Source organism: Cervus elaphus, chromosome 14 (assembly GCF_910594005.1).
Source record: "Cervus elaphus chromosome 14, mCerEla1.1, whole genome shotgun sequence".
NCBI lineage: Eukaryota > Metazoa > Chordata > Mammalia > Artiodactyla > Cervidae > Cervus > Cervus elaphus.
Window position 1 is genome coordinate 46,173,312 of NC_057828.1, and position 120,765 is coordinate 46,294,076.

At 52.0% G+C, this 120,765-nt stretch overlaps 2 protein-coding genes and 1 long non-coding RNA gene across 14 annotated transcripts; 2 read left to right on the forward strand and 1 right to left on the reverse strand.

Annotated features, from left to right (window-relative positions):
- Positions 1-25,485: 25,485 nt before the first annotated feature.
- On the reverse strand, positions 25,486-96,629 carry SPSB1 (splA/ryanodine receptor domain and SOCS box containing 1). Of its 3 annotated transcripts, none has more exons than XM_043924546.1 (3): positions 96,459-96,629; positions 36,242-37,072; positions 25,486-27,516 (listed from the first exon to the last, which is right to left on the reverse strand). In XM_043924546.1, the coding sequence occupies exons 2-3, from the start codon at positions 36,933-36,935 to the stop codon at positions 27,389-27,391; spliced, it is 822 nt and encodes a 273-aa protein (XP_043780481.1). In that variant the 5' UTR covers positions 36,936-37,072; positions 96,459-96,629; the 3' UTR covers positions 25,486-27,388. The 3 variants fall into 3 exon arrangements, with proteins under 3 accessions (XP_043780481.1, XP_043780482.1, XP_043780483.1); XM_043924547.1 differs by lacking the exon at positions 96,459-96,629 and adding an exon at positions 56,004-56,306; XM_043924548.1 differs by lacking the exon at positions 96,459-96,629 and adding an exon at positions 46,359-46,540.
- Positions 55,203-73,093, forward strand: LOC122708282. Of its 2 annotated transcripts, none has more exons than XR_006345093.1 (3): positions 55,203-55,240; positions 61,904-61,997; positions 72,352-73,093. It is a non-coding gene; the product is annotated as an uncharacterized LOC122708282 (long non-coding RNA). The 2 variants fall into 2 exon arrangements; XR_006345092.1 differs by lacking the exon at positions 55,203-55,240 and adding an exon at positions 56,451-56,549.
- Positions 96,630-96,688: 59 nt separating the features above from the next.
- On the forward strand, positions 96,689-120,431 carry LOC122708281. 9 transcript variants are annotated; one of them, XM_043924550.1, is made up of 4 exons: positions 96,706-96,976; positions 109,876-110,231; positions 116,628-116,704; positions 120,362-120,413. In XM_043924550.1, exons 1-4 carry the CDS (start codon positions 96,811-96,813, stop codon positions 120,396-120,398), a joined length of 636 nt encoding a protein of 211 aa, XP_043780485.1. In that variant the 5' UTR covers positions 96,706-96,810; the 3' UTR covers positions 120,399-120,413. The 9 variants fall into 9 exon arrangements, 4 of the variants coding, with proteins under 4 accessions (XP_043780485.1, XP_043780484.1, XP_043780487.1 ...); XR_006345088.1 differs by lacking the exons at positions 116,628-116,704; positions 120,362-120,413 and adding exons at positions 99,207-99,312; positions 111,036-111,453 and having other exon boundaries at positions 96,708-96,976; XM_043924549.1 differs by lacking the exons at positions 116,628-116,704; positions 120,362-120,413 and adding an exon at positions 111,540-112,276 and having other exon boundaries at positions 96,709-96,976.
- The last annotated feature ends 334 nt before the right edge of the window (positions 120,432-120,765 follow it).

The following is a 120,765-nucleotide window of genomic DNA, read 5'->3' on the forward strand; positions in this document are numbered from 1 at the left end:
TTGTTTTTTAAACTTTTTATTTTGTATTGGAGTATAGCCAATTAACAAGCAAAGTTGTGATAGTTTCAGGTGGACAATGAAAGGACTCGGTCATACATATACATGTATCTATTTTCCAAATTCCTCTCCCATCCAGGCTGCCACATAATATTGAGCAGAGTTCCCTTTGCTGTTATCCATTTAAAATATTTGTTGTGGCTGTTGAGTCACTCAGTCCTGTCCGACTCTTTTGACCCCATGGACTGCAGCACTCCAGGCTTCCCTGTCCTTCACCATCTTCTGGAGTTTGCTCAGACTCATGTGCATGGAGTCGATGATGCCATCCAACCATCTCATCCTCTATTGTCCCCTTTTCCTCCTGCCCTCAATCTTTCTCAGCATCAGGGTCTTTTCCAATGAGTCAGCTCTTCACATCAGGAGGCCAAATTATTGGAGTTTCAGCTTCAGCATCAGTCCTTCCAATGAGTATTCAGGGTGGATTTCCTTTAGGATTGACTGGTTTGATCTCCTTGCTCTCCAAGGTCCATCCCAAACTCCCTAACTATCCCTTCCCCACATCCTTCCCCTGGCAACCGTAAGTTCATGCTCTAAGTCTGTGAGTTTCTTTCTGTTTTTTAAGTTCATTTGTATCATTTCCTTTTCTTTTGGGGGGATCTTAAAGCTCTTTTACTGATCTGGAATTCTCTCCTGAGTCCACGTAGGTGAGTCAGAAAGTTTGGGAGCTGTTGAGTCCCTCCCTTCTTCTAGCAGGTCCTTCCCCCTCACTGTACCGTCTGGTGGCTTCCTGGGGCAGTAGGTGACAGTGATGCTGCAGGTCCTCTGGGCTCTCAGCAGTGCTGGGCTTCGGCTCCACCCTGCCCCCTCCCAATCAGGAGAAGGTTTTCTGTCTGCCACTGGACTGAGTGTTAGGTTCTATTTGCATACATCAAAGGTCAGGGACTGGGTTCCAACTGCAGGATCTAAGAGACTGTATGGTTGTCTGAGGCAGGACTGAATAATTTGTCACCAGTAAGGAGTCAGGACTGGCATTAGGATGGACACAGGGCTAATCCTTGCAGGGGAGGTGGTAGAATAAGGGCTGCCCAGAGGTGTCTGCTTCTGAATTCCCTGAACCTGTGATGATGTGAGTTTGCCGGCAAAAGGCACTTTATAGACGTGATGAAAGACCTTGAGATGTAAGATTAGCCTGTATTATCCAGGTGAGCCTCACCTGGTCACAAAGTCCTTATAAAGGAGAGGCAGGAGGGTCAGAAAGAGAGAGACAGTCATGAGCTCAATGTTGTATCCCCCCAGAATCCACATATTTAATCCCTAACAACTCCCCCAACTCCAGTGTGGCTATAGTTGGAGATGGGGCATCTAAGAAACTCACTGAGATTAAACGAGGTCGTAAGGATGGGGCCCTGACTAGATAGGATTAATGTCTTTATAAGAAGAGACACTTGAGAGGTTGCACTCTCTCCTTCTCCCCATTCCCCTTGTCCATTTCCTTTCTCCCCCTCCCCTTCCTCCCTCTGCCCTCCTTCCCCTTCTTCTTCTTCTTTTTTTAAATATTTATTTATTTGGCTGTTGGACTTCCCTGGTGGCTCAGATGGCAAAGCGTCTGCCTATAACGTGGGGGACCTGGGTTCTATCCCTGAGTCGGGAAGATCTCCAGGAGAAGGAAATGGCAACCCACTCCAGTATTCTTGCCTGGAAAATCCCATGGATGGAGGAGCCTGGTAGGCTACAGTGCATGGGGTTGCAAAGAGTTGGACATGACTGAGTGACTTCACTTTATTTGTCTGTGCTGGATCTTAGTTGCAGCACATGGGAGCTAGTTCCCTGACCAGGGATCAATTCTAGGCCCCCTGCATTGGGAGCACAGAGTCATAGCTACTGGACCACCAGGGAAGAGTCCCTCTTTCTTCTTCTTCTCCTCTTCCTCCTTACTCTTCTCTCCACCTCCACCCCCAAGTTGTGTTTACATGCCAAAGAGAGCCCATGTGAGGCCACGATGAGAAGGTGACCGTTTACAAGCCAGGAAGAGAATTCTCACTAGGAATTAAGCCGGCACCTTGACCCAGGACTTCCTGGCCTTCAGAAGTGTAACACATAGGGTTCTATTGTTCAGGTCATCCTGTCAGCGCTAGTTTGTATGGCAACCAGAGCAGAGAGAAAGAGGAGTTGGAGGAAGGAGCCATGAGTCAAGGAATGCAGGCTACCTCTAGGCACTGGAAAAGGCAAGGAAAGAGATTCTTCCCTGGACCCTCCATAAGTCAGCTCTGCTGATACCTTGATTTTAGGGCTCTGGCCTCCAGACTGTAAGATAATACATTTGTGTTGTTTTAGGTGGTGCTAGCAGGAGAAGGGGATGACAGAGGATGAGATGGTTGAATGGCATCACTGACTTGATTGACATGAGCTTGAGCAAGCTCTGGGAGTTGGTAATGGACAGGGAAGCCTGGTGTGCTGCAAAGAGTTGGACACGACTGACTGACTGAACTGAACTGAGTGGTAAAGGATCTACCTGCGATGCAGTGTACATGGGTTCGATCCCTAGGTCAGGAAGATCCCCCTGGAGTAGGAAATGGCAACCCACTCCAGAATTCTGGGGAATTCCATGGACACAGGAGCCTGGGGGGATATAGTCGATGGGGTCGCAAAGAGTTGGCCATGACTGAGCAACTGAACACACACACACACACACACACACACACACACACACACACACACGGATCATTTTGTGACAGTTTGTTAGAGCAGCACAGGAAACTAACACGGAGGCCATCTGAGGTCCGCCCTGTCTGGCCCTCCTTCCCCATCCCCTGGTGGCAGCTCCTGGACCTTCCTCTGGGAACCTCCCCTCCCTCCCCCTGTTGGGTGGAACTAACCCCAGCCCCCAGCCCCTGAGTGGAGCAGGTGACCAGAAAATGAAAACATCACAACGGTGCATCTCCCCAGCCCCGGGACAGGTGGTCTGAGTCGATAAGGCTCCATCCTGGAACTTTTGAAGAAACCTTGGGGAAGACAAAATCACTGAGGATGAACGGGAGCTGGAGGGGCTGGCAGTCATCGGCCACTGGAGGAGGAGGGCCACCTTGAGATGCAGCCCATGCAAATGACCCAGGACCCAGAACTGAGAGGGGGCCCAGGCACCTCCTGACCTCTCAGTCAAGTCCCAAGCAGCCCCATCTTGAACTTGCTGACACATGAACTGAACCCATGTAACTCAGAGCGGGACTTGAACCTGTGGTCTTTTAACTGAGATCACACTGCTGGTCTCAGGACTTAATGAAGCTCAGGTTCTTGATGTTTCATTGCAGAAAGAATTCAGTGAGAGACAAAGTGATAGGTTAGAAGTGGATTTTATCTGGGGAGAAACACACTCCACAGACAGAGTCTGGACTATCTCAGAAGGTGAGAGGAGCACCAGGGCATACCCTGGGGTTGTCAGTCTTTATAGGAGTGGATCATTTCATAGGCTAATGAGAGGGAGGAGTATTCTAGCCATTTTGGAGAAAGAGTGGGGATTTCCAGGAATTGGGCCACTGCCAGCCTTTGGACCTTTATGGTGGGCTTTGGAACTGTCATGCCGCCTGTGGATGTGCCATTTAGCTTGGTGATGTGTTACAATGAGTGTATACTGAGGTTCAAGGTCTAATGAAAGTCAATTTGTCCACCACCTTGGATCTATTTGGTTCTAATCAGTTGATGTTTTGTCCTTGGGCTATGTTATTCTTTTAAAAAATTTGTTTATTAATATCTTATCTTTGGCTGTGCTGGGTCTTCATTGTTGCAGGCTTTTACTACTTGAGGTGAGTCAGGGCTGGTCTCTAGTTGCGGTGAGTGGGTTTCTCATTGCAGAAGAGTCTCTTGTTGCAGAGAATGGGGCTCCAGAATGTGGACTCCGTACTTGTGGTGTATGGGTTTAGTTGTTCCACTGCACGTGGAATCTTTCCAGAGCAAGGATTGAACCCATGTCCCCTGCATTGGCAGGTAGATTCTCAACCACTGGACCACCAGGGAAGTCCTATGCCATTCTTTTAAAGGTTGTGCCCTGCCCCCTTCCCTTCTGTTTCAGAACCACTAGGGCCCCTGTTTGGCTTAACCCAGTTTGAGGTGAGATTCTGTCACTTGCAACTCAGAGTCTTATAATGATGTCATCTCCTGCTCTTTGTTCTGAGGTTGGTTTCCTCAGGAGGGAGAGAAAGGGCTGGAGTCACAACAACAGGGAGAGAATCACCCCCTGCCCACGTGCTGCCTCATCCTTACTGCAGCCACATTAGTACTTGTTCGTGACGGATTGCACTATGTTGCTTGGTCAGTTGTCTCTGGAGCTTCTGTGAAGACGAGAGTGCTCCCCACTCAGATGTCTCCACCCATCACTGCATTGCCTGGAAACAGAGAACACCCCTCCACAGGTGGCCCCATCTCAGTCCTCCTGGACACCCTCCTGCAGAGGAAGAGCCTCTTTGCTGATGCTTTATTCCATGATGATCTGCAACCACAGACTTGGGCCTGGGGCATAGGGAAGAAAGCATGTGGTGGCTCTCTGGAAAATCTCACGGTTGCCCAGGTAATAAGAGACAAGGAGTAATGTGCCCAGATGCCAACATTATCATCACCAGCACAGACATGGGTGGCAGGACTCCCTGCACCCCCAGGCAGGCTGGGGTCCATTGAGGTCCCCGGGCTTCTGTCTCCACGACCCTGAGCCACAGCTCTCCTTTTAGGATCAGGTGGGATGTCCTGTAATATTAATAATAACTCCCTGGTGGCTCACATGATAAAGAATCTGCCTGAAATGTGGGAGACCTGGGTTTGATCCCTGGGATGGTGAAGATCCCCTGGAGAAGGGAATGGCAACCCACTTCAGTATTCTTGCCTGGAGAAGTCCGTGGACAGAAGAGCCTGGCGGGTTACAGTCCATGCGGTTGCAAGAGTTGGACATGACTGAGCGACTAATACTATGACTTTTCATTTTCCACTTGAATGAAGAAACAAGCTCCACGAGGCTGTTACTCATGCAAAGCCTAGAGACTGAGAGGTGGGGCTGTAGGGCTTCTCTGGGCTTCACAGCCATAAGCAACATCCTCCTTCTCTTAGGATCCCAGTTCAGTTCAGTCACTCAATCGTGTCTGACTCTTTGCAACCCCATGGACTGCAGCACGCCAGGCTTCCCTGCCTATCACCAACTCCCAGAGCTTGCTCAAACTCATGTCCATTGAGTTGGTGATGCTATCCAACCATCTCATCCTCTGTTGTCCCCTTCTCCTCCTACCTTCAATCTTTTCCATCATCAGGGTCTTTTCCAATGAGTCAGTTCTTTTCATCAGGTGGCCAAAGTATTGGAGTTTCAGCTTCAGCATCAGTCCTTTCAATGAATATTCAGGACTGATTACGTTTAGGATGGACTGGCTGGATCTTCTTGCAGTCCCAGGAAAGGCCAATTCTGCCTCCAGGAGGGATCCTTCAGGGTGTGAAGATGTGGAGGGTTAGGGTCTGAGCACCTGGACTGCTCTAATGTTTATCGTTGCCATGATAGGAACCCAGCTCTTGCTGGCTTCAGCAAAAAAAGTATTTATGGACTCATGTGCCTGACATGCCCTTGCGGGTGGCCTGGCCTGAGACGTCTCTGATCTGATGGTGCAGAATCTACACGTTTCCTTCTCTTGGCTCTGCATCCCCCGGTACTAGCTCTGTCCTCAGCGACTCTGCCTGAGAAGGGCCAAGCTGGCTTTCATCCTCCCAGCTTCAGGTCCTCAGCTTCTTCCCAACAGAGCCCGCAGGAGCCCCAGGGGAGACATTGGTGGACTGGGTCTCATGCTGGGTAGGCACTTCCTTCCAAAGGGAAGTCAGGGTACCATGGAGACTTCTGGAAAGGGCAGGTGCAGTGTCCTCCAGCTTGGAGAGCTCGGTGGGCCAAGGTCTTACCTGTCATCCACAGCAGTGAGGGCAAGGCGTGCAGGGGAGGGGCTGGGGCTCCTTCATCCTTAGCTCAGGGGTCCTTCCAGTCCAGAGATCTAGGGAGCAGGAGGTGGGCAGTCTGTTAGGGGCAGGGGGTGCAGATGGACAGGACTTCAACACCATAAATTCTCCCGAAGGATGGAGCTGCTTCTTCAAAGTCCATCCCTATGGCTCCAGAGCCCCTAGCTGCGCCCCACAAAGGCTCTGATGTGGGAAGAGAAGGCCGGCACTCCATCTGCCTCATCCTTGCTGTGTGATCTTGGGCTGGCCCTTTGCCCTCTGGGCCTCAATTTCCTTTGCTGTAAAAAGGTGGCCCACTCCCTCTGTTGAGAGAACCAAGTGGGACTTTGAACCAGAGAAGTTTGCCCAGGGCCTCAGCTGACATTCAATGAGCACCCTGTCCCCATTGGAGCCGGAGTCCCGTCTCCAGGCCTGTGATGGGCTGTCATGCTGCTCATGGGGCCTGTGTTTCTTGTCCCCTCTGTGTCCCTTCTGTTCACTCTGCCCAGCCAGCTGGGAGGCCCGCAGAGGCTGGGCTGCTGGTCCTCTGTGGGCTCTGCCACCCCCAGTGCCTTCACTGTGGGGAGGCTGAAGTGTGAGGGGCTGGGCAGATACAGCTCTGCTTTTTCCAAGAGGGGCATGGAATAAACATATCTCTGCCGACCCAGTGCCAGGCAGTGAGTGACACAGGGAAGCAGGGGACAGGGGGAGGCGGAGGGGCCAGGCGGCCTGGAATCAGAGCTGCCATTGTTGTTGTTGTTCAGTTGCCCAGTCCTGTCTGACTCTTTGTGACCCCATGGACTACAGCACTCCAGGCTTCCCTGTCTTTCACCATCTCCTGGAGTTTGCTCAAACTCAGGTCCACTTGCTCCAACTCCAAACTCGGTGATGCCATCCAACCATCTCATCTTCTGTTGCCCCCTCTCCTCCTGTCCTCAGTCTTTCCCAGCATCGGGGTCTTTTCCAATGAGTTGGTTCCTCGCATCAGGTGGCCAAAGTATTGGAGCTTCAGCCTTTATCCAAACCCAAACATCGCCCCCCCCACCTTCCTCCCAGCTGTGCATCTCGCTTTGGGCCAACCTTCCCCCATGCCCCACTCCCTTCTGGGCCTCACTTCCCCTCTCTGTAAAATGACGACAGACAGCTTGGAAGTGCTTCCAATGCTGAAGTAGAATGTTCGAGGGCCTTGCAGGGGTCTGGTGCCTGAGCCGTTCATTGAACGGTCTGGTTCATTGAACAGCCTGCTGTGGTTTGACTTTGCTCTAGTCGCTTGCCTCCCAGCTGTGCACTGTCAAACTGCTCCTTCCTGGCCCTTGACTCAGATTTTCAATCACTTTCAGTTTTACAAAGCGGAAGCCTGTGCACTCAGACTCTGTGATCTCTCCCTTTGCTCTTCCCCTCCTGCTTACTCGGCCTCAACGAGCTGGAAGCGTGAGAATCATCCGATGGGGTGGATGAACAGCCAGTCTCCCCTTCTCTGTCCCTCCCTGTGAGTTCCCCGGACCCTGTCCATCCATGAAGCTGGGGAAGGAAGATGCCTGGTGGCGGAGTGGCCTCCCAGTTAGGTGAGGGGACACCGGCCCCAGTGGTTGGAGTCTGTCTGTGTGACCAGAGGCTAGTGTGATTTGGGGCCACAGGAAGCATCTCACTCTCCCTTATAATGTGTTACTACCAAATGCTCAGGCCAGAAATCCCCTCGTTCTGTGCCCGCTGTTGGTGTGAGGAGAGAGAGAAGGGGAGGAGGGAGAAAGCTCTCAGGAGTGTGCAGTCTTTTTGCCAAAGGTCTTCAGGGCCACCTTGGTCTGAGGGGGTCCAGGCAGAGAGGCGTGTCTGCAGCCAGAGGGACGAGGAATGTGGTCCCTCCTCGTTGTGGAGCTGCTCGGCATGCTCTGGGAAATCACCCACCGAACATTCTGGTCTAAAGATGCCATTTAGATCTGATAGGTCAGGTCCAATAGATGCAGGAAAGACCCCCACACTCCCCTGGCTGTGGCTCTGGAGGGTTGGGGGTGGCTCAGGTGCATGAAGCTCATGGCAGGGGCCCCTCCCACTCTACCTCTGGCCCTCAGTTTCCCTACCTGGTGTGGGTGGAGAGAGGGTGTTGGAGAAGCCAGTGAGCGTGAGTGTGCCAAATCCCGTCTGGGGAAACCCTGGCTTCCGGGACAGGCTGGAGCACAGGATAGGAGTCTGAAGGCCGAGGTCTAGTTCCTAGGTCCCCCGTAATGGAAGCAGAAGCTCTCCTCCATTCACAGGAAGAGTTCTCTGGGTGTGCCAGGCACTTGGACACATGTCCTTGGTGAATCCAACCCATAGCTCTCTGAGGCCGGGGTCCATCCCAAAGCTTCTGCCTTGTGTTTATTTATTTGTTGTTGTTTAGTCACTAAGTTGTGTCCAACTCTCTGCGACCGCACACCAGACTTCCGTGTCCTTCACCATCTCCCAGAGAGAGTTCAAATTCGTGTTCATTGAGTCAGTGATGCTATCTAACCATCTCATTCTATGCCGCCCCCTTCTCCTTTTGCCTTCAATCTTTCCCAGGGTCAGGGTCTTTTCCAATTTCTGATTCTGTGTGACCCCATGGACTGTAGCCCTCCAGGCTCCTCTGTCCATGTGTTTCTCCAGGCAAGAATACTGGAGTGGGTAGCCATTGCCTTCTCTAAGGGATCTTCTACCCAAGGGTCAAACCCGGATGTCTTGTGTTGTAGGCGTATACTTTACCGTCTGAGCCACCAGGGAAGCCACTTTTATTTATTTATTATTTTTGGCTGCACTGGATCTTGGTTGCAGTGTTCAGGCTTTCTCTAACTGTGGTAAGCAGGGGCTCCTCTCTAGCTGTGATGCACAAGCTTTCATTGCCATGGCTTCTCTCGCTGCAGAGCATGGGCCCTAGAGCACATGGGCTTCAGTAGTTGCAGCTCATGGGGTCAGCTATTCTGCAGCATGTGGGATCTTCCTGGACCAGAGATCGAACCCATGTTCCCCTGCATTGGCAGGCAAACTCCCAACCACTGGACCACCAGACAAGTTCCTTCCTCTTGGTTCTGTGTAACTCTTTCTTCTGCTTACCCACTGACCCCCAGGGCTCCTCCAGTGCACACCAGAGGCCCAAATGAAGATCCACTGACCATGGAGGAGCTAGATTTTCTGTTACAGAGACTAAGTCTGGCTGGGAAGAGAGGGGAGGTGGCACAGGCCTGCCTTGTCTAGATGATTAGGTTCCGTACTGCACAAGGGTGCCTGGCCTGTGAGGGCAGTTGGCAGTACAGACATAAACTGACCTGTATGAGATCATGTGGGCAAGTGTGAGAATCTAGGTCTGTGCCTGTGGGGGGCCAGATGAGCCCTCCTTTATGAGTCCCTTACACTGGCCACCAGGGAACATTTTGCCCAAAGATGGGCACAATAAAGGACATAAACAGTAGAGACCTATAGACGCTGAAGAGATCAAGGAGAGATGGGAAGAATACACCGAAAAACTATATGAAAAAAGATCCAAAAGAACTGGATGGCTACAATGGTGTAGCCAGTCACCCAGAGCCAGACATTCTGGACAGTGAAGTCAAGTGCGCCTTAGGAAGCCCTGCTGTTAATAAAGCTAGTGGATGTGATGGAATTCCAGAACTATTCAAAACCTTAAAGGATGATGCCATCAAGGTGTTGCATTCAATATGTCAGCAAATCTGGAAGACCCAGCAGTGGCCACAGGACTGGAAAAGGTCAATCCCCATCCCAATTCCCAAGCAGGGTAGTACCAAAGAATGTGCTAACCATCAGAATTTGCACTCATCTCCCATGCTAGTAAGGTCATGCTTAAAATCTTGCATGCTAGGCTTCAGCATTATGTGAACCAAGAACTTCCAGATGTCCAAGATGGATTTAGAAAAGGAAGAGAAACCAGGGATCAAATTGCCAACATTCCCTGGATCATAGAGAAAGCTAGAGAATTCCAGAAAAACATCTACCTCTGTTTCATTGACTACACTAATGCCTTTGACTGTGTGGATCATAACAAACTGTGGAAAGCTCTTAAAGAGATGGGAATACCAGATAAGATGGTATTGTTTACCTGTCTCCTCAGAAACCTGTATGAGGGTCAAGAAGCTCCTAGAACCCTGTATGGAACAACTGATTGGTTCAAAGTTGAGAAAGGAGTACGACAGGTTTGTCTGCATGTCACCTGTTTGTTTAATCAATACGCTGAGCATATCATGAGAAATGCCAGGCTGGATGAGTTACAAGCTGGAATCAAGATAGGCGGGAGAAACATCAACAACCTTGGATATACGGATGATACCACTCTAATGGGAGAAAGAGAAGAGGAACTAAAAAGCCTCTTGATGAGGGTAAAGGAGGAGAGTGAAAGAGCCGGCTTAAAACTAAATACTAAAAAAACTAAGACTATGGCATTCGGCCCATTACTTGATGGCAAATAAAAAGGGAAAATGTGGAAGGAGTGACAGATTTCTTCTTCTTGAGCTCTAAAGTCACTGAAGATGGTAACTGCAACCATGAAATGAGAAGGCATTTGCTTCTTGGCAGGAAAGTTATGACAAACCTAGACAGTGTGTTGAAAAGCAGAGACATTACTCAACTGACAAAGGTCCATATAGTCAAGGCTATGACTTTCCCACTGGTTACATACAAGTTGTGAGAGCTGGACCATAAAGAAGGCAGAGCGCCAAAGAATTGATGCCTTCAGACTATGGTGCTGGAGAAGACTCCTGAGAGTCCCTTGGACAGCAAGGAGATTAAACCAGTCAATCTTAAGGAAAATCAACCTTGAATACTCATTGGAAGGACTGATGCTGAAGCTGAAACTCCAGTATTTTGGCCACCCGATGCGAACAGCTGACTCATTAGAAAAGTCCCTGATGCTGGGAAAGATTGAGAGCAGAAGGAGAAGGGGGCGTTAGAGGATGAGATGGCTGGATAGCATCACTGATGCAATGGACATGAACTTGGGCAAACTTTGGGAAATGGTATGGGACAGGGAGGCCTGGCGTGCCACAGTCCATGAGGTCACAAAGAATTGGACACAACTGGGTAACTGAACAACAACAACAACAACACTGGACTGGACATCCACCCTGCACACTCTTGGCACACACAACACACACACATGCAGCTGGGCCATCCCCACTGAGCTTGGGGGTGTTCCCAAGGCCCCTTCACCTACCAGCTACTCTCAAGGGTCCCTTAGGGCAGACCTCAGAGTTTGAGGAACAAGCAGAGACCAAATACGTGAACGAATGCCGGAAGGGACAAGTGACATACGGGACAAGTGATGACAAAGGACTGGGTGAGCAGCTGAAAATTCTGCCCTTGTGCCCTGACTTTCATGCTGAGCAGAGCTCAGGACCCTAGCTGATTTCGGGGTCCGTGCTGGGTGGAGGATGTGCCCTTTCTCTCAGTTTAACGCCAAACGGTTCTGGGTTTGGGCCTATAGCCTCTACCAGCCCAGACCCAGGTCCACTGATCTTGGAGTCCAAGCTTAAAACCCCCAGTGACCACCTGGGTGTCTGCTACTCCGGTAGCCACCACAGCCCACAGAGAGGGGAGAGTACCCGTGTCCCAGTGGGCCCCTCCAGGGGTGCCTGGCTGCCTTCCTCCTTCCCACAGGCAGTGGGGGCTTCTCAGCCTGCCAGGTGTGGGCCTGGGGTCTGGAGGCAGGGGCAGAGGCTGGCAGCGTGACGGGAACTGCGTCCCAGCCAACCCACAGGGAGTCTGCTCAGCCCTCCCCAGGCTCCGGAGAGAGGCTGGAAGACAAAGCTATTTTTATTTATGACAGTGTCAGCGGGCTGGCCTCCGTCTAGACAGCTGGTGTTATCATTCGAGGCCATCCTGGAATGCGCAGCCCCATTTATTGAGAACAGAAGACTGCGCAGATTAAACAGCTCATAAAAATAAGCTGAGAACAGCTCTGGGCCGGGAAGACCAAGGTAACCCAGCGAGGTCAATGGTCCTTGTTTGTGTTGGACCTGGTGGTGCTTTCAGAGAAAACAAGGGGAAGCCCGAAGTTCTGTTGGTGCCCCTCGGCAGAGATTACCAGGGGTGGAGGTGGGGGGCTACAGAGTCTCTCCCTCAGGGGCAAGAGGGGACAGAGGACCACCACCTGGCTCAGGACCGGCCTCTGAAGCCACTGTGGAAATCTTGGCCTCCCCAGGGCTGCCAAACACCCAGCTGCCATCTCCTGGGGCTCCCGCCACCAGCACAGCTCCCGCTGCTGGTCACCCCAGCTATCTGGACTTGAAGAGTGATTGATCAAGGAGACACGTGTCCGGAGCTCACCTCACATGTCCATTTGTTCATTCTCTCATCTGTTCATTTGTTCATTCACTGAATCAATTCACAAATACATTCTGAGCATTTCCAACAGGCCAGGTAGCAATCCTAGGCTTTCCCGGTGGCTCCAGGGTGAAGAACTCACCTGCCAGTGCAGGAGACATGGGTTTGATCCCTGGGTCGGGATGATCCCCTGGAAAAGGAACTGGCAACACACTCCAGTATTCTTGCCTGGGAAATCCCATGGACAGAGGGGCCTGGTGGGCTACAGTCTGTGGGGTCGCAAAGGAGCTGGAGATGACTGATCGACTAAACTACAACAAGGCAGTAACTCTGGTCTTGTCTTCAAGATGCTTCCGAGGGACATGATCCAAAACAGATGCGAAAACACAGGTGAGTGTCCTGGAGCAAACCGGTGGAGGCCCCCCGGATGAAGGACTGATACTGAAGCTGAAGCTCCACTTCTTTGGCCACTTGATGTGAAGAGCTGACTCATTGGAAAAGACCCTGATGCTGGGAAAGATTGAGGGCAAGAGGAGAAGGGGGCGACAGATGATGAGATGGTTGGATGGCATCACTGACTCAATGGACATGAATTTGAGCAAACTCTGGGAGATGAAGGACAGGAAAGCTTGGCATGCTGCAGTCCATGGAGTTGCAGAGTTAGACACGACTTAGGGACTGAACAACAACAAACCCAGTGATCTGACCTTACCACTTCCTTAGTTGCAAAGCTACCTGGCACCCATGAGGGACAGGTGGGCACCCTGCCCAATATTCCTCACCGCCACCCTCATCTCTCCCCAGTTCCCTGCCCTCTGCCTGTCCACACCCTTCAGCCCTAGCTGGCATCCCACCCTCCCCAGGTTCCCCTTCTCCCTTTTTTGGAGCCACTCACAGGCTGCTCACTATGTTCTGGATGGTATTTCCCCAGGTCCCACCTGGGACACCCATCTCAGCCATGCCCACCTCAGACCCCAGCAGCCCCCACCCCAGGCACGGGTGCTCACTGTCCCCTTTACTCCCTGAGGTCCTGGGAGTAGAGGGTGGGAGCTGAGCACATGTGCATGGGAGCCCGACTGAACCTGCCAGCCCTGTGTGGGCAGTGTGGCCAGCTGTTCTGTGCCTCAGTGTCCTCATCTGTAAAATGGGGGTGACATCAGACCCTGCACCTCAGGGAGAGGACTGCATGGTAAGAGGGCGCTGGCATGATGCAAAGGAGTCCCAGTGTTCGCGCTCTGTGCTGTCCCTTAATGCCTTTTCTATGTCCCCAGCCTACCCCGAGCCTGTTACAATGAGCCTGCTCATCGGACACAGGAGGGAGCTCCCGTGGAGTGAAGCAAGGCAGGCCCCTGCTCTGCCCCCAGCAGACCATCCCAGCTCCCCTCTGAGCCTTGCCTTCCGAGGGATGTGGATGCGAGTGACTCCCTTGCAAGCCTGCCGGGGACAGAGAGCCTGGGGCTTATGGAGCACAGGATGCTGCGTGAACCGCCTGGGTCCTGGCCTCTCCTATGAACAGAAGGCCAGGGTGTGATAATGCACAACAGATAAACCCTTGAGCAGATGGGGCCCAGGGGTCTGCTTGGCTGGGAGAAAGGAATTCGACCTCTCCTGGTGTTTCCTGTTGTCCCAAGCATGTCCGGCCCTCCCACCCAGACCCCCACCCAGTGTCAGCTGAAGGGACAAGTTCCCTCTTCCTCTTCTTCTTTTTAAAATTTATTTGGTTGCTTTAGGTCTTTGTTGCAGCATTCACAGTCTTCCATCTTCCTTGTGGCATGCGGGATCTTCAGTTGCAGCATGTGAAATCTCAGTTGCAGCCTGTAGGACTTAATTCCCTGATAAGGGATAGAACCTGGGGCCCCTTGCATTGGGAGCATGGCTTCTTAGCCACTGGACCACCAGGGAAGTCCCAAGTTTCCTTCATTGCCTTAAATGCTGCCTTGACCTCTCGATGTCAAGTCCTCATCTTAACATTGCTCCCTGCCTGGTCCCCATACTAGGGGCCTGTGTGGTCAGAAAAGACTTGGCTGCCTCTCTTTCACCTTCAGAAAGCCTGAGGGTTTCTCCTGCTGCCCCTCCAAATCATGAGCTGAGCCCGCCATCCTAACCTCTTCTCTTGTTCACCCCATGTGCATTTGCTGAAATGTACCATGTGCCAAGATCAAGTAGCAAGCCCGATAGACACGATGCCCAATCTCTCATCCCTATGGCAGGAAGAGTCCACTCTGTGCCCAGGAACCACACTTAGGGCCCAACACAACATCCAGCACAGTGTCTTTGCTGGACACATGCTGAATGAATGGAGTGTAGATGCAGGGTGGCAGAAAGCTCTCGGCTGCCCGAGGAAGGTGGTGGAGCCTGAGGTCCAGAGCCCAGGGTTTGGTGCCAGGGAGGTCTGGTTTTGAATTCTGCCCTCATCACTTCATCTGTGTGGCCTTGGGTAACTGAATGAGCTTCTCTGAGCATCCGAGATCGTGGGAACAACAGAGGGCTGTTGGTAGGACTGCATGCTTTAATGTGTGCAAAGAGCACCTACTGGTGCACAGCGAGTTCTTGGGATTGTGTTTTTGGTCACTTGCAGACGTTGTGATCACGCTTCCCAGTAGTACCAATGCAGGAGACTCAGGAGATGTGGGTTTGATTCCTGGTCGGGAAGATCCCCTAGAGAAGGAAATGGTAATCCACTCCAGTATTCTTGCGTGAGGATCCCATGGACAGAGGTGCCCAGTAGGCCATGGTCCATAGGGTTGCAGAGTCGTACATGGTTGAAGCGACTTAGCACACACTCAACCCTTAAATGGCACTGTTTGTGCCCAGACACTATAGTTTAAAAAAAGAAGCCTGTCCCCTGTACCTTAAAAATAACCACTCAACAAGGCAGCTCCTATCACCATCCCTATTTTACAGAGGAACCTAAACAAATAGACTCACTTTTCTTCCTTCTGGAAAACTCCTATTCATCCTTCAAAACCCTGCTAGGGCATCCATGGCCCAATCCCCTGGTAAAGTCCATTGTTCCTCAATCTGTATCACTTGGATGCAGAGCCCCATCTCCCACTTGTGCTAGTCTGTGTCTTCCCACTGAACTTCCTGTTCAGAAGTCTGGTTTTCTGAGTCTGAGTCCCTGGAGTCCCCACCTGTCTGACACAGACAAAGGATCAAGATGTACTTGCCTAATGGGACAACAGGAGCTGTGTGCCTCTTCTCCAAATTCTCACGGGATCTCCTGCAGGGAGAGGTTGCTGTCTCCCTTCTAGGTGACCAGGACGACTTCTAGGGCCTGTCCTCCAGAGGTGAGTCTAGGTGGGCTGCTACTTCAGCTCATCTCCCACTCACCTTTCTAGGAAACTGGGGGTTGGGGATACTCAGAGGGGATCCCCAACTTCCAGGGATGGCTCCTGGCTGCATAAAGAGGAGCCATAGTACCTGAAGGACAGGTGCTTTCTGGGAGCAGCAGGCTCTGTCAGATGCTTATCTTTCTCACTTTCTCACAAACAGATAGGATAAAAAGATCTTGGGCAAGCTCAGACTTTGCAACTTCTCAAGGCTTTGCCCACGCTGAGGCCTTATTTGATCTTTGCAACACCATGAACTTGGCCAGTTGTAATTGTTGTTCAGTTGTTAAGTCATATCTGACTCTTTGCAACCCTGTGGACTGCAGCACGCCAGGCTTCCCTGTCCTTCACCGTCTCCTGGAATTTGCTCAAACTCATGTCCATTGAGTCGGTAATGCCATCTAACCATCTCATCCTCTGTCGCCCCCTTCTCCTCCTGCCTTCGACCTTTGTGGCCAAAGTATTGGAGCTTCAGCTTCAGCATCAGTCCTTCCAATGAATATTCAAGATTGATTTCCTTTAGGATTGACTGGTTTAATCTCCTTGCAGTCCAAGACACTCTCAAGAGTCTTCTCCAACACCACAGTTCAAAAGCATCAGTTCTTCAGTGCTTAGCCTTCTTTTTGGTTCAACTCTCACATCCATACATGACTATTGGAAAAACAATAGCTTTGACTACACAGACTTTTGTTGACAAAGTAATGTCTCTGCTTTTTAATATGCTGTCTAGATTGGTCATAGTTTTTCTTCCAAAGAGCAAGCATCTTTTAATTTCATGGCTGCAGTCACTGTCCACAGTGATTCTGGAGCCCAAGAAAATCTGGAATCAATCAATATTGTTGGGAGAAATATCAATAACCTCAGATATGCAAATGACACCACCCTTATGGCAGAAAATGAAGAGGAACTGAGAGCCTCTTGAGGAAAGTGAAAGAAGAGAGTGAAAAGCTGGCTTAAAACTCAACATTCAAAAAACTAAGATCATGGTATCCCGTCCCATCACTTCATGGCAAATAGATGGTGAAACAATGGAAGCAGTGATAGACTTTATTTTCTTGGTAATTGATATTCTAACTCTAAGCCCCAAATTCCAGCCTTTGTGCCACCTTGCCTGGATCTCTTTGAGCTTCTTTCAACTGTTGGCGGGCCTCATCCTGCAGGGAGTGGGCCTGGGGACTTCCTAAATTCTGCCATAGGGAACCTGGGCTCTTGGGGAGAAGGTGCCCTGGTTGCCATCTCTCTTTCAAGTTCTCTGGAAGATTCAGAAGTTAAAAGCAAGCAGGGTTGGGAAAGGGTGGTGAGGAGGTGGGTCCCTGAGGACTGCCAGAACAGGCAGTCTGGGGAGCCTCCCCTTGTACCTGGGGGGAGGCAGGTCCCCCCAGGGCCCGGCGAGCTGCCCCCACCCCCACCCCACACAGCTCCTCCCAGCGTGGCCCCCAGAGGCATTTCATTTAAGGGAGCCAGATGCAGGCACTAGCCGTGGATGTTCTCTTGCTCAGTGGACAAAACACTGCTGGCACTTTCAGGAGTGGACTGAACACTGTGTCCACTTTGGCGGCCTTCGGGATTCCTGGACGGACACAAGTGTGCTTTCACATGCAACAAGATTAATTGCACAACCTCCCTCCCTCCTGGCTCCTCAGCACCCCACCCCTCGTCCCCACCCTTTCCCCTGGTTGCCTGCTCTGCCCCAGAGCAAGCTTCTGAGCAGTTATTCCAAGTGGCCTCGGGAAGTGAACACTTGAGTCATGTGACTCTCCCCACAGGCCTCCTTGGAGTGGAGAGGGGCTGAGAAGCAACCCCTCAAGCCCAAGTTCTGTAGACCCCAATAGTCTCGCACTGGGACACCCCCCATCCCCAAATGAACTGTGGTCTCAGCTCTGGGCCCCTGTGGTTTTCCATGCTCCATTTGAACAGGCTGGTATCAGGTGGCCAAAGTGGGACCAGGATGGAAGAGCTGGGAAGAAAGGGTGAGTTCTGGGGTTCTGGGTCCATACCTCCTGGGGACAGCCCTGGCAGGTAAGGCCTGCCCCAAGGGGCGTTCCTTGCAGAGCTGTCCATAGGGTCTCAAGGTTGGTTTTAGACCCTGCCCATCACTGAAAGGATTGATGCTGGAGCTGAAGCCCCAATACTTTGGCCACCTGATGAGAAGAGCCAACTTGTTGAAAAAGATGCTGATGCTGAGAAAGACTGAAGGCAAGAGGAGAAAGGGGTGACAGAGGATGAGATGATTAGACAGAATCACTGACTAATGGACATGAATTTGAGCAAACTCAGGGAGACAGTTCAGTTCAGTTCAGTCGCTCAGTCGTGTCCGACTCTTTGCGACCCCATGAACCGCAGCACGCCAGGCCTCCCTATCTATTACCAACCGCTGGAGTCCACCCAGACCCATGTCCATAGAGTTGGTGATCCCATCCAACCAGACAGGGAAGGATGTAAATGCCCGGCGTGCTGTAGTCCATGGGGTCTTGCAGAGTCGGACACAACTTAGCGACTGAACAGCATGCCAGGGGAACATTCCACAAGCTTCCGGTGCCTTCAAGACACCCTGAAGTCAGGGCCATGCTGCCACCCCAGCCAGGTTGGATGCTCTGGGAATCAGTCTCCCAGCCTGGCTCCACTCAAGGCAGAGCAGGCCTGGGTTGCGCGGGAGGGAGCAGCAAGGAGGCTGAACAAAGGCCCGTCGTGGGCCGGTGCCAGGGCCCCGAACCCGCTGGGGCAAGATGAACTCCGGCGGGAGGCAGGCTGCTAACCAGTAAGCAACTTGTAAAAACCCAACTCAGACACAACATCTGGCAGCTGCTTCAAATAGTTCTCTGTCTGAAGTTGGAGCTGCTCGCGGCCCTCCCGTAAATCAAGCCATGTGCAAAGAGGAGCCCCGGGCCGACCTGAGGCTCCCTGCCTGGCCGGGTCCCAGCCGCGCCCCCGGCTTTCATGCTCTTTAAATAGCCCAGGGTTCGCATTCCATTTCCTTGTGTGGCTGCAGAGGCTGCAGGGTGGGAGTGTCTCCCTCTGTCCCAGAGAAAGATGGGGAGGTGGGCAGTGAGGGTCCACAGGGCATGGGGCACAGGGCTTCCTGCCCCTGGCCCGGCCTCAGTTTCTGATGACACCTGAGTAAAGCCAATACCTTTCCAGACCATGCCTCCGACTTACTGGAGCTGATCAGAGGGAAACCCAGAAAGAGGGGCCACGTCCTCTGTCCATGGTCAAATTCCGAGTTCTCTCCACATCCTGGCCTGAGCCTGGCCTCCAGGCTCCCACGCCCAGCCTGGGTGCCCACCATTCATCAATTCCACAGCCAACATGCTCTTCTGGGACAGGCCATCAGAGCTGGGGCAGGAGGGCCGTGGGGCTGTAGATGATAACTCTGGGAATTCTCACCTTGTGGCAGCACCCACCACACCCAGCCCAGTCTGGCACTGGGCTATGTTTTCTAAACTTTATTGTTTGTTTCATAAATCCTTATGGGCATGAGTGGGTACCTTATGAACTCCATTCTAGGAATGTGTGTAGAGGGTTGAATGGCGGCCCTTAGAAAGACAGGTCTTTGTTCCAACCCTGGACCTGTCAGTGTGACCTTACTTGGAAAAAGGGTCTTAGGTGCCATCACGTTAAGGATCCTGGATAATTCAGGTAGGCTCTAAACCCAGTGACAATTGTCCTTATAATACAGACATGGAGACACAGTGGGAGAAGGCCACTTGATGACAGGGGCAGAGGTTGAAGGGATGTGGTCATCAGCCAGGAAAGTCTGGAGCCAGCAGAAGCTGGAAGAGGCAGGAAGGATTTCCCTCCACGAGAGCCTCCAGAGGGAGCAGGGCTCTGTCCACACCTGGAGTTTGGACTTCTGACTTCCAGAACTGTAAGACAATAAATGTGTGCTGTTTGAAACCACCCAGGGTCTGGTAGCTCACTGCGGCAGAAACCAGAAACAATAACAGTGTGGAGACTGGGGGTCAGAAAAACTGAGCCTGGCCATGCTGCTCTTAACTGCTGGATACTCTGCTGCCCTAACAATGAGACTGATTTTTAGAAAAGTGACCTCATTTCCATCCAGAAGGAAAGAAGCTCCCAGGCCCAGGCAACTGCCTTGCACGATCCCCTCCCAGGAAAGTCTTGTTGGTCTTGTCTGTGCCACTGGAGCCCAGACAAGGGTCTCTGGGCACCCCCGGCAGTATGCGAATAATCACACTGGCTACTTTTATTGATCACTTACTGTGCGTGGGGCAGTGTTTTAAGTTTTTACAAACTCACTTTTAAAAAATCATTTATTTTGGCAGTGATGGGTCTTTGTTGCTACATGGGTTTTTTCTCTAGTTGCAGCAAGTGTGGGCTACTCTGTAGTTGTGGTGCACAACTTTCTCACTGCAGTGGCTTCTCTTATTGCAGAACATAGGTTCTGGCCGTATGGGCTTCAGTAGTTCTGGCTCCCGGGCTCTAGAGCACAGGTTCAATAGATGTGGGGCACGGGCTTGAATTTTCATTGGAAGGACTGACGCTGAAGCTGAATCTCCAATACTTTGGCTACCTCATGCAAAGAGCCGACTCATTAGAAAAGACCCTGATACTGGGAAAGATTAAAGGCAGGAGGAGAAGGGGATGACAGAGGATGAAATGGCATCACCACTCAATGGTGATGAGTTTGAGCAAGCTCTAGGAGATGGTCAAGGACAGGGAAGCCTGGCATGCTGCAGTCCACGGGGTCAACAAGAGACAGACACGGCTGAGCAATTGAACAACAACAACGGGCTTAGTTGCTCTGAGGCATGTGGGTCTTCCCAGACCAGGCATTGAACCTGTGTCCCCTGCATGGAGAGGTGGATTCCTAACCACTGGACTGCCAGGGAAGTCCTCAGCTCAATTTTTAAAAAGAGCCAGGTGGAAAGTGGTGAGGCAGGAATGCTTGGTACCAGCTACCCTCATGTATCCTGCCCTAAGCACATAGTGTCTCAGTGGGCCTCCTCAGCAGGAAAGAATGGCTCTTACTTCATAGATGGAGATAGCAAGGCTCTTGGGGCTCTTGTTCCCCTACAGGCAGTGAGGAGGGGAGCTGGGCATCAGTCCTGGGCTGTCCTGGCTCTGGAGTCCGGGCTCTTCCCCTGTCAATTACATGGCTCAGCGGGAAGGTGAGGTTCTCTACTTGGAGCCTGAAGTTTGCTCTCCCTGAAGCTATCAGCAGCCTAATGGCTGCTTTACTTAACAGAAATCATCGGGAAGGTACTTTATAAATGGGCTTGGTTGAAAATCTTTCAACAGGTGGGGCCTCGGGGTGCAGGTGTGAGGGGGAGTGGAACGCCTGCTCCTTATACCATGAGGAAATGGGGACACATGGTCCTGAGTGAGTACTGAGGTCGTGGGAAGTAGCCGAGAGCATCTGTGGAGTGACTGGCCCTGATGGGAGGTGCTTGGGTTGTGGCGCCTGTCAGCTCCTGGTTCAGCTTTCATGGGGCTGGTTTCCCAGGCAAAGCCAAAGTTCAGGCCTGAGGTTTCCCCTTGGACCCATCCTGTTCACTCCTCCAAGAGAAGCACTTCTGTGCCCCCACAGGATGCTGGCTTCACATCCCCAGCTCTCGGGGCTTGCACTTGCTTGCTTGCACTTCAGAGTGGGTGGAGCTGATTCCCATGGAACCTTCCACTCCAGTGCTCACCAAGCTCCTCTGGATCACAATTCCTTGCAGGTCTCTGAAGGAAAAGAGGACCAGAGAGAGATCTGCATGGGTCTCAGAGGATAATGTCTCCCAATTAGCTACAGGTGTTTCAAGAGGCAGATTTCCCAGATCCCACCTGTGGCATCAACATTTCTGAGATTTTGCTTTTTCCTTGAGGTTACCAGATGATTCAGATGCAGGAGGTATTTGAACTTCAAGTTAAGGGCCCCAGACTAGGTTCTGTTATTCCTGTGCTTCTATAAGACACATTCTTAGGGATGGCTGTGAGGTCCACCCTCAGAAGAGTCAGGGAAGGGATTCATGGGGCCTTTGCCTTTTGTACCTACAAAGTAGTTACACAGGAGGCTGCTGCAGAGCTGGGTGGGAAGACAGACCCCAGAGCAAGGCCGATGCCACCTTCCATGCAGCCAGCTGCCCTTGGCCTAGGCTTTCCTAGTGGGAACATCCCTTCTGCCCAGGAATAGCATTATCAGACCAGCAGCTGTTCTCCAGCCTAGGAAGAAAGGTTCCAGGGAGATGTCAGCTTTCTCTTTTCTTGAAAGAAAGAAAGAAAAAGTCAGAGCAGAACCCCATGGATGGCAAAGAGGGCTGAAGCTGGGACAGGAATCCACCACGTCCACCAGGAGTACACTCGAGCAGTCCTGCCCGTCGGCAGCTGAACCCCGAGAAGCCCTCGGAGAGCCCTGAGTGGCTTCCTCCGGTCTTGTTCAGCCAGGACATCATTTGTTGATTCTAGAGTCCAATCCCTAGCTCATGATTTCCTCCCTGGTTGCCATGGCCCCGCACAGAAAACACAGCAAACTCCTGGCCCCAGGCAGCTCATTTATTTCAAATATTCCTTGCAGCTGGCCTCCAACCATGTTTGGGTGTCTGGACTGGAGCATGAACTAATTGCTCTGTCTTCGGCCCCCTCCCCAGCTCCCCCAGCATACTTTATGGTTCAGTAAATCCACATTCCTCATCTCGCCGCCGAGGAGGAGCAGGACTGAGGGCGGGTGGGGAGTCATGTGCAGGAGATGGACGGTGGAGGGAGGAGGGGGCTCTTCCCATCTATGGCCAAGCCTGAGAGCCTGCTACCTGCTTGAAGGCAGGGTATTAATTACAACCACATGGGCCAGTCTGCACCGTGGTTTTATTAAGACCGCTCCCTTCAACACGAAACCCTGCTCCCCAGAAGTCTCCCGGCAACACAAAGGCCCTTATTTTACCTCTGTTTCTGCCACCCACCCCCATCCCCTCTCCACCCCCTGACCCTTCTCCTCCTCCTGCCATCTCCTTCTAAGCAAGTTGGAGTGGCAACCCAGACATGAACTCCAACCTAAAAATAAGTTCAGCCCACCCCTTTCCTCCAACCGCATCTGGGGAAGGCATCTAGGGGTCCCTTCTCCCAACACCCACCTTGATCTTTGGAGACGTTACCTGAGAAGAATGTATATCTCTCAGGAAGTTGGATGAGGAATGTTTGGTCCGTTCTCGGAGACCAGTTCCAACCTGGGAACTGTCATTTTCCGGAAGTGCAAGAGCTATGAAAGCATGTGTTTGCACACTTGCTGATAAGCCTGGCTCTGTTCTAGAGCCTTATGTCACAGGACTCCCCTGGTGGTACAGTGGTTAGGAATCTGCCTGCCAGTGCAAGGGACACAGGTTCAATTCCTGGTCCGGGAAGATGCCACATGCCGTAGGGCAGCAAAGCCCATGCTCCACAACCATTGAGCCCACGTGAAACAACTACTGAAGCCCCTGTGCCTACAGCCCATGCTCCACAACAAGAGAAGCCAGTGCGATGAGAAGCCCGTGCACCACAACTAGAGAGTAGCCCCCGATCATCACTGCTAGAGAAAGCCCATGCACAGCAACGAAGACCCAGTGCAAACAAAAATAAATAATTTTTTTTCTTTTTTTTTTTTTTATTTTTTTTTTTCCCAGTGGGTTTTGTCATACATTGATATGAATCAGCCATGGATTTACATGTATTCCCAATCCCGATCCCCCCTCCCACCTCCCTCTCCACTCGATTCCTCTGGGTCTTCCCAGTGCACCAGGCCGGAGCACTTGTCTCATGCATCCCACCTGGGCTGGTGATCTGTTTCACCATAGATAGTATACATGCTGTTCTTTTGAAATATCCCACCCTCACATTCTCCCACAGAGTTCAAAAGTCTGTTCTGTATTTCTGTGTCTCTTTTTCTGTTTTGCATATAGGGTTATCGTTATCACCTTTCTAAATTCCATATATATGTGTTAGTATGCTGTAATGTTCTTTATCTTTCTGGCTTACTTCACTCTGTATAAGGGGCTCCAGTTTCATCCATCTCATTAGGACTGGTTCAAATGAATTCTTTTTAACGGCTGAGTAATATTCCATGGTGTATATGCACCACAGCTTCCTTATCCATTCATCTGCTGATGGGCATCTAGGTTGCTTCCATGTCCTGGCTATTATAAACAGTGCTGCGATGAACATTGGGGTGCACGTGTCTCTTTCAGATCTGGTTTTCTCAGTGTGTATGCCCAGAAGTGGGATTGCTGGGTCATATGGCAGTTCTATTTCCAGTTTTTTAAGAAATCTCCACACTGTTTTCCATAGCGGCTGTACTAGTTTGCATTCCCACCAACAGTGTAAGAGGGTTCCCTTTTCTCCACACCCTCTCCAGCATTTATTGCTTGTAGACTTTTGGATAGCAGCCATCCTGACTGGCGTGTAATGGTACCTCATTGTGGTTTTGATTTGCATTTCTCTAATAATGAGTGATGTTGAAAATATATTTTAAAAAAATTAAAGACTTCTGTCACTCTTGCTACCCTCCTCAGAGATGGGGACCATCTCACCAGGATCACACAGCTCATGAGGGTCAGAGAAACACTGGAACCCATGTATGACTCAGGAGGCTATGTGCTTCTTGCTGGGCCAGCCCAGCCACACACCGAAAGGATTTCCCTTTACCCTGCAACTTTTCCAGGAATAGAGTTGACCTAGTCACCACCAGTGGTCTCCAAACTCTCACAGAAGGTCACCTGGGGAGCTGGAGAGGTCACGCATCCCTGGACCTGGTCCCAGAAATGTCCATTCTGTCCATCTCAGGCAGGGTCCAGAGATGAACATCTTAACTAACTCCCCTCAGCTGGTTCTGATGCAAGTGGTCTCAGGAAAGCTGGCCAGGAGGTTCTCAGAGAAAGTGACAGGGGACCTTGGTCCCGGGGGTCTTGGGCCCTCAGATCAGGGCAGTTTGCCCAGCACCAGCAGATCCCACCATGCCTTTAGAACGAAAAGTGCCCACAGGGAGCTGAGGGCTTCCCAGGTGGCTCAGTGGTAAAGAATCCGCCTGCCAATGCAGGAGACGCAGGAGACACGAGTTCGATCCCTGGGTTGGGAAGATCCCCTGGAGGAGAAATGGCAACCCACTCCAGTATTCTCGCCTGGGAATCCCCATGGACAGAGGAGCCTGGCAGGCTACAATCCATGGGGTCGCCAAGAGTCAGACACGATTGAGTGAGCGAGCACACATGCATACACACAGGGAGTGGAATGCACTCTTGTTAATTCTTTGGAAACTAGTCATGATGTGTGGTCATCTAGTAAACTTCTTGATTCTTCACTTTATCAGTCACCAGTCCTCTAAGCCAGAACATCCTGTCTTCTCCGCTGGGGTTTAGAGTGGGGAGCAGCTAGCAGAATGGGCTCATTCAGCCTTCCTGTGCGCTTGGCACTGGGGATGCAAAGATGGGTGAAGGACCAGCTCCTTTAGCTGAGTGCCCAGTGCTTGGACTCTGAAAAGCCAACAGTCAACTGAACAATAAGCCAAGGGTCCTTGCTGATGTGCAGAATCCTTTCTACTAGCTCAGTGAGTCCCCAACTGAGCTGCAGGCTCATGAACTTCTGAAAAGGATGAGGATGTTCTAGAATCATCCCTCTGGGATTCTCCTCCTCCACCTGGGACCCCTAATGGCACTCCACCCCCCACCAAGGGCTCTGGGGAGTCACCCCATTATCTGTTGTTGAAAACCATGGGCCCAGGAGGGGTCCGTCATGCCCTTCCCCTTCCCCTAAAACTCAAAGTCACCTTTGAGTCTCCAGGGAAGATCCCCTGGAGGAGGGCACGGCAACCCACTCCAAGTATTCTCACCTGGAGAACCCCACGGACAGAGGAACCTGGTGGGCTACAGTCCATGGGGTCACAAAGGGTCAGACAGGACTGAAGCGACTAAGCACAGCATAGCACAGGGCTCAAAGAGGGACTCCAAAGAGCTTTTGTATTTTAATAAACTTTCCTTTATTAGGTTACTGACTATTATCAACCATCATAAAATAGAACAGGAGTTTCAAAACTGTACAGGCCACAAGGCTCTGGGTTGAGAGGAAAGACAGGTGGGGCTGAGGTTCGGGGAGCTGGGGTGTTGGGGTGCAGAGAGATGACAAGGAGTCTGGGGGTTTGTCCAGCGTCTGTGGGAGACGACTGGGTCAGGGTGATAAGGCTGGGATCTGTCTAATGAGACCCTCTCGTGTGTAACATTCATCAGAACATGGCCCATCCTGAAACAGGAGTGAGGACAGTCTTTAAACGTCTCAGGTTCGGTTCCTCCCACCCACTGGGGGAAAAACAAACCTCCGAAGATCAAGGGGAAATTTACATTCCTCACCCAGTCTTGGCACCAATTTTGTGCTTTAAAAAATATACTCCACTGGAAGACTTTTTTTTTTTTTAAAAAAAGGTACCCTACAGCAGCTGTTTAAAACATAATTTTTACGGACAAATATATATGCATATATATTAAACATTTTAAACAAATAAAGTCATCTATTGTACCTGTACAGAAATGAACAGAAGGCAGATTCTAAGAGGGTGGACTTCAAGACATAAGAAAAGGTGACTTGGTGGCAGGTGCTGGGGTCTGCTACGTGGGGGAGTTGTGCAAGGGAGGGTGCGTCCCCCCCACTGCAGGCTGCCCGCCCCACCCCACCCTGCCCCACCCCATGGCTCTGGGGCACTGTGATGAACTGAGGCTGCTCCACCTCAGCCCAGAGCCCAGACAGGGGCACCAAGCGGAGACAGGCACCAACTCTGCTCTGGTCTCCCCCACCCTGCCCTGCCCCTGGCCTCTCAGACCCACTCATCCCCCTGTCTTGTTTTGGCAGGTACTCGACAGGGGAAGCCAGAGCTTCTGAGTATTCACGTGGCAAATCTCAGGTAGGAAAGCGAAAATGAAACCAAACCCACACCAAAAAACCCCACAGAAGACTAAAAAAATAAAACCACGTGCAAAAATGGATGAGCCCAAGTGACAAGTGGCTGTCTGGGGGCACGCAGGGAGCTGCCACCGCCCTTGCAGACAGGTCCCCAAGACACTCATTATTGCACGTGCAGTGCCCTTTCAGGGGCCCGCTCGGGCACTCAGGAGCAGAGCCCCCTGGAAACTGTAGATCAAGGGACCCACACAGAGGTCCCCCTGTGCCCGCGTGGGGACACATCACAAACATGACCCAGCGAAAGGGCCAGGTGAGGCACACACATCCCAGGAAGGGGCAGGTGGAAGAAAAGCAACAGAACACTCCAGAGAGAAGTGACCCGAACAAAGTGTCCTTTCTAAATGGAATAAATAACTGGCTTTTGTTACTGTTAAAAGAATAAATACAGGGTATGGAGGCACCGGCAGCCAGGACTGATGCTGGGTGCTCATGCGCCTAGGGAAGGTCCCATTTTGGTTTCTGTCTCGGTGGCCATGCTGAGCTTCTGACATCCTGAGCTTCGTCCGCTGTGGCTGCCCTGCTGGGCGGGCGCTGGCCCCCATCTAAGCACCTCTTAGCACCCCTGGGATCTGTTCTCGGCACCGGGGGGTCCCGGCAGGTGTGGGGAGCACCCAGGCCACCCTAAGAGCAGATCAGAGCTCAGGGCAGCAGTTTATTCTCTGTGTTTTTTCCAAGGAGGGGCTGTGATACGGCATGCGGGGGATTTCTGCCAAGGTCCAGAAGGGGAGCAGAAGGGCCCGTATCCAAAGCCGTCTGTGTCCGGCTGGGCAGCCAGGGAGGATGAAAAGGAAGTCGGGACTTCCTCCCACGCCTCGGACGCCGGTCCAAGGCTCGTGGTGCTGTGGTGGCTCAGTGAGTTGGCACCGGGGCGGGGGGTGGTCGTGCTGGCGGTCCCAGGCGGAGCATCACTGGTAGAGGAGGTAGGCCTTGAGGGAGGCGGGCAGTGGCAGCGCGTGGATCTCACCCAGGCGCCCCTTCCCCAGGGCCAGGCGCACCGAGCGACGGCAGAGATCCATGAGCGGTAAGGGCTCCGCTGCAGATAGGAGGAGAGAGAGGACGCCTGTTAGTACGGCTCCGGGTGGTTTGAGAGCAAACACTAACAGCAGCAGCCATAGCATCACTGACTGATACTAGATGTTTTTTTAAAAAATGTTTATTGATTTATTTATTTGGCTGCACAGGGTCTTGGTTGGTCGAACTCAGGCCCTGTACATTGGAAACTCAGACTCTTAGCCACTGGACCACCATGGAAGTCTTGATACTAGTTTTAATACCCAGATGACTACAAATTAACTCTTTTTAGCTCTTTTTTTGGCAATGCAGCATGGCCTATGGGATCTTAGTTCTCCAGCGGGGGATGGAACCTGGACCCTCAGTAGTGAAAGCCTGGGGTCCTAACCTCTGGACCACTGAAGGTTCCCCTCATTTTACCTTTTTTTAAAAAAAAATTATTTGTTTTTAATTGATTGATTATTGCTTTACAATATTGGTTTGATTTCTGTCTCATTTTACCTTTTAAATCAGTTATTAATTGCTAACACAGAAAACTCACTGGGCCAGGCCCCCTTGTAAGCCCTCATTTAATCCCCATGATGGTCTGTTGCTGCTGCTGCTGCTAAGTCACTTCAGTCGTGTCTGACTCTGTGCGACCCCATAGACGGCAGCCCACCAGGCTCCCCCGTCCCTGGGATTCTCCAGGCAAGAACACTGGAGTGGGTTGTTACGAATGATTTAATAATCACAGGGAGATACATACCATGATCATCATCCCCATTTTACTGATGAAGAAACTGAGGGATAAAGTACAAATAACTTGCCCAGGGCCACACCACTGGCAGGAAAAGGAGCAAGGGTTAGGATCAGGGTTAGCTCTAAGCCACTGAACTAGAGGCCCTCTTCATGGACTCTCCCCCGCATATATCCAGTCCCAGACCCCACTTGGTCTTTCAGGAGGAGAATCATTCTGTGTTAACCCAACTGCTCACAGGGACGGTTCTCCTCTCCATTTTACAGCTGAGGGCACTCAGGTGCAGAGGGGACAGAAGTGCCAGGATTACAGGCTAGGATCCAAACCCCTGTAGTCGGGGCCCAGTTCATGGTAGAGCTGCGTCAGGACCCTGGATCCCAGGGGGCTTCTGGCAGCAGCCTGCAAGGGCACCTCTGCCCCTGTGTCCCTGGGAGGGCCTAAGACCTAGCTTCCTGCAAGAGAGGCTCCACACAGCCTGCATCTCAGATAAACCCTCTGCTCCAGAAGGAACCAGAAAGTCATGCCCTCCAAGGCCCCAGAGGCTGCTGAGTTGTCATGGGCTCTGCTCATCTCCACCCCCCCATGCCTGGCTGACTCCTCCTTGCTCTCATCCATGAAGCCAGGTACAGGTGAGCACACATGAACGGCTGGGGGGCCGTCCCTGCTCGGGGTCCTGGACACACAAGGAGCTGAAGTGAGCGGATCTGTGACCTCGTCCATGGTCTCCCCAAACTTCCTTGTGAACAAAATAAAAGGTCAAACCAAAAAACTGAGAAGACCCCCAGCATTTCCCTTGAGATCCCATTCCATCAATTAAAAAGTGGATGAAAGTTCTTTAATATTCACCAGTATGTCTCAGAACATTAATATTAAAAAATTCAGTCATTGGGAATTCCCTGGTGGTCCAGTTCAATTCCTGGGTCAGGAAGATCCGCTGGAGAAGGGATAGGCTACCCACTCCAGTATTCTTGGGCTTCCTTTGTGGCTCAGCTGGTAAAGAATCTGCCTGCAATGCAGGAGACCTGGGTTTGATCCCCAGGTTGGGAAGATCCCCTGGAGAAGGGAAAGGCTACCCACTCCAGTATGCTGGCCTGAAGAATTCCATGGACCATATAATCCATGAGGTCGCAAAGAGTCGGACACGACTGAGTGACTTTCATATACATCACATACTAGTGGTTAAGACTTGGTGCTTATGCTGCCGATGGTTTGGGATCAATCCCTGGTCAGGGAACTAAGATCCAGCAAACCGTGCACTGTGTGGCCAAAAATATAAATAAATAAATAAAAATTCAGCAATTGAAGACCAAATCCTAAGGCTGGCGGTTTTTGGGGAAACAGGGAATGACTGAGTAGGGGTTCCCTTTGGTGATGATGAAAGTGTTCTCAGATGAACCACACCAGTGGCTACACAGCTGTTAGTAAGCTAGAGGTCACCGCACGCTGCAATTTAATGGGTGAATTGCATGGCATGTGAATTATATCACAGTAAAGCTGGTATTTAAAAAAAGAATACATCTTAGGCTTGACAGGGCATTTATGAAGTTCCAGGCTCTAAAAGAAGACAAACAATGGCTCTTTATCTCCCCTGGGCAGTCCCAGGAGACAGGACAGTCATAGTAGTGTCAGTTGATCAGTCATGTCTGACTCTTTGAGACCCCATGCAGCCACCCTGCCAGGCTCCTCCATCATGGAATTCTCCAGGCAAGAATATTGGAGTGGGTAGCCATGCCCTCCTCCAGGGGATCTCCCCAACCCAGGAAGTGAACCCAGGTCTCCCACATTGTAGGCAGATTCTTTACTGTCTGAGCTACCAGGGAAAGCCCAGGAGACAGGATGGAAGTGGTAGATGTTTTTCATGGAAAGCTTTGAAATGGGGCCTTTCCTGGAGGAAGGAGGATTAACTAAATGATGTTCCATCTGTTCGGGTCAAGGATCCCACAGACTCCTGGTGGGTCGGGATGGAATCGTCCCACCTGCCGGCCTGCAGAGACCTGGTCTCCTTCACTGGACCTGCCTCGGAGACCCCAGACCCGGCTCCTCACCTTCACCTGCATAGCAGTCTCACCTCGAGCAAATGGCTCCCTTCCACTGGGCCTCAGCTTCCCCAGATGGAAGAAGAGGGGTCTGGGCCAGATGCTCCTCAGAGTCCCATTGGCTGAGCTCCTGAAGGCCAGCAATGTCAGGATGAGGAGCAAGTGGTCCTACGAGCCTTTGAGTGGGGAATTGGGCTCCTCTTCTCCACTCAGAGGGCTTCCCAGGAGGCGCAATGGTAAAGAATCCTCCTGCCAGTGCAGGAGATGTTGGAGACACAGCTTCAATCCCAGGGTTGGGAAGGTCGCCTGGAGAAGGAAATGGCAACCCTCTCCAGTATTCTTGCCTGGAGAATCCCAAGGACAGAGGAGCCTGGTGGGCTACAGTTCATGGGGTTGCAAAGAATCAGACATGACTAAGCAACTGAGCACGCATGCCTCCACTCAGAAACTCTCCTCCATCCTCCTCCAGCACTGCCTCCTTCAAGGATGTGGCTCAGCCCCAGAGGGGCTTCCTCTCATGTCTGAAGGCACCTGAGAAAGCTTCAAAAGCCACTGACTATGATGGAGAGCCTGCTGGGCCGTGGGAAGGGCTGAGAGGGAGTTCCCATCCCCACCTCTTGGCTAAATGGGTATCAAGTCTGCTCATCAACACCCTTAGGAAGAAATGTTTCTAAACAGCAGGTCATCCTCACTCCCACCCTACCCACTGCCAATTATGCAGGAGGCAAGACCATGATGCCCAGGGTCCTGGTCCGGTTGCAGAGACTGAGCACAAGGCTCCAGAGACGGATGTGGACATTATGCCAGGAAAAACATATGTCCCACAGATTCTGGTTGGTCACTACCAGGACCCAGAAGGCCTTTCCAACCTCAGTCCTTTTGCCCAGGGTGGGGAGTGGGGGCTGTAGGGTCTGTATCCGGCTCCATCTGCACAGAGTGTGGCTCAGGAATCAGGAAGCGGAGCCGGCGCTATTTATGGGAGCAGAAGGACAAGGAACTGGACAAGGCCGTGTGCCCACATCCACATCTCCAGGACGAGCAACCACCTGGTGGCCAATTTGAATATGCATGGCCAGGGTCACCTCCTAGCTCTCCAAGAGGTGCCCACCCGGAGCCCCAGAGCCTGGTTCTGTGTCCAGTCCATGGGCAGTGAATGAACTTTGGGTCTGTGAGGTCAAGGATGGATGTCTCAAGTCAGGAAGTGCCCAGTTCAGAGACGTTTCCACCCGCCATCTTCACGGCTCCTGGGTCTTGGGAATCAAAAAAGGGAGAGTTTGAAAATGCTGAACTGCAAGGAAATGCTTTCTTTAATGGGAGGTGCCGTTATAAGTGGCGGGGAGAGGTGCAGAAGGACTCTCCTTTGAGTGACAGCTGGTCTGCTGCTTAAAAATAGGCCTTTCCTAGGACTTCTCTGTGGTCCACTGGCTAAAACTCCATGCTCTTAATGCAGGGGGCCCAGGTTCAATTCCTAGTCAGGGAGCTAGATCCCACAGGCCACAACTAAGACCTGGAGCAGCCAAACAAATAGATACTAAAAAAAAAAAAAAATAGGCCTGGGCTTTGTGGTAAAGAATCTACCTGCCACTGCAGGAGACATGGGTTTGATCCCTAATCCAGGAAGATCCCACATCCTGCAGGGAAACTAAGCCTGTGCAACACAACTACTGAGCCTGTGCTCTAGAGTCGCAACTACCGGAAGCCCGCAGTGCCCTAGAACCTGTGTTCTGCAACAAGAGAAACCATTGCAATGAAAAGCCCCAGCACTGAAACTACAGCGTAGCCCCTGCTCACTGCAACTAGAGAAAGCCCTCACAGCAATGAAGACCCAGCACTGTAAAAAAAAAAAAAATAGGCCTTTCCTTCTGCATCTCCAGGAGTGGGGTGGGCAGGCCTAGGAGCCAAACTGGGCCCTGCCTCCCCCCTTCAATGGCCATTGCTGCCCCCTCTTCTCAGAAAAGAGCAAGACGACACAGCAGCCCCTCTGGTTGCAGCCTCAGCCCCAGAGACCTTGAGCCCCAAGGAAGAGTCAGAACAAGTGGTCTGTGATCAGAGGTGGTTGGACAGCGGTGGAGGTCATGCAAGGACACACAGCCTTTGTTCTGGCCCTGTCCAGGCCAGCTCAGCCCAGGGTCCCAGCACTGGGGCAGGGACTCTTCCGGCGAGGGTCCACCTGGCGTTTGGGGGAAGAAAGACTGGGAGGACAAAATGCCCACTGCAGCACCCAGGGTGGGGTGAGGCGGGGGAGGGGGTGCACAGGACTCTGATGACTCTGGCTGACCCGCTCTGCAAACAGCTGCTCCCTGCTGAGGTCAGCACCCGGCAGCCGGGTGAAGTGGGACTGGGTGGAGGAGGGAGTGGACTTTCCAGACGACCCAGGGAGCAGCAAGAAGACTGTTTGAAGACTGCAGAGCCCAGAGTCACTTTGAAGACTGCAGTGCCCCGTCCAGGCCTGACACCAAGAAGATGTATCTGGTCAGACTTGGCCAGGGCTTCTGCCCGTCACGCCCTGTTCTCTGGATGGACTCTGACATCCCTCCTGCCTCAGCTGCCCTGGGGAGTAAAGCAAACCCTCCTGGGCAGAGGACTTGGGTGCCCTTTGATCTCACCTGACAGATATCCACCATCTGAACTCTGGGCTCTGTCTCTTACTGCCTCATCTCCCCCAAAGGCAGCAGCCCAGGGAGGGGAAGGAACTGTGAGTGGGACAGCACCCCTCCCACCAAATTCAGGTCCATCTGAAAACCTCAGAATGTGACCCTATTGGAAACAGGGTCTTTGGAGATGTAACTGGTTAACATGCGGTCACATTGGAGTAAGGCTTCCCTGGTGGCTCAGCGGTAAAGAATCCGCCTGCAATGCAGGAGCCACAGGAGACTCGGGTTCTATCCCTAGGTGGGAAAGATCCCCTGGAGGAGGGTATGGCAACCCACCCCAGTATTCTTGCCTGGAAAATCCCATGGACAGAGGAGCCTGGTGGGCTACTATGGTCTATAGAGTCACAAATAGTCGGACACGACTGAGTGACTGAGCACTCATACATACTGGAGTCGGATGAGCCTTGTCCTTATAAGAAGTCGTCACACCCAGAGGAGGTCACATGAGGCAGAGACTGAGTGATGAGTCCACAAGCCAAGGTGTGCTGGGACGGGACAGACTCTCAGAGCCCTAGGAAGGAACTGACCCTACCCACAACTTGGTTTCAGATACCTGGCCTCCTGAACTGAGATGAAACACCATTTCTGTTGCTTTAAGCCTCCCAGTTGGCAGTCATTTGTTCCAGTGGCCCCAGGAAATAACCACACTACCCTCCTCTCTACACCAGCCCCTTCCTCAGGCTTTTGAACCCACCCTATCCAGAAGACCCTCGTCAGGGTCATCAGCGATCACCTGGTGATGTGTCCACAAGCCAAGGCGTGCTGGGACGGGACAGACTCCAGAACACTACTCCTCCCCCAGCCCTTCAGCTACTCCACTTCTCCTTCCTCATCATCATCAACCCTAAACAATGACTTGCCCCAGGGCTGGGCCTCAGCCCTCTTCTCCTTCCTTTCCTTGGTGACCTCATCCAGGGTCAGAGCTTTCAGCTCCGTCTCCACAGACCACTGTCCTGTCTCCAGACCTGCAGAGTCACTGTGACATGTTGAGTGAGCATCGCAAATGTCACTTCCCCACCATGGTGCCTGCCCTGGTGGTGCCCACCCTGGCCCTCGCCAGGATCTGGCCCTTTCCCCTGGACAACCATCAGGGCTCCTCCCTGGCCTCCCGGTGGTCCCTCCTGCCCCCACTGTCCATTTCTACGCAGCAGCCAAAGTGACCCTTTCAGGACATAAGATCAAACATCCTGCAGAGGCTGGGGTTGCTGCCTTACCCTCACAGGTTTCCCATCCGGATCCTCCTAAGCCAGCCAGCAGTGCAGAGTGGGGCCCATTCATGTCTGATTAGGAGAGTGGAAGGCGAGAAGCCAACGGGGCCCTGGCACTGCCTGGCATTATGGTGGGGACAGAGGAGCATCCTCATCAGACACCAAGAGTGTGGAGGGGGCTCAAGCCTATGGGCACTTCCAGTCTCCCCCCTCCACCCCAGAGTCCAGCTCAGGGGTGGGCTTCTCATAACACATGCCCATGCTATTCCCCTCCCCCTCCACCCCTTTAAGTTTCCCAAACAAGAAAAATTGCAAAGGCATCTGACCTCCCATCTAATGCAGAGCTGATAGGGTATTGACCGATAATGCCCATCTGGGCCTCTGGGACTGCTTTGGCAGAACCACCGCCAAGCCTTGTCCTGACTCGGCAGGGGAACAGTTCTGTTCGTGCATGCCCTGATTCGCCATGGGGGAATAGGCCCCTCCCAGCCGCTCTGAGGTCTGTGTTCTGTCCTGGAGCTGGGCACATGAGCAGTGAAGCCATGCACTCCTGGCATTGGCACCGACGGACCTGTTTCCAGAGGGGCCAGGGCTGCCCTGTTCTTGGAGAGACCAAGTCTCAGAAGCCTGGACCCAACAGTTGACTCAACTATCTGCACAGAGCAGGCATTAAAGGACTTCCCTGTGGTCCAGTGGCTAAGACCCCCAGCTCCTAATGCATGGAGGCCGGGTTCAATCCCTGGTCAGGGAACTGGATCCCACATGCTGCAACTAAGAGTTTGCATGCTGCAACTAGAGATTTCACATGCTTCAACAAAGATCGAAGACTCCACGTGCCACAACCAAGACCCAGTGCAGTCAAATAAATAAATATTACAAAAAAGGGGGGGAGCATTGAACTCCCTGGGGCTGTGGTCACTGTCTACTAGGAAGAGATAAGCAGGACTACAGGCCAGGGTCCCCTGAGAACTTGCCCTGCTGGTTCCCTAAACCAGGTCTGAATGACTTCCTCAGGGAGGTTACCTGCTGGATGCACACCTGCCAGGAGTACCAGGAGGACCTACGGTGCTGGGCAACACAGGTGAGGTGGACACCCCACCTAGCTGTGGGCTCACTGCCCTCACCCTGTCAGAGCCTGCCAGGAGCAGCAAGGGAAAGATGGGCAGAGGAGGGCTCCAAAGAGAAACATGTGTACCCCATGGAGTACAGGAGGCATCTGCTGTCGAATGGATGAGAGGTTGCTGGCTTTCACTATGTGGGCAGGCCTAGTACCCCCAGGACACAAAGCCCAGCTCAATAATATGAGGGTTACTGTGCTAGAAGATCTGCTAAAACTGCAGATCAAACCTGGAGGCAGCTCAACCAGAAACAAACCACATCTGTCAAAGACCATCCATCCACTGATCCATTCATTCATTCAACCATCCATCTGCCCATCTACTCAACCACCCACCCATCCATCCATCCATCCACTCCTTTACTTATTCATCCATCCATCCACCCATCTGTCCACCCCCCCATCCATCCATTTACTCCTTTAATCACTCACCCACTCAACTATCTATCTATCTATCCATCCACCCATCTATCCATTTACTCCTTTAGTCACTCATCCATTCACTCATCTATCTATCCATCCATCAACCCATCCATCCACCCATCTAACCATTCACTCCTTTAGTCTTTCACCCACTCACTCACTCCTCTATCCATCCATTCCTTTAGTCATATACCCACCCACCCATCCATCCATTCATGCATGTATGTATCCATCTACCCATCTATCCATCCATTCACCCATCCATCCACTCCTTTAGTCATCCATTCATCCGTCCACCCATCCATCTACCCATTCATCCACCCACACATCTATCCATCCATCCATCCATCCACCATCCAGCTATGAGGTGCTGCCACGTAATCTGCAGACTCTAGCTAGAAATCCCATCTAATCAGAGGTAAGGCAAGAGTCTAAGGATCTGAATGTTGGGGTGTCTACTTAAAGACATTTAAATTGCAACAACTGTAAACTTTTAGCTGGGCCCAGCCAGGACCAGCAGGGCACGGGGAGGCCAGGGATACCACCACCAAAAACAGAGCCGAGGACACTTACGGTCGAGTCCATTCAAGTAGCGCATGCGGATCTCACAGTGGCCCCAGACGGCGCTCACTACAGGATACAGTTTTTTGCCCTTGAGTCCCCGAAAAGCTACTCCCATGTACTGTCCATCCACAATGAAGCTCAGGGTCCCGTCGTCCATATCCAGGGCCACCAGGAAGGAGTCGGGGACAATGAACGTCTCATCCGGCTCCAGAAAGGCTGGGTATGTCTTGCTCGGCTGGTTTTTGCCGTCGTGGTAGAGCCGGTTGCGACCCAAGTCCCAGCCCCAGGACTCATGGTTATTCCCCACGAGCGTCGTGTACCCCACGGAGTGCAGGGGGGCATCTGCCGTTGCCACCCCTACCACGGCATGGGTGCCCCGCTGCCTCATGGCCCACGTGATCTGCCACACGTGCAGCCCGCGTGTGTACCCAACTTTGCCCCTGATGGCGTCCGTGCTCTGGGCCACCGGATGCCGGTGGAAGATGAGCTTATCGTCCTCCTTCACGAAGACATTGAGCGAGCGGTCATTGTTGTTCCAGGAGTGGAGCAGCTGGACGTCATAGGACACGGGGGGCATGTCCAGCAGCAGGTCCAGGCGGGTGGGCTTGCAATAGTCCAGACCCTGGAGCTCCTGCTTCAAGGGCCGGTACGTGGGGTCCCTCATGTCCACCGTCTTGATCCCTCCGGTGACCTTCTGCCCCATGTCGGCCTCCCGTTTCACCTGGTCACTGATGCCCAAGACAAACTCATCAATGGCGGGGCCACTTCTCCAGTTTTCAATCAGGCCGGGACGGCACTCCTAAGGGAGGCTGCTAGGTGATGTGGAGCATCCGGTACTGCCTAGTGGATGGAAGGAGAAACAGGAGGTGAGCTGGGGGTGCAGAGAGAAGGGGAGAAATCCACTAGGTTCATATATCACACAGGCATGTCCCTCCCATCACATCTGATTCTGGGCAGACCAGAGCCTCTGCACCGAGTGACATCCCCTCTGTCCCTGCAGCTAGGTTAGCATGAAGGAGGGGGCCGTGCACCTGGAAGTCTGCGTGGAGAGGTGGGCTTGGGGGCAGGTGTTACACCCAACTGTGTCAGGCGTTCAGCCTGAGGCTTGCCAACTCATCACTGTTTCTCAGGGTAGAAGGCCAAGCTGGCCTGATCCCAAGGTCAGCTCAGGGCAGTGGGCGTCTCCTCTGGTCAAAGCAATGGAAGGCTTACTCCCAGCACCTGCTGTTTAGAGGGCAGGTGAATCCCCACGTGGTAGCAGAAACTGTTTGAGATGCTGATTCTCAGTCCCTCCTTTCTCTTCCAGCACAGCCACCTCCAAGGATGTACCACCAGTTCACACTAGGGAAGGGAACCCCAGGGTGGGCATAAAACTCCTGGCTCAGTGGCTCCAGGGGGCACAGCAACACCCCCACCCAGCTGGCCCAGAATCAGGTGGGCACAGGGCTCTCACTGCCACCCCTGGGTGGTTCTGGACCCACCTTTAGACAGCCACCCCCTCCCACCCACACTCTTCAACTGCTGTCTAGTGTTTGGCTCCTCCAGTCCCCACAGCCCATCTGGGAAAGAAGTCTGACTCCAAGACGACTCATTTCCGCCCAGGCTACACCATCCCTGTGTCCTTTAAGGAAGATCAGAGCCACGGGCTGGAGAGGAGAGCCCGCTATCTGTCCTCTCCATCAGCAGCACTGGGAGGAGGGGCTAAAATGTGGGATAGATAGGACTCTGGTCACCCCCGCCACTCCTGTCCCCATGTCCGCCTTGAAGAAGGGGAAATCACAAGCTATTTTGGTTTCTTGAGCCTCACTCAAGAGGGAAGGTGCTTCCTGCCATCACAACCCCTACCTCCCACTCCCCTGGCCCATGGGAGGGACTCTTGGCTGCCTAGTTTGGGGGACAGGCTCCGAGGACTGGCTCCCCAGGTGACTCAGTGGTAAAGAATCCACCTGCCAGTGCAGGAGATGCAAGAGACGTGGGCTCGATCCATGGGTCGGGAAGGTCCCCTGGAGGAAGACATGGAAACCCACTCCAGTATTCTTGCCTGGAGAATCCCATGGACAGAGGAACCTAGTGGGCTACAGTCGATGGGGTTACAAAGAGTCGACATGACTGAGCGTGCACGCTCTCACGCTCTCCCAGGACTGACCAGACAAGGGGGCAGGAAGACTCCTGGCTACATAAACAGGACTAAATGAGGATACAGAGATGCTGGGCAAGAAGCCATGGGTGTCTGGCTGCTGGAGAAGCATCACAAGGACTCTTGTTCCCAGGAGCACGATGGTGCCTGAGACAAGGACAACACAAGGGAGCCCAGCGTGGGGCTGCAGTTGGCATGTCATTTTCCCTCTGAGGCGCAAGATGGAGCGTCTGCCAGGGGACGAGGGCAGGGACTGGCTGCAGAAGATCTGGCAACCTGGGACCACTGGCCTCCCCACCGGGCACCCAGGGACCTGCAGGACCAGGAGGACGGGAGGGATCTGCAGTGAGACCGGCTTCTGGTCTGGTCTCTGGCTGCCCTGGAGCTGCCTTCCTCTCATCAGCTGGGACAAGATCCCCAGAGATGCCCCATCCTCAAGGCAGCCAGGGGTCCTGGGAGGGAGGCTCTTAGCAAATGCCTGTGTGGGAGTGCTTGGATCCCCTTATCTCAGTGAGCAGGTCACTCTTCTCACCCTCCAGCCTATCACCGTCTTGTCAGCTGGCTCAAGCCTCACAGCAGGAAGAACCTCTCTCCCTGAATCTCATGGGGTCAAAGATCCCACCCCACCCCACCCATGAGAACGGGTGGAGAGAGTGAGGGGGAGGCTAGGGATGGGGTGGGGGGAGAGGAGACCTGGGCAGGTGGGCCATGTGGGAAGAAAGGGTGGTAGGGGGAAAGTCCTTCCAACCCATTAATTTAAAATACTTGGGGAGAAATGAGTGGGAATGGAGAAGGACTACAGCAAGGAGGTTGAGGTCAAGTCAGAGGTGGAAGTAGGGAAGGGTTGATGGGGTGGTGGGGGGAGAGGGGGAGAGAGGGACAGAGGGAGCTCGTGGGCTAGTACATCTGGGCCTGTGCACACATGTAACCCCTACTGGAGCTGGATCAAACCAGTCAGTCCTAAAGGAAATCAACCCTGAATATTCATTGGAAGGACTGATGTCGAAGCTGAAGCTCCAATACTCTGGCCACCTGATGAGAAGAGCTGAATGACTGGAAAAGACCTTGATGCTTGGAAAGATTGAAGGCAGGAGGAGAAGGGGACTACAGAGGATGAGATGGTTGGATGGCATCACCGACTTGATGGACATGAGTTTGAGCAAGCTCCGGGAGATGGTGAAGGCCAGGGAAGCCTGGAGTGCTGCAGTCCATGGGGCTGCAAAGAGTTGGACACGACTGAGTGATTGAACAACATAGCTGGACCAGGATCAGCAAACTCTCTGTCAAGGGAGAGCTGGTAAATGCTTTAGGCTTTATGGGCCCAAGAGTCTCTGTGCAACTCCTCAGCCCTGCCTTGTCGCCTGGGAGCAGCCACAGACAACACATAAATAAAGAAGCCTGGCTGAGTTCCAATAAAACTTTATTTACAAGAGCAGACCAGGAGGTAGTTGGCCAGTCCCACACACGGATCACAGCAGCAGGAAAGCACGAGATGTTTGCTGGGAGGAATCGTGTGGCAGCAAGGTCAGTCCAGCCCCAGAACGAGGGGTCAGAAAAGACAGCGTAACCTCTCAGCGGCTGGTCAGCTGTCTGTCTGAGTCAGCCACCTGCCTCCTCTCCATCTCCTGTCTACTTTCAAATATGGCCACAGGGACCCACTAGCCCTCTTTTTTGGGACTATGGCCTGCCAGGGTGCTCCCCCCAGGCTCCTCCCCATCCTCGCCTCCAGACTCTGCATCATTCCTCTGCCAGCCCTGCTCCTGAGGCTTCTAATCCTCAGCCCTCTGCCTGAGACTCATCCTACGCTTTTCTGAGCCTCAGTTTGCTCTTCTGTAAGATGGGTGTCAAAGAGGAGAGCTCGTCCCCAGGATCAGAGCAGAACATGTGGTTGTGAGGGTCCCGTCTCTTCTCATATCCTGGGGAGTGTGGGGGTGGGAGTGGGGGAGTGGGAGGAGAAGGGAAGCAGGAGTGGTGGGCAATCACAGTGACAGGGCGGGGACACTGCGATTCACACACTGGTGCTGCAGATGGACTCGCTTTACCCTGGGGAGCGACACAGAGGGATACAGGTCTCACACACACATGGGCATACACACACACACACACACACACACACACACACACACGTCACACTAGGAGCCTGGTAGGGCCTCATGGAGTCTGCATTTACTTTCAAGACAGTGAATGAGATCAAAAGTTCTGAGATAGGGACTGCCCCGGTGGTCCAGTGGCTAAGACGCCACACTCCCTATGCAGGGAGCTGGGTTCGATCCCTGGTCAGGGAACTAAGATCCCACACGCCACAACTAAAGATCCCAAGTGCTGCAACAAAGACCCGACACAGCCAAATAAATAAATATTTAAAAAATTAAAAATAAACATTAACAAAAAAAGCTCTGGAACAGAAGGGAGGGACGTCTTCAAAGCCCTGTGGTTGACTTGGTTGGACATTTTCCACCTAGAGTGAACACGCCCCTCCCACCTGATGCCACACCCATCATCCTTGCTGGGATAAAAATAAGCTCATGGTTCTCTGTGAAAGGGGATGTGTCTTGGACTCTCTAATGGGCAAAAGCCTTCCACACAGTGTCCCCCTTGGGACAGGGTGGCCCGGGACTCTAAGAACCCACCAGAGTTGCCCATCCACAATGGAATTCCAGGTGGACCCCCAGCACTAAGTGGATGAACCTCCTCCCACTGTCACCACCAGCAACCAATCATGTGCTCTTGGCTCAGGGTCTGGGGAACAGCACTCCTATCCCAAAGCCTGGCTTCGAAGAGGATTTGCTGGGAGCCACAGCTATCCACTGAGAGAAAGACCAAAGCCTCACACAGCACCTTCCCTCCAGCTTCTTGGGCTCCTCTAGGTGGGCTCTCTGCTCTCAGAGGACAGGGCAACCAGATCCAGAATTGGAGGAGATGCCGGGAAGGAAGCCCAGAGCTGAACAGTGACCTCCAGTGAGTGGGGAGGAGTCAGAAGCATCTCTGAAGCCCACTGTCTGGGAGTCCAAGACCTGGGCCAGGGGAAGGGTACCCAGCCTTTACTGATCTAAAGCAGCAATCCTCTCTGAAGTGGGAGGGAAGGGCACACTGATCTCTGTCTCCTGGGCACACATGGTTGAGAACACCTGTTGGATACACCCACGGTTTTCACTATGCAAGAGGAAAGTAATGCTGACAGGCTTCTATCGGTGACAGAGGGACCAGCAAGCCTCGTGGGATGCACAAGGAACAGGAGAAGATGTGGGGAAAAGGCCGTTTGTGTATGGGTGTGGGCATGTATCCCAGAGAGACAGACTCCACCTGGGACATGCTTCTCGGCAAATAGGTGCCACGTGACAGTCTCCATTCAGGTGTAAAACATGCCGCAATCACCCACTGACCACTTTTCCAGGGGTCTCGTCTATAAAACCCCACAGCCCTGCAGAGGGACATGTGGGCAAAGATGCCCACTGCACCATGAACTCCAGCAGCCGTGGAGAGAAGGAGGTGGCCCCTCAGATGTGCTGACTTAACGTAACATGTAACATGACGCTGTTATATTTTAAAAAACAAATTGGAGAACAACATGCAGAGCATGAACTGGTGTTTGTAAGAACAGAATTTTTAATGCTATCTGTGCACGTTTGTCTGTAGGCATAGAGAAAGGTCTAGAAGAATAAACACCAAAACTGTCACAATAGTTAATCCTGGAGAGTGGGGGGTGGGATGCATTAACTTTAAGGACTCTTTGAATTGAAAAAAAATTTAATGCATGTATTCTGTTTTGCGATGAAAAGGAAGTTTAAGCACACAAAAAAGAATAAAAAGGTGGACAAATACTGATTTAACACACTACATTCACAAGAGCAAGTTGTTCCCAAAGCAACTGTTAGTCTTTCCACGTGTGTCACTTCTTATAAAGCAAGCACAGGATAAATGCTTAATTTACCCAGGAAGATATACATGAAGGAGACAGAAGGGCATTTAAAATACAGGACAAGAATTCCCAGTTACAGCTCTGGAACCATCCCCCAAAAAGAGGACAGTATTTCTACAATAAGTTTTCCCAAGACTTCTAATTGCACTGCTTTTACATCTCGAATTTTATTTTTTCCCAGCAAAAATGGGGTAGCTATTTGTTAATCCTAAAGGAAATCAACTCTGAATATTCATTGGAAGGATGGATGCTGAAGCTGAAGCTTCAATACTTTGACCACCTGATGCGAAGAGCTGACTCATTGGAAAAGACCTTGAAGCTGGGAAAGATTGAAGGCAGGAGGAGAAGGGGCAACAGAGAATGAGACAGTTGGAAGGCATCACTGACTCAACCGACATGAGTTTGAATAAACTCCGGGAGATACTGAAGGACAGGGAAGCCTGGCATGCTGCAGTCCATGGGGTTGCAAAGAGTCAGACACAACTGAGCGACTGAAAAACAACAATAATCTGTCTCTGTGGGCTCCAAACAAGAAAAACCTGTGCCATCCTCAGACAAGAAACCCAGCCATGGTGGCTATACGTGGTTCTGTGCTCTGCCAAGGCCAGGTGGGGGGATGAGGAAGGAGGACCTCCAGAGGGCAGAGGCTGGAGAGGGACAAGGCCACCAACCTTGACTCAGCTGGGACAGCACCCTCAGCACCTGCTGGGAATGCGACACTGTCCCTTCAATTAAATCAGCAGCTCCGCAGTTCCGGCTTCCAAAAACCACTTTCGGATCAATTGGAACTGCTAAAAATTACCCTTTTGTTTTATTGTTAAAGACAAAAAACGTTTGTTGGGCGAGCAATACCCTCTGTTGGAGACACCTCCAAGGTGACAGGTGACAAATGGATGGGACGGGGTGGTGTGGCAGGGGACACAGAGGCGGTCACTGTGGCATGGCAGGCGAACACCCAACCCTGCTTCAGCTCAGTTCCCCCTCAGTGCGTCCGACTGACCCCAGAACAGTAAAACCATTGTTTCAACACGTGATGGGGAAAGAATAAAATTCAGGATGTGGAACAAGGTGACCTATTTATAAAGCCTCCTTTCACCTGCAGATCAAATAAGCTCCCTCCCTCCGCCTCCCCGCCTCACACAGCGCTGGTTGCAGCCGAGGATTTTGCAAGAGAAGCAGGCCTGAGCAATGGGCTATTAGAGCAGGACACAGCTTCTGCAGCCGGGCTGAGTGGCTGCCACGCTCTGTCTGCTAACTGGGGTTTTGTGCTTCGTGAGCAGGGGCTCAAGAGCACGTTTCAGCGGTGGGAGCACCCAGGGAGGGTGTGCTCCGTGCAAGCCTGACCACAGAGCCTGGGCCAAGGTGCCACCAACCGCAGGACAAAAGCCATGTTATGTGGTCATTACCACCTCTACTACATGCACCTATAGCCTTGAGGAGAGACACCCAAGAAGATCCAGGAAAGCTGTCTTCTTGCTCAAGCAGGGCTAGAAAAGTCAGCGTCTGCCCCCAGAATCAACAAAAAGGATCGGACCTTTCTGGAAAGTTCTGATGAGTGGTTCTGGAGAGAAAAATCCCACACGGGCTGGAGCTCTAGTCTCTGACCTCAAAAGACCAAAAGATGCACCTGCCGTAAACACCTACGGAAGGACCCAGATTACTCACGGCACTTTCAGAAAGGGCTCGAATCAGTTGAGCCTGGCCTCTGGGAAACAGCATTCACATTCATTCAGAGACTAAAAATCATGAAAAAAAAGAAGTCACGGTTGCAGCCGAGTCAAGGTTATGATGACAACGGCTCTGTTCACATGAGCAGCTCTGCTCCTGGGAGGGAGCTGAATGACAATGACACACGGTGACCTCCAGAAAGCTTTCCGAGACAGCAGCAGATGCCCAGTGGGGAGGAAGTCTAGATGGTGGACTCCCCACATCACTCAGGCTGGGCGGTCCGTCACACTGGGTCTGCCCGGTCCATGCAGGAACTGGACGGGGGAGGGGTGTCCGTGGGAAGGGGGCAGGAAGGGAGCGCAGAGGACAGTGTCACAGCCACTTCCCAGGGGAGAGCCCATGGGTGCCCAAGGGGGAAGGCTCAGGGATGCAGGTCCCTCCTCACCCCACCCTGGCTGATGGCAGAAGCCCACAAACCCTGATGGACTTCTGGTCCCAGTGAGTGCGCTCCAGCCTCGAGAGAAGTGGGGTTCGCCTTCCCCCAGGTGAGCGCCGGGACAAGGCTCCCTGGGGAAACAAGAGTCCTCTCTTGCACTGGCTGCCTGCAGGACACACACTCACCTGTTCACTCCAGCTCCGTGTGGCCTGTGAGGAGGCCTGGGACAACACTCGCCTGCATCGGGACCCTCAGAGCGAAGCCTGACCATGTCCAGGCTTTAGGGCCTGGAGACCTGAGTGCGAGCAGGTGACACTCTGGCCTCTTCCCATGGGATGTGCCAACTGGGAAAGATCACCTCTGAGAGTTGTCCCATGGGTCACCCCATGTCCCTCCAGGAGGAACGAGCAGGAGGGAGGCCAGGGAGAGATGCGAGGCTGTGAGAGGAATCAGTTCACAGAGAGATTCGGGGGGTTGGCTGCTGAGAGCGCTAGTGGGGCCTGTGTTCACTTATCCCCCCTGTAGGCTCAGGTGATGCTCTCAAACCACCTAAGGAGTAAAAGGAGGGGGAAGAGTGGCATTCTGTGTAGCTAAAGCACTTCACATAGCATTGGGGGAACACAGTAGGTGTTTAGTACATGCCACTCCCTGCCTTCTCCCACCTCCCTTTAACAAGACTTCTTTAGTCGCTAAGTTGTGTCCGACTCTTTTGTGACTCCATGGACTGTACCCCACCAGGCTCTTCTGTCCATGGAATTCTCCAGGCAAGAATACTGGATTGGGTTGCCATTCCCTTCTCTGGGGATCCTCCTGACCCAGGGAATGAACTCACATTTCCTTCATTGCAGGCAGACTCCGAGCCACCAGGGAAGCCACATGTTCACAGGAGTGGTTCTCAAAGCAGAGTCCCTGGATCAGTAGATCAGTGTCATCCTTAGAGACAGCAAATGCTTGGGCCCCACCCTAACCTCCGGAATCAGGCATGCTGGGGGTGGGGTTGGCATTCTAATGAGCCCTCCAGGGATTAGGACACTTGCTAGTTTAAAGGAATTGCAGCTCAAGATTCTGGAATCTCAAATCCACATTGAGAACTGACACGCTTGGACTGATGACTACAATTTTTAAAAATTTCTTGTTCTGTCCTGATTTGAAATCTTTCAAATGTTATACATGCTCTTTTTTTTTTTTTTTTGAAAGTTGCTCAGTCATATCGGACTCTTTGTAATTCCATGGACTGTAGCCTGCCAGGCTCCTCTGTCCATGGAATTCTCCAGGCCAGAATACTGGAGTGGGTAGTTGTTCCTTCTCCAGGGGATATTCCAAACCCAGGGATCGAACCCAGGTCTCCCACATTGGAGGCAGATTCTTTACCATCTGAGCCACCCGGGAAGCCCAAGAATTCTGGAGTGGGTAGCCTATCCCTTCTCCAAGGGCATCTTCCTGGCCCAAGAGTTGAACCAGGGTGTCCTACATCACAGGCAGATTCTTTACCAGTTGAGTTACCAGAGAAGTCCATGCTCAAAAGAAATCACAGAGAAATAAAATATCACACTCCTACTCTAGCACAGATACAGGGACTGTCCACTCACAGCAAAGGATCACACCACACACACTACCCCCAAGTTGCTTTTTCCAAGTCATAATATATTAGCTCCAGCCTGCATCAACTTTATGCTTTAGTAGCTATGTAATATTCCATCATCACAATTTTGGTAACTTTTCTTTTTTTTAGCTGTGTCACATGACTGTGGGATCTTAGCTCCCTAACCAAGGATCAAACTCCTGCCCCCTGCAAAGGAAGCATGGAAGGAGTCCTAATTACTGGACTGCCAGGGAATTCCTGTGTGTCTTCCCATTTAGTTCACGGCCACCTCTCCTCTCATTGCCCTCAAAATCTTGGACTGCAAAACCTCCCACCCCACTGTCTATTTTTAGAAGAAGAAAATCCAATGTGAAAGTAACCTACCATCAGGCTTCCTGCTGTTGGAACTGTGGGGTCTGAAGGCGCTCGCAAGTTTCTGCACTCACTGGGCTGAAGGTTTGTCCACTGGACCTTGAATGGACCACAGCCAATGAACTTGGGCAAAATTCTAAAAGGAATGGGGCAGTGCGTCTCTTAGTGCAACCTAATCACGGTTCCCTGGGTGAGATTTCACGGAACTCAACAGGATACCAAGGACGCGGCAAATCCCTGGGCCTCACAGGCCAGTTGGTGAAAAAAAAGGGACTTAAATATCCTTTAAAGATACAATGGCCTGTAGGTTACTGGCTTTCCTCCTCCAATCTTGTCAACCTGGAAAGTCCTGAACATCTGGGCTGATAACTCAACAAGGGAGACCACTGCAGGCCCACAGGTGGCAAATACATTCATCCTGAACTTCCAGGCAAACACAAGGGTCTGGGCACCAGATTCCCGTGGTGCCAGCTGGTCACATGAGGGATGAGGTGAGGAGGCAGGAAGGGGTCTCCCCAGCTGGTGCATCTATGGAGATGGACACAGCTATCCAAGATGTTAGCTGAAAGGATCACTGTATGAGGGGCAAGGGAAAAGTTCTGCTATCTTAAGTGACTGCAGCCACGAAACTAAATGATGCTTGCTCCTTGGGACAAAAACCATGACCAACCTAGACAGCATGTTAAAAAGCAGAGGCGTCACTTTGCCAACAAAGGTCCATGTAGTCAAAGCTATGGTTTTTCCAGTAGTCATGTATGGATGTGAGAACTGGACCATAAAGAAGGCTGAGCGTTGAAGAATTGATGCTTTTGAACTGTGGTGTTGAAGAAGACTCTTGAGAGTCCCTTGGACAGCAAGAAGATCAAGCCAGTCAATCCTAAAGGAAATCAACCCTGAATATTCACTGGAAGGACTGATGCTGAAGTTGAAGCTCCAATAATTTGGCCACCTGATGCAAAGACCCGACTCATTGGAAAAGACCCTGATGCTGGGAAGATTGGGGGCAAGAGGAGAAAGAGGAGACAGAGGATGAGATGGTTGGATGGCATCACCCACTGACTCAATGGACAAGAGTTTGAGCAAACTCAGAGAGAAGGACAGGGAAGCCTGGCGTGCTGCGGTCCATGGGTCACAGAAAGTTGGACACGACTTAGTGAATGAACAACAATCTTAAGTGGAAGGAAGGACACAACTGTATCTGCCCTACTAGTAGAGTCTAGAAAAAAGTATACAGGCACATGTGTGAAAAGAGAAGAAAATAAGCAGCAAAAATGATGTTGCTATGTTTACAGTGATGAGTTTATGAGCTTCCCTTTCTTTCAGAGTTCCTTACTGTTGTCCTATTGTTGCAAAACCATAAGTGGATGAATCCAAATGTCCATCAATGCATGACGGCATAAACAATTGGAAAACATATATAATGGACTGTCACTCAGCCATAAATAGGAAAAAAGGACTGACACCTGTCATAGCATGGGTGGACCTCAAATCCTTCATGCTGGGAAAGAAGGCAGATCCAAAAGGTCACACAGTGGTGTTCTCACGTCTATGAAATAGCCAGAATAGGTAAATCCATAGAGACAGAAAGCAGACTGGTGGTTGCCAGGGGCCAGGGGAGGGGGAATGGGGAGTGAAGGCTAAGGGGTCAGGGTCTCTTTTATGGGGGGGGGGGTGAGTGGTGAAACATTTTACAACTAGACAGAGGTGGTGGCTACACAGCATCGGTGAAGGTACTAGATGCCACAGAACCGTCCTCTTGAAAATGGTTACTGTTACATGAAATGTCACAACAAATGAAAACACACAAATAGATGAAAACTATGCACTTTTCCAAAATCCACATGGCAGAAGGTAGGTGTGGAAAGGGCCACAGAGCCGGGAGGAACCCAGAGCTTGTGGAGACCCAGCGGGCAGAACCAGGCCCCTCAGCCAAGTTTACACAGGGAGACAGCACTAAAGAGCCTCATAGTAAGGAGCAAAGAGCCTTCTAGAGCTGAGTTCTCCGCTCCCCACCCTACCCCCTTCCTTTCCTAGGAAAGAAAGAGCTCAGAGCTGTGGTTTGGCAGCCCTGCTGCTTTGAGACAGCACCTGTGGATGGAGTTTTTCTGGGGGAATCCGGAATGCATGCCTGCATCCTTGTGCCTGCATCCATGATGTGGTGCAGGGAGGAGACGAATCGACACACACACACAGGTGCCAGTGGTTGGAGGAGGAGGATGTGTGAGAACCAATGTCACGCGGACCCCGCATCCACATATCCTCCACTCTGGGAAGCAGGCAGGTTGAGGAGAGACAACACCCGGAGTTCCAGGTTCTGGCTTGTTTACGGAGCAGCTCAACACCCTGAGGCCACTCCAAACTGGCAAAGGCTACCGTGTGTTACAAGGCCACTCAGTGCTCGCTCACTCCCCGTTGATGACATCGGCGCCCACCTGCCAGCCACGATGATGCCACAGCGCAGGGCGCTGGTCCAGGCCAGGCAGGCCCCAGGCTAATGCACCGTGTAACTGGACCTGCTGCTGCATGCAAACCCGCTCTCATGGGTGGAGTTTCTGCATTCCCGTGTGTCTGTGTTCCCGATCATAGCTCACAGACTTGGAGAGACCTCAGTTTCTCATGCCAGGTGCTACCTTCTCCCACAAACCCCTTTTGGCCAGACTCACTCCTGGTAAACACGGAAAAATGGGCCCCAAAGGGCCATGCTATAGGCATATATATGTATATACTTGATTGATTCAGTCACTAAGTCCGGCGCTTTGCAACCGCATGGACTGTAGCCAGCCATGCTCCTCTGTCCATGGGGTTCTCCAGGCAAGAATACTAGAGTGGGTTGCCATTTTCTTCTCCAGGGGATCTTCCCAGACCAGGGATCAAACCCATGTCTCTGGCATTGGCAGGCAGATTCTTTATCACTGAGCCACCAGAGAAGCCATATATGTATACAGTAGGTGCTCATAAAGGCCTGAGTTGCTTTCTCACCCATCCCACAAGCACCTGCTAATCCCCCATAGGGAAGCGTGGGCTTCCTGAGACCCTTTCTTTGTTCCTTAGTCTCCGAGAACCTTAATTAAGTGGATGATTCAAAACCGGGAACTGGTGCCTGGGAAAGCTAGAGAATGTTCCACCTACTCTGCCAGAAAGCATCTTCCCTAGGTGGAAGCTGGCAAAACTTGACGAAACCTACAAGACAGACAACTGCAGAAGTGATCCAACCTGAGGGATGGCCTGCAAATGTTCAGCTAATGAGCATTTGGGAAAGCCAAGTTCAAATTAGGTGCTTTAGGGTTCGAATTCATTCCCAAAATATTTGTTAGACACCTACTATATACATTATACATATTCATACTCTAGGGCTTCCCTGATGGCTCAGTGGTAAAGAATCCCCCTCCCAATGCAGGAGACGCAAGTTCAATCCCTGGATTGGGAACAGCCCCTGGAGAAGGAAATGGCAACCCACTCCAATATTCTTGCCTAGAAATCCCATGGACAGAGGAGCCTGGCGGGCTATAGTCTAGAGGGTTGTGAAAGAGTTAGACATGACTTAGCAACTGAACAACATACATACTAAAGAAGTAGAAATCATTGCCCTCAAGGAGCTTGTCTGATGAGGGAGACATATAGCCATTGTAACAATCTTCTGAACAATCAATGTGAGCTTCAGGACACAGATTTTTATCTGTTGTCTTCAAGATGGGAGGCCCCATGCCTAGAACGTTGTCTGAAACAAAGCAGGTGCCAAACAAACAAGCCTTGACTGAATGAATATCTAACACTGTTGTAGTTGTTCAATCACCAAGTCGTGTCCAACTCTCTGCAACCCCATGGGCAGCAGCTCACCACGCCTCCCTGTCCCTCACCGTCTTCTGGAGTTTGCCCAAGTTCATATCTAACATGGGGCCAGGTAATAAGTATCAAAGAAAAATGAAGCAGAGTAGCAAGGACAGCGAAAGGGATGGGAGAAGGTGGTGAGGAAAGACTTCTCTGATACAGTGATACATGGACAGAGACCTGGAGGAAGCAAAGGAGAAAAGCATGTGAGTATTCAAAGGGAAGGGTGTCCTGGGCAGAAGGAACAGGATGTGCAAAGGCCCTGAGGTCTGAGCATGTGTGGCAGATCAGGGGAACAACAGAGATGTGGTGTGGCTAGAACAGGAGGAGGAAGAGGCTGTGGAGGGAGGTGGTGCAAGGTGTACGGAGGGCAGGCACACCAGGCCTTGATGGTAACAAGGAAGAACTTTAGATTTTGTCTTCAGTGTCATGAGAAACAAGCAGAGGGCTTTGTGCATGCAGAGAATACAATCTGACTTCCCTTCTAACAGAGTCCCTCTTGGCTGCTGTGTTGAGAAGAGGCTGTTGGTAGCCAGAGACCAGCTAGGAACTCAATGCAAGGATGCAGCTTGGATGGGGGAGTGGTGGAAGTGGTAGGATCCAGAGTGTAACCTGAACTAGATATAACCCCATGTGAGTGCATGCACACTAAGTCACTTCAGTCGTGTCCGACTCTTTGTGACCCTATGGACCGTAGCCTGCCAGGCTCCTCTGTCCACGGGATTCTCCAGGCAAGAATACTGGAGCGGCTCTGACATAAATCACAGCAAGATCCTCTATGACCCAACTCCCAGAGTAATGGAAATAAAAGCAAAAATAAACAAATGGGACCTAATTAAACTTAAAAGCTTTTGCACAATGAAGGAAACTATGAGCAAGGTGAAAAGACAGCCTTCAGAATGGGAGAAAATAATAGCGAATAAAGCAACTGACAAAGAATTAATCTCAAAAGTATACAAGCAGCTCATGTAGCTTAATACCAGAAAAATAAACGACCCAATCAAAAAATGGGCCAAAGAACTAAACAGACATTTCTCCAAAGAAGACATACAGATGGCTAACAAACACATGAAAAGATGCTCAACATCACTCATTATCAGAGAAATGTAAATCAAAACCACAATGAGGTACCATCTCACGCAGGTCAGAATGGCTGCTATCAAAAAGTCTACAAACAATAAATGCTGGAGAGGGTGCAGAGTAAAGAGAACCCTCTTACCAACCCTCTGTTGGTGGGAATGCAAACTAGTACAGCCACTATGGAGAACAGTGTGGAGATTCCTTAAAATACTGGGAATAGAATTGCCATACAACCCAGCAATCCCATTGCTGGGCATACACACTGAGGAAAACAGAATTGAAAGAGACGTGTGTACCCCAGTGTTCATCGTAGCACTGTTTACAATAGCCAGGACATGGAAGCAACCTAGATGTCCATCGGCAGATGAATGAATAAGAAAGCTGTGGTACATGTACACAATGGAATATTACTCAGCTATTAAAAAGAACGTATTTGAATCAGTTCTAATGAGGTGGATGAAACCTATTATACAGAGTGAAGTAAGTCAGAAAGAAAAACACCAATACAGTATATTAACGCATATATATGGAATTTAGAAAGATAGTAATGATGACTCAATATTCGAGACAGCAAAAGAGACACAGCTATAAAGAACAGACTTTTGGACTCTATGGGAGAAGGTGAGGGTGGGATGATTTGAGAGAATAGCATTGAAATGTATATTACCATATGTGAAATAGATCACCAGTCCAAGTTCAATGCATGAAACAGGGCACTCAAAGCCGGTGCACTGGGGCAACCCTGAGGGATGGGATGGGGAGGGAGGTGGGAGGGGGGGTTCGGGATGGGGGACACATGTACAGCCGTGGCTGATTCATGTCAATGTATGGCAAAAACCACCACTATATTGTAAAGTAATTAGTCTCTAATTAAAATTAATTAATTAATTAAAAAAAAAAGAATACTGGAGTGGGTTGTCATGCCCTCCTCCAGGTGATCTGCCTGACCCAGGGATCGACACCGCATCTCTTACATCTCCTACGTTAGCAGGCGGATTCTTTACCACGAGGGCTTCCCTGGTGGCCCAGCTGGTGAAGAATCTGCCTGCAATGCGGGAGACCTGGGTTCAATCTCTGGGTTGGGACGATCCCCTGGAGAAGAGAATGGCTACCTACTTCAGTATTCTGGCCTGGAGAAGTCCATGGACCCCATAGTCCATGGGGTCGCAAAGAGTTGGACACAACTGAGCACCTTTCACTTCACTTTTTATCACTAGCGCCACCTGGGAAGCCCATAAACCCGTGGGATATCATATCATACCTGGTGTAAGCAAAGGGCTGCTTAAGCTTTAAAGGTGGTGGTGAGTGAAGACACAGATGCAGAGCCCAGTGGTCTAATGGTGGTCTATTCCGGCCCCATGACTACAGCTCTTGTTCGGTCTACTCCTGGCCTAACAGGGATATCAGGCCACAAAACTTGAGGCACAAATCATGAGGGCCACTTGCCCGTTTCTCTGAGCTCTGGTTCGGTGCCTCCCATTTGCTCCTTTCAGAGGCAAACACTAATGCTACCTGAGTGGCCTGCCTCAGGTTTATACATCAGTCTCTTGTGAGTTTGGTAGGTATATCGAAACTGTATCAGGGATTTCCCCAGTGGTCCAGTGGCTGACTCCATGCTTCCAATGCAGGGGGTCAGGGTTTGATCCCTGGTCAGGGAACTAGATCCCACATGCAGCAACTGAGAATTTGCAACCTCATCTAAAGATCCTGCATGCTGCAACTAAGACCTAGTGCAGCCAAATAAAGATATTTTAAAATAAATTTAAAAATGATATCAATATTAGATATATTGTTGAAATTCAGTCACTAAGTTGTGTCTGACTCTTTGTAGCACGGACTGCAGCATGCCAGGCTCCCCTGTCCTCCACTATCTCCTGGAGCTTGCCCAAATTCAGGTCCATTGAGTTGGTGATACTGGATATATTGGGGGGAAAATCCCGTTCTTGAACATGCAAAAGGTAGGTGGGCCATAATGACCCCAATGTAGGTGGGCCATGACGACCCCAGTGTAGGCGGGCCGTGACAACCCCAATGAAGGCGGGCCGTAACGATCCCAAAGGCCTGGCCCAGCACAGCCCCTTGGCATCCTCATCTGGGTAGCTCTGAGGCTTCTACTGAAGACTTCTTGGCACCAAAACAGGGTGGATCAAGGAAAAAGGGAGAAGACTACAGACAAAGATGGAGAAGGCTGCAATCTGAAGTTGGGCTGCCTGGGTTTCACTTTCAGCTCCACAAGCTGGGCAACCTTGGGCAAGTGCTCCAACCTCTCTGAGCCTCAAGTTCCTCATCTGTTGACATGGGGATGATGACTGTTCAACCCTACTGATTTGCTTTAGGGATTAAATGGGGATGCCAACACTTAAAAAAGCTGAGCACTTAATAAAGAGCCACAGTAGCCATGTATGTGTAGTTTAATGTTCTGAGGAAAAGGAGGGAGGGAGAGAGAGAGGGAGGGAGGCAGGGGGCGCTTCTTGAGGAGATGTCTCCTCCCCAGGGGTGGAATGCAGCCATGCAAATTCTGACACCCATCCCCCACTGCAAACTCAGCACTCTCCCAGAGAACAGCTGCCTTGGGGTGTCCATGACCCAGCTCTGTGGCTGCCTCTTGCCATGGGAAGCTCACTAATGGCGACAGAGAGGTCTCCACTGGAAGCTCCCAGGTGATGCTGAAGCTGAGGCCACTCAAAGCCAGCCATGGTTTTGTCTGCCTCTGCCGAAATCCCCCAATGCCCCTACCTCATCCCCCATGCCGCCCCGCCAACAATGTGCCAGCTCCGGCAGTGGCAGTGGGTCTGCCATGCCTCTGTGCGCTCTGGGGCCAGGGGGCCAGGACAGACACATCTGGAGAAGTTTCTTGGGAAAGCAACTTGGATCTGGGGTGAATCTGGTCCACTTGTCACATATGAAGATACAAAAGGAGGAAAGGGGAAGTGGAAAAAAGGGAAACTGGTCCAATAACCATTTAATGGGCTGATCCAGGATGGCAATTGGGGCAGAGGGAGGAGGAAGCCAGATGGAGGCACTGGCTTTGCCCAGCAAGTTTGTCAGCCATACTTCAGAATCAAGAGAGCCCAGGATGGGCCAGTGGAGCTGGACCAGGGCCTCGGTACCTAGCAGGAGTGAGGGCTACACACGCGTGTTTCATGCGCTCGCCTCTGCAGGGCTGCTCTGCGACTCCAGACAGAACACGTTCAGAAAGGTATTTCCTCTGCAAGCTGGGCCTTCCATAAAATCACAGCAGCAGCATGTCACCTTCACAGGCGACATTGGGAGTGGGGGATGTGTCGCCCACACTTCAGTGTCAAGGAAGGCAGCCTCGTTGCAGCTATGGGGGCACAAGACCAACGACCCAGGTGTGGGGACCCCTCCCCGGCGCCCAGCTAGGGCAGCCAGCCACAGGGCAGCGCCGTCCTGTAACCAGAGGAGGACCACGGTCCCCTCCCACCCAACAGACTGTGTGTTTCTAAGGCTGTCCCAAGTTTCCGTTCCCATATCAAAAGCACCTCTTTTCTGCTGAGGCGGCAAGACCTGCCAACAAAACAAGCCTCTGGGACCCATGTTTCTGTAAAATGCCTTCCCTTGAAAGGCACTTCAATGAATCACTGAGGTTAAATAGTATCGGCAGCTGGGTTGGTGGAAGAAATCCTTGTGAAAGTCGGACAGAGGTGCTTGGGCAGGGGTCCCCCTCTGCCCTGCCCACTCCCAGAGACCCCAATCTTGACTGCCAGCACCTCCTCTCCAGGCCCCCAAACGGAAAACCAGACATGCCTGAGATCCTGCACACGGAGCCGGATGATTCCTTCCTTGGGAAGTGATCCTTTTAGCAGCGAGGTAGCCAGTCACCCAGAGTGCCCTGCATCTGGTCACGCCCCCCACCCCGCCCGGGGAGCCCATGGGTCTGCCGCTGAGGCATCGCCTGGGAGCTGGTTGGAAATGCAGTCGTGGGCCTGGCCCCAGCTGACTGCCTCTGAGCAGCCCTATCACAGGTGATCCGTGTGCTCAGGTGGGTGGGGGCTGTGGCCTGGGTCCTCCCCAAGGTAGAGGCTGGCAGGAGACACATCAGAAAGAAAGAAAACAGAGGCCTGTCCAGCCTGTTCCAGGAAGCCAGTCCTGAAACATAATGGACTCCCAAGAAACCAAATCTAGAAGCCGACAAGTTTAACAGCAGTCACGGGCAGAGCCTGGCAGGGCCCCGTCCTCGCTAGACCCACAAGGGCGGGGGGCGCACGGAACAGGCTATGGATTCCTTGGCCCCCAGGCGTTCTAGAAGCCCTCGGTCGATCGGGGTCTTGGGAAGCCCAAGGCAGTGGCAACACCTCTCCCAGGCCCTCCTCTGCTCCCCAGCTCTCTCTGCTCCTCCAGATAGCCCCGATTCCCCGACTAGCCAAGCCAGCCCGCAGCCTCCAAGAGCCTCATGCTTTCTTGCAGCCACACCTGCAGCCCTTGCTTTCACTTCAAACAACCCCACCCGACCAGAATCCAGGCCCTCCGAGATCAATCCTGGCCCTCTCGACCACGGAGCTGTCCCTGGCTGGCCTCCACGACCCGGGCTGTTTCACAGCAGGTCTCCGTTTCCCTGCAAAAATCTCCCTCAGAACTAGCTCAGGACCCTGGATCCTGCCGGAATCTAGAATGAAGGTCATCCCTGGCCCCTAGCAGCACCCTGGCCCAGGTCCACAATCCTGGCCATGACCCACTCCCACACGGCCTGCCTGCAAGTATTGGCCTCACGGTCTCCCGGACACCTACCGGAGGATTGGCGGAGTTCTGGAATGTTTCGGGCCAGTGCCCGGGGATGGGGGAGCTCCAGGAGGGAAGCCCTCAATCCCCGGGCCAGGGGAGATGGAAGCGGAGTGCAGGCAGCTCGCTGGTGCCCTAGGAGCAGGGTGCCTCCCTGCCAGTGGCCGGGCCCTGCGGGTCCCCAGGCCTCCCTCGCCCGGCTGGATCAGCCCTGGCCGGAGTGAGCTCCACCGTCACCAAGGGGAAGCGGCCCTTGGTTACCGCTGGCCGGGAGAACACAGAAGGCAAAACAAACACTGGACTGGCTCCTCACTGCTGGGAACAATTACAAGGTAATCGGCCAGTTTTTAAAAGCCCTCCAGAAGGGAGGCTGCTGGCCCAAGGGGAAGCTGGTTTGTAACCCATTCTCTCCCTCCTGCTGCTGCTGCATCCTCCTCAAGACCCAGGGACCCTCTTTCCACCCCGTGCAGGGACCCCTGGCAGAGCAAGGCTGGAGTCTCAGAGGAAGTGGGGCACACAGTCCCAGGTGGGCCGCGTGCCACTTCAGTGCCCAAGGTACGTTCCAAGACGACAAGTGGGCCCCACCTGGCAGGTGTGGACCCTGGCCAGCCTGCAGGGGCAGACTCGCCTGGTCCCCCTTCCGAGGTCCCTTTCCAGCAACAATCAGCTCTCTTGTCCCCAAGCAACTTGCCATGAAACTAACAGAAACTCACCAGCGAAGAGTAAAGAGCTCGTTTGCCAGGCTCCAGCTGGGGCTGGTGGACCATCAGCCAGGACGGTGCCCGAGCCATGGCCAACACGCAAGGACTATCCCCAGGGAGGGGGGTGCTTCAGGTACAGCCCAGCACTGATCCCAAACTGTTGCCTGTCAGCAGACCTGGGACCCACAGCCAGTCACGTACCTCCTCTTAGAAGACATCCCGGAGCCTGGGGTCTTGGTTGTGACCCCAGGCCCATAAGGAGAAACCGTGGGGAGCCCCCAGTGGAGAGGGGGTGGGCTGAGTGACACCCAACCCCATCTCCAGGTCCCCCCAGGTGGGGGCACGTACAGGAGGAGGTTTCCTCCGCCCCCACTGTGGATCCTCCGTGTCCTCCAGGCAATGGGTTCAAGCCTCCCTCTCCCCCTGCTCCCTCATGGGGAAGGTGTGGCACCTTTCTGGGGCCAGATGGCTGACCTCAGATGGGGAACATGGCGGCAGGTCCAAACCCCAGACAAACAGGGCCTGTCTCACCCTCTTGAATTCCCCTACCCCACCCTGCAGAGGACACTGGTCAGTTCTCCTACCCTGTAGAAGCCACGCTGGTCTCAGGAGAGGAGAGCCCACATTGGCTTCACGGACCTCCTAGGGGACAGAGATTTGGAGAGACAGAGATACACAGAGACAGAGAGAGAAACAGAGAGACAAGGACAGAGAGAGAAATGAGAGGTAGAGACAGACAAAGAGACTCAGACAGAGAGAGAGCAGAGAAAGAGAGAGATACAGACAGAGACAGAGACAGATAGAGACAGAGAGACTCAGAGAGACAGAGAGAAAGCAGAGAAAGAAGCTGGAAAGGAAGCATAGGAATGGGGAGCAGGAGGGTGGAGGCCCCACAGCCTCAGCAGACTTGCGTTGGCCCAGGGTCCCATCAGGAGGGCGGGGCTGAGGCTCTGGGTGGGAGCTGCACCCCCTCCCCCGTGGTACTCAGAGGGGGACCCTTCCCCAGTAAGGCACCCAGAGAAGCAGGGTAGTGAGGAGCTGGGGGCAGGGTGGGAAGTTGGGGTGCATCTCTGCCCACCTCCAGCCTCACCCTGCCCCCTCCCAAAGAGAGTTTCCTGTCCCCAAACCAGGGAGGTCTTGAAGCTAAAGCAAGTCAGCAACCTCACTGGCCAGCACAGCCAGTGGCCCCGGGGTGGGGGAGCCTGGGCTTCTGCAGGTGCAAGGACCGGCCTGGGCTGTGCTTTGGAAGCAGAGGGGGAACCGACAGTGGTCACAGCGGCAGTGGCAGCTTCCCTAGACAGGCTGAACACCTTGAGGAGTCCCCGCTTTTTAAAAAATCAAATCGGCACATTTGGAGGTAAAGACCTGGCTCACGTGAGTACCTGGTCACCCTGCTGTCCGGCCTAGTCTCTCTCTGCTTGTCTCAGAGGGACCCAGGGTCCAGTCCCTGCCCTCACCTGCCCCAGAGGCATAGAGCTGTTCTCTAGGGGGTGCTGAGTGGTGGGAGTTAACACTGGGGTTAGAGCCTCAGATGTTGCTCTGAGATGCTGAGAACAGAAATGGAGCATTTCTGGGACAACTGGATAAAACTATCAGAAAGACCCCTCCACCTCTCACTTGAGTTGATAGAGAAGTTTCTTTCAGACATCCAGGTTTGACTTTGATCCCAGATAGGGAAGAGAAGGGGCCAAGCATCCCTGGGCTATGATACCAGAACCCCACTTGGCATCTCCCCCTCAACACATTCCTGCCTCCCTTGAGGACCTGGGCATGGCAAATGTGGCTGCCGTACCCAGCGGAAGCCTGGTTGGCTGGAGAAGAGGTCACTTTGTGCCACTTTCTGTTTAAATATCCACAAACTGGCATTTTCGGTAGTCTTTCTCCTCACATGGTGAAGGAAAATTTAAGCCGTCAGGAAAAAGTAAAGAGCTTCTTACCCTGCTCTTCTCTTACCACTAACAATCCATTTGGTAAATTTGATGCACTGTCCCCCAAGGCAGAGCCTGGTGGGAGTGGTGGGGAGGAGACAGGACAGCAAACTGCCTAGTAACCACTGCCTCCCAGCAGAGATGATGTCTTCAGAGAGCTACAGTAGAAGCAGGATGCTCGACCTCGGGGGTTGCTGAGATGGGTGGGGGTGGAGGTGGGGTGGGACTCTCGGGGACATCCCCTTTGAGGGGTTCTGACCAAGGCTGGGATTTTAATAGCAAGGGTGAGCTGAGGGAGGAAGCAGACAGACACCACCCTGACCCTTGCCGTGAAAGAACCCTTCCCCCGCCACAAACAGAAGTGAGGAGGTATATTTGGGACCCAAAGGGTGGTCAGGAGATTAGAATGGCATTTGGGAATTTTGAGCAGTAACTGGAGAGAGGGAGAGAGACGGGGGAACATAGTTTGGATGGCAAAGACCTTTAATGTCATGACAGGGAGTCCGGGCTCAGGCACACGTGCCAGGTGGGGAGGCAACAGATCAGAAAGCCTGCTCCTGGGACCTCCCTGGTGATCCAGTGGTTGGGAAGATCCCCTGGAGAAGGGATAGGCTACCCACTCCAGTATTCTTGGGCTTCCCTCATGGCTCAGACAGTAAAGAATCCACCTGCAATGCGGGAGACCTGGGTTCCATCCGTGGGTTGGGAAGATCCCCTTGAGGAGGGCATGGCAACCCACTCCAGTATTCTTGCCTAGAGAATCCCATGGACAGAGAAGCCTGGTGGGCTACAGTCCATGGGGTCGCAACGAGTTGGACATGACTGAGTGACTAAGCACACACCGTGGTTAAGAATCCGCCTGCCAATGCAGGGGGCGTGGGTTTGATCCCTGGTCCAGGAAGATCCCACATGGCCTTGGAGCAATTGAGTCCTTGTGGCACAACTATTGAGCCTGTGCTTTAGAGCCCGGGAGCTCATGTGCCACAACAACTGAAGTCCTTGCACCAGGGGAGTCCATGCTTTGCAGCAAAAGAAGTCACCACAGGAAGACTGAGCACTGCAACTAGAGAAGCCCCCGCTCACTGCAACTAGAGAAAAGCCCACAAAGCACAAAGACCCAGCTCAGCCAAAAATAAATAAGTAAATCCATTAATTAATTTTTTTAAAAAGAAAGCCTGCTCCTAAGTTCAGCCAGCAGCCCCCTGGGTTTCCAGATAGAACCAGAAAATACTGGGAACAGAGAAGTGACGTCCCCTCTTTCCACAGAGCAGCTACCCTTGCACAGCTTAACAAAAAGAGCTGTGGGTGCAGATGTTTCATAAGTACTTCGGGGGAGGTAGGTGAAGAACCAGGAGGAAAGAATTAGAACATTTCTTTTACATAAACAGAAAGCTTGAAGTGTGTTTACATCCTGAGAGATACCGCTTTAAACCAACATCATGAGAAAGCATCTATAATTTTTCACCTGAAAAATTGAGATGATAAATACCTAATCTGCAAAGAGAATAATAAATATACCTGAAGAGGCCAAAATTTTCCCAGAATATAGTAGGTGCTCAGACAATACCTGACGTTTACATGGCCTTCACTGTGTGGGCTGCTTTTTTGGGTACCTCGCCTTTCACGTGTATTCAGGGTTTCGGTGGTGGCTATAAATATTATTGTTGTTGTTCAGTCACTCAGTTGTGTCCGACTCTTTGCGACCCCATGGACTGCAGCATGCCAGGCTTCCCTGTCCTTCACCATCTCCCAGAGTTTGCTCAAACTCATGTCCATTGAGTCAGTGATGCCATCCAACTATCTCATCCTCTGTCATCCCCTTCTCCTCCTGCCTTCAATCTTTCCCAGCATCAGGGTCTTATTGCTACCTGACATTTGGGTAAGCAGATCTTAACTCTGAAGATCATCTTCCAGCCACTGACCACAGAACCAGAGAACCATAACCTTCTTTTAAAGCACAAAAGGGGCATTTTCCTGGTAGTCCAATGGTTAAGAATCCTACTTTGCAATGCAGAGAATGCAAGTTTGATCCCTGGACAGAGAACTAAGATCTCACAAACCTCGAGGGGTGGCCAAGGAAAGGAAGGAAGGAAACTTTGATACACACTGCAAAATGGATGTACCTTGAGGACATGATACAAAGTGAGAAAAGCCAATTACAAAAAAGACAAATACTGTGTGATTCTACTCATATGAGGTATCAAGAGTAGTCAAATTCACAGACAGAAGGAGGAAAAGTGGGAGCCGTGGGAAAAGGGAATGGGGTGTTAATATTTAATGGGGACATAGTTGCCCATTACATGAAGATGGAAAAGTCACAAAAGTGGATGATGGTGATGGTTGTACAACAATGCACTGAATGCCACCACCAAGTGGTGTACTTTTAAAAATGGTTAAAATGGAGTAGCGTGGGAGCATGGTGATGGTTTAGTCGTTAAGTTGTGTCCAACTCTTGCAACCCCCAGAGCCTGCCAGGCTCCTCTGTCCAAGGGATTCTCTAGGAAGAATACTGGAGTGGGTTGCTATTTCCTTCTCCAGGGGATCTTCCCAACCCAGGGATTGAAGCCGGGTCTCCTGCATTGGAGGCAGGTTCTTTACCCACTGAGCTACGAGGGAAGCATAGAAGCATATACACTACCATATGTAAAATAGATAGCCAATGGGAACTTGCCATATGACTCAGGGAACTCAAACGGGGGCTCTGTAACAACCTAGAGGGGTGGGAAAGGGTGAGAGGTGAGAAGGAGGTTTGAGAGGGAGGGACACATATATACCTATGGCTGATTCATGTTGATGTATGGCAGAAATCAAACCAAGATTATAAAGCAATCATCCTTCAATTTTAAAAAATCTACAAACAAACAAACAAAAATCTAAAAATGGTTAAAATGATAAATTTTATGTACACTCTACCACAATTTAAAAAGTGCTTCATTTTATATGAAAATAAGGAAAAAAGTGCGAGACACAAAAAGTGATGAAAAGGGGAGTGGGTCCTTCTATTCTGATGCTATGGGAACAAATGCTGGACAAAGCTAAGGTGTTTGACCACCACCCCTGGACCCACCTCATCAGCATCTCTAAGCCAACCGATGGCCAAAGCTGTCCACATATAGAGCTGTTGGCCCAGGAGTCATGCTGGAAAGTCGGCAGAGACAGAATGTCACCATTTACTTGGCTAATGGGTTCCTTAGAAGCCCCTGGCCAATCTCTCTTATTTTTCATTTGGAATGAGGACTTGAAACCCATGGGGGTGCTCATATGCTGTTTCCCATTGCAGGTGCTTCACAAACCTCATCAGGAGGCAGCACTGGCGGGAAACAGAGTCGGACTTAAAAAGGAAGATCCATTTATGAAAGGCCAGGCCTCAAACGGTAAGAAGCCGGGACAGGTTGCTATCCAGGAAATGACTCATGTCTCCCTCGGTCCCTTGAGGCTGCTCGGGAACAGACACTGACTAGCACACACGGAGATACTTGAGATTCTCAAGAGGAAGGCAGCCTCTGGTGACACCAGAAGCTGGGACACCTGGGGTGGCAGGTGCCCAGCCGGCCCCCAAGGGCGGCTCAGTCCACACTCACGGGTGAAGCACCATTGAAACCAAACCAGAATGCCACAGAGCTGGGTGCCAGGGCTCTTCTGCAGCCACCCACACTTCCTGTGACCTCGGTCACCCTCTGTGCACTCAGGCTGCAGAAACCTGCAAGCTGACTTCAGGCCCCAGACACTTCAGGGAACATGCACTTCCACATTAGGGCCTCCTGATCAATACATTGAATGGCCTGAAAAAGCATCTACCTTCCAACTGCATTTGAAAACCCTGACTGTGACCTTGACCTTGAAATATTGGTTTCTGTGACAGTGTGCTCCCTGTTCTGCAAGGCTCCCACCCAGCTCCTTCACCAGTTTTTCCTTCTTTCCTTAATCACAGATGTGGGCTCTGTGGGCTCCTCAGCTCTCACGGTTCCAGGGAGCATCTCCCCTTGAAACTGACACATCACCCTTATGGTGACCGCATCATTGAACAGCATGACTCTTACAGCAACCCTGCCCTGCATCCCACACAGCTCCCTGCCAGACTCAAACGTGGCCCCCTCCCAGCCTCTGTGTCTCTGCCAAATTCTGTCCTCCTTCTCCTGGTCAGTCACCCAGATTCAAACCCCTCATCTTCCTGGATTCCTCCTCTTCTTGGCTTTCCACATTATCATCAAATGGTAGAAATCTCACCCCCCAGAGTTGCCCAAATCTGTCCCCGACTCTCACGGTTCAAGTCATCATCACCTGCAAAGTTAGTGTAGGAGTCTCCAAAATTGGTCTCCTTGCCCACAACACCTCTCTGACCCTGTCGGATCTTCCTAAAACACTCTCATTTAGATATGTCTTTTTGTTGTTGTTGAAAATATGTAACTCAAACATGTACAAAAGAGACACATATTTTCACCACCTAAAATGAACCACTGTCAACAGCTTGTCACATTTGCTTCTGGTCCTTTTACTGCATAATGGTCAAATGGCCAGAGGACCTGATGAAGCAACTCAGGAACAAAAATTAAATGCAAGTGATAAGCTTATACGAAAAAAACACCTGACCTGTCTGGTAAACAGGGAAACAAAAAATTAAGTACTAATATGTGATCCATCACCTTGCACCCCCTGCCCCAGATTTCTACACAGTCAGCAGAGGGATGGCGTCTACTACCGACAGATAGGGGAGGAAGTTGTGCACCAATGTGCACCAATGGACTCTGAACCTCGAAGCTTTGGGGAAATCAACTGAGGACTGAGCCAGCAATGCTGCTCCTGGAGCGTTGGCCACAAGAATAAAAGCACCTGGACAGAGGGTATCTACACAGGTGCTTGTTACAGAGGCACTGCCATTTTCTGCCAGTCCAAATTAAGTGTTGCCATCATGTTCAACTGATCAGGTGGCAGGTGGACAACTCTGTCACATCTATACCATGAACCGTGCATCACACAGAAATTAAAAGAACAAGGTAGAACCACACTGAAGCCTAGGGGCATCTCCACATGCATTCAGTGAGAACAGGGTAGACTATGAAAGGAAAGCCCATTTTAATCAGTGGTGTCCCCTGATTTTCTGATGGTCCAGTGGCTAAGACTCCATGCTCCCAATGCAGGGAGCCTGGGTTCGATACCTGGTCAGGGAACTAGATCCCACATGCTGCAACTAAGAATTTGCAAGCTACAGCTAAAGATCCCGCATGCTCTAACTAAGACCTGGTGTAGCCAAATATTTTTTAAAAACACAAATAATGGTGTCCCCAAAGACACATACATATATGCCTGGGCAGGAAGGAAGGTATGGAGCTACTCAGGGTGTCTTGCCCTTCCATAAAAGGTTTAGGTTAAAAGAATTAAAAAAGAACAGATGTTGGCAAGGATGTGGAGAAATTGGAACCCTTGTGTACTATCGGTGGGGACGTAAAGCAGTGCAGCCACTATGGAAAACAGTATGGAGGTTCTAAAAACAGAATGACCACATTTCATTTCTGGGTATAGACCCAAAAGAATTGAAAGCAAGGTCTCAAACAGATATCGTACACCTAGATATTCACAGCAGCATTATTCACAATAGGCAAAAGGTGGATCTTCTTCTCTGCCACATGAGCACAAGTGTCCATCAACCGATGACTGGATAAACATGTAGATCCATTTGACCTTAAAAAGGGAGGAATTCCTATCACAGGCTACAACATGGATGAACCTTGAGAACATTATGATAAGTGAAGTAAGCCAGTCACAAAAAGGCATATACTGTGTGATTCCACTTGCATGAGGTAACAAGAATACCTCAAATGCATAGAGACAGGAAGCAGGATGGCAGATGACAAAGGCTGGGTGAGCGGGACATAGGGAGTTATTTGTTTCTTTAATGGAGACAGTTTCAATTTTGCAAGATGAAAACAGTTAGGGAGCTGGATGCTGGTGATAATTGCCCAACACTGTGAATATACTTAACACTACTGACCTATACACATAAAAATGGTTAAGATGTTGTCATGCTAGAGCATGACTTGAAAAGATACATGCAACCCAATGTTCACAGCAGTATTATTCACAATAGCTATGACAAGGAAACAACTTAAATGTCCATTGACAGAGGAATAGCTGAAGCAAATGTGGTACATAAACACAATGGAACATTGCTAAGTTAAGTTGCTTCAGCCATGTTCGACTCTGTGCGACCCCATAGACGGCAGCCCACCAGGCTCCTCTGTCCCTGGGATTCTCCAGGCAAGAATACTGGAGTGGGTTGCCATTTCCTTCTCCAATGGAACATTGTTCTCCAATGGAACATTACTCAGCCATAAAAAGAAAGAAATAATGCCATTTTTAGCAACACAGGTGAACCTAGAGATTATACTAAGTGAAGAAAGTCGGAGACAAATATCATATGATATCACTTATATGTGGGATCTTAAAAAATGATACAAGTGAACTTATTTACAAAACAGAAACAGATTCACAGACATAGAACACAAATTTATGGTTACCAAGAGTTGGGGGAAAATTAGGAGTTTGGATCAACAGATTCACAATACTATACAAAATAAATAAACAAAGACCTATTTATAGCACAGGGAACTATACTCAACATCTTGTAATGACCTATAATGGAAAAGAATTCAAGAAAGAATGAACGTGTGTGTGTGTGTGTGTGTGTGTGCTCAGTCGTGTCCAACTCTTTGGGATCCCATGGACTGTATGTAGTCCGCCAGGTTCCTCTGTCCATGGAATTTTCCAGGCAAGAATACTGTAGTGGGTTGCCATTTTCTACTCCAGGGGATCTTCCCGACCCAGGGATCAAACCTGCATTTCCTGTATTGGCAGGCAGATTCTTTACCACTAGCAACACCTAAGAAGCCCTAAGAAAGAACAGATGTGTTCTTTCAGATACATGGCTATATCTGAGTCACTTTGTTCTACACCTCAAAACTAACACCACATTGTAAATCAATTATACTTCAATTTAAATTAAAAGGAATAAAGAAGGAAAAAAAAGATGTTATGGACTAAATGTGTCCCCCCAAAACTCTTATGTAGAAACCCTAACCCCTAAAGTGATGGTTTTAGGAGTTGGTTCTCTGAGAGGTGATTAGATCATGAGGGTGGAGCCCTTGTGAATATAATTAGTGCCTTTATGAAAGAAACAGGAGAGGGATGATCTTCTTCTCTGCCACATGAGCACACAACAAGACAGCTGTCTGCAAACCAGGAAGACGGCTCTCACCAGACACCAGCGCTACCAGCTCCCTGACCTTGGACTTCTCAGCCTCCAGAACTGTCTGCTGTTTGAGTCACCTTGTCTCTAGCACTCTGCTTAGACCACCCATCATCACAAGGACAAACATCTGAGACGGGCACCAAAGTCTGCTCCCACACTGACCTCAGCCCACTTTGCCACAGAACTGCTTTCTCTAGGAACATTCCCTCATTCCTCCAGCTGCTCCCTTCCCCCAGTTTGGCTCACACACGTGTCCATGCTACTCCACACCGCCCACTCACCTGGAAGGCTGTCACTACAGAACCAGGCAGACCCTCCAGAGCCCTCTGCATGTTCTCCATCACCTTAAACACCTGTGTCCATGGGCATAGTCCCTTCCCTTTCCATAAGCTCATTAGACCTTTTTTTTTTTTTAAATCTGGCTGCACCAGGTCTTAGTTGTGGCATGTGGGCTCTAGTTCTGTGACCAGGGATCGAATGCAGGCCCCCTGCCTTGGGAGGGCAGAGTCTTAGCTACTGGACCACCAGGGAAGTCCATCCTGTTAGGCTTTGAAACAAGCCCTCCCTGTGTGACTGGCGCCCTAATGCAGATACCCAGGAGCTGATTAAAACCTTTACTGAGATAGGATGCCTTGTGCACCCCAAATGGTGGCTCAAGACCCACTCAGCCTGTCAGGTTTCTCCTCTCTGCACACCTGTCCCCAGACTATTCTGAACCAGCTGTCTGTCATCTGGGTCAATTTTCCTCCCTGGACTCTTAAGGCATCAGGCCCAGGAAAAGAAAAAACTCTAAAAGCTTCAGAACATCAAAGTTTCGAGAATAAAGGCTGTAGGTGATACTACCCACAGAATGTTCTCCACACCTCCCATCACACACATTTGCACCCAAGCCCATTGTCCTCCAAGGCCGAGGTCCAAGAGGTCTCCTGGACTCCAGCTGACTTCTGACTGTTTGTTAGGCTCACCTCCTGAAACAATCTCCAGCCCACTGTCTTTTGCACCCCCTCATCTGTCCCCTCCACCATCCTCATCACCTTTCCAGAATACTCGCTGCGTGCAGGGTCATTTCCCTCCAGCGCTGCAGTGAAGTCCTCTGACCATAGGGCACACACCCTCCATCCATTTGGGATCTCACCTTTGTCTTCACCTGACCCTAACGCAGAACGGAACCACCTCTTGTTCCCTCATCTTGCTTTACACACTCAGGACTCTTCCAGCAATTTGCCTGGGATGCTTCCCCCACTGCCTCATCCACCCCCCCACCCCCACCCCAGCCCTGAAAACTCTCCTGCACTCCCACAAATCTTTCTACCATTTATCAACAACTCCAGCAAGTGTAGGCTTCACACATGTTGGTTCAGTGCATCTTAACTAGAGTGGTTTTACCCCCAGGGGACATTTGGCCAGGTCTGGGGACATTTTTCGTGGTCACAGCTGGGGTGACATCTCATGGGTGGAGGCCTGCTACAAAACGAACCTGCCCATAAAGTCAACAGTGCAAGGTTAAGAAACCCAGAGACAGAGCGGGCTTCAGATGGAAGAATACAGTGCATCCTTGGGACAAAGTCATCTTCTTGTGGCCAGAAGCACAACCTGGGACACCCATACCTGTGACTTCAGGTCAGAGCAAGGCCACGCCAGGAAGAAGGTGGCTGAGTAGGAAGCCACCACCCATCCCAACACTGTCACCAGCCTCCTATGTCACCTTGAGGAAGACATTCAGCCTCTCTGGGCAGTAGGTTTCCATTAGGTCTATAAAACAGAGGGTTGAAGGAGAGCAGCTCTTCCCTAAAGTGATCTGGACAGATCCTGAAAAATTGTTTCTAAGTTTGGGGAAATATTATATTCCCTCCAAGAGAGTCAGAGAACCCATCAGCATCTTCAAGGCTCTGAGAAGTCCTGCAGGCGAAGTCCAGCTTGGCAGGTTTCAAGTCTAGTGATTCTCACCCTGGAAGAGAAGGGGATGTTCTTTCCACACTTTTCCCTCCACATCCCTCAGGACTCCAAATTTGGAGGGCCTCCAAATCTCTCTTGGCTCTGCTGCTTCTTGATTCTAGGATGAGCACGGCTCTGCCTCCTCCCAAGGCCACACTTCTCTGGCTCTAAAGAAGGTGTGAAAGCGTGCTGCCAGTTGAGTGCTCTCCAGTGGGATGTTAGGGGCTGCTTACTGCTCCACTGACTCTCTGCTGGGTCACACCCTGCCCCCAAGTCCCCTGAGGGTGGGTCCAGTGGAGCAAGGTCAGAGGCGTGCTTTTTGGTGGGTAATCTCGGCTGGTTCTGAGCCTCCATTGGGTCTCTCCTCTTAATCTAGACCAGGGTTTGACAAACAATGACTCCATGGGCCAATCTGGCCCACTGCCTGGTTTTGTAAATAAAGTTTTATTGGCACGAAGCCACTCCCTTTGGTTTACACATTGCCTCTGGCATTCCCGCTCACCTGCTGTAACAGCAGAGTCAAGTAGTTCCAACAGGCCTAAATATTTACACTCTGGCCCTTAAGAGTTTGGGAACCCTTGATCTAGATCTTAAGAAGTGGTGTCCACCGGGACTTCCCTGGTGGTCCAGTGGCTAAGATGCTGCTCCCCCAAAGCAAAGGGTCTGGGTTGAATCCCTGGTCGAGAACTAGATCCTGCACACTACAACTTAAGATCCCATATACCGCAATGAAAATTGAAGATCCCACATGCTGCAAATAATACCTGGTACAGCCAAGTTAATTAGTAACTTTAACAAATAATTAAAAAATAAAAGAAACGGCGTCTACCATGGTGTCTACAGGAGCCAAACTTCTCCCACAAACTCCTCCAGCAGCCTGTTGCAGCAGGCCCAGGCCTCCATGTGTACCTGAATGACACACAGTAACCAAAAAACAGGAAGGAGCCAAGATCCTGCAGTCTGCCCACCTCACAGCCACACCCTCGGTCCCCTGCACCCACACATGCCCCACCACAGCCCTCCCTGGACCCCAGTGATGCCCCCTCCCTTCACAAACCAGAGCTCATTTACAGCAGAATGTATCAGCCTTTTTTTGGTGATGCACCCCGTTTGCTAGCTTTTAAGCAGGTATCTCCCCAAAGACATATATTGGGCACATATTACACTCACATACTTCTGTATCAACAGATGACATACATTATGAAACACACACCAAAAAAACCCAGATATTCAACAAGAGGAGATAAAAGTAAAAACAAAGCTACTAATTTCTACCTATAACCCTGCAGACCATCTTAGAAACAGCCACTCTGGAGGCAGCTAGCTCATGGAGTCCCCTGGCACCCTCTACATGTTTAGCATGTGGACAAAGGGGAGCTGTTTTCTCTGTTTTGGTTGTTTCTCTTTTTGGTTTTTGGCCATGCAGGGATCTTAGTTCCCCGACCGGGGCTTGAACCCAGACCCTCGGCAGTGAGAGCGCAGAGTCCAAACCACTGGTTTGCCAGGGAGTTCCCAACAAAGGGGGCTGGGCTGGTCCACAGCCAGCGACATCAGATACGGATGGGGAGTCGTCCTGACACCCAGCCCTGAGTGTCTGCCCCAGAAGATGCATGGAGGTGGGAGGAGGGGAGGTGGAGGCCTGGGATCTAAGGACCCAGGAGCCTTGCCCACCTGGCTGCGGCAGGAAGGGAAGGATTAGGGACCTCCCCAGAGATGGCGCCAGCGGCTCCCAAGGCAGTGAACACCACAGCGCATCCAAGGGGATTTTTATGTTTTGACTCAGAGGCAACAAGTCTTTCAAATTAAACCAACGCAGACTAAACTGCAGTAAAGAGGAAAGCCCCTTCCGAACAGCCGGCCGGGGGTTACCACCGCCAGGCGAGTGGGAGGGAAGACGGCTGGTTGCGGGGCTGGGGAGGTGGGGGCAGGCGGAGCAAAGGGTGACCTTGCCCTGTGGTCCCTTTCTGGAAGGTGGGCACTGCAGTTGCAGGACAGCCCGTGGGCACAGCAGCTTTGGGGTCCTCAGACTCAACCCCCAGTTCCAGGGCTGGGTCTCCCAGCCCTCAGTCCCATCCTCCCAGGCCAGCCCGCCCAGCAGGAAACACCAGGCCAGAAGCAGGCAGCGACCGTAGGGGAGAGACGCGGCATCTCACCTTCTCAGCCACTGCTTAGGGGGCCATTTGGACCCCACCCACTGACTTTCTTACAGGCACTTTGGGTGACTGAGCGGTGATGCTTCGTTAGCCAAGAAAACTCATGAGCATCAAAGACCCAACCAACCAAAGTCAGAGCAGAGCAAATTCAGCCCCATGGAGAGCATTCCACCAGATGGCTCCAAAGCTGCTGCTGACCCAGCCACACTCGTGGGAACAGGCAGGGTGCAGGGTGGAGTGGGTGGGTTACTCTGACCTCACGGACCCCAGGCCCCCTGAAGCATCATCTCTGCTCTCGGGATGAGTCAGGGCGGATGAGGGGACCTGAATGTATCTTCCCTTGATTTTTTATGGAGCAAAAAAAATTCAACCGCAGGGAGTTTTATGCCAGCCCAGGAAGCCGGGCCACCCAAGTGAAAAGGCGGCCTCACCGGGCAGCCGGCTGCTTTTAGAAACACACCCTGCTCATCCGCCACAAACATTAGCCGGCAGCTAAAAGAGGGAAGTGAACAAAACAGCTCTCCGGATAAGAAGAGGGCTGAGAGGATGCTGGGGGCAAAGCTAATGATAGGATCCAGCTCCGCCACCCAAACTTGTCCAGACGGACGTGTACGGAGAGGCACATGGGGGCCAGCGTGACAGGCTGCCCCAGAAGGAAGCGGGAGTGGGAGGGGGCTCCCCACCCCAGTCCTGGGGGTGGGGGGGTGGGGGGGCCAGGCTCTGTCCTGAGTCTGCCCAAGGCCCTGGCCGCATGCCCCCTCCCAACCAGCCTCCAGCCCGGCCCAGGCTCTGCCTTCTCAAACGCTCATTTGATTGTGCGGCTTCCCAGATTAAAACCATCTGGGGGGCATCCACTAGACATACAGGTCACCTCGGCAAGGTTACCAAGTGCCCGCTATGTACTGGGCACAGAGGCCCCTCAAGGAAAGGCTCGAATTCTCACGTGCGTTGTTCAGCTGTCCAGTCATGTCTGACTCTTTGCGACCCCATGGACTGCAGCACACCAGGCTTCCCTGTCCTTCACCACTTTCTTAAAGAGGGTCAGGCATCCATATGTCTGCCCTCGACCTTCTCTGGAACCACCCCACAACTGATGTGCAGACCCCTCATTTCTTGAGAACTCAGTTCCCAAATGCCCCAATAGCCCACACTCCTACATAGCCCAAACCATCCTCAGTGTGCCTGGCCGACTGGTACCAGAGACACGGTGGCCTGGACCACTTCTCTCCTGCACTGGCTGCTCTTTCCTGGAAATCCCAGGAGCAGCAGCAGCAGTTTGGCCACATACTCCACCCAGAGCCCTGGGGCCCCAGCGTCAAGTGTCTACACAAGCCCTCTATTCAGGGGGCAGCAGCCGGCGGGGGGCAGGGGCGGAGCTGGCTTCCAGACAGGGCTCCTGCGGCCCCCTGCCGCCCACTGGCACAGACTGGCTCACGAGGTGCCTCCTATCATAGTCCTGTCCCGGCAGCCCCCCACCCACTCGGTTTTCCAAGAAAGAATGTGTCTGGTCTGGTCCCAACAAGCCTGGCCTGCAGACACGGAGAACAGACTCGTTGTCCCCAACACGACTGTCTGGACATCGTCTGGCCCAGTGTCAGCTCTAAGAGGTCAAGGGTCACAGAAGTTATCATCTCGGTGACTTGTGGCTCCGAGGTGGTCACGCCCATTCCCAGGGAGCGTCTGGGCGCCGGACGATGCTGGCTGCCTCCATCACCGGGAGCCACACACAAAGTTCCCTTTATGGGAATGAGGTGGGCCGGGCACTGGCAGTTTCGGCCGCAGGGAAACCCAGGTTTGGGTTTTCTCCGAGGGCACAACTGGGCCTTTGTCTTGACTTTGCCCATCCCCAGCCGGGCTGGCCTCCTCGCTGGGTACACAGTGTCCAGGGTCCAAGCTCTTCCAAGGCCGGGCACCTAGACACACCACAGAAGACAGCAAGGGCCGTTCCCCACTGAAACCTCCCAGAGGACCTCCTGAGCCACAGAATCGCAGTGGAACCTGCCACAGAGGAGGCTGGCAAATGCGATGAAGCTAATCAGGCCACAGTTCACCAATGCCAGGAACTGGAAAGAGCCCTACAATGTGCTAGTGCTGTGGGTGCAGTGGGTCCACGGCACAGCACGGTCCATCTGGAGCCCGGTCCAGCTGCATCAGATCCGCCAACTAGCTCGGAAAAGCATGAACATGTGATTACCCAGCAGGGATCCAGTCCCCTGCTTTGGCATACAAAAATCACACGGCCTAAAAAACCTAGGAGAAAAACCTAGGGACTGTGATAGAATGGAGCAACCAGGCTACCCCGAGGAGGGATTCAGGCGGCCAAGGGGAGATGGTACATCAAGCCTGCACATCATCCCCTCTTTGGGTCTGTATCCTGATTCTTCCTTCCTGCAGGAAAGAATTTCCTGAATTTCCCACTGGCCTCAGGGAGGAAGGATCCGAGAGGAGGAAGGATCCGAGAGGAGGAAGGATCCGAGAGGAGGGAGGGAAGAGGCCCCACACCAGGCCCCTGCTTTTGAGATCCTGTGATTCCGAGACCCGACAGCCGACCCCTGAGGTGTGCGAGCATCACAGCAGACAGGTATAGCTTGTTACCAGGGGGCCCCAGCATCGGGGTGTCAATGGTGTGGGCAGCGTCCACTGTCTCGCTGATGCCCAGGAGGCCTTAAGGATCAGCAGAGGCCACTTTCCAGGAATCTGGTGCCAGCGATCCAGGGCAGCCAGGTGTGAGAAAGACACCGTCTCCTTGGAGGGTGATGAACCTGGTGTTCTCCTGTCTCTGCAACGGGCACATCTGGGTTCCATGAAGCCAAAAAATTAAGCCCAAATTAAGGCCTCTGTGGCAGACAGGGTTCCAGGCCCAGGTGAGGGGAAGTGCTGTCCAGTACTGACTCCGGACACTGGTCATTGTCGAAGTGCTGACCTTCGGGGCAACTCTGTGCCCGGGGCCACACAGCAAGCTCATCTGAGACCCACCACGATCTCTGAGGGACGGTTCCCCAGGCCAGCCATGGGGAGAGACGGAAAAACCCCAGCCACTCTGCAGAACGCACATGCGTGCGCGAGCCAGGCAGCGGGGTTGGGGGCCGAGGAGGGGCCCAGTGGAGCCGCCAGCCCCCTCGGCTCCGGTTCAGCAGGCATCCAGTCAAAGCCGCCGGTCCAGCCAGGGCTCTTCATGGAGCGGAAAAGGTCGATGCTCAGACAGAGGGTCGGGAGTGTTGGATTTCCCCTTTCCGATATGGCCAAGGGAAGGAGGGCCGCTGGCCGGCTCATCCGGCAGGCGCATCCGGCGGGCGCTGGTGCTGGGCGGCAAAGTCCTCCACCACCGGAGAGGGGAGGGGCGGCCGCCCTGCCCCCACTTGTTCACTGCCCCTCCACAGACAGCATCAAAGAGTGATGGCCAGACACAGTCACCACGGGGAAGGTCACATGTGGGTCAACGCCGGCGGCACGGGAAGGGAGTGACCTATTTCCAAGGCCCATTCAGGAACCTCCCTGCAAACCCAGACGTCTGACGCGGCCAGACAACAAAGGACAGGGGGCTGGGGGAGGGCTGGAGGTGTCTGAAGGTCCAACGCGGCGCTCCCTTCCCTTCCACACGGGGGCCTCCCACCGCCACACCTCGGCCTCCCACTGACCACCGGCATGGCTGGACCAGATGACCAGACCTAGCCACACTGGCTCTCTTGACCCTCTGAATGACTCTGCTCAAGTTCACACTCAGGGGAACCAGAGGCGGTCCTGGCCTCTCTAGAATTCGGCCCAGGAGCCCATAAGTACCTCTCTCCCCAGGAATTATTCCACTTCTCATGAAGTTCTGAGAAACACTTGCCACCCCGGCTCTTATTCACAGATGCCCCGTCTCAGTCATCAAGTCAGGGCTTTGACATCCCACTTGCCAAAAAGTCAAGGCATGGTACAAACTGGGGGAAAATAACAAATGAGTATAGGTTGACAACTTCTGAAAGTGAGAGACAGGCAAGGACTTGGGAGCTGCCAACCCAGATTTCAAATCCCATCTCTGACCTGAGACCTTCTGGGCCTCAGTTTCCCCAGCTGTGAAATGAGGACAATAACCCTCTGTCTCACCCGGATGGCTTGAGGGGTAGATGATGCACACGCACCCCAGCGCCTGGGACGTACGGAGCGGTCGCTCAAGAGAAGCTACAGGGATGGGTCCAAGACAAAGAAGCAGGAGCCTAGGCACCAGGGTCTAAGCCTGAGGTTAGACCCAGAGGTTCGGGTCTTTAATAAAGAGCCACTCAGGGGGTTGTTTGTTGCTGTTCAGTCACTCAGTTGTGTCTGACTCTTTGCAACCCCAAGGACTGCAGCACACCAGGCTTCTCTGTCCTTAACTACCTCCCGGAGACCATAAAGAAGGCTGAGCGCCAGAGAATTGATGTTTTCGAATTGTGATGCTGGAGAAGACTCTCGAGAGTCCCTTGGACTGCAAGGAGACCAAACCAGTCAATCCTAAAGGAAACCAACCCTGAATATTCACTGGAAGGAATGATGCTGAAGCTCCAATACTCTGGCTACCTGATGTGAAGAGCTGACTCTTTGGAAAAGACCCTGATGCTAGGAAAGACTGAAGGCAAAAGAAGGGGGTGGCAGAAGATGAGATGGTTAGACGGTATTACTGACTCAATGTACATAAATCTGAGCAGACTTGGGGAGATAGTGAAGGACGGGGGCCTGGGGGCTGTCCTCAAGGGGTGAAGAGGAATAAATAGGGAGATAGAGATTGACATATACACATTACTATATATAAAATAGATAACTAAGGAGAACCTACTGTATAGCACAGGGAGCTCTATTCAATACTTTGTAATGATCTGTATGAAAAGAAATCTAAAAAAGAGTGGATATATGTATATATATAACTGATTCACATTTCTCTAAAGCAGAAACTAATACAACATTGTAAATCAACTATACTCGAATAGAAATTAATTTTAAAAATGATCAGTGATATTTAATCTGGAAAAAGTCCAAAGGCTATTTAAAAAAAAAAGAAAGGATCTGATCCCTGATCCAGGGGAGCCCGAGTTCGATCCTTGGTCAGGGAACTAGACCTCACATGCCACAGCTAAAAGTTAGTAGGCTGCAGCTAAGACCCAGCACAGCCAAATAAACAAATAAACATTTTTTAAGAATGAAAAAAGACCCTCACGGGATGGGAGCTCGGGAGAGTGGGTACTGAAATCCCCTGCCCGATGCTATTCCCAGGTGTGAATTACCTGGGTCTACCTTTGCCACTTGGACATCAGACTTATTGCAGCTGCTCCCCCTGAAGGTAAGAGGCTGCAGTGACTCAATGAACAGTGAGGGCCCAGAATAGGGCCACACGTTGGTCAGTGGTGCCCACTGGTATTAATCTCACTGCTGCTGCCGTATTCCTAGCCCTACTCTGCCCAGAAACTGCCCCCACCCTGACCCTGAGGCACCTGCTGAAGCTGAATGAACCTCTCCATGAACTCGGTGATGCCCCTGGCTAGGCCAGTGCCCCCATCCTGTCACAGTTTCGCCATCACGATTCAGCGTGATTCACATGTTAACATCACTGAAATCGGGCTGGTTCTGGAGTTGACAGTTCGTTACAGTGACAATGGGCAGCTCATGATAGAATGGTGAACTTTCCTCTGCATGAAGCATACATGTGATGAAACACAGCATCCACTAGCTGCCCACATCTGTCTCCTGCCCCGGTTCATGAGCTTCTGCGACAGCCCTCTTATCCATTTTTGGCTAAACAGTAAGTGTTCACTAAAAGTCTGAGAACCAAACTGTTAAAACACCTCTCTCGAGGGTACCAAGGGATGACTGACAGGTCAGGGCCTGCTCTCCCCTGAGAAAGGGCCCTGGTACTTGAAGCCCACTCTGTGCCATCCAGAATACTTGGAATTCCACCACACACACACACACACACACACACACATGCTTTCTTTGTCAAGACTTCTGGCTTTACCCTCCACGTACCACTAACCCAGAAACTCGACACTCCAGAGAATCGGCTAAGCCCAAGGAATGCAAATGTTTAAGGCCTACCATCTGCAAGGCCTCAGCAGACTAAACTGAGGAGGTTTAAGAGCTTTTTATCAGCTGTGTGTGTGTGTGTGTGTGTGTGTGTGTGTGTGTGTAGAGGGAGAAGGTTCAAAGGGAAATAGGACTATATCTAGTACCTGTAACTACACTGCTGCCAATCCCACTGCCTTGACCTGCGGAGGGGGCAGAGACTCAGGAATTGAGACGTGATGGAGCAGAGGAGAAGCAAGAGGCCTATTTTTAAAGGAGGGGAGGGTTTTCCACCAAAGCCTGAGGGGTGAATTCTCCTGGTCACACCAGTCTTTTACGACCATGAAAAGTGAAAGTGAAGTCGCTCAGTCGTGTCCAACTCTTTGCGACCCCATGGACTATAGCCTATCAGGCTCCTCCATCCATGGGATTTTCCAGGCAAGAGTGCTGGAGTGGATTGCCATTTCCTTCTCCAGGGGATCTTCCCGATCCAGGGGTCGAACCTGGGTCTCCTGCATCGCAGGCAGATGCTTTACCGTCTGAGCCACCAGGGAAGCCCATAGCTTCCTATAATTCCGTTCTCTGAAAACCAGCCACGATGGGAGATGGGGCTTCAAAAACACAAGCAACGTAATGAAAAGTCCTCACAGGGGAACAAGAGACACGAAGCCCACCCTCCAGGCTACGTCGAAAGGAAGGACATGATCAGTGGGTGTGGGGGGCAGCCACTCAGGGGTGCCTACAGCACCCTCTACAGCCCAGATAAAGTGATGGCTAAAAAAGAATTGGCTGAACAAGCCCCACTGTATTCCAGGCACTGTCTTAGGTACCTTGGCTGCCGAACTAGTTAGATGGAGCCCCCATGTTCGTGGAGACAAGAGTCCACAAACAACCATGGAATATGAGTGATTGGATCAAAGATGCTAACTTTCCCATGGTCAGTGAAGAGGTTGGCTAGCTCATTCATTCACTCATTCCTCCAACAAGTTTTTCCCACTAGCCTGTGCCTGGTCCCAGCCAGTGTGCTAGGCAGACACCAGGACCCGACCAGAGAGAACCAAGATCTCACCCTGGAGGAGGTTTCAGCGACTCCCACCACATCCCCAGGGCTTCCACAGCACCTCCTGGATTCCTTACAACCCCCTCAGGCCAGGCACTGAGCACTGGGACCAGCCCCAGATCTGTATCACCAGTTCCCAGGGTGACATGAAATGAATCCACCTAGATGGGGGTGGGGGGTAGGGAGGACATGTTACCAGCAGACCCTGAAGATAGAAATGCACCCAAAACACAGAGGGTGGTCCTGGCCTGAGAGACAGTAATGGTTAATTATCACCCTCCAATCTATCCTGTTCCTGCTATAAGCTCCCTGCCTAGAACAATGGCCATGACAAAGTGGGTACTCAGTAAATATTTATAGAAGGAGGTTACTGCTATGTAAATTTAAGAGGGAGGCAAAGACAAACCAAAGGAGGGAGGAGGGTACCCAGAAACAGTGAGACAAAGACACCAAACTGGACATCTGAAGGGCTTGGCAGAGAACTCTGACCCTATCCACGCAGGTGGTCCCACTGCCATGATAGAAGTCACTTGACTCAATGGGTTTGAAGCGTGAATCCCCCTCTGCCCTTCTGAGAAGGAGAGTCCTACCTGACTCCAGGACTGGGCAGGCAGGTGGCCAACTCAAGGCCAGGACCAGCCAGGGCCCTCCCACGAGATCCAAGATACAGAAGTGGGGAGGCAGAAGCTGGGGCAGCCAGAGGACCAGTGGGTGTGGACTCAGGAGCTCATGTCAAGGGGTCTATCCTGTCTCCAGCACAAGACACCAGGCTGGATGGTGCTTTGAAACCCTGCCCTTAGAGAGGTGGCCCTACCAATATCACCCCCCTCCCAAAACCACACTGGACACGCCTGTGTGGGAGGAGCCTGAACATCAAAGCCGCAGAAAATCCATAACCTGTTTCCACTGCAATTCAGTTTCACTCTGCCCCTTCCCAGCCTGTGACACCACCCCCCTCCCTGATCTGAGGGGACACCTGGGTCTCCTCCATGGTAGGTCTTCTCCCCACTCACCATCAGCCTCACAGGCCAGGATTTCCCCAAGTGCCTAACCTCAGGCATCCCCCATCTCTTCCTAAACTCCAAAGGGGACCAGCCTCCACCCAGGGTCCCGAGCAGGGCGTGGAGCAACAGGGCCCCAGCACTGTCTCCGTCCCTACAGACAGCCTCCCCTCCTGCTCCTGCATTTCAAGGCCCCAGAAGAGGAACAGCCACTGGGGGGTGTCCTGAGGTGGGCGGGGCTTGTCCCACAGTCAAGGTCAACAGCATGTGGCTGGGGTGGCTCCGTCTGCCTCTCTCGCCAGCCTGCCGTGTCCACACTCAGCCTGTAGCCCACAAGGTGCTTCTGCTCGCTGCCCTTTCCACACCAGCCCCTCGGCTCCCACCTCCCAGCCCCCACCCGCTCTCTAGGACTCACTACAGCACCCTCCAGCAAGGTGGGCTTCCTGGGCTAGGGGGCCCTCCTCGGAGCTGTGCACCACACCAGTCACACCATTCTGTTTATAGCTCACACCACTGTCCCCACCACGGATGGAGAATCCTTGCGGGTTCCCCCTGTGTCCAGAGCCCCGCCAAGGCACTGACCTGCGTGAGCCGCCTGAACTGCCAGACGACAGAAGAGCAGTTCTCCAAGGCACCACGTGGTTCAGTCCTTTGTCTAGTCCTTGCGGTGATCCTCACACCCACTTTATAGACATGGAAACTGAGACTCAAAGAGGCTAAGTCATCTACCCAGGATCCAGTTCGAAAGTCAGAATCAAAACTCACGGTCCTGAGACTTCCCTGCTGGTCCAGTGCCTAAGACTCCATACTCCCAGTGCAGGGGGCCTGGGGTTCGATCCCTGGTTGAGGAACTAAGATTCCCACATGCTGCAACTAAAGATCCCACATGCTACAACTAAGACCCAGTGCAGCTAGATAAATAAATAATCAATCAATAAACATTAAAAACAAAACCTCCCAGTCTTCCCAGACTGCTGGAAGCCTAAGACTAGGGGCAGGAGTGGCCTCAGGGACAAAGAGGGACATCGTGTTCTGCCTCCTGTACCACCGAAGCCTAGAGATGCTGCACCCCAGGCAGGGCCCACACTGCAGGGGAGGAAGTGTAAAAAGGAGGCAGGGGCCAGGGAGGATGGACAGCCTAGGTGGCACAGACCAGGGGAGGCATGAGTGGCCATCTCCCAGGCCAAGGACCCAGGGGCATCATGGGACTGTTGGTGCTCACATTTATCTTCACCCCTCACTGCATCGGCCCAGACCCCTCACCCCACACCCCCAGCAGGCCACAGGAAGTGCCTGCGATCCTCACGCAGCATCAGCCCAGAACAATCTGCCCGGAAAGGGAGAGGAAGGTGGTGGCTTCCTCTGGTCCCCACCTGGCTGTCAGAGGCACGGTTGCTCACAGCATCCCCTGGCTCCCAGGGGAAGCTTCGTCAGACCCTCGCGCCTGTCCGGGAGCTCCAGGGAAGGCCCAGGGCTCAGGGAAGTTCCAGAAGAACCCAGGCACAAAAACCCAACCAAGGTCGGGACTCCCCTCAGGTCTTCACCTGGGTCCCCGTTTCCTGTCTGTGCAGCCAGGGCAGGCCAGAGCCAGCACACGGATCAAGGCCGGAAGGTCAACGGAGAATAAAAAGCATCCACCCAAGAAGCCTGCGTAACTGCGGGGGCTCAAAAAGATCGGCCCCCTCGCCACAGGAAATCAGCTGCACACGGCTTCAAAACTGTCTTCTCCCACCTGGTGGCCTGACACTCTCCACCCCATGCAGGCGCACACGTGCACGCACGTGCACACACGCACACGCGCGCGCGCACACACACACACACACACACACACACACACACACACTTCACCCCTTGGCCCAGGAAGGCAAGGCAATGAGTTTGAATTCTGCCTTCCAACCTGGATCCCAGACAATGACTTGGCTTCTTTGAGTGTCAATTCCCACATCTATAAAAACATCTTTGAAAACCCTGGAGTCCTGCTGATTTTGATGATGGTATTTATTAAGCATGTACTACACACTGGGGACCATCTGAGCTCCTAAGCACACGCACATCTCCTCTGACCAGTGAAAGATCGCTTCCCTTCTTCTCTTCCTCCTCGCTCTCCAGTTCCTACACATCCTAAGGTCACCTCCTCCAGGAAGCCTTCCTGGATTCACCTGCTAAACCTCATCAAAATCCTCCAGAACTCTACTTGCCTCTCACTGCCTTTATTACCCTCTGTCTAACATGATATTATTTCAGAGTTATCAGTATATTTGCCCTTCTTCCTTTCCAAGCAAGCTCTCAAAGGCCAGGATTAAGGATTGTAAATTCCAAGGCATGTTCCCTCCTCAGAGAAGGAAGGTGCATGAGCAGTAAGGTCCCGCCCCAGCCCAGGCCTTAGAGTTCAGTTACAACAAGGACAGTACCTGGCAGCTCATCCATGTCAACTTATTCCACCCACAGGGTCCTCTGACACCCTCATTTCATGGATGGAAACTGAGGCCCACGTCACAGAGGCAAGAAGTACTAGAGCAGGACTCTGGCCACCTCCATCTGACTCCGAAGCCAGGTTCATAACTGCTCCAGCCCCCAAAGCCAGGCTAGATGCTCAGCATACTCCAGGGACGAAACCCTGGACCAGAGCTGCCATCCAGCAGAGCACCTGCACTTGTGCCAAGGCAACAAGTGGGCGGGCTCTGAGATCTCCACACATCCCTAGACCTGTTGATAAATACTGACTTCCCTGAGCCCCTGGAGGCCCTCTCCATCAATCAGCCCCTTGGCCGCAAAGCCACACCCCGTCATCATCCAGCAACTAAAGTCACGCCCAGCATGGCAGGAGCCTCAGGGCCCAACATCAACGTTAAGTCTGCTCAGCTTGGCCAGTGCCACACCAAACCAGCATGCAGACATCATCTGGTGGAGCCTGTGGGAGCAGACAGACGCACACACACACTCCCTTGACCATGGGAGCTGTCTCTCACTCCTTCCCCAACAAAATCTACTGTTCCCTGGGCACAACACCATCTCCAACTCACCTGAAGCAGGTGGCCCGGCCAGCTGGGCAGTGTTTCTTTCCCAGGCCCAGTCCCTTGGGAGGTGCAGCCAGCCCCACGGCAAGCAAAACCAGCTGTCTCACTCACCTGGCACCTTCCCTGGGTCCCCTGCCCCTGCCCTGCGGGACAGGGCTGACCAGGGAGGAGCACAGGGCCCCTCTGCAGGACCCGGTGGCCGCTGCACTTCCCCAACCTCCCGCACCTGGCCCCCGCTGGTAATGACTAAGCGATTCCCACCTCGGAGCTCGCCTGGCAAGGGGCCCCGCTGGCTGCCGACCGGCACCATGATGCCCGGAGCCGCACGCAGTAAACCCATAATTGGCGAGTCCTCTTCTTGGGAAAGAAAACCCCCTCCGTGTTTTGTTTTGTTTTGTTTTGCCCTTAAATGAAACAAATCCACCCACGTAGTTACTGGAAACTCAAGCATGTGAAACCGAACCGTTTGCAAAGAGAATTAGTCAGCAACCTTGTGAGCCGAAGACCGGTCCCTCCGTGGGAGGAGCCAGCTGTGCTCTCGAGGTTCCCAACCAGGAGGGCAGCAGGGGGGCACCGACCTCCACACCAGGTTCCCCAAAGTCCAGGGGATGCCCTGGGGGGTGGGTCAGCTTGAGAACATATGGCCATCTGTGGGACAGTCCCCTGGCTCCAGGTGAAGGGTGAAATGTCCTTCTCACTGCTATACACGGGGGACGGTTACAAGCCGAGGCTCAGGGTCAGGCTCAAGTTCAAATTCCCCCTCCGTGAAGTCAGTTGAACTTGCAGGTCTGTTTCCTCATCTGTAAAATGAGGACAACAGATCTCGGCCAGCGCCAGAGATCCCCAGGGTCAATCTAGAGGAAGTTCTCTGTGCCTGGTGCCAGAAAGGCACCATAAATGCACCTTTTGCAGGGGAGCAAAGGACAGCAGGGATACGATTGTCTGAAGGCTCTGTACTTCCTGGTGCAGGGGAACTGACTGAGCTGGTTCCCAGCCCTGCTGCTTTATCCAGGATGTGGCACGCCAGGTGGAAACTGGGCCAGGCCAGGTACCAGCAGCTACAGGTCTCGTCCCAGCGCCTTAAGCCCCAGGTTGTGTGACTCCACCAGGCTCCCTGGCCCTGCCCTTCTCATCTGTACAGAAAGGGCACAGACATTCTATTCTGGGTTGTTTCTTTAAGAACAAACAAAAAACCCAGTAAGTTTTTTAAGTTATTTGTCTACTTAAAAAAAAAAAAAAATCCAGATTCCTGGCCTCCCTTAGGAGAGAAAGAAGTGGACTCTGTAGTTCCCTGGACTCCACATGTCAAGGTGAGAGAGCCACCCCCTCGTATAGGACACCCGCATGCCGCTTTGCCACAGTCCTCACCCTGCCCTATAGTTGTCCACGGGCTGCTTCATTTGTGCCTCCTTCCTGGCCCCTGGGGGCATCTGAGTTTGTGACCTAGTTTCAAAGTCTAATTTTACTTAGAAGCATGACCTTAGCCACTTGTCACTCGAAATATCCACAGGAAGTGTCCTTCGAGAAGGTGATTAAAATCTGAGGCTTAAGGTTGATTTTTCTGGAAGGAAAACACAACAATGTAAGAAGACACTTGTGCCACTCTTGCCGAGGGAAACCCAGGCAGGGTCCTTTGGGGGGTGCCAGGACGGCTGCTCACAGGATGGGGAGCCCCAGCTATCCAAGCTGACCAGCTATTTTATTTAAGGGACAGGGGAGGTAGGAGTCAGCAGACACAGCTGGGCCTACTAACAGCTCAGCAGAGATGCTGAAACTGTCCAGTGGAGTCTGAGGACATTTTCAAGTTGTCTGGGTCCCTCCTGAAGGGAAAAAATCAAGACTCGGGATCTCTGTTTCCCGGCCTCACCAGTGACACTTGGCACATTCGGCCTCCACTGCTAAGGGCTGAACACGGTGACACAGCAAGGCCAGGTTGGACCCACCTCGATCCCACACTGCAGCATCACATGAACCCCTTCTCCCCTCCCCAGCTTGGCTCCCTCCTTTCCCTGGCTACGGTCTCCTCCAGTGATTGTTGCTTCCAGACCCACTCCCCACCTCCGCCAGATCATGTGCCTCCTCAGGCTCAGAGGCTGCACGCAACTGTGATTCAGACCACAGGCTGGGTCTGTATCCAGTATGGCTGTGTGTGATCCAGGCATTCCTGCGCTTCAGCTTTCCCATCTGTGAAATGGGCACAATAACACTCCCCCGCTGACCACACACACACACACTCAACAAGATTCCGGGGAGCCGGATAAGTTAATGCACTTTTGGAAAGGGCTGAGCATGGTGCCCGGCATATAGCAGGTGCTCAATAAACATTAAGCAAAGTGGTCTAAACCCAAAAGGACAAGGTGATCCATGTATGCAGGTCCGCCAGGAATACACTCAGTCTCCAGGCCAGTTTATACAATTGGCACTTGCTGTTGCTGATCCCCTCACGTTTGCATCCTCCACAGCCCCAAACTCCACCTAGGTAGACTTCAGTAAGTGCTTCCCCAAACCGCCCTGCTTCTATGAGAGGACAAGCGCTGAGATCACTCAGTCCTCAAAATTCAGCCCATGAGCTGCTCACCTAAGAAACCTCTATGACTGTACCTACCTGCATCTCTACCAGCACGTAGGAGACTCGGCAAACTTATGGAACTTGGCAAAACTGCAGTTCCCCTGCCCCAGTTTCCACCCTCAGAGAAGTGAATCCATTAGCCCCTACTGTTTACACTCTAAGCCTCCCACTGCTACAGTATCAGAAAGGTGGGTACTACCTGCTTTGTCTTACAAAAACTCAGGGAAAACAGTTAACCCGAGACAAAACTTGGTCCTCAAGGGGTCCCCATGGCTGAAGGAGGGGAAGCCAGCTCCACTTTCTACCTTGTCTAAACACGGCGACTTCATCTGACTAGGACTGAAGCGTGGTTCAACCCGAGGAGAAAAGTCCCCATGGGTGTTTCAAATGTGCCTTCCTGGTGCATTTTGGAAAAAAAAAAAAAATTATTGTGGTAAAAGTTGTCCTGGTGGTTCAGTGGTAGACAATCTGCCTGCAGTATAGGAGATATGGGTTCAATCTCTGGGTCGGGAAGATTCCCTACAGAAGAAAACGGCAACCCACTCCAGTATTCTTGCCTGGGAAATCCCATGGACAAAGGAGCCTGGTGGGCTATAGTCCATGGGGTTGCAAAGAGTTGGACTAAACAACCAACCAACCAAAAGTCACATGATATAAAAATACTATTTTAATCATATTTAACTGTACAGTTCAGTGACACCAAGTATACTCACATTGTTATGTGATTCTCACCACCATCATCTCCCGAATTTTTTCACCTTCCTAAACTGAAACTGTCCCCATCAAACACTAACTCCCCAGCCCCCACCCCCTTGCCTCTGGCATCGGCCAACATACTGTCTGACTCTATCAATTTGACTATTCTAGGTACCTTGTGTAAGTGGAGTCAAACTGTATTTGTCTGCATCTACTGTATCTGAAATGCATTTTTAAGGTTAACTTAATATATGTCCTACAAACAGTGTACCTTCTGTTTCTTTAATCCCTCTTCCTGTGGCTAAAACCACACCTCGCACCAAACACCAGAGAACTCAGTATCTTAGGCAGAACCATCTTGGGTGCTGCAACTCACCCTAGGGTGAGTCTCCACCTTTATATACTCCTATAAGTTTACTGAAGAATGTTTGGGGGGGGGGGTGGCAGGGGCAGGAGAGGGTGGAGAAGACCACCGCTAATCTGCCTCTAAGAGAGGAGCCCCCCAAATTATTTCCAGCAGCTTCAATAATTTTCCCCCTAAGTTAAGCCTCATACAAAATCCCACCCTGCTCAAGAAAAAGGCTTAAGTGCTCTGTTCAAATGGCCTGTCTTCCCGCTGCGCTGTGTGGCATCCCTGAGGCTCGGCAGGAAATTGGGCTGAGGAGATGGGGTCCACACAGCCCCGCCCAGCCTTCCTTAGCAGGTGGTCATGGGACGCCCATGAGATGCCCAGTGTCCCCTTCTCAGGGCTGCCTAGGAAACAAGAACACAGTTTCAACCCGCCAAAGCACAAGAGCCCCACCTGACCCTCCTGGAACTTCACTGGCATCCCTTCGTCTGATCTGCCTAGGAAGGAGGCTGCAGTCGAGCCCAGCAATTGGCTGGTGACTGCTCCCCCAACACCAGCCTCTGCTCTGGCTTGTGTTCACATTTTTCCATTTAAAAAATACATGTAAACACTGACTGCAAAGCAAAACCTCAGTGGGGTGAGACACCCTGGGGGTGGAGGGGAGCAGAGAGAAACCCCAGTCGTGGCTCAGGACTCGGCCGAGATGCGCCTCTTGGGTCAGAGCTGTGTGGGCAGCTCTCAGTGCAGGCACCGTGGCCGCTGAGACAGAGCGGGCATTCAGGGGACACTGGCTGGATGATGAAGGATTAAACAAAAAAACCCTTTATCCCAAGCTGTCTAGACACCCCTAAGAGTGACACAATGGTGTGGAAGATACGCTCTCTGGGAACCTGGAGGGCCCGAGGCAGGGGGTAGGGGGCAAAGAGACAAAACTTACAAATCAACTCAAAATTGGCCCCACAGGCTGGAACTGGAAGGAAGGGGGGGGGGGGGGGGGGGGAAAGCCCTATCTTTTGAACATCAAAGTTCTCCAAAGATGAGGACAATTTTTTAAAGGGACCCTGACATTTATATATAATTTATACATAATGAGAACAGTTCACATCAGTGTTGCCCTTACGATGATCCTACCCAGCTTCACAAAGGCAGGGTAATGGTCTCATTAGAGCTTCTTAAAAGCTCCAAACTGAGAGACCCTCAGACAAGCAAGAACCTTCCCTCCCCCAGAAATCCACTCAAGTGCCCCCACCCCCAGCACTCGGCAGGGCCCCTCACCCTCCACACAAACTGCCTCCCTCTGAGTCCTACATTTAATCTCAGGGTTGTGTGAGGCTTCCTCGGATCAACCCAACAGGCAGGTCCAACAACACGACCCATTGCCTGTGTGGCCCTCCCGTGGCAAGTGCAGGAGCTCCAGGGGTCTCCCCAGGAGCCCCTACTCCCGAGGGAAGGTGCAGGGCCACAGAGCAGCGGCTTCACCCCAGCCAGAAACCCCAGTGTCCATCAGCCCTGCGGCCAGATCGCCAAGCAGTTAATGATCTGCTCACCGAGTGTCCAGCGCATCCAGGCAAAAGGACTGAGGCGCTGAAACGATATTTCCAAGAGGTCAGAGAGCTGACCACAGAGCAAACGGGGCCAAGATGTCTAGTTTATGCGGGCATCACAGAAGCAATGTTTGGGGTAAATGGGGGGAGGGTTCAGGGTCACCCCATACACACTGACAACCCCTGGGTCCAGCATTCAGGGCTCCCTGCCACAGGGCAACCTGCCAGTGATCCTTCTCATGACAGCCCGTCCCTCCTCAGGGTCACTCTACTGCGGCCCACCATGAAAACCCCCCAGTCTAGAGCAAGCCCCCCTAGACAGTCACAAGAGCCCCCCACCAGGCCCACTAGCACACCTGTCAGCTAGCTAGTGTCTCCAGCACGCGTCGCTCGTCTCCACCTGCTCGACCCCAGACTCTCGAGGGCCCCAAGCCACTTCCCACCCCTCCAGCGTGATGTCTGGGAAACAGTAAGTGCCCAGTAAACGATGCGGTGTGCTCAGCAGTCACAGCAGAAAGAACGCAGCTGTTGGTCAGGCCAACCCTCTATCACCCACAGAGCCATGTCACCTCTGCGGTTCAGAAGACATCTCTGATGCTCACTTTTCTCCTCTGTGAACAGGCAGGTCATGCCTGACTCACAGGCTGTGGAATCCATCTATGGCAGCAGCCATGGTGCCTGGCACACGGAGGTGTTTGATGCAAGCTAAGACCATTTCCGGCAGAGTTGGACACAGAGCAGACGGGCGACAAGACACCCTCAAGGAGGTGTTGGCCCAAGAATGGGAGGAAAAGTCAGGGAAATGTCAGAGGGCTCCTGTGACTACCAGGCCAGTGTGCCCTTGGGTGACATCTCAAGGTCCCCCCACAGGCCACCGTCCCTGCTTCTGTGCCTGTCGATGCATCATCTCCCTACCCACAGTCATGGCACCATGGCCGCTGACTGAGTCAAGGGTGGACACAGAGAAGATGATCCCACTGCCCATGGACGCTGGTCAGGGCATCACTGCCCCAGAGCAGGGCAGGAAGCTCTCGGTTACGCCGCAGATGAGACAAAGACAGTCAGGTCTCAGAAAACTAGGAGGAAAGGGGAAGAGAAAGTGCCTGGCTGAAACTGAAGCTCTGCTCCCAGACGGGTCAACAGGATTTGAAAGTGGCACCAAACTGCAATGCTATCAGAGATCAATCCTGGAAAAAGTTCCCACCCCAGAGAACCACCACCCTCAGCCTCAGAGCTGGTCCACAAAAGATACAGGCGACACTGCTGCTTGAGATGGAAGGAGGGGGGCGGGAGGGGCTCACAAAGTGAACTCGAGACCAGGTCATGCCCTGAGCGTCACGACTCTGGAAATTCACCCTAGGAATGACGGTGGCTGTTGAAGGGCTTTAAAAAGGGAGCTGAGATTTCAGGTGCTCACTTTTAAAAGATCACTGGAAAAAAATTAAGAACAATGAAGAAGTCCGCTGACTGCAAGGGAACTGTGTCTGGGTCTTCGGTGGTGATGGAAAAGGAGCCAAAGGCAGGTGTCTGCAGTTTCCTGCCTTTTCCAGGTGGATGTTTTAGACAAGCTCTTGTTTCCACCTTTGAGTGACCCCCAAGCGAGTCAGGAGAGGAAATCCAACTTCCTTCTAGGAAACACTTCAATCTGCTGTGCCCCACATAATTAGCCAGAAGTCGGACACAAAAGGCCCCAGAGTGGATGGTTCCAAGTATAGGAAATATCCGGAATGGGCAAATCCATAGAGACAGGACTCAGACTGCTTGTCAGGGGCTGGGGGAGGGACATGGGAAGGGACTGCTCAATGGGTACAAGCTTTCTCTTTGGAGGGAAAACGTTTTGGAACTAGAGGAAGCTGGTTGCACAATACTGTGAATGTACTGATTGCTACTGAACTGCCCATTTTAGAACGGGTAATCTGGAGGGCTTCCCTGGTGGTCCAATGGTTAGGACTCCACATTTCCATTGCAGCGGGTGCAGTTTTGATCCCTGGCCGAGGAACTAAGATTCAACATCCTGTATGGTACGGGCAAAAAAAAAGAAATTTAAATGGCTAGTTTTGTGTTTTATGGACCTCAGCTCGATTAACAAAAGAAAAGTATAATCAGCTAGTATCACAGAGCATATGGAGACATCCTGGAGTGAGAACTACCAACCCCATTTTCATGCGTGTGTGCGTGCATGCGTGCATGTGTGTGTGTGTGTGTGTGTGTGGTGGGCATCATTCCTCCTCAAACCTAGGGCCACTTCTGATTCCTGTCAGCCCCCACTGGTCAATACTAGGCCACAGGTGACATGTGGCCCTCTAGCCTGTCTCTCAGCTCACTCGTTTCTGCTGCTCCCCTTCTCTGTGGCAGAGCGTGGTGTTTAAGTGTGTAGACCCAGGAGCCAGGCTGCACAGTTCAGCTCCTAGCTCCCAGCAGCCCTGAACTGGTCTCAGTTTCCTCATCTGTAAAATGGGGCAGCACCTACTTATTCTACAGGCCTCACTGACAATATGAAGATGGAGCCACTGTGTGTGTGGCCACACACAGCCCCTGGGAGAGCATCCGGACAAGCCAACCTCCAATAAGGGGCTGTGGGTGACCGTGCTCTGAGCCCAGCACTGTACCTGCATTTACGCTGCCCCTTCTCCTCCTGATCTCCTGTGTGTGGTTCTTCTTCCTACAATAGTGACTCCATCACATCCAAACTGTTCAGCTTGGCATTCAAGCATCCCCAAGCCCAACCTGCCTGCCCACCTATGCCCACATCCCCCACACTCCCTCCTGCATCTGGGCAGGAGAGTAAGAGGCATACACCAGGAAGACGGGTTCTCCCCTGCCTCACACACCAGTTCTGCGGTGCCCAGAGGGCTCTCCACAGTCAAAGCTGCCTAGTGAAGATGTAATGAGCAAACTGGAGTAAGAAGCAGCATGTAACCCACCATGATGGAGGCCCAAGACTCAGCCACCCTGCTGTGGGGACTCATGGCCAAGAAGGTGGAGACAGCCGACGGAACCAGTCATTGCCCCGAAACAGTCACTGCCTTGAAGAGTCCACACGAGAGCACACCCTCCAAGTGCATCCACTGGGCTCCGGCCCTCCCCGTGGGAGCAGCCCCCAAAGTCCCCCCTCCCCATGGAAGCACCCTCCAGTGTCATCCCCTCCCCATGGGAGCATCCCCCAGTGTTCCCTCCTCCCTGTGGGAGTGTTTCCTAATATCCCTGCCCCTCTCCCCGCAGACTCATCCCCTGGTGTTCTCCATCCTCTCTGCCCTCATTCAGCCCCACTCCAGCCACACACTGGCCTACACGCACCTTCCACACCTGCCATCCTTCCACCTGAAAGGCCCACTTGCCTCGCGATGACCTTCTCTCTCTCAGTATCCCTCTACGCCCCAGGGTAAGGTCATCAGGAAGACAAGCCTGCATCTCCCACTCAACAGACAGGACCCGGAGAGCCAGGAACCCCCCTCAACTCCATCCTTTGTATTCTCAGCCCCAGCAGACTGGCCACACACAGCAGGGGCTCAATAAAAATTTGGATGAAAGAATGAACACGAGTGGGTCAATAACAGCGCACAAGAAGAGGCTTGTTTTGGAGTCCTTGATGGTCCACGGAGCCGTGGGGGAAGATGCCGATCTGTGAACTGAAAACTTGGTGGTCAGAAAAAAAAAAAAAGAAAACTTGGTGGTCAGGTCCTATGACAAGAGTCCAAGGGGTGGGAGCAGTCAGCAGGATTCAGATGCTGGTGACTGAAGCTGGGAGGGGGCGAGGGGGGCTGGCATGAGGAAGTGGGTGGCCCAAGAGAGATGTGAGGAGGGGGTGTGGGTGGGGGTGCGAGGGGTCTGCTGGGGAGACAAGGTAGAAAGGGCCAAGAGGCGGCAGCAGTGGTCCGGGTGGAAGGGGGTGGGGGAGAGTGCTCTCTAAGCGGAGAGGGGGCCATAGCGCTAAAGCAGCAGGATGGTGAGTGGACGTGAACTAGAAGGTCCTGGAGAGCCTGGGCAGTTAGCATGGGGACCTCCGGGAGCTGCTGGAAAGACCTGCCAGTGCCCGGGGAGTGAGGGAGTGGAAGCCAGGTGTGTGTTGCCCTGGGAACGAGAGGCTGGATGGGGCTGGAGGGGCCGCTTCTCCCGCCCGAACAGCAGGTCTGGGAGCTCTCGGCCAAGTGAAGCCTGAGTCCTGGGGCCCCTCCCCGCTGGCTGTGACCCTGGCTCCCAGGTCCCCGCATGACCCCAGGAGCAGCCTCATCCACCTCTGACCAGCTGGAGGGCACAGCAAGCTGTGAGGCTGGGCCAGTCACATCGGGGAGCCCACCATCAGAGCCCCCCTCCTCGGCATCCCCACAGGGACCCCGAAGGCCCACGATGAGGGCCCCTTCCTGGGAGCCTGTAACTCTTTGGGAGAGCAATGAAAAAGCAGAGACCAAGTGTCCACCCCCGGATGAATGGATAAGCAAGATGTGGTCTGTGCATACTATGGAATGTTATTCAGCCCTAAAAGGAAGGAGATTCTGACATGGGCTACAGCACAAATGAACCCTGAAGACATCATGCTGGGAAAAGTAAGCCGGTCACAGCAGGACAATCCCATGTGATTCCGGTTATCTGATGGGCCTAGAGTGGTCTAATTCACAGAGACAGAAGGTAGAATGGTGGTTGCCAGGGGCTGGAGAGGGGAGGTGGGGAGCTAGAGCTTAATGGGGATAGAGTTTTAATTTTACAAGATGAAAAGAGTTCTGGAGATGGAGGGGGTGATGGTGGTAGAACAAAGTGAAGTACTTAATACCACCGAACTGTACACTTATAAATGGTTAAGATGTGGACTTCCCTGGTGATACAGTGGATGGGAGTTCACCTGCCAACGCGGGAGATATGAGTTCGATCCCTGGTCCGGGAGGATTCCACATGCCACGGGGCAACTATGCCCGTGTGCCACAACTACTGAGCCCACGGGCTACAACTATTGAAGCCTGTGTACCTGGAGCCTCCGCTCTACAACAAGAGAAGCCAGGGCAATGAAATGCCCCATGCACCGCAACCAGAGAGCAGCCCCCGTTTGCTGCAACAAGAGAAGGCCCTCGGGCAGCAACAAAGACCCGGTGCAGCCAAAAATAAAATAATTTTGTAAAGATGGTTAAGACATAATTTTGATGTTATGTTTATTTTACCATGAATAAGAAAAGAGAGAGAGAAGAATCAAACCCTTAAGCCAAGAGGAGTCTTTCCAGATGGACTCTGGGCACTCAGGTGCCAACCATGGAGACCCCAGCACACACCCTCTTTGTCGGGGTGGACTCTCCCAGGACACACAGGCCAGGCGGGAACACTAGGCTGAGGATGCTAGTGCCCGGGTCTCTTCCCCAGTTCTAGCTGAAATGCTGGGAATAAGGGTTCCATGCCCCAGGCACGCCTCATCTCATGCCAAACACTCTCTTGTGGGATGGCACTAACCTGCTTTAAAAGAAGGTTCCAAAGTTTCTGTCTCCAGCCCAGACCTCTCTCTTGAGCCCTAGGCCTACCTGCCATCTGGACATATCTGCAGAGACCATCTCCACCTGGAACAGGCTTAAGGTATGCCCGTGACTCCTTAGCCCCCAGCCCTCCCTAAAGGGTCACCATCCACTCTGACCTCTCAACAGACACCTGCAACTCTCCCCACTTCTTCATGCCCTACGCCCAACAAGTCACCAAACCTGCCAATTTCACCCTGAAAATGTGGTCACTGCCATCCGCCCGGCAGGAAACAGATGTGACGGAACCCAAGGCAACATTTTGAACAACCAGACGTCCCGAGGGCAGAGCCGGCAGCTGTGTGTGACCACAAGCAGCTTGTCCAGTGAGGGCTGTTCACAGCTGGGGCACCTGTCAAGACCATGTCACCAGGTTGATCCTAGATTCCTACTCAGTGTGGTATTGACATCCCACACGCCCACAGCCTTGGGACCGCATGACCCACCGCCCCCTTCACTCCTCCAGAGGTACCCTGAGGGCGGCCGAGGCTCCCATGCCCACCATCACCCACAGGGGGAATTCAAGACGGTTAAGATCAGGCTTAGGTCTGGCGCAGCACTTGTGGATCAACCACTTCCACATTCCTGCTGTCCAGCCCTGCCTAAGAGCCCAGGCCTGCCTTGCCCAGGCCCAGCCTCGGTGGGGGGGGGGGGGGGGGGGGGGGCGCAGCCAGGGTTGTGCCTTGGCAGATCCTCCAAGGGAGGCCCAGGGAGCCTGTGTGCTATGTCTCCCAACCAGCAGACACATTTTTTCATTATGTTGGGCAAGGAACAGAACTTTTAAAACACAAAACAGCAGGAAGCTTCCCAAACATTTTTGGGGTTGCGGGGGTGGGGCTGGCAACAGGACAGATGCCCCTCTAGGAGCCACCCTCCCCTTGGCCCAGCCAGGAAAGACCCTCAGCTCCAAGTCTGGAAAAGTACCTTTACCCCAGCTCACCCTCCAAAGCCCACATCTTAGACATTTACGTGCATGAAGTCACTTCAGTCGTGTCTGACTCTGTGACTCTGTGGACCGTTGCCTGCCATGCTCCTCTGTCCATGGGACTGTCCAGGCAAGAATACTGGAGTGGGTTGCCATGCCCTCCTCCAGGGGATCTTCCCGACCCAGAGATCGAACTCACGTCTTTTATGTCTTCTGCATTGGCAGGTGGATTCTTTACCACTAGCGCCACCTGGGAAGCCCCTTGGACACTTAATGCTTCCTCTAACAGCTTCTTAGGAACAACTTACAGGTGACCTGAAATTACGTCTAAGATTTGCTTCCCAACAAGCCAGGAAGGGCTTCCCAGGTAGCACAGTGGTAAAGAATTTGCTGCCAATGCAGAAGATGCAAGAGATACCGGTTCAAACCCTTGGTCAGGAAGATCCCCAGGAGGAGGAAATGGCAACCCACTCCAGTATTCTTGCCTGAAGAATCCCATGGACAGAGGAGCCTGGTGGGTTACAGTCCACGTGGTCCCAAAGAGTCAGACACAACTAAGCATCCAAGCCACACACAAGCCAGGAACAGTGTGTGTGTGTGACGGGTGTTTGTGTGTGGGTGGGGGCGGGCGTGCATGCATGCATATACATTCATGTGTGTGCATGCTGACACTTGAAGCTGGTGAGGGAACCTTATATTTCTCTCAATTTTGGTATATGTTTTAAATTTTCCATAATCATAACAATTTTTTATTTAAAAATTAACACATGCTTCCTTAAGAAAAGGCTAAGGCGATGGAGGTGGGAGGCTGTACTGATTAAGGGCTTAGGTGCCAAAATCCTTAACCTTGGCCAAGCCACGTGGACGGCGAAAGAACTCACTTGCTGCCCTGAGTTCTTAGGAAAAAGACAAGGGTTAATGTGTCAAGGACTCAGATCAGAGCCTAGTAGCAGTGCTATAACATTATTTCTCTTTATTATTATTATTCTTACCACCATCAGCATCAGACAAGATCTCACCCATAAAGCACTTAGCATCCTGGCACAGCGCCTGGCACCTACTGGAGCAGAATTTTTACTCTTAGATTGGGGTGGGGGGTCTATCAGATAACCGAGATATAGGAGAGCACTCGGCTGAAAGTCCAAAATAAAGGTCCTTTTAAGTCTGAATTTCATCGGCCAGGCCTGTGGAGGAAAGATGAGATTATGCATCCCTAGGTGGACCGAGGCATGCCCTGTGCTTCTGTCCTGATTAAGAAGCTCATTCTCAAACTTTTCAGGAACAAAGATAAATCGATCATGAACAACAGCCAGAACCTAGCTCTTGGGAGGAATTGTTGCAAAATTCCCAGACTAAGCTCGTGAGCACAGCTCGCGAACTGTATGAATCAGAGGTTTTACTGAATGTGAAAATACAAGGCAGGCAAGTCTCTGCTCACCCGGGAGGAGAGGCAAGGTGGGAGAAGGTACAGCCCTGAGGGAACACGCATCCATCCTTCTCAGCAAAGCAGCAGGCAGTGTGGGCCTCCACCAGCTGGACACCTAACACCCTCCCCTGCTTCAAAGGAAGATGATTCCCCAGGGGCATGTCAGAGTTTTACCAGGCAACCCAAGGGAGCCCAATGAAGGGTCGTTTCAGACTTGCTGGAGCAGCCCAATGAAAGTAGTCTCTCCCAGCTCCAAAGTGACATCATCGGGGACCCCAGGCAGAACCACTCCCTCCTAATAAGCCCCAGAACCCACTGATTCTCCCTAAAGCCCTGACCTCTCTGACGCCAGGCCTGCCCTGCTCGTGACTGTCAGAGCCACTGCGGTCAATGTGCCTCTGTTTTTATTCTCTCTGCTTCCCTAGTTGGAGCCAGACTGGGAAAGGAAAGGAAGTTTGTAGAGTTATTATTGCATTAGGCCATGCCACCCCATCTCTCTCTCTCTCTCCATCTACTGGGTAAAGCACATTCTGCAGAAGACAAAGCAGTAAGAGAACAAGAAAACTGAAATGATCCAATCCAGCCCATCACTTGACATCTGGGGAGACACGAAGTGCCTGGCCCATGATCTCAGCACTAGCGACAGTAACCAATGACAGTAACCAACCAGCAACAGTTAGGGCTCCGGAGATTTGGTCCACAAGCTCTGGCTGTGCAGTTTGGGTAAGCCAGCCACCCTCTCTGGGCCTCTGCCAGGAAAGGAAGGGTGGGCCCAGATGGATACCCCAAAAGTATTAATAAGACACGGCTTCCCCAGCTCTGTGATTCCTCAGTGGGGGAGCCACTGGGGAGGGGGTGGTGTCAGGAACGGGTTCATCAGAAAAGGGAGGGACAGCCCCGCCCCCTCGCTTGCTTTCTGTCCTCACACCCAAACCAGGATTCCAGGTCTGCCCCCCCTAAATGTTCTACCCAGGAGAGAATTCTTTCAAGGACACCAGGCTTTAGTCACCAGAGATGCTTTTTTACAATCAACACCTGTTAAAACTCAACTCATGACCAGTTTCTGATGCTACTGGCTGGAGCATTTAATTAAATATTACTCACTCAGGAAGCGGCCCCTGCCAACTCACCCCCGAACTGTTCAGTTCATTTTCAGAGAAAAAGAAAGCGGGAGGGAGGAGCCTGCACCCTCCTCAGCTGGTACCAGGCACCCTGCCCTCCTCCCCTGTACCCTGGTTCATGGCAGCCCTGTTTTGAGAACCAAGCAGGAAAAGGCAAGTTAAGCGGATCCAGGAGCCAGCGATCCCCGCTGCCAGGTTACCATGGATGGCACACACACACACACTCATGCCACACGGACACACACGCACTCAGAGGTGCAGTCAGACACACAGACACATGCACACACACACATTCACAGAGACACACTCACCACACACACACTCAGAGGTGCACACTAACTCGCACAAAGACACACACGCACACACAAACACATCATACATGCACATTCATACATTTATTCACGCACACACACAGGCTCACAAAGACACACTCGCACACAGACACATACTCAGCACACACTATACTCACACACACAATTCGCCATCCCTCCCCGGCATACCAAGCCATCGCCCCGCGGGGCCGTTAGCATTGCCGGGAGCCTCTGCCTTGAACTTGAACAGGACAGCTACCACCGACTGACCCGGGCTGCTCTGTATTTTCTGTTTTAATCGATTTCCCGACAGAACTCTCAGCTCTCCCCTGGTTGCTCAAGCAGCCGCGGCGGCTCCGGGGCGGCGGGGAGGGCGGCGCCGCCAGGGGTGTCGCCCGGCGGGCTCCCCGGGGGAGGCGCCGCCGGAGAGCTGGGGACCCCCAAGGGTGCTAGTTGGGCCGCGCTGCGGATCTCGGTCCCCGCCGGAGGGAAAAGCGAAAGTAACTCCGTGGAGCGGGGTCGCGCTACCCCTGAGCGGAAGGGGCAGGTCGGCGCCCCCGCCTCCGCCGCAGGGATGGTCCCGAGGCCACCCCCGGAGTCCGGGCACCTAGAAGTCGCCGGGGGCCGCCGCGCGTCCCGGGCTCCTTCTTAGGTCTGCAGCCGCCAAGGCTCAATCCCGGGTCCGACGGTCTCCGGGGCCGCCTGGATTCCCGCCCCGTCTCGTCCCCGCAGGTGGGGCCCGGGGCCGTGCGACCTGCCCGCGCCTGCACGGGCAGCAGCTGCAGCAGCGCTGGGCGGCGCCCCGGGCCCCTCTCCCGGGACCCGCGCCGAGAGAAGGGCTCCCTACGTACCCGTACCGGGTCTCCAGGCGGGACCCCACCCCAGCCCCGCGCCCGGGTCCCCAGGTGCTGCGATCCCAGCGCGCGCCCGACCAGGACCCCCACCCACCCAGTCCCCGCGCCCGGCCCTGCCTACCGCTCTGGGGAGGCTGCCGCCGCCGCCCGCTCTCCGGAGCCGAGGAGGCTTCCCGCCGCAGAGAGCGAAGTCGCCTCCTCCCCGCGGCCCCGGCGCCAGCGCTGGAGCCTGGTGCCTGCTGCGAGCGCGCAGGATGCCCGAGCGCGACTTCTGTGCAAAGAAGAAAATGCAACCGAAGGCTTTAAAGTGAAAAAGGAACGCGCTAGGGGCGGGGCCGGCCCGCCCCCGCCCCGCCCCGCCCCGCCCCGCCCCGCCCCTCTTCTTCTTGCCTCGCCCCGCCCCCGGCTGGGGTTCAGGCGGCCGCGCGGGGGGCGCAGTGCGCTGCTGGGCCCGAGGCTGGGGCGCGGGGCGGATGGTGTGTCACGTGCCCGGCGGTCGTTCCACAGCCTCTGCAGCCGCCGCCCCCCTCCTCTGCCTGCGCCATCGCCCCACCCGGAGGCCATCGGGGCGCTCCGGGCGGCTCCGAAGCTGTGTCCCTCCGGAGGCGTCTTTGGGAAACTCTGGGCAGCCTCCGCTGGGTAAGAGGCCTTGGTTGCAACACCCGGAGGGCTGCAGCGGTGCTGGGCCAGCGTGGGCGCGGGCGGAGAGGGGGCTGGCGGGGGCTTACTAATAATAATTTTTTTGGTCTCTTGGGAGGGTCAGGGTTATTTCAATAACCCTGGCAGCAAGGCTTTGCTTGTTGTTTAGTCGCTCAGTCCTGTCCGGCTCTTTGCAACCCCCTGGGCTGTAACCCACCAGGCTCCTGTGTCCATGGGATTTTCCAGGCAAGAATACTGGAGTGGGTCGTCATTTCCTTCTCCTGGAGATCTTCCCACCCAGGGATCGAACCCGCTTCTATTGCACTGCATGTGGATTCTTTTCCACTGAGCCACCTAGGAAACCCTCATCTCAAATTACCAGAAACTAAAAATTCTGTAATTCTGGGGCACAGGAGAGCAGTTCATTGGCCAGCAGATAATCCAAGGACTGCTGGTCCTGCTGGAGCCCACCCCCCACTAAGGCATTTTCCCTCTAGGTGGGCCCAGGGAAGGTGTCTTGGTATTCCCAGACCCAGTGGGGCCAGTACCAGGGCCTCACCAGCTTCTTGATGGCCTTGAGCATACAGCTGGTGGTTTCCCATGAATGTTTGTTGAGTGAATGAAAGAGTGCCAGGTGGGTACCCACCACCCCCACCCCACCAAGACTTGTCCGTGTAAAAGTGTCAGCTGGCTCCAAGCCACCAAAGGAGTTTTCCTCCACTCCCCTCAACAGAGAAGTCACTTGCACTCTAGAACTGGGAAGATTTTAAAGAGAACTTTTTAAAGACCAAATCTCTTTACATTCTTCACCCACAATAGTGTGTAGTGTTCACTGAAGGGCACGAAGATTCACATTTGAGAAGCTGTTAAGAAGAATGTGGTTCCATAGTAATTTCATCTTTACCATAACTATAAGGGTGGAAATGTTACATTGACTGTAGAGATCAGGCAGTGAACCCTGTAGGGGTTCCTGGGCACAGGGAGCCTTTCCGTTCAGCCTCCAGCACCTACCCCTGAGTTCTAAAGGGCTGTTTCAAGCAGTTGCATATCCAGGAAGAGGGGCTATGTAGAGTCAAGGGAGGAACAACCAAGAAACAGCCTTGGGGTAGGGTCCTCATTCTGCCTCAAGGGACACACTTAACAGAAGCCCTTGATGGGACATGAGTGGTAAAGAATCTGCCTGCCACAACAGGAGACTTAGGTTCCATCCCTGGCTGGGGAAGATCCTCTGGAGTAGGAAGTGGCAACTCACTCCAGTATTTTGCCTTGAAAATTCCATGGACAGAGGAGCCTGGTGGGCTGCAGTCCATGGGGCCGCAAAGAGTCGGACACGACTAAGTACATAGAATTGAAACCCAACAAAGGGAAGATGTCAGCATTCTCCATGCCTCGGGAAACCAATTGAGGCCAGACTGAAGAAACCAAAGTTCATCAGAAAGATTACCTGATGGACTTCCCTGGCAGTCCAGTGGTTAAGACTCCTGTTTAAAAAAAAAATTAAAAAAAAAAAAAAAAAGACTCCTCTGTTTCACTATAGGGGACTTGGGTTCAATCCTTGGTCGGGAAACTAAGATCCCACATGCCTGACTGTGTGGCCAAAAAATTTAAAAATAAAGATCACCTGAGACCAGATTAAAGGACTGCAGGCCCTGCACGCAGCCTAGTCTTACCAGCAACCCCACCCTTGTACTATTATAAAACTCCTCATCAAATCCTCCAGTGTTGAAACACATAGTTTTCCAAGACAGGAGCCCACAGAGGCCTCCTTTGCCTGGCAAAGCAATAAGGGTATTCTTTTCTGTCACCCAAAACTCTGTTTCAGAGATTCAATTCGGCACCACTGCCCAGAGGCCAAGATTGCGGCATCAGCAGGAGTATCTGGTGAAAGGCCTCGTGGTGGCAGAGCTTGGAGTTCAACTTTGTTGTTGTTATTCAGTCATTAAGTCGTGTCGGACTCTGCGGCCCCATGGACTGCAGCACACCAGGCTTCTCTGTCCTTCACCATCTCCCGGAGTTTGCTTAAACTCATGTCCATTGAGTCAGTGATGCCATCCAACCATCTCATCCTCTGTTGCCCTCACCCCCCCCCCCCCGCCCCCGCGCCTTCAATCTTCCCCAGCATCAGAGTCTTTTCCAATGAGTGGGCTCTTTGCATCAGGTGGGCAAAGTATTGGAGCTTCAGCTTCAGCATCAGCCCTTCCAATGAATATCCAGGGTTGATTTCCTTTAGGAAATTTAGACTGAGGCAGATCAAGGTATAATTCAAGTGGCAGTCCATCCATCTGGGACCTGAGACCCCACCTTTGATGTGAGGACCCTGAAACAGACTGTTCCAGGTAAGACAGCCTCAGCACTCCCACCCCCCTTCCTTCAGCATGAATCTTCACATATCAGCTCTGATCCAGTTGGGTAATAAGATCGCGCTGACCTAAATTTCCCAGAGGAATCCCTGGGGAGTGAGCCTTCCTCTTCTCCAGGACGTGGGCAGGTAGGCCGATCGATGCTGGGAAGCTGGTCATCCCCCAGTGACCCGGAACAGTGTTGAGCAATAGTGGAGTCCAGATTGTATGAAAGGGGTGTATACTCATCCTATCAGCACTTGAACAGTATTGTTTTGTTAAAAAGATACATGTTGTTCAGTCCCTAAGTTGTATCCAACTCTTTGTGAGCCCCCTGGACTGCAGCACGCCAGGCTTCCCTGTCCTCCACTATCTCCCAGAACTTGCTCAAATTCATGTCCATTGAGTCGGTGATGCCATCTAACCATCTCATCTTCTCCCACCCCCTTCTCTCTTGGCCTTCAGTCTTTCCCAGTATCAGGGTTGTTATATATTGTGACATCAGCAGATAAATACCATCCAGGAATTTGAAGACTGACTCAAGTCTTAAACCACTTATCTGTCATTCCATGGGGTTGAGTAGGGAGGGGGCCTGGTTCTGGGCTTCTGGTGGTGTCATCTCCCCCCACAACTGCACCTCCACCTCCACTTAGATTTTATCACTTGCAGAAGCACAGTTTGCTCCCTTCTCTAATCTGTTTCAGGAAAATTATAGGGAGAAATTGTTAGATAACAAATTAGCTGTCAGCTGCTTTTTCTTTTTGTCTTTTGTGGCCACACCACACAGCATGCCGGATCTTAGTTCCCTGACCAGGGATCTAACCCATGCCCCTTGCAGGGGAAGCTTGGAGTCTTAACCACTGGACCACCAAAGAAATCCCTCAGCTGCTGTCTGTGATGATAAAGGGTCTGTCCAGAGCTGTCTCAGACATATTGCAAGCCTTTAGAACAGACTTCTGCTGCCTTCTCATGCTCCCACCGCCTCAGGGCTCCCATTGACTCTGAGTCCCTTTTGCTGGTTGAAGAAAATGGACAAGAGATTGGTATTAGACAAGTAATGCAAACCCCAGCTGCCATTCACCAGCTGTGTAATCTTGGTTGCTGTTGTTCATTAGCTAAGTCATGTCCGACTCTTTGCAACCCCATGGATTGCAACTCACCAGGCTTCTCTGTCCTTCACTATATCCTGGAGTTTGCTCAAACTTATGCCATTGAGTTGGTGATGCTATCTAACCACCTCATCCTCTGATACCCCCTCCTCCTCCTGCCCTCAATCTTTCCCAGCCAGGGTCTTTTCCAGGGAGTCGACTCTTCCCATCAGGTGACCAAAGTATTGGAGCTTCAACTTCAGCATCAGTCCTTCCAATGAATCCTCAGGGTTGATTTCCTTTAGGACTGACTGGTTTGATCTTGTAGTCTCAAGAATCTTCCAGCACGGCACTGTCATTCACCAGCTGTGTAACCTTGGGCAAGTTATCTAATCTTTCTAGGACCCAGTTTCCTCATCTATTGAATCGCTCTGCATGTTTCCCAGAATTTGGTGGTGGAGAAAGGGTAGCAGTCATGCCACAACTATTAATTGAGCACAACATGTGCAAGGTATTGTGTTAAACTGAAATGCAGAAAGTTTTGAGGAATGTCAAGATAATAGGCCCATTTTAGATATTATTACTTTATTTTATTATTGGAGTATAACTGTTTTTCAGTGTTGTGTTATTTGATGCTGTACAACAAAGTGAGTCAGAGATACTATTATTGACAATAAGAAAAATAAGTTTTCTAGAAAAGCATGAAATCAACAACACAAATGTGTGATGAGATCCACCAGAACAGAAAGAACTGAAACATATTTTTCAAATTTATACCCATTCTGCATTCTTAATATGAGATATACTTATGTCATGAAGTGAAACTGGAGTAGACCTTACCTTTCAGAACTTTGATCTTAGAGCATTCATGAGTTAGTGTGTGGGTGCTCAGTCAGTAATGTCCAACTCTCTGACCCCGTGAAATGTAGCCTGCCCTGCTCTGCTCATAGTATTTCCTGGGAGAATACAGGAGTGGGTTGCCATTTCCTACTCTAGGGGATCTTTCTGATCAGAAATCAAACCCAAGTCTCCCATGTCTCCTGCATTGGCAAGTGGATTCTTTACCACTGTGCCACCTTGGACTTAGTAGACATATTCTCTTAACTCTTTTGCAGGGCGTGGGGTGAGCGGTTCACTCCGGATCACATAATTAGCAGACAGTGACACCTGCTGGCAGAGTGTGATATTGCGGTGTAGCTCTATCAGACACTGCTGGTCATCAGAACAAGGGGGTGATGTTGAGCAAAGTTTCAGCATATTAGTTTGTTTTTGTTTTTTTTAATTTTTTAGCTGCATCATGTGGCATGTGGGATACTAGTTCTCTGACCAGGAATTGAACCTGTGCCCCCTGCATTGGAATCATGGAGTCTTAACCACTGGACCACCAGGGAAGTCCTCAGCTACTTTAAATCAGATATTGGGTAGCAACCAGGCTTGAGGAGAGTTCCTATGACCTTGAGAAGAAATGAATAGATGACCTTGGATTTGTCACAATAATTATTGTAAAGTTCTTTGAAAACACTTTTAGTGCCTAGAAGTGAGTGGCTGAGACCTTGATGCCTATCTTGACTCTCCACTGGACATTTTCAATAGTCTTTCAGTGTATTTTTCCCCCATGGGAACATCTTCAATATTATAGTCAAATGCCAATACAAGTGAAGCACCTCTCCAAGTATTTATTCTTTTACTAAATATTGAAGAACTGAATGAATAAGTATTGAGCAGCACTATTCTGCAGGCTGGAGAGAGAGTAGTAAACAAAATAGACCGGGCTGCTGATCTCAGAGAATTTCCATGGGAGGGGGAGAGACAGAAAGGAAACAGTAAATGAGATCATTTCAGAGAGTAAAAAGTGATAATGAAGAGTCATTTTATATAAATTTGCTCTGTGGACTATTTTTCTTTAGGAACAAACGTGTATTCAAGTGGACTCAGTTCAACCATTAAGACTCTATATATGGAACTTCCCTGGTGGTCCTGTGGCTAAGACTCCATGCTCCCAATTCAGAGGGCCCAGGTTTGATCCCTGGTCAGGGAACTAAATCCCAGATGATACAACTAAGAGATCGCATGCCGCAGTTAAGAGCTCACATACTCCAACTAAGACTTGGTACAACCAAACAAATATATACATTTTTAAAACTCTATGAGAAGGTTCTAAAAAGGTCACCCATCATCCCAAATGACAAAGCAGAGACCTCTGATAGTCAGGGACTCATATTTCCTTCCTGTTCCCCCACAGCAGTTTGCTATGTTTGGTCGACCCCTTGAAAATGAGTCCAGACTCAGGTTTGACCTCTCTATTCCATGCTCATCTCAGGATGCCCATTCTTCCAGCTGGAGGCTCTCCCACCACACTCATTAAGCAAGCATTTTAGTGGGAGTGAGCTCCCCTTCTGTGCTGTGAGCTTCTAAGGTTTAGCATTGATTCCACAAGAGACCAGCTTGGAGAATGAGATGAATCAGCTCGCATTCTGCCTCACTGCTGGCAAAATGCCTCCAAGAGCTTACAGCACCAGTCCTTTCACTTTTCTGCACAAAGCCTGGCACTTTCTGGCTGGGAATTGGTGATGCTAGTTCTGTTTCCTCACTGGCGATGTCCTGGATATGTCTCTCCAGGAGAGATCAGGTTGGAAGAAGAAAGAATTAAGGTATTCAGGGGCTTCCCTGGTGGCTCAGTGGTGAAGAATCTCCCTCCCATTGCAGGAGGCACAGGTTCAATCCCTGGTCTGGGAGGATGCCCATGTGCCATGGAGCACCTAAAACTAGGCATCACACACGCCACAACCATTGAGCCTGTGCTCTAGAGCCCACGAGCTGAAACTACTGAAGCCTGCGTGCCCAAGAGCCCGTGCTCCACAAGAGTAGACCCTGATCACCGCAACTAGCAAAAAAGCCTGTGCAGCAACAGAGGCCCAGCACAGCCGAAACTAAACAAATAAACTTTAAAACAGAGAAAGAATTGTATCCAAACCTATAGTATGATCGTGGAGGAGGATTCTGCCAGTGGAGAAGGCTGCCCAGCCGAGGTTCCAGGCTGAGCAGGGAAGCTTCAGTCAGCCTCCTGCCTGACCCTGGGAATGGGGTCTGAGAGCTAACTTCCAGACATGGGAACACGCCGTCTGTCACTGAGAGGAGCGGGCACTGCTGGGTGTGGTCGATGGGGCAGCACGCTCTCTCAGGCAGTGGGCCCAGGGCTGACCGCTGGTCGGCTGTGGGCTGTGGGGCATCTACAGGGTCGGTGTAATGAAAGGAGAAATCACTAGAGTGATTAGCAAAGTGAGGAGAGAGTCCACCCCCAGGATTTCCCTCTGCGGCCATGATGAAATTGGATGGGCATCTCTGTGTTCTTCCATGGGATCTTAATGTTGACCTTTGCATTAAATCTCCCACTTTCCTGAAGGCCAGCACCGGGCCTGTCAAACTTGCAAAGCATGCAGGACCCTCCTGGAATTCTGCATCTGTTTATTCCCATATGTTTGATCTTGCTCAAGCAAATGCTGATTGAAAACTGCTGGAGAGAAATATTTATTGTCCTCTACCCAGCCACTGGAGATGGTCCTTCCCCACCCCCGTGACCTGGAGCTCAGACTTGCTTAGGCCAATGGGATGTGAGCAGTGTGTGATTCAAACAGAGACTGAAATGAGCTTGCACCACTGGGCTCTACTTCTTAGCACCTCTGTGACCATCAGAAGAGCTTCTCAAGGGTCTCTGCTACCCCTTTGTCCTTGGGATGAACGCATAGAGCTCTGAGCCACATCAGGGAGCCCTAGGTTCCAAAGCAAAGTCACCCAGTCAAGCCTGGGGGTACCAACTGGCCCCCAGCCATCCTGTAGAAATGTGAGTGAGAATAAATGATTTGTGGCTGGAAGCCACTGTGTTTTAGGGTGGTTTGTTACGCAGCAACAGCCTACTGATACAAGAGCCTACAGTGTGCTGAGCTCCGAGTAAAGGAAGAATGAAAATAACTCCTGCGACAAGTCTACAGAGGAAGGGGTACATGGGAAAGCATGCTATGGGAAGACAGAATCGGGTCGGATAGGATGAGAGCTGGGAGATGGAGGAGAGGCAGGGGATGACTAGCAGGCAAGGAAGGAAAATCCAGGCAGAGAGGCCCTGGGATGATGCTTCATGCAGGTGGGAGCTTGACACTTGGAGGAGCTGCAGCAGGGAGTTGGAGGAGCCAGGAGAGATGGGGGAGGGGGCATTCATGCGGACTGAAGGGACAGGTAGAAGGCAGACTGCCTAGAGCCTTGTGAGCACGTTAATTATTCTGATACACATTTTGCATATATCACTTCCACTGCTGAGTGGGAATCAGATTGGAGGAAAACAATCAAGCAAGGCAAAATAATCATAGTTTAGCCATTAAACAAAGCCAGGGACCTTTAGTTGCTCCTCAAGGACTACAGATAATATGCTTAGCCATGTTCTTTAATGTCAAAAAAGCAAGAGAGTTCCAGAAAAACATCTACTTCTGCTTTATTGACTATGCCAAAGCCTTTGTGTGGATCACAACAAACTGTGGAAAATACTTAAAGAGATGGGAATACCAGACCACCTGACCTGCCTCCTGAGAAATCATATGGAGGCCAAGAAGCAACCATTAGAAGTGGACATGGAACAACAGACTGGTTCCAGATCAGGAAAGGAGTAGGTCAAGGCTGCATATTGTTACCCTGCGTATTTAACTTATATACAGAGTACATCATGAGAAATGCTGGACTGGATGAAGCACAAGCTGGAATCAAGATTGCCGAGAGAAATATCAATAACCTCAGATATGCAAATGACACCACCCTTATGGCAGAAAGTGAAGAAGAACCAAGGAGCCTTGATGAAAGTGGAAGAGGAGAGTGAAAAAGTTGGCTTAAAACTCAACATTCAGAAAACTAAGATCACGGCATCTGGTCCCATCATTTCATGGCAAATAGATGGGGAAACAGTGGAAACAGTGACACACTTTATTTTTGGGGGCTCCAAAATCACTACAGATGGTGACTGCAGCCATGAAATTAAAAGATGCTTGCTGCCTGGAAGAAAAGTTATGTCCAACCTAGACAGCATATTAAAAAGTAGAGACATTACTTTGCCAACAAAGGTCCGTCTAGTCAAAGCTATGGTTTTTCCAGTGGTCATGTATGGATGTGAGAGTTGGACTATAAAGAAAGTTGAGCACTGAAGAATTGATGCTTTTGAACTGTGGTTCAGTTGCACAGAATGGAGAAGACTCTTGAGAGTCCCTTGGACAGCAAGGAGATCCAACCAGTCCAACTTAAAGGAAATCAGTCCTGAATATTCATTAGGACTGATGCTGAAGCTGAAACTCCAATACTTTGGCCACCTGATGCAAATCACTGACTCATTTGAAAAGACCCTGATGCTAGGAAAGATCGAAGGCGGGATGAGAAGAGGATGACAGAGGATGAGATGGTTGGCTGGCATCACCAACTCAATGGACATGAGTTTGAGTAAGCTCTGGTAGTTGGTGATGGACAGGGAGGCCTGGTGTGCTGCATTACATGGTGTCGCAAAAAGTCGGACATGACTGAGTGACTGAACTGAACTGAGCTAAAACTTTGAGCTATTTGCAGATACTAAAACCCCCACCGTGACCTTTCCCAATGGAAAGTGAAAGTCACTCAGTCGTGTCCAACTCTTTATGACCCCATGGACTGTAGCCTGCCAGGCTCCTCGGTCCATGAAATTCTCCAGGCAAGAATACTGGAGTGGGAAGCCATTCCCTTCTCCAGGGGATCTTCCTAACACAGGGATCAAACCCAGGTCTCCCGCACTGCAGGCAAATTCTTTACCACCTGTGACACCAGGGAAGCCCTCCCCAATGGCTCAGCAGGTAAACAATCCACCTGCAATGCAGGAGACCCAGAAGACTCGGCTTCGATCCCTGAGCTAGGAAGATCCCCTGGCGGAGGAAATGGCAACCCATTCCTGTATTCTTGCCTGAAAAATCCCATGGACAGAGGAGCCTGGAGGGCTACAGTCCTAAGGTTGGCAAAGAATTGGACAGGACTGCGTAGCTAAGCACATGAAACCCACAGCAGGTGGAAGATAACTGTATCCTGCCCATAAGCATACAGACCCCAGGCTGGCTGGAACCAGAAGGTTAATGATGCTGACTCCCACTTACCTCACCACTCACCAATCACAACCAATCAGAAAAATGTCCACAAACTGATCACAACCCCCCTCCCCTCCCCTCCCCTATCTTTTTCTGGGTCTTCATTGCTTTGCTCTAGCTTTCTCTAGTTGTGGCAAGTGGGAGCTAGTCTTCACCACAGTGCGCAGGCTTCTCATTGCCATGGCTTCTCTCGTGGTGGAGCATAAGGCTCTAGGGTGCGCAGCTTAGCTGCTCCGAGGCATGTGGAATCTTTCCGGACCAGGGACCAAAGTCGTGACCCCTTCATTGGCAGGCAGATTCTCATCCACTGTGCCACCAGGGAAGTCTCAGCCTGTCTTTAAAAAAAAAAAAAAAAAAAAACCTTTCCCTGAAAGCTTTTGGGGAGTTCAGGCCTTTTATGCACCAGCTGCCTAGACTTCTTGCTTGGTGCCTGCAGTAAACACTGAACTGTCCTTCACCACAACCTAGGGGCAGTAAACTGGCTTTACTGTGAGTGGGTGAGTGAACTCAAGCTTGATTTGGTAACAGTGGAAACCCTGCTTCTTTCACCAGCTCCCAGGGCACTGGCGACCAAGCTTTTCCCCCAAAGACAAGAAACCCGAGGGATCTTCTGGGGAAAAACTAAATCGTCCAAGAACAAAGACCTATAGATTCACACACTTGAGGGCCCTCAACAAACAAGTGCACTCCACCCGTGGATAAGCACCACCCCCACCCTCCCATCCCCCTACTCGGGCCTCTCATTGCAGTGGTGGCTTCTCTTGTTGCATTGTGGTATTCGGGCTCTAGAGCACGGGCTCAGTAGTTGTGGAGAAAGGGCTTAGTTGCCCCAAGGCATGTGGAATCTCTTTGGACTGGGGTCGAACCCATGTACCCTGCACTGGCAGGCGGATTCCCAACCTCTGGACTGTCGGGTTAAGTCCCTCCATCAGCTTTCTAAGCCTCACTTTCAAAGGTGAAGGGGAGCCAAGGATGGCAGATATTTGAGCAGAGCCTCCAAGCTGGTCAGGATAGGTGAGATTATGATGGTACCAGTTTCCCAGAGCTCAGAGTCTTGACTTATCATCCACACTCCAAGTTCATCTCACTATAGGGAAGTCCTGCCTCCTCCTCACGAAGGGACCCAGACCAGCAGCATCTCCATCATCTGTGGGCTGCTATAGCAAAGAGAAGACATGACCACTTCCCTAACAACTCTCTACCTTTACTAATAATTTTGTTGTTGTTTTTCAATGACCTGAAGCTCACAGGAAAGTTGCAAGAACAATGTAAAGAATCTTTTTTTCCCTTGGACTTCCCAGGTGGTACAGTGGATAAGAATCTGCCTGCCAACCAAGGGGACACGGGTTTAATCCCTGGTCTGGGAAGACTCCACATGTTGCAGGGCAACAGCAGCATGCGCTGTAATCCCATGCGCCACGACTGAGCCCACGTGCTGCGACTACTGACGCCTGTGTTCCACAACTGGAGAGTAGCTCCCATTTGCTGCAACTAGAGAAAGCCCTTGAAGAGAAAGCAGCATTGAAGACCCAGCCCAACAAAAATAATAAAATTAATAATAATAATGAAAAATTCTTGAATCACTTGAGCGTTCTGACATGATCCCTCAACACCCCCCAAAACAAGGCTACTCCTCTACCTAAGCACAACGCATCCCTTCAAATCAGGAGCCTCGCTTTGGGATGTGAACAGAGCTAATCCTCACACCCTATGAGTTCTGCCAGTCATCCCAATAAAGGCCTTCAGAGCAGAAAGACCCATTTCAGATTATGTGTCACCTTTACTGCTTGTCCTTTCCTACAGAGCTAGATGTTCCAGGCTCATTTTATGCTTGCCCTGCTACAGCGATTTCCCCAAGGAGCCCTGATTCCTTTTGCTGGAGAGGAAGATTTAGAAGCAGGATCTGGGTATTCATTCTCACGGCCCTTGCCCATGCTGGACCCTCGCTCGGGGAGTAACCATGCAGGGTTGGAGCTGGAGGCCGCAAGGCTCCGGAAGTGGAACTGGTGGGTGCCTGTGTTGAGAGGGGAGTCACAGTTTTCTCGGGGATTTGAGGGAAGAATTAGTGATAGAAAATTAAAAGACAAGGCAATAATTAACTACAGGAAAAACATAGCAAAACACACACCAGAAAGGAAATTTAATCATAGTATACCGTGTGGCTCGGCTATAAATCATATTTAGATGTATGTGTATGTATGTGTGTTTAGTCACTCAGTCATGTCAGATTCTTTGTGACTCCACGGACTGTAGCCCACCAGGCTCCTCTGTCCATGGGATTCTCCAGGCAAGAACACTGGAGTGGGTTGCCATTTCCTTCTCCAGGGGATCTTCCCAACCCAGGGGTCAAACTCCGGTCTCCTGCATTGCAGGCAGATTCCTTACCATTGGAGCCACCAGGTAAGTCCTTACAATAAATACAGTAAATGTTTATTTAATCAGAATGGTGGGGACTCCCCTGGTGATCCAGTGGTTAAGAATCTACTTAGCAATGCAGAGGACTTGGGTTGGATCTCTGATCGGGGAACTAAGACCCCACATGACGCAGAGCAAGGAAGTCTGTGCACCACAACTTCCGAGCCCGTGTGCTTGTGCTGCAAGTAGAGAAGCCCAAATGCCACAACTAGAGAGAAGCTCCTAAGTGCCGCAAATAAAGCCTGAGTGCTGCCGTGAAGACCCAGCACAGCCAAAAATTAAAAAAAATAAAAACATAATGATGTAACCATATTATGAAGTTGGAAGGAGAGAGTGTGGATTCTCAACTCTCATGAAAGGATGATAATAATAAATGATGTTGATGACCAACAGTTTTTGAGAGATTATTTCATGCCAGGCCCAAAGTACATGTGTAAATTATTCACTCCTTACATGAGCCCCATGGGGCAGGTATTACTATCCCACATTATAATAAGAAATCTCAGGCATGATGAGATAAATAACTTATTCATTCTTGTTCTACTAGTAAGTGGCAGAGTCTAGATTTGAACCCAAGTAATCTGGCTCAAAAGTCAGCATCTTATCTGTTATTCGATATGGTTTCTTACATTTGGATGATGTCATAGTGAAAAAATAAACAAGCTGTTGAGAAATACAGCTGTGAATATCAGAAGAAATAGCTAAAAAAGAATTGTAAGTAGCCACCTCTTGGGTATAGCAACTGGGCGTAGGGAGGGGTGGGACAGGAAATTGCTGGGGAATTTTGCTTTACTTGTTTTCCTTTACTCTGAAATGTTAAAAACTATTTGCATGCACTATTTTGATTAAAATACAAATCAAGTCCAAAAAAGGAGCTTCAAACGGTACAAAGGGATCCCCCATCTCCTCTCCCCAAGGCATCCCGCTGGCCAGCTTCCTGTGTTCATCCAGACCTATCTGTGCTCTGACCTGGGGGCCATACTCCACACACGGTTCTCCCTTCACTCCTCTCTTGGAGACGGTCAAGCATCTCTTGATGAGCACAAGCATCTCTCTGGAGTGTTCCACGGTGGCTCCGAATCAAGACAGGTATCCCGCCTGGAGGGGGCCCTGGGACAGCTCTTCCCCATGTTCTGAGGACCCACCTGAGCCGGCCACCGAGACATGGGAGCAGGGCTGTCAGGCCCAGGCAGAGCACAGAGCCCCGGGGTCTGAGCCGGAGGGAGAGCGCCTGCCCGGCCGCCAGGTGCCTCGAAGATCTAGAGGAGACCAGGTCAGTAAGCCAGGTGTCCCGGGGCATCAGGGGTCATTTATGCCTTCATCCTGTGATTTCTAGGTCACAGAGATGCCCAGGGCCTCCAGACTTATGGTGCTTTGGACATTGGGTCTGTGACTTTCCTGATGGTCCAGTGGCTAAGAACCCCATGCTCCCATTTCAGGAGGTGTGGGTTCCATCCTTGATCAGGGAACTAGATCCCACATGACACAACTCGGGGTTCGAATGCTGCAAAGAAAGATACTGCATGCTGAAAGAAACAGACATGGCGCAGTCAAATAAATTTTTTAAAAACAGTCAGTCAGGCCCTCCCACCCTGCCCCAGGAATCTGCCCTCAGGAGTGGGCGAGTCCCTCCCTGTCCTCCACCCTGTCCTAGCTCCATCTCCCAGACCGCTGTAGCTGCTCAGTGTCGGGGAAGCTGAGTCTGGGTGAGGTCTCCAGGGTGCCCACTCACTACCCAGCAGGAGGAGGACTGGGGTGGAGTGAGCTGAATTTCCTTTCTATTTAAAGAAAAAAAACCCAAGTCAATATTTTTAGGTGCCCGCTAAGAAGCTGCTTCCTCTGAACAGGGTCTTCGTCTGCCGTGTGGCGGGGAGGTGGCTGACCCAGCCTGCAAGTTAGGATTGGAGCGGGGAGGCAGTGGGGGGGAAGGCGGGGGAGCCCGCTTCCTGGGCTGGTGCAGTTCAGTTCAGTTCAGTCGCTCAGTCGTGTCCGACCTCGTGGACTGCAGCACTCCAGGCTTCCTGGACAGATGCTAACATCTGGTTTCAAGTGAAGGGTCTGTTTTTTTCCTACTCAGCCAGTAGGTTTGCCTGAAGCTCCAGAAGGAACTTGCCGGAAATTGGTGGCAACTTGAACCCAGGCTCCTTCTGGCCTCTGGATTTCATTCTGATACCAGACCACCCAGGCAGCTGGCGTGTACCAAGAGCGGGCTGAGCTCTGTCTGGAAGCCATATCTGAGAGACTCTGCTGCGGGTACCTGAAGCCACATACGGGATTGTCAACCTGTGCTGGTTTCTCTCTGCCCGAAAGGACAGTTGCAAGAATGTTCCCCACTGACTCTGTAGCATGTGCCGCTGTGGAGCGTGTGTGTGCTCCATCATGTCCGACTCCTTCCGACCCCATGGACTGTAACTTGCCAGGCTCCTCTGTCCATGGAATGTTCCAGGCAAGAATACTGGAGTGGGTTGGCATTTGCTACTCCAGGGGAGAAAGGAATGGTTACCCACTCCAATATTCTTGCCTGGAGAATTGCACGGACAGGGGAGCCTGACAAGCTATGGTGCTTTCACTTTCACTCCAGGGGGTCTTCCTGACCCAGGGATTGAACTGGCATCTCCTGCATTGGCAGGTGGATTTTTTACTGCTGAGCCATCTGGGAAGCCCTGTGCATGTGTGGAGGTGCCCTCTGTCCCCCAGGGCAGCTGGGAAGGACACAGAGACTACAGCTAAGACCCAAGAGAGAAGATCGGTCTTCCCTTAGGGACTTCTAGGTTCCGGGTGATCCCCGGGAGGTGGAGCTGAAGCCTGGGCACGTTGACAAGTACAGGAGGAAGGACTGACTGCTGGATGGGCAGCTTTGCTGGCAAATTGGCCTCCCCAGCCACATTCTCGAAGACTCTGCACTTTCCAGGGGCTTCCAGGTCATCAGTAGGCCCCTGGGGAGGGAGACCTGGGAGTCACATCCCATCAGGGCTGCCAGGACCCAAGAGAGAACTGTGGTGCCCTATACCAAGGTCACAGGTGTGAAGCCCTGTACCAAGGTCACAGGATAAAAATCTCTGGGACTGACCAAGCTCCATAGCAACTTTTGCTGTGAGCCTCCAGATCTAAACCAGCCACTCCCCTGATCCCACATTAGGTAAAATACCCACCCACCCTATAGCATCCTAACTAATTACCTAATGCCACCATTCCAGTAGGAATTTCTTTATCTTGAAGCTCTGAAAATTTGGCTACTAGCCTGTGAAAAGATTCAACTCTCCCTTGAGCGGGCCTGCTGTTCTAACAGCGTCTCCCACTCTAATAAACTCTGCTCGCCTCTCATTCTGCCTCATGTCTGGAAATTCTTTTCCAGCCCGTGCACGGACCACAACAAGAACCATCCTCTGGGGTTCTGGCAGCTTCAGTTTCCCCGGCTTGTGGATCGTGAAACCGAGGCCCACACACGGGAGGGGCTGAGCCGAGGCCCACAGCAGTCTTTCTTGACCTCCGCGCAGGGCCAGGCTCTCCCCCACCAGGTGGGGAGCCCTGAGGAAGGTCCCGCCCCATCTGAGGCCCCGCGCACAGTGCCTGGCACACAGTAGGTGCTCAGCAAACATGGGTGGGTGAGTGTGACATCAGTTGGCAGTGTTTCCTGAACACCTAATTTGAGGCTCCCCACTTGTAGAGTGTTTTCTGGCCCCCTGGCCTGCTCTCCAGGACCCCAGAACTGCCGCCTCTCACGGACTCCTGCTGGTCCCACCCCAGGTCAGCACTTGAGAGCCCACTTTGTGTAAGACGAAGGCCCTGGCACCCGAGGGACCCCTACTGTGTGATGAACGGGTGTGGTGGGGGACACACTACCTGCTCTCACTGGAGCCCGTGCCTCTGGCCATGGGTCTCCCCTGAAGGGCCCATGAAACCACGTGAAACCCAGGCTCGGGGCCTCCTCCCCACAAAGCTGGGTTGACCCTCCCAGTCAGCAGAAGAGGAGACCAAGGTTCATAGTGGTGAAACTGGGCTGTCACTGCCCCTGAGCATCAGGGCTGGGATCTGAACCCAGAGGTTTCTGACTCCAGGGCCCAACCCTTAAGCCCATAGCGTGCTGTCTCCTCCCAGGGACCCTGGAGAGGCCCAGGACGGTAGGATCTGCTTACTTGCTCCCAGCATACTACTGAGGGGCGGAAACCATACCACAGGCTACGTTGCACACCCTTGCTGTTTGGACAGGCCTCGGGCCCTGAAGGAAATCACTCTTGGCAGGAGAGCCTCCCGAGGGGGAGCTGCCGTGTGGGCAGAGTCGGAGCCGGGACCTCTTGGAGCCAGGCCTCTCCGCTGATCCAAAACACAGGGCCACACAACCTCACGCAACATCCTGAGGCAGTACTGACTCAGTCAGCAAGCACTTACAGGGCGCCAACTGTTTATAAGGCCGTAGAGATGAGTAGCTGACCCTTGCTGGGCTAGTGAGGAGGGTACGTGCGTGCGTGCTCAGTCATGTTTGACTCTTTGTGACCCCATGGACTGTAGCCTGCCAGACTCCTCTGTCCATGGGATTCTCCAGGCGAGAATACTGGAGTGGGTTGCCATTTCTTCCTCCAGGGGATCTTCCCTACCTAGGGATCGAACCCATGTCTCCTGCATTGGCAGGCAGATTCTTTACCACTGAGCCATCAGGGAAGCCCGGTGGGGAGGGGGCATCACAGGATAGATCACATGCTGATGTGGAAGAGGGGACCCTGCCTGCCTTGTTCATGTCTGGGTCCCCAGCATTCACCACAGTGATGAGTTGTGTGTGGGATGAATGGATGGATGATGGATGGATGACTGCAGGGCTGGGTGGTCTGGGTGATCCCTGTCTTGCTGGGCCTTCACAACACAGCCAGACCCGGCTGGACCCCTCTCCAGTTAGCAGCCCCCTTGATGACCCCACTATCCCAGGAACTGATGCTCCAGATTTCCTCCCCAAATCATCCTGACCACCATGGGATATCTTTGGAGTCTCGTGCTTTATATAGGGAAGGGATGGAATTTTACTTTCTGCTCCAGGTTTGTTTTAGCATAAAAATATTTTCCTTCAACTCCTAGAGCACAGATTTTGTTCTAGGAGATGGTACTTTGTTTGTCCTGTGGTTCAAGTTCTCCCAACTCTGTGTAGTGAAGTTTTCGAGAAATCTGAAAAACTCAGATCGACCTGGGGTAATGTCCACACTCCTTGGCTGGGCTTCAAGGCCCAAAGGTCTGGCCTCTGTCGCCTCTGCTGCCCACAGTGGTCACTTGGACTCTCACCCTCGGCAGCACAGGACTCTGTGTGGCCCCCCGAACCCAATTCAGGTTGCTTCACCTGAACTTGTACTAACCCTCAGGACTCAACTCAGCACCTCCTCCTCCAGGAAGCCCTCCTGGCTCTGCCATGGCCTCCATCATGCCTCTCTTCAGACTTCCAATAGTGTTAGAATAATCTGTCCACTATACAATGCAGTTGCTGACAAAAATCCAATCCATATTATCTTAAGTTGGAAAAAGAAGTGGGATGGATTGGTTCACAACACTGGGAAGACATGGGTGGGGCAAGCCTGGGGGCGACAGGGATGTTTGGAACCCTGTGCCTCTTGTCTAAGTGGCTTCTTTCTCTGGGACAGGAGGCCTGGCTGCCTGCTCCCCAGGCAAACACATAAACAGCTCTGAGTCACAGGAAAAACACTCTTTTCCACCAGCTCCAGGTAGAAAATTCCAAGGAAAGTGTATCAGTCCAGGCTTCAGGCCAGTCCAAGCTCACACAAATTAAGGCTAATTTGAGAAGAGCTGCAAAGAGGGCTCTTTACAGACGCCTGGGTCCAAGAGGGGGGCAGTACTGCTTTCGGACTGGGTGGAGGGCTGGTTCCACCCCTAGGCCTGAAGGGCTAGTGCCAGGGAACAAGCGCTAGAACCTCAAGGGGGAGAGATACGCGGGGAGTCTGGCTGCATAAGCACTGTGACCTTCCTTTAAGGACACGGCCAACCCAGGGGACCCTTCACAGCTGGGGTAATAAATTACTCTGTCGCTCCTGTTCCACTGATGGATCCAATTGGAGCCGGGGGGCCTAGGGAGCATAAGATGCAGTCCATGCAACCTCCTGGGGCCCAGACCAGGGTGGGGGTAGGGCAGGATGCAGAGACAGGCAAACAGAAGACCCTTCGTGTATCACCTCCTCTCCCTGGACCTCTCCAGGGAGGGGAGGGGGACTGGCCTCCTCATGGTGGGGGGTGAGAGAGGGAAGAAAGGGAGAGGGAGGGTGAACTGCATAGTGTTAAGCTCGCTCCGCACCCCAGGCCCCAGGCCTGGGCCTGCCATGGGCCTCCTCTCTCCAGGGCTCAACACTGATAATTAAATGTTGAGACAGATGAAAGAGGATGTGGCAAAGCCTGATGCCACAGCTGCTGGGCTGTGTTCAGCCGCCTCCCGGGCAGTGAATGAGGCCCCGGGTCCCAGCCTGGAGTTCAGGTGGAGCAGGCGGAGGGGCATCCCTTCAGGGAGCTGCTGGGTGGATTCTAGGGGGCTGAAGAGGGAGGGGGCAAGGAGGACTGGAGACTGTGGAGGAGAGAAGAGACACGCTACAGGAGTCCCTTTTAGGAAAAATGGAGCTTATTTGTGAGTCACCAGGGTGGCCATCCCAGGGCAGAGGGCAGAGGCTGTGACACGGGCAGACCATGCAGACACGACCCTCAGAGGGGAGGCTCCAGCGGGCCCTGGGCCCCAAACTGCCTCCAGGTTGCCTGAGGTCCAGTCCAGGGACCATCCTGCCGAAGGTGACTAGCGTATGGCACCTGCAGCCACACATAGCTCATCTGTTTAGTTCGACCAGCCTGGACGGCAGCCCAGATTCAAGAGCTGTCCTGAATCTGTAAGCCAATTGCATGTGTCTCCTCTCTCTAACCCGACTGTCACATACAGGAACCAGGATCAGGTCTTCCTTGACTTTTGTCCACTTCACGTAGCACTATGCTACACATAGTAGGTGCTCAACAAATGACTGATTAAGAACTCATGAATGTTCTCTTTGGACAATGAAAACTGCTTAGAAATAGTAAAGAAAGTTAAAGAGAGACCATAAGCTCTGCTCTAATGCAGGGTATTTTCTGTAACACTTACTTAAGAGCAGTTACAACTCACACATATCAGAGATTGTCTTCAATTTAAAACAATAAATGTGTCTTTTAATAATAAAAAATAAAATTCAAGAGCTGGGCAACTGCACCTCTGCTGTCTCTGGTATCTACCCTGCCTTTTAGGATTTTGTGAAAACCTTCCATGGCAGCCCATGAAGTCATAATATTTGCAAGGAATCAAACCACGGCTAAGACTGGGGAGGCTGTGGTGGCCCTGGAATTTTTGAGGCACTAAGAGTAATTTTAGCGTTTGCTGGGGAGGTGGGGGCAAGTAGAGCACTCTGGTCAGGTTTATTTTCAGGAGCGAGGGGACACCTGTGGGCTCGCCCTCTCGCCTCACCTTCTAACTTTGCTCCCGAACACAGGTGGGCGGCGGAGCGGATGGCCTGCAAAGCTGGTTGTAAACACAACTCTCAGCTTGGGTTTCTTGGGGGATGACTTACTTCTGAAATAGCTTGATGATTAGAAAAACTTTTGGGTGGATGTTCCCTCTCCAGAACACAGAATAACAACTGCTAAAGTGGTTATTTCTGTTCACTAGATGGCCCTGATTTCCAAGGCCTGGGAAGCACCAGGTGAAAAGTCTGAAGCTCTCCAATATGCTTTTCAGCTTGAGTGGTAGGTCCACGTGGGTCTGGGTGCTGCTGCTTCTCCTTTTGGGAAAGACCCTCGTGCTGATTCCAACACCCCAGGGATGGATATCTGTACCCCCCCACCCCAACCTCATCCAGGGATCAGTCCAGAGCTGGGTGCTACCTGAATTCCCATGAGGAGGAGCTTTGGGACAAGGATCTGAGCACAGGGGAGCACAGGATTTGATGGTCAGTGGTTAAGGGAGCTTCCTCAGTGGCTCAGCAGTCAAGAATCTGCCTATTAATGCAAGAGACACAAGTTTGATCCCGGGGTCAGGAAGATACCCTGGAGAAGGAAATGGCAGCCCACTCCAGTATTCTGACCTGGGAAATCCCACAGGCTAAGGTCCACAGGGTCGTAAAAGAGTTGAACACGACTTAGCGACTAAACAACTACCACCACCACAACCAGGGTTAAGAATCTGCCTGCCCATGCAGGGGACACAGGTTCGATCCCTGGTCCAGGAATACCCCATGTGCCGCAAAGTAACCAAGTCCGTGAGACGTAACTACTGACCCCGCATGCTCTACAGCCTGTGCTCTGCAACAAAAGCCACTGGAATGAGAAGCCCGTGCACCGCTAGAGAGTAACCCTCGCTTGCTGCAACTAAAGAACAGCCTTTGCACGGCCACAGAGACCCAGTGCAGCCACACACACACACACACAAGTTACAAAAAAAGGGGCGCGTAGTCCTTGCCTTGAGGCTACATTGATTGCACAGCACTTGACAAACATCGAGAAAACCTCAACTGTTCATATCCAAGAATCTACGGGTGCTCTGATGAGGCGGAGAGACGTGAGTGGGCCCTCCAGGCCCCTCCTGGTGCTGACACCACAGTGACCCTTGCGGGAACCAGTAAAGTCCTCCCTAGGGTGTCCCAGGCAGAGCCATGAGCCCGAGGTTGTCTCTGCCCTGGGCATCCCGGGTCATTGAGATGCTGTGAGCTGTTTGCAGCCACGATCCCTCACAAGAAGGTCATGTATTGAGGCAGGATTGAGGCCACCATGCACAGGAGAGTCACCAGATGAAACACAGGACACCCTGGGAAATTTGCGTTTCCTGTGTGCATGTGTGTTTAGTCGCTAAGTCATGTCTGATCCTTTGCAACCCCATGGACTGTGGCCTGCCAGGCTCCTCTGTCCATGGGATTTCCCACAAGAATACTGGAATGGATTCCCATTTCCTTCTCCAGGGGATCTTCCCAACCCAAGTATCAAACCCACGTCTCCAGCATTGCAGGTAGATTCTTTACCACTGAGCCACCTGCATTTCAAGTGAACAACAAATAATGTCTTAGTCTAAGTCCATCCCAAATGGGATGGGACATACTGGGACTATGTTCCTGGGACATACTGCTACTAAAATGATACTTGGGACCTCCCTGCTGGTCCAGTGGCCCAACTTTGCGCTCCCAATGCAAGAGGCCTGGGTTTGATTCCTGGTCAAGGAATTAGATTCTGCATGTCACAACTAAGACTCAATGCAGCCAAATAAATATATATTTTTTAAAATCCCTAACAGTCAACTAGCAATTAAAAACATTTTTAAAAATAAAATGTTATTTGTTCTTTACCTGAAACAAACTTCACTAGGTGTCCTGTAGATCTATTTGCTAACCTGGCAGCCCCAATGAAAGAGGAGCCTAACAGCACTGGCTGACTTCCCTGACTTCGGTCCCACTGTATCTGCCCCACCCTGGCCCTTCCAAAGAGCAGAGCCGGAACATCCTTCTTTCAGATCTAGTTTGAGTTGGGTTTCTGTCACTTGCAACCGAAGGAGTCTGGGTTAAAACAGCAAGTCATGGCCACCTTTCAGGAACAAAGTAGCCTGCAGCCTGGGAATCTGGGGGCTTGAAAACCCAAAGTGTGGAACCCGGGCTCAAGAACTCTTTTTTTTTTTTTTGTATATTTATTTATTGGTCTGTTCCAGGCCTTAGTTGCAGTAGACAGGATCTTTTAGTTGAGGTCTTAGCTGAGACACGTTGGATAGATCCTGCTGACCTAGTTCCCTGACCATGGATCAAACCCAGGCCTCCTACATTAGGAGCTTGGAGTCTTAGCCACTGGACCACCAGGGGATTTCTGGGTCCGTCACCCTGGCCTGCAGCCTCTTCTCACTTCTCTTTCAGGGGTTGTGCTGGGGACACAGACTGTGACCATACTGACCCCGTGGTTCCCTCCTCTCTCTTCTGCCCTAGAGGTTTCCAGCTTCCTTTTGCATCTCCTTTCCTTCCTAGGCCATTGCTTATTATTGTGGTTATAATTATTGTCATATCAGGGTTTGTTTCTCGATTACAAAGCGGTTCACAAGCACTGGGTCATTTTAAACCTCACTGTAGCCCACCAGGCTCCTCAGTCCATGGAATTCTCCAGGCAAGAATACTGGAGTGGGTTGCCACTTCCTTGTCCAGGGGATCTTCCTGACCAGGGATTGAACCCACGTCTCTTACATTTCCTGTGTTGGCAGGTGGGGTTTTTTTTTTACCACTAGTGCCATCTGACAAATGCTAAAAATAACTTAAATGTTCAACAGCTGAGGAGGGGACATGCTTCCAGTATGCTTCCCGTCAGTGGGTCTCACACTTGTGTGGAAACCAAGTATGAAGACCATGGGGATGCGTGGAGAAGGCTCACAATAAGACAAACAAAAAATAAAGGCTACAAAACCATGTGACACAGAGATAGAGCATCTCCTGAGGGAGGGAGTTTGCTGAACATGAATAAACTACTAGGTGGGGTGGCAGGCACTGCAGACAACTTTCTGTTTTTAATTTTTCTTAACTTTTTTGGCCATGCTGTGCAACATGCAGGATCTTAGTTCTCTGACGAGGGATGGAACTTGTGCTCCTTGCAGTGGGAAGCGAGGAGTCTTAACCCCTGGACCAACAAGGAAGTCCCTTAATGGTGTCTTTTTAATACATAAATGAAAATCCAAATGAGAAAATTCAGTTTTTCCAAACAGCCTCCCCTCTTAATTGGAAGTAAGAATGGGGACAGACCTCAGCTTTGGGGGCCCCCTGGTAAAGACAATCACAAAAAGAATCAAGGAAGACAAGGAGACAGCAGTGAAAGCCAGGTCCCCCGACCCCCGCCAGGGCTTTGCTCTCAGGGTTGGCAGACTCTGTCCTGGCCCCCAGATTTGGTGGTAGCCGACAGGTCTTGCCAACGGTCACCTCTTGACCGTCAGTGAAATGAGGTCTCCTGCCTGGGCTGTGTTGGCCGCTGCTGTGGAAGCGGTGGACTCTTAGTGGTGCGTGGCGGCCACCTTGAGGTGTGGCGGTGTCCAGTGGATCAGAGGTGACCTCGGAGACCACTTCAAACAGAATGTGGGGCTAGAAGTGACTGCGAGGCCACTGAGAAATCTGCTAGTGAAGAGGGCGCGGAGGAGAAAGAGGAACTTGAAAAGGGGTGGACGGTGGACCTCCCAAATAAAGGGCGCACGGAAGGGTCAAGAACATGAGGAGCAGAAGCTCAGTGAGGACGTGAGCTTTGGGTCACCTCTGCTAATATTGCTCTGCTAACATTTCTGCAGTGGAGGGGACTGGACTGCAGTGATTTAACATTCATTTGTGTGCTTTTTGGCAATGTATGAATTCACTTATGAGTATGCATTATTTTACTGAAATACTGATGCTTCCAAAGGTGCCCTGACCGACACCCACCTCAGACACCACAGTGAATGCCCTCCAGGCGAGGCCTGCTGCCTGAGTGGTCCGCCAGGTAGGTTGACGGGGAGATGACGTCCCTCAGGCTGCATGTGAACTTATGAAACCCAGTTGTCTTGCCCCCCACTGTTTCTCCCAGGAGCCCAAGGGACCCTCAAGCAAGTGGGGACCGGCTGTTGCTAAGATCCACCTGTGATAGGTGCGGGGTAACTGGGTCTGCCTCGCCACACACCTTCCGAGCATACACACAGCCCATCACACTCCATCTCCCAGAAAAAATAAAGAGCAGGGATTTGGGGGAAACAATTTTATTGTTTAAAAAATAGATGATACATTTGTTATACAAAAAAGGCATTTTAAAAACTCTGATCTGAATATGTC

Bases quoted from the DNA above. Each gene is read 5' to 3' on its own strand.
- SPSB1 (XM_043924546.1), bottom strand. From the start codon at position 36,935: ATGGGGCAGAAGGTCACCGGAGGGATCAAGACGGTGGACATGAGGGAC. The intron at 27,517-36,241 runs GTAAGTGTCCTC...TCCTATCTGCAG, and splicing joins CTACTTGAATGGACTCGACC to CGGAGCCCTTACCGCTCATG.
- LOC122708281 (XM_043924549.1), top strand. From the start codon at position 96,811: ATGGTGTGTCACGTGCCCGGCGGTCGTTCCACAGCCTCTGCAGCCGCC. The intron at 96,977-109,875 runs GTAAGAGGCCTT...CCTCTCCCCAAG, and splicing joins CTCTGGGCAGCCTCCGCTGG to GCATCCCGCTGGCCAGCTTC. The intron at 110,232-111,539 runs GTCAGTAAGCCA...CTTTCACTCCAG, and splicing joins GAAGATCTAGAGGAGACCAG to GGGGTCTTCCTGACCCAGGG.